The sequence below is a fragment of the Cryptomeria japonica genome, chromosome 3 (genome assembly GCF_030272615.1).
Source record: "Cryptomeria japonica chromosome 3, Sugi_1.0, whole genome shotgun sequence".
NCBI lineage: Eukaryota > Viridiplantae > Streptophyta > Pinopsida > Cupressales > Cupressaceae > Cryptomeria > Cryptomeria japonica.
The window spans coordinates 395601488-395745666 of NC_081407.1; the positions used below are offsets into that span (position 1 = coordinate 395601488).

Here is a 144179-nt window from a genome sequence, read left to right on the forward strand (position 1 = left end):
TTTGCGATCTTTCTCTGATTATACCCGAAAAAACCATCCATGAGAAAAAGCTTTGCATGTCCTACTATCAAAGCAACAAGGATGTCAATGTTGGGGAGTGGAATGTCATCCTTAAGACATTCTTTGTTAAGGTCCCTAAAGTCTAGACACACTCTGATATCCCCATTAGGTTTAGAAATAGGTACCATATTGGAGATCCACTCCAAGTAATCAATTAGTCTGATGAACTTGACTTCTAACAACTTTTCCAATTCTTCTTTGACCAATAACACAATTCAGAGATGCATCTCCCATAGTTTTTGTTTAACATGTTTGGCATTTCATTTCATAGCCAAATAATGGACTACCAATTTAGGATTGAGGTAGGCATGTCTACATAGGACCATGTGAAGTTGATAGGCCACTTGTGAAGGATTTGAGAGAAAAGTTGGAGCTCTTCATTGGATAGGGATGCAACCACATGAGTGCTATGTGGATTGTTTGTAGTACCCAAATTTATTTCTTCGTTCTCATCTATGAGAATTGGTGATCTATCAAGAACATGCGTGTTAATGAGGGGAAGAGAGGAGTACTCATCCTCTGGCGCCTTGGAGAGTTTTTCACCAGAATATATAGCATTTGTTTTTACTATTTTATGGTCTATAGGTGCCTTATAAAGGTTTTCACTAGTAGACTCTTGATTTTTTAATTCTTTTTTACTTTTATAGTTAAGGACCCCCTCTTTGCCAAAGTAGCCTTGAGGATCTAGTTTGTACACTATATTTTTCTCTAGATGATAATATAGTGCACACTGAGTTGCCCCCAAGAATTGAAGGAGTGTTGTGTCATTTTGGAACGTGTCAAGGTGTGTAACAGTTTGGCCCCAATCGATGAGTTCAGGGTGGCGATGTGGAAGGTCAATTAGGAACATAGATGTGTCAAAGAGGGTGGATGTACCAAAGTTTGAGGATTTATCTATATCGTCATTTGTTTGTTTGACAACCTCCTCAGGCATGTCTTCAATATCAATTGAAACATTTTTGTTGTTTCCAAAAGTTCATGCCAAAGTTAAGGCTTCATAGGAGGGACGTAAAAAACCAATCTCTTGATGGTGAACATTGGGGGCTCGATCAATAGGTCTTCTAATTCCATTTTCTTCTTGTCCTAGTCCTCCACCTTAATAATCCCATTTCTTGGTAGCCAATTTGTGAGCTATGAAATATTTCTCTTTGAAGTGATTAAGACAGGTATCATTATCCATAGAGACATCTCTAAAAATCCATTGGTTGATATATCCTTCTATGACCTCACGATTGAGCTCACCATGAGATTGGAGTGTGGTGGAGCCACACTTTCTGACCATAGTTTCTTTCTTTTTCTATTCCTTGCTGGGTTTCCCATGAGCATGAGGATCTAAAGGTAGAACACCCATTGTGAAGGTTCCTTGTAGGGTGTATTTACCACAACCAACGTCATTGATCTTGAGTTTGGAGAAAGCAGATGAGATAAAGTTTTCTCTTTGGCAACGATGAGTATGGAATCAGAAGCAACATATGAGGATGAGGAGGTGGCCTGAGAGGTTCCAATGATGATACCAAGGCAATGGTGCAAGTATGGTGAGAAATCCTCGAGAGATCAATAGTACTTGAATGGTTGAGTGTCACCATGAATCATGATTTTGTAGCCTTGATAGGAAAATTTGAGGCACTAATGGTAAGTGAAGGAGACCGCCTGCATGAAATGGATCCATGAGCAACTAAGGGTGTTGAATGGTAAGTTAAGATTAACGACATGGCACAATGTGCTCTGTATGAATAGGGAGGTTGATCATCCCCACTGAGCTTCTCTCAATGTTGTCATATGCTTTGATGGTGATGCATTGATTATGCATATCCACGACAGTGTACCACACTTTAGTGACAAACTTGAAAGTACAAAGATGTAGGGAAAAACCATTATTGATTAGAACTCACTTTACCTTATAGTGTTTGATGGTGGCTTCATTATTAAGTAGGCATATATGATTGGGATCAGGAACAATAGCATCGGACTGTGTGAAGATGAGATGGTATATGGACAATGAAGGAACACAATAGGACATTGAGAGGGGGGTGAATCAATGTATCTTTAAAAACTTCTGATCTAAGTGTGCAAATACTAAAGATGCAAATCAAATTCAAAATACACACACAAGACACACCACATAACAAAAGTATTTATGAGGAAAACCCAATGTGGGAAAAACCTTGGTGAGCTGCCAGAGTCTACTACTCCAATCCAACCTCACAAGTAAATCTGATTACAATGTTTAGGGAACCAACCCCTGATCTGAGTACCCACTCAGATGATTACAAAGTGTAAATAACAAGATACTATTTATGCACCTAGTTACAATTGATTTATTGTACCGCATTTATTATCTTCTGCTCAATCCTCTGCACTCTGCACTCTGATATCATTTTATGCAACTATCTCTCTGACTTGTGCTCTGCTTCTGCACTTAGACCATCACTAATCTAAAACTCTCTCTTTTCTACAACATTAATTTTTGCATCTTCAACAACTCCTTGATCCAGCATAACTCTTCTATACTATGTCACAAATGTGACCTCAATGTATACATCAACTTAGTCAGTTGACAACTTGCATCTTTATAGAACCTTAATTCATCTTCATAAGAACGATCGATCATAGATCATCACAAATGGTTGCATCGTTGTCATGCAATGTGATCCATTGAATTTCCTAGGCTACACATAGATCGTCCATTCAATTAGTTCACATCTTCTCCATTTGGAAAAACAAGTTCCCAGACACATGAAATCATGCCAACCTGTGATCTTCAAAGATTTTAATTCTAGGTCATCAATCTCCTAGATATGACCACAAAGACTTGGTCAAAATATGCCACGGTGGCGGTGTGCGGAACTGACATTCGTCATAGATTGCATAACATTGCATGTTATTTGACTTTTGTTATCTAATCAAATGTGGTTGACTTCCACATGGATTAGTGAGTCTATCGGCATGCAAACGTAGTGTCAAAATCACTCAGCCAGCTTTGGTCAACTAGCATCCGCCTTCAAAAACATATGGTCAACTATGGTCAACCTACCTCTGATTCATTTCGTACATGCCATGTCATTGGGTCAAACTTGATCAATTGTCACATGGATCATTAGGCCGCACAAAACCATTAAACTCCATACTGTGACTAAATTTTGTGTTATTTGCATCCAGATATGTCTGTTATCCCAAATCATCATCTAAGGGCCCATCTTACCCATGCGGGGTAAGCATCCTGAAGTGATTCTTTCATTCTTGTTAGCCCGCACAATCATTCACGAGGTCATATTACCCATGCGGGGTAAGTACTGCCTTACTTCTTGCGACATCACACTTAGTGTAACCATTTGATTCACGCGAGACAATGACTTTCTTGCTCTTTATGGCATGCCTTAATTCTAGTTAGCACATATTATAATTAGCATGACCTTCTAACCATGCAGGATAAGGTCTTCTTTTCTTCTTCTTGCATGACTTGGGATAAGGGGGCGCCACTATAGTCGTACCCCGCATGACCATTTTCACTCCATCACACACGATGCGGGATAGTGTGTAACACTATTTTCTTTGCTTGAGCGTTATCTCGCACGACCACCATTCTCCATACAAGCACAACGCAAGATAATGGGAATTCTTTATCTTCTTTGAAACTCTTATCTCGCATGACAATTTTTTCTCACATTTCAATGTTGCGGGGTAGCACCTTGACAAGTAGTCAATAACATGGTGTGTGGTGCACACCCTAGAGCGATTACCTGCATAAACATCGTGTTATGCAATTCTTTCACAATCTTCAACTGCGATAACCTTCAAGTTATTGATATCTTTTGTCGCAAGATCAACATGACTAACCCGTCGTGTTACTGACAACTCCAGTCACCTTTTGCAGTTTCATAGAATGCGATAACCTACGTGCTATACAATTGCAAAAATACTTTTTTTTATTCGAACCAGATTGCATAATACCTTAACCACTTCACTGACCTTTGTCATCTTCATCCAAATGTTTGTCCCAATAGAACATTCCAAGCTTTCCTTCTGTATCTTCATGTACTAACATGGCATGTTATATAACATATTTTATATGAAGCTACACAACACCATCTTTGTCATTCTGATCTCTACAACTCTCTCCACTGCATCTCGCCAATTGTTGACATAAATGACAATCTATGACAATCTAATGCCAACAAACAATAAGTGTGCTACCATAGCTTGGAATTGTGTAGGTTCTATGTTGTTAGGAACATGAGCCTCTTTTAGTGTTCGGGTGAGAATATCTTGATGAGTAGGTGAAGCTTTAAGAAAAGATAGGATGGATATTTGTGTGAGGGCTTTTCCTAGATGCTCAATAATGTTGTACTACATAGACATAAATGTTGGGGGTGCGGTAGGAGTTGGGGCTCTAAGGACTGTCATGTGAGCCCTTTTGTTGATTGTTTCACATTGAGTATCAACTCTTTTAACGCAAATCATGTTGACATGATCCTCTACATGAGTAAATCAACCTATTGTACTACCATAATCAAATGACACCTTATTGTAGTTAATATTGTTGGTAGTACGAGACTGACCAATATTTGATATGCTAGCTTCTCCCTGATGTTTGGGAAGAGCATGCTTATACATGCCTAGGTTATCATTTGGCAACTTTCCTATGGTGGGTTGGACATCAATTTTTCCCTATTCAATAAGATCCTAGACCAGATGCTTGAGCTTCATGCACTTGTTCGTGGCATGTTCCTTAATGCGATGATAGGCACGATTCTCATTTTTCCTATACCAATCAAACTTAGGCTTGGAGTCATCAAACATTTGTGTTTGTGGATATACAACCATATTATGTTGCTTGATGCATTTGTAGATCACATCTAAGGGTTCCCCCATGGGATTAAACTGGTGCTTGGGGTTATTGTGACCCATTTGGCAGGGAGGAGCTTGAGAAACAGTGATTGCATTTGTCCGATTAGCCTACACATTTTGTGTTTGCACTTGAGGATGATGATAGGCATAAGGTGGCAGATTGCATGGATCATCAATGGAGGATTAGTGTACGATTGTTGTGGGAGACTGCCATACATCCGTGGGGGTGGTGGCTTTGCGGCCACGATCATTTGAGTTGTCTTGGAATCAGTGACCCCATTGCCTATAGTTTTTTTGTTCTTGTTTTAATACCTTTGTTTATCATTGTTTGACTTATCAGAATGCTCCTTATAGAGTTTGATGATTCCTTCATCAATCATAGCCTTTTCTACAGACGGTCCTTTGGACATAATATCCCAGAATGTGCTTGTGCAGTTTAGTCGTATGCCCTATACAAGCTTTGGGTAGAGATGACTGATGAATATAGAGACCAATTGAGTATAAGAAATTGCACATGGGAGGCGATCAACAAGGGTTGTACATCTTTGGATGTAGTCTAAGAGGCTTCACCTCCTTTCTATTTTGTTTGATAGAGGTCAAGCATGTAAATGTCATTTTTCATTTTTCACATTCTAATGGTAGTGAGCCACAAACCTCCCCGATAAGTTTGCAAACGTAGTGATAGTGCCGAATGGCAACTTGGAAAACCACTCTAGAGATGGTCTACTGAAACTTTTAGGAAACAGACGTAGGAGATAATTGTTGCAATATTCTACCTCTTGACATACCATGTAAAACTCTTTGATGTGATGATGCATATCACCTTTCCCCATGTATTTATCAAACTTTGGCATTTCAAAGTGTTTGGGGAATGGAATTCTTGTTATTGACTTGTCAAACAGGTAAGGGAAAATCTCATTGAATTTGAAAACTCACCTGAAGTTGTCGTTTTGCAAAGTTTTTAGAGTTGGTTTCATTTTTTCCTATTTGGTATTAATCGAGAATGGATTGGGAGACGATATAGAAGATCGATAGTCGATTGTTTGATATACCACTTGATGTGAATGGATGTATTTTGATTGTTGTGGTAGGTTTGGATAGCTTGTCACGTTATGATAAATAGGGACATGTTTGACAAGCAATGGCTGTTGATATTGGGGTGGTTGTGAGTATGTTGCAATATTTTGTTGTGGAGCGACGTATTGTTGTTGATACAACACATTTGGAAGTTGTTGAACTTGAGGAGTACCGCCTTGAAGATAGTTGCCCATTGTATAATTAGGACGAGGTATGTTGGATTGAATATTATACGATGGGGGATTCAGATTAGTGCCACTTGGCAGCTGAGGAGTGTTCATAACAACGTAGGATGAAGGTGGTGCTTGCAAGTAACCGAATCACAGTTATGAGATTACAAGTTATGAAGTCACTTGCTTTTGATATTGTGGAGTGTTAACAACTTGTGGCATGGAATGCATAAGGTGGGGGCGTGAATAATGTCAACACTATATAACTCATTCCCCTAGGCAGATAGCCAGGCATTCCTATAGTCCAAGTTGACATTTTCACGAGAGGTAAATTCACTGGTCGTGTAAGCAGGTTGATAAAAGGGGTAACATGCAACACATTGGAGGTCATAGGCATTTGAGTCATCATGGGGATCAAAGTGATAAGCTGTGTAGATGGTGCAGTCATTGGGGCATTGAAGATAACTCCTCCTAAAGATGGAGGAGTTGGAGGCCCCAATGAGTTGGCATAGAAAGGTTGTTAATGCCTTCCCAACGTACCCATGGGTGGTAATTCAATCGATGCAAGTTGGGTACTCTATTGTGGTGTCACCATTGACGTTTGGACTTGTTGAATAAGAAATAATGATGACAAGGGTTGTTGGGGAGGTACTTGTTGTTGAGGAGGTTCTTGTGAACTAGCAGTCACATGTGTATTAGGTTACATAATAGTCATACCTTAGACAACCATATTCAAAAAGATTGGTTCTTGCGACTCTGAATGATTTCATCGAGCGTTTGGGCATCCTGATTGGAGATTAACTGATTGATAGGATTGACTTGTACATCTATCTCATCAGGTTGATTAATCATAGTTTCATTAAAGACAATGGGATTAAGTGGATCTGGTATAGTCACGATGGGAGGGTCCTCAAAGAGAACAATCCAGCCCATGCAACAAGAGTTACACAATAGAAACAACTCAGTGTGATGGAGACAATGCAAAAAAAAACTATATTATATCATGAAAATCAATTACAAATTGTCGGCAACATGCGGCTCACAAGATTCGACTCACAGATCTGAGTACAAACATGCATGTTATGCAAAATTCGAGCTCAAGAAAGAATGTGATCCAACTCCGAACCTCCTAACCTCAAGATTATTTTTCTATGTTCTAACTACTGATTATTACATTCTTCATTACATTGATTTATATGATCAAGAATTATTCGCATCGTCCGAAGATGCAACAAATGTCGAAGAACAAGATGAAATGTGTAAACAATAAGGTCGGCCTCCGCCAAAGAGTTCAATTTGAAAAATCTATAGGATGAAGTGCAGACCTAAGGGAAGGTCGGCCACATGCCAAGGAATGTTAGAAACATCGAACTGAAGCCCCACAAGCTACATAAATAATCCGCAAGATTCACCAATAGTAAAATAGGTCCAAGCAGTTATGGTGTTCTAAGCCAAAAAATTATCTCAAATTTCGGAAGCGATAACTTGCCAGCAAAAGATCCAAACATCTCGCGGACTTAGGATAAGGAAAATGAACATGTCTACAATCTAAATCTAGCTCAAAAAAATCCGGTGAGAAAATGCAAAGAAACACAGAATGAAATGTTGAAGTTGTAAAACAAGAATAAACTGAAAAGAAAATGTTATGGCTGATGCAAGATTGCCATGAACTAGGGATGCTCCTACATTAGGATCATAACTGATAGGAATATTTTCTTACATAATGGGACTGAAACCCAAATTGGGATTCAGTTGCGAGTCAGAAAATCCTACTCCAAATTAAGAAGGTTGTTGTTCCACTGATTATTGATATCGAGATCGAGTGGTGATGAGCATTAACCGTGAGATGAAAAGATGTGATGATGAAAATGCAACGCTAAAGTCAAGGATTGGATTAATTGATTGATATAGTCAAACTTATGAAATGGGTGATGAAATGAGAGCAATGACAAAATCAAAGACAAATTGATTGGGAGATTGGCACTCAAATTGTAATTGGATGATGTCTGAATAAATCAATGTGAAACTGAAGTTACTCGAGAGGATGCACTCAAGAAACAAGATGGATCAATGTAGACCAAACCTTTGGCTCTAGGTGATAAGGCCACAATGATACAACATATTAAACTTTAGACATGATATAGTCAAAGAGCCAATAATAAATGTCGCGTAAAAAGATGTAGAATGCATTGCAATTGTGGAATATGAGACCAAAAAGGATTGATAAATTGATTTGATTGATTTAATGAACTAGATGATGAACTGAATGAAAGGATTGGATGATTGACTGAAAAAGGATAACTGATTCAGTAAGATAACCAGCCAAAGAGACTAGCGATGAAAGAACAAATGACTCAATTCAAGACACAATTGATGTTGGATAATTTGATTGATGACAATTGATTTGGACAAAAGATTGATTGATCGAAATATTAACCCCTAACTTAGGAAGGATGTAGTGATGATGGAAATATGAAGATGCAAGATGATGCATGATAAAAATGGTAATAATAACGATGAAAAATTGAAATGATGACTAAGATGATGACTTCAAACTTGGGATGAAGCGAATAACAACATAATTCAAGACCTAGTAGGCGATAATGATGATGCAATAGGACCACTAACAAACTTGGGCAATAAGAAAACCCGTTGAAATTGGTAATTCACCTCAAATTTTAGAAAAATTAGGTAGAATAATGAGGAAAATATCATTCTCGCCACTTCAGGATGCAAACTCAACGTTCTATATAGAAATCCCATGATTACTAACTGTGAACTTGCGGTTTTGATAGGTCTTGGTAAATGAAAGACAAAGAACAATGTTCTCATCGTCCTAGGGTGCAAACCCACCACTTCTAAGATGAGGTAAATTAACTAGGGAAAATGCGTTCCCACTGCTTTGAAGACTTGGTAAATGAATTTGGAGATTCTGATGCAAACTTATTGTTTGGAAATGTGGTAAGCTGGACAGGGTGAGAGGTGTTCCCAACACTTTGAATTGTAAACCTATGGTTGTGTGAATAGGGCAAACTAAGTCAAGTGAATGGTGTTCATGTCATTCCAGGGTGCAATCTCGTAGTTTCAAGACAATGAACCCGTGGTTTTTGACAAACTAAAGAGATGATAGTGGGTTGCAAACTTGTTGTTTTTGAGACTTGACATTGGAAAAAGAGACTGACACAAAAACACAACAAACATACAATCAAAAAATGGCCAACTCAACTAGAAGGTGAGGACCTAGATTATCCCATAGTTATTTTACTAGTACGAATGAACACAACACAATTGTAAGCATGTACTTCTTAGGCTGAAAATGTGATACTACATGTTGAGTCCCCACTTGGATTTCTCTAGATACTTAAATAAAGCGAACAAAAAGAGATTTTGGTGGTATTGGCTCACCCACCACGACACACACTTCTAGAGCACACCAAAATCTCATACCATGAAGATTCAAAGATCTTATGAACTGAGGGACATTTTTCTTGACAATGTAAAGTAAGAATTAGTGCGACTTCGGAGGTGCGACCTCTTGCACTAACAAGCAAAGGATTTTTGGGCCACTACAACATGGGTATTTAGTTAGAATTTGGGGAATCCAACACCCTATATGTGCCAAGTCAACCGTACTTTGAGTATAAACTCGTTTCAGATTGACAAGAATGATAAAAGCTAATACCAGCAAGCTATGACTTTCATCTCACCCTCGTTTATATAGCAGACCATATTAAGTACCGCTTGAGTTGTTCCCTCTCATCAACGTATAGCACTGGGAGGTAGGATTACTAATAAAATAATACACCTTCTTGTTTGATGTGTATTATCTTTGTTAGATTAAATCCTTAAAATAGTACTCAAAGAAAATTGAAGTGTTTTATAACAACTCAAAGAAAAACACATTGCTCATTTTAACCAAGTTTGCAAGTGCACCCCTCTTTGGCGATCCTACAAAAAATGAGTTAGTGTTTAGGTTTATGGGGTCTTCTATTAGTAAATCTACATAAAAGTTAGCAAAAAACCAAAAAAAAACAAAATATTAGTGGGTATCCGCAAACCCACCATTCCACTAAGCATTCTCACTACCCTACTTGTAAAATAGTTTCAGATGAAAAACAAAGAGTAAAAAAAACAAAGATAGAGAAGCGAACCCACTACTTCTTTGTGCAATTTTGTTGTTTTACTATGCAAACCCGCTACTTTACTGTGAAAACTTGATAGAATATAATAAAAATTTGAGAGAAGAAATTTGATTTTATACCTTTTGTACGATTGTAGGAATGCGTTACCGTCGTTTCTTCTATCGATCTCACGATTTTAGGCAGCGTTCCCACCGTTTCTCGAAATTGTATTGGTGATGAAATAGACTTCTATTGAGGTGGAAATCCACCTTTATTCTTGTGTCTTTGCCTACACATGCTAAAAATATTCAAAAAATACACTAGCACAACAAAAAACATGAGATATGACCCGTGAAGTGGGTCCCACTAGGCGTGCAAGAAAGGTGTGAGTTAAAATGTGAGTACAAATATAAATCAAAAGGAGGAAAAGGACAAAAGGTGAATTAAATATTCAAAGTATGCATTTGATTTAATTAAAAGAAGAAATGATCAAATTTAATTAATTAAATGATTAATGGTTATCAAATAATTAATTAAAAGGGGACCATAGAGTAATTAATAAAATTAATTAGCTAGAAGGAGGAAACACTAGTCAATTAAATAACACAAAATTATTTAATTTAAAAGTGTTCAGGATAGCTAAATTCAATTAATAAGATTAATCAAATCTAGGTGTCTACAAAACACTTCATGTGAAAATATAGCCTTGGGCATCATTAAGGTTTTAATTTAATTTAATAATAACATCACATGACATTTTTTAAAGATATGCATAATTTTTTATTATTATTTAAGCAATGTTAACAAGGGCGTTGACCCTTAATATAGTCTAGATAATATCAACATCACTTTAACAACACCTTAACAACACAAAACAGACTTAAAGTGAGATTCTAAGAGTAGTAAAAGAGAGCAACAACCTAGGTATACTTCGTAGGTCTAGAGAAACATTAACCAATAGCATAAGCAAAAAACAAAAAAACCTAGACCTAGGGGGATAGCTTATGGAGCCCAACCATCTCAATGAGATTGTCCCAGTCCTCAATTAGGAACTTGTAAAGTTTCTTGCAGGCCTATTTATCTGCATCATCTTCAACAGTCTTGTCCTGTAGGAGTCAAAGAGTCATCATTGAGTTGTGCATGATTCTCATGTAGAATTTTTTGATGCTGACAAGTTGTTTATCTCTGATGTCCCATTTGCGCTTCATCTCCCTGAGTTCCTCCTTCAAATTTTGTATTTACTTGTCCACCCCAACACTATTCAAACGATCCCATAGCTCTTGAGCCTCACATTTGAGGGCCTGAATCTCATCATCCCTAGGGTGGTTAGTGGGCTCCGCTTTCTCATCAATATACATTTCTTGTTGGTCCTATTTCATATGAGAGCATCTCTTGTATTTTGTCTTCTTCCTCTTTTTCTTGTCACTTTTCTTACCCTTGTCCATTCCTTCCACAATAACCCCTTCGTTACCCTTGACCCCTTCATTAAATTCAGAAGCCATCCTAATGATTCGGTCCTTTTTTTGCATAATTTTGTCCAAGGCCACATCTTCAAAATTCTTAGTGGGGAGTTCATTTGTTGCATTTAGATCTTGAGGGCCTAGTGGTGGACCAAAGTCAACCATGTTACCGACAATTCAAAGCTCTTCCCCTAAGGTTCATTTAAATTACTGCCACCCTCATCCACTTCAAGATTATCTCTAGTGTCAACAAAAATCTAATTCTTATCCTTTTTCTCACTAGCACCCCTGGAGGCAAGCCTTGGGGAGCTTCTCCTTCCCTCAGTTTCTATAACAAGGTTTTCTTCATCCATGTCCTTCGAGCTTGAATTATTGATCACAATTCGTTTCCATTTTCTAGCAGATTTACTCTTGCTTTTAGGGAAAAGGGTTTCTATGCTTTAATAGTAGAGGGGGAGGGGAAGGTAAAGGGGCTAAGCTCTGTGATGGTAACTGAGGAAGAGTGAAGAGGAGAAGAAACATAAGCTTCATTAGAGAGCTGGAAGAATCTAGAAGGGACCACTCCACTTGCAAAGGCCACCCAAGGGTGAGAGGCATGCGGAGGGGGTTGAACTAGCATAATGTTATGGAAAGGGGGTAGGGTATAAGGCCAAATGGTAATGATGGAGCCTATAAATCAGACCCCGGAGGAGGGAGATAGGTTGCTTATCCTCATTCTTCAGATCTATGGCTTCCTTGATAGAGAATTCCAGAGAATGCAACAAATAGAAAGGCAAATATAAAAGATCATGGTTCCTAAAATGATTTAACAAGGGCAAATGATAATAATAACAAACCTTGTGGCAGCCCTGAAGGGTGAAATAATGTATGATCATTAAACATACCATGTCCCATGGATGTTTGAGTTCCTCTCTGGCGAAACCACCTTGCAATTTGGCAGAGGCCTCCTTCCCCTTGAAGAATTTGTTGAGGTCATCATTGTTTGCCACATGACTTGTCTACTTCCATCTCCTTCCCTCTAGAGAGAGGCCAGTCGCATGAGCAATAAATTCAAAGGAGATTACCCCAACATCAACTCTACGTTTATTCCAAGAAAAAGCAAATTGAATAAAAAGTTGTTCATTGTGCCTATGTAGGTTTTCCATGAACTCTACCACCCCACCTTCAATGCAAAAGTTCCAAACCACAAGGTCCTTCTTAAAATCGCCAGGCTTATCAGGCTCAAAGCGAACTCTATCACTTCCCATGGCAGATTCACTGAAATTAACATCTAAAGTGCTTTCCTAATCTCTTGACATAAACCGCATGAAAGATAACCAAAAAATATTGTCTTGTAAAAGTAAGATTAGCTTTAAGAAAAATGTGAAAATTATGAAAAACATACAAGCCAGGGGTGAAATAATTGCTCAGATTATCCTTTGGATAAAGAGATGTGTGTGAAGGTAACTTCAGCCTCTCAAAGTGCCATTAGAGATTAATGGCGTTGCCTTGAAATCGAGGCTTAAGGAATTATCATTAATAAGACGTCCACGTGTCCATCCAGGCTCGTTTCTTTCCACACGCACACAAATTTCTAGAGGTGTCACATGTGCAACAACCCAAGTAAACCATATAATTAAAAAAAACACAGTGAAGCAATTTACCAAGTGATGATGATGAGTTGGTCACCACACGTAAAATCTCAATTGACAGTCCACATCATATGATCATTGTTGTTGGTCGACACCAAGTCGAGATTATTCAAATTTGAAAAACTCTTTCTTCTAAAAACACCCATAGCCCAGATAAGGAGGGTGGGTAAAATCAGAGAGGTGGATATCCATGGGGGATCCGAATGTTATACTCTACTTGAAGTAGTCTGGCATTAATGGGTAAGGAATTCAAACTCCTCTAGCATCTCAGTCCCTGGCCAGGGAGGCCAAGCACCACCAAGGCATCGACAACCCTATTACCTTCCCTCAAAATATGACCTATAGTGAAGGAGTCAAAGCCTGAGATTGGCCTAAGAATATCTCTGATAATGCCATCAATTGACCAGTTGATTTTGTTCAGCCATTTAACAACATCAATGATGAGTTTGGAATTGCCATCAATATCAATAACACAAATGCCAATAGAGAGGGAAATTCAAAGATCCCAAGCTAGGGCCATACCTTTAGCCTGATTACTAGTACAACCATTCAAATTGCCAATATAAGAAGCCACAAGCCCCCCAGAGTGTGATCTTAAATATCCTCCACCCATAGCCAACCCCATGGAGTGTCTGGTAGCACCGTTAAAGTTTAGCTTGAAGCAGCTAGGGGAAGGTGGTGAACACTTGGTATTCACTATAAGCAAGTAGTTAGAGTTATTAGAGGTTGCAAAAAAGCATGGGAGGTTCCATTGAAGAGCTCCCTCAATGTCACTAATAGAGGGAGCATTGGGGGGAGGTTTAACATTTGTAATAGAGATAATCTCCAAAAGGAGCTTGACGAAGGATCTAAAAACTATCTCTGTAGGGGTTTAAACATCACGTAAGATCTTGCTATTCCTTTCCTTCCAAATGCACTTGCCCAGGTGCAATGGTATTAGCCTCCATAGTTGGTAAATCAGGGGAATAGAAGTTGAACCCCCCATTGCTGCATCAGGTGGGTCAAATCCTCATTCAAGGTCCAATAAAGATTAAACTTTTGACAAACCATCCCCCAAAGGGTTCTAGCAAAAGCACAATGCATGAGTAAATGAGAAACATTTTCTTCATCCAATTTGCACATGACACATCTGTTAGGAAACTAGAAACCTCTTTTGCAAAGGTTGTCTTGGGTGAGAATTTTGTCATGAAGGGCAGTCCACCAAAAGAAATTGATTTTAGGGATGAGGTGGGGGCTCCCAACTTGCTTCCACCAATCAAGGGAGTTATCCCTGAGAAGGTTGCGATAAGTTGTTTTAACTGAAAAATCCCCACTCGGGTTCCATCTCCAAATAAATTTATCCTTTCGAGGGAAAAGGGGTAGTCTGAACTTACTAAGTATGCTCTGTAGCTCCTGAGAAAAGGGCCAAAGGTGGGGTTAGACACGACAACAAGTTTAAATATCTTTCTAAGTGTTTGAAAAGAGATAGTTACTAATCCAATGACAAAAGAAAGCAATATTGCAACCCTGTAGTCTCCTAAGGGAAGGATAAGAAGTCAAAGATTTATCTCCCAACCAACAGTCCTCCCAAAAGTGGATGTTTCTTCCATTGCCTAAGAGTCACCTCAAACTATGGGATACAATGTCTCTACACCTTAGAATATTGTTCCAAATTTTGGAGCCCATAGGGACACCATCCAAGTCCATAACCTTGTGGAAATTGTCTTGACTGAGATACTTTGCACACACAATGTGACCTCAATCAATATTTTGGCAAGCCAACTTCCAAGCAGTTTTAGCCATAAGGGCCTTATTAAAAAGATAAATTTTCCTGATTCCCAGCCCACCATTACCTTTCAGGTGGCAAACTCTATCCCCAACTTCCAAGTAGTTTTAGCCATAAGGGCCTTATTAAAAAGAGAAATTTTCCTAATTCCAAGCCCACCATGACTTTTCAGGTGGTAGAAATCTTCCCAACCAACCAAAGCCAACCTCTTCATACCTGTCCAAAGGATAGTTGTTTGGATTATTTCCAATTTCTCATCGATTGAGGCAAAGAATTTAAAGTGATAGGAACATAGGGATCCCTTGCAAAGAGGAGACCAAGAGTTGAAGATTACTTGCACTACTGAGAAGTCTTCCCTTCCAACCTACAAGTTTCTTTTGCATTCTCTTAAGGATGGAGTTCCAAAAGGAGTTAGAAACTTCCTTAACTATTAGTGATAGTCCAAGATAGGTGCCTAGGAAGGAAGCAATTTGACATCCTAGAATACCCATGATTTTGATTTGGAGTCTATTAACGGTTTGGAAGAAATAAATGTTTCTTTTTGTCATAATCGATGTGCTGACTAAACACATCTGTATAATGATTAAGAAAGGTTTTCCAACCCCTAGCTTCAACCATCGATGCCACCCTAAAGAGGATGGTGTCATTAACAAACTACTACAAAACAATGAGGGGACCGAAGAAGTTGGCTTGATCCCCATTAAGGTTCCATTGTGGACTAAAGAACTAAAATTACTACCAGTAACCTCGACAAAAATAATAAAAAGGTAGGGGAACAAAGGATCACCTCAACGAAGTCCCCTAGATGTCCCAAAGGGAATGCCATTAACAAGAACAAAATATCTGACCATGGAGATGCGTTCCTTGATAAGGTTAAGTAGTCTATCACCAACCCTAATCTTTTTAAGGACTTTAAAAATGAAATTCCAGTTAACTCTGTCATAGGCCTTACAGATGTCAAGCTTCAAGACCATACCTAGCTGACGACTTTTGTCCATAGAGTGAATGACCTTATGAGTAGTGATGGCATCATCCAGAGGTTTGGAGTCCTTGAGGCATATAGGTTCTTGAATATTAGGAACCAAGGAAATAAAAATGTTGTTTAACTTTTTTAGCAACTTGCATGATTTGAAAAAATCTTAAGCGGCCATCACGATGTCAGCACCAACGATGTCCCAAAAGTCTTGGAAGAATGCCAGAGGGAAGCCGTCTAGGCCTAGGGCCTTGTATGCGCCCATAGAGAAGACTGCCACCCTCACCTCATAATTACTTACCGGGGTCATTATAACAATATTGTCTACCTCATTTAGGGGAGTTGAGAGGCATTGAAAGAAACTCTCATCGAAAGGAGAATCCTTGAATCTATTATAATCTTTAAACAACCTACAAAAGTAGTCTGAGGCCATAGTCCCTACTAACAACCTACAAAGTAGTCTAAGGCCATTGTCCCTAAAGCATCATCATCCTTAATTTCCTGAGCCTGATCATTCTTTAAGCAAGTAATTGTATTTCTTCTCCTGTGCCTACTAACCGATCTGTGGAAGAAAGTAGAGTTTCTACTGTTAGGATTCCCACAGATACTGAGAGGGGGTGGTGGGGGGGGTGAATCAGTATCTAACCGGTGAATTGAATTTCTTAACTTAAAACATGTAGAACATATTATAACAGTATACTGGTATGCAAGAAATAATGCAATAAATAGAATTAAAAGCATCCACATGAAAAGCACACCATGACACAAGGATTTAACGAGGAAACCTAGTGTGGGAAAAACCTCGGTGGGATTTGTGACCCACAATATTCACTTACTGGCCAATAAGAGAATATTACTTACAAGAGGGGCCTGCACATGCAGGAAGGTCAACTGCCTAGAGCTCACTGCTCAATGGGAAGTTTCACTGACTTACAATGTGGATTATACAAATCCAATATCTTGTACTACTTTACAATAGCATCTATAATGCCAAATCCAGTACCGGTTTCTGCTCTATTCTTTACATAAAAACTTTACCCTCTATTTCGCATAATAGGTCTGCCTAATATCTTTTTCTTGTTGCTTACTAAATGTCTACAATGATCTCTCTTATGTATAAGAGTCATTTTACAACTTGCCAAGTTGGCTTACAAAGTTTTTACAATAATAAATAAAATATAATATATCAAAAATCTCGTCGGCCTTTGTGCCGGTATGCTTCCTTTCTCTGTGGTGCCAGTGGTCTGAGTGCTGGTGTAGAGTGTGATCTGTTGATGCCGGTGAACTATCTTGCTGGTGTAATGCCTTGCCGGTGCCATAGGATTGTAAGGTTGTCATCAATAACAAAACCTTCAATCACTTACAATGTCTCATTGGAGTGTGCATATGCCAACAATCTCCCCCTTTGGCATTGATGGCAACACTCATGAGAAAATTCAAAAGTGTATCCAAAACTTTAATCCAAAAATGTTTCCAAAAATATGCTGCCAAAAATATAAGAACTCCCCCTGAGTAGATAAGTCTTTTGCCAGTTATTTTCTCATACTACTACTCCCCCTTTTGCATCAATGACAAAGGTTTTCAAGGTGTCAATAGAGTTGTAGCCTCAACCTTGTAACTGGGTAGTTACAATTTGAAATAGATCCGCCAAAATCAAGTTTATACTCTCCATAAACTTCTTACTGTCTCTTATTGTTGTCTCTATTCTTTTAACTGTACCGGTGAGGTGCTGCATATGCTCTGTCGGTGTTTCCTGTCCCTGTACTAGTGCCTCAGATATTGCCTTCCACAATGATGCTAGGTAGTCCAATCTTGGACTCAGTTTTAGTCTCAAATTCTTTGCCTTATCCACTATTCTCTCCTTTTCTCTTTCTAACTTAAGTAACTCTTCCTCAAAATTTGTTATCCTTTGCTCAAAAATTGATAATGTATCAAGTGAGTTAACAAAATTATCAGCAAGTTTATTGATTTCATCCTATACCTTGCTCATTTTCTTATCTATGTCTACTGTCAAAAAGTTTGTCTTGCAGGTGTCTTTGTACAGAGTTTTATATTCTTTCAATAAGTTGCATAGTTCCAGTAGAAGTGTGTCAAATTTCCTAGTACACTTCTTTATTTGATCTTCAAAGAATTTTTGCTTTTCAATTTCTACCTTATCCTTCAAAGTCTCTTCCTTTATTCGCTCAATAGTCATTGTGTTCTCAGTGATGTATTTACACAAAGTATCAAGTTGTCCTAAAGAATCTTTATTGTCTATGTTATAGTTAGGAGCAATTACCTTCAAAATTGGGATTGTGTCATCTATATCTTTATAAGCCTGTGAACTACAATCTGTTATCCTTTTGATTGAATCTAAGAGTACTTCAGTTACATTTGTTGATTTGTGGCCTGCTGAGGAAGGAACCAACATTCTGAATTCCACTGGTGGAGGAAGTAACCAAGCTTGTTGTGATCTCTGGTAGGTCTATTTGTGTTTGCATTTCCTTAAGCAATGGTTTGTGTACTTCTCCTGTTGCCGGTTGTACTGTTTCCTCATGACTCTGTTCCTGTACCTGTTCCTGTTCCGGAGCCTTTTGCTCTTCTTGTTTCTCTGTCTGTTCTCCTGTGTTATCATCTGTTGGTTTCTCTTGTGTTTGATCAGTTTGCTCAGTTACCAGTGGCTCACTAGCCATGTCTATCTTACCAGTCATATATTTATCTACTACAATGTTGATCTTTTGTCTATCAACATCTACTGTGTATAAGACTTTAGGATTAGGATTGACATCCTCTACATCCATACTTTCAACTGTCGGTTGATCTTTTGTAGTTGTTGTTACCGGTGATGTAATCAAAGGAGGTGGGGGTAAGTTGTCTTTTACTTTGATACTCGGAGGTCCACCAACCTTTCCTTTTCCTTTGTCTCTCTCCTTCTGATATACCTTTATTGGTTTGGGGTTCCTGTATTCTTCCTGTTTTTCTTTATCAACAAGAAATATGTCCCATGCATTTTCTGTTTCTTCATTTACCTCCTTAACTCTTCCAACCATTAAAGCAATATGTCAGTGTGCAATAGAGAATACTGACCGGTTGGCTTCAACAATTAAGTCATCCATCTCCTTAGGTGAGTTTACTGGATAAACAGCTAGTAACTTTTCAATTTTGATTTTCTTATCAAGCTCTATAATAGCTTGTCTTCTTGCTTCCAGTATTTTGAACAGTTCCTCTGGTACTTCATCTACAACTTCCATCAAAAATTTCTTATACATGTCCATGTACAAAACAACATTGTCTTCCACTTGTTCTTTTTCATCTATTGTCAAAGTATCATAGAACTTTCCTATGTTTTTGAGTTTCCCTTCCTCTGTAATTTCATTTAGTAATATGTCAAGAGGGGCCAAGTTTTGTTTTGTTCTCTTCTTCTTGGGTGTTAGTTTCTTCTTTGGTGTAGTCTTTTTAACCGGAGATCTTACTACTTGCTGTTTCTGTCTAGTTCTCCTAGGTGAGGGTGTGGTTGCCGGTGAAGGATCACTTTTCCTTACAACTCTTTTGAAAGCTGCAGGCATGTCACTCTTTGAAGAAGTTCCTACCGGTGATAGGTGAGTCTCAGGCTGTAGAGTTCCTAACTCATCCTCAGTGATACCGATTTTCTTTAATACATCTTCTTTAATAACCTTTGCTTGTCTAGAACCTCTTCTCACAACTGCCTCAACCTTTTTCACTCTCTTCGTAGATTGAATTTGTTTTTCTATGGTTTCAGCACTACCAAATACTTCTTCCTTTGGTTCGTTTGGTGCTTCCAGAAGTGCTTTAGCATAAGTCTAAATTATATGATCATCTGTCTCATAACCCATCTCTGTTATCCAGATTGTTCTTGGGATGACTGCTTCCATCCAGATCTCATCCTTTTTTATTACAAAACACATATCATCCTTGTACTTGTCAACAATCTTCTATGATAATCTGATTCTCTTCTTCATTTTGGCTTTAAGTGCTCGAAAGTATTCATGGATATTCTTTTCCTTGTCTTCACCCATGTTGTTGAATAGTTTTGTTAACTGTTTTCCTACCGATATATCAAATCCAAGTACTTTATAGCCTATACTGGGAACCTATTTGGTTATGTGTAGCATCAAGCATACAATCAAATTACCAAATCTAAAAGTTCCTTTCTTATCTTTCTTATCTTTCTTTATCTTGCCTAAGTTGTCAATTAACTCATCTTTTAACCATTCACATATGTCAATTTTCACATTGTCTGTAACCATATCATAAGCACTCTTAATGCATAAACTTGAAACTGAGTTAAGTCTATTTGCATGAGTAGCTTTATACCCTAAAATCATGCTAACAAATCTCACATTTATATCTGTTACATCATTTACCCCCAAGGACCTTCTGTCGGATGTTGCACCAGTTAGTTTAGTTACTAGGTCATTGGAGACCTTTTTAGTCTTGTCTGGTTTTGTACCGGTGGATGGTAACCCTGTGACAACTTTCACAACTTCCTTGGTAATTTTGTGAATTGCATCTAACCAGAAAAATTCACCATGTACCCTGCTTAAGACTATCCTAATAACATCCTTGGGAAATTCAGGAATGCAGAGGATTTTAGTAAATCCTAGGGTTTCAATGATTTTATGTTCCGGTTTCACATTTCCGGAATTATCACATATGACAGATTTATACATTGTTTTGATCTCTTCATCTCCCAATTCCTCTATGTTATAGTGAATGTAAATTCTGGGGTCTTCAGCATAAACAACTCCTTTTGGTATTTGAGAGAAAGCACCTATATTGTCATCTTTCTTTGCTACCTTGGGAACTAGTTGAAATACGGGCCTAGGGCGTTTTATAACCTCGACTACAGTAGGGTTTGCTATATATTCAAGTGCAGAGGTGGATGCCATGATGATAAATACCTTTTTCTGTCTTTGGATGGATTGATTGCTTGAAGTGTTTCGCCTCTTTGCTTGAAATTCCTTAGCTTTGCAAATTTTGCGCTCTACGAATGTTTGAAATCACGGTGAAATGAAATGGATCCAAAACCACAAATTTATAGTGTTTATTTGCCATCTACCACATTTAATGCATGTCAGTTAAGTATTCACTTAACATTGTCTGCCAGTAATGAAGTAATTTCCAACTTCTTATCTCTAACCGAGGGAATAATAGCACGTGTCATTAGATTACCAAACCCTCAAGGAAACTTTCTTCAATTTGATGAAGAACTTCCTGCCGGTGGAGCACTACTTTGTCCTGCCGATGAAGCATCACTCCGTCCTGTCGGTGAAGCATTGATTGGTTCTACCAGTGGAGGAGTATTCCCAACATTTAGATCAGCTTTTCTAATCCATTGTTTTGAGAATTCTTGCTTAACCTCTTCAACTTTTTCTTTACTTTTCAAGCTAGAACTTTTGTTATCTGCTAGTGATCCTTTACTTCTACAGAATTTTGCAATATGCCCAATCTTGTTACATCATAACAAGTCACATTATTCTTCTGAATAGCTTTCCCATAACCTATGCCGGTTTGTGTTCTGCATCGATTAGATAAATGTCCAAATCTTCCACAAACATAACATCTCACATTCATTCTGCAATTTTCAGAGTTGTGACCAACTTTGTTGCATTTTGAACATTGACCGATGAGTGTGTTGATATTCTGATAATTTCTAGATCTACATTCATTTGCTCTATGACCATACTTATTACAGTTAAAGCATTTTCCATTGAATTTATAAGCATTAGGTTGCCTTACCGGTTTGTTGTGATCCTGTGTGTTTGCCGTACCAGAGCTTTCACCAACTTCAAAGCCAATTCCAGAAGTGTCACCTTTAGGTTTTTGATTCTTTAGCAAGTTACCAAGTTCCTCTGAGCTTTTCTTGAATTTTTCTTTATGTTGATTTGCAATTTCTAGTTCTCTTTCTAGGACTTCTTTCTGCCTCATCAGTTCATTGGAGTCATTCTGAGTGTGCATTAGATTTGTCTTCAATAAATCATTTTCATAGCTAAGTCTTGTGTTCTCATTTGCTACATCACTTAGTCTTCTAGTCAATTCTTCTTCATTCTTCTTCCTATCTTCAATTTCCTTACAAAATCTCATAGTCATATCCTGCATCTCATTCTTTGTTGTCATGTTCTCCAGTTTCAGCTTGCTTATCATATCATTAAGTGATTCCTTTTCATCATTCTCATTTTGCATCTTTTCACAAAGTTCTCTTCTCTTATTTCTTGCAATAGTAAGATTCTCTTGAAGTGCTTGAATGATATCCTGAGCTGCTTTTAGATCATCTTCTAGTTTGATATTTTTCAATTTTTCTGTATCATAGTCTGAGAGAGCTCCTTCAAGTTGCTTCATCAGATTTTCCATCTCTATCGGTGTCAAGATCTTCCTCAAGTTGTTAGGCTTATGAAAATAGAGGACCAGGCTCTGATACCAATTGTTAGGATTCCTACAGATACTGAGAGTGAGGGGGGGGGGGAGGGTGAATCAGTATCTAACCGGTGAATTGAATTTCTTAACTTAAAACATGTAGAACATATTATAACAGTATACCGATATGCAAGAAATAATGCAATAAACAGAATTAAAAGCATCCACATGAAAAGCACACCATGACACAAGGATTTAACGAGAAAACCCGATGTGGGAAAAACCTCAGTGGGATTTGTAACCCACAATATTCACTTACTGGCCAATAAGAGAATATTACTTACAAGAGGGGCCTGCACATGCAGGAAGGCCAACTGCCTAGAGCTCACTGCTCAATGGGAAGTCTCACTGACTTACAATGTGGATTATACAAATCCAATATCTTGTATTGCTTTACAATAGCATCTATAATGCCAGATCCAGTACTGATTTCTGCTATGTTCTTTACATAAAACCTTTACCCTATATTTCGCATAATAGGTCTGCCTAATATCTTTTTCTTGTCGCTTACTAAATGTCTATAATGATCTCTCTTATATATATGTCATTTTACAACTTGCCAAGTCGGCTTACAAAGTTTTTACAATAATAAAAAAAATATAATATATCAAAAAATTTGTCGGCCTCTGTGTCGGTATGCTTCCTTTCTCTGTGGTGTCGGTGGTCTGAGTGCCGGTGTAGAGTGTCATCTATTGATGCCGGTGAACTATCTTGCCGGTGTAATAGGATTGTAAGGTTGCCATTAATGACAAAACCTTCAATCACTTACAATGTCTCATTGGAGTGTGCATATGCCAACATCTACCCCCCTCTCTCAACCACTAGATTCTAGATTTTTGCTTCCAAAAGATTTTCTCCTGCTTCAAATTTTTCTTCCATTCCCTTCTTAAAGCGTCCTCTTTGCAATGGGTAGCATCAAGGAGGTCTCCCTGGTCCATCCACCCTTAGATTGCAGATAATTTGCTACTAAGTTCCTTTTTATTAACAAAAATATTTCCAAAAACGTTTTTGTTCCATCCCTTCACATTTCTTCGAATTAGATCTCATTTTTTAGTCACCCTAAACATTGGTGTTCCTGTGACAAGGGTGTTCCACAATCTTTTGATGCAGTCCCTAAACTTTGGATGAGAAGTCTACATTATTTTATAATGGAAAGGGTAACCTCCCTTGGTGCATTCAATAGGACACACCAAGAGTATGGGATTGTGGTTTGACACCATTTGAGGTAAGGCAAACAAGGAGGCATTGAAACCAAGATCCCAATTGCACGAGATTAAGATTCCATCCAGTCTAACTTGGATGAGATGATCATCTTTCTTGTGATTAGACCAACTCCACATCCATTAGCCCATTCTTGTTAATAAAGTTAGCTAGGTCCGTCATGCTATCAAAATAATCTAGGAGGCCCCCAAGCTTTTAAGAAGGGAAAAGAGGGAGTTGAAATCCCCAACAACCATCTAGTGAGCATCAAAGTCACTTTGGACTAAAAGGTAGACGTCATTCAAGAGGGTAAGACGACCCATTCTAGTGATGGGGGGCATAGACATTGATAAGAAACCAGGAACCATTATGGGAAAATAACTTAGTAACAAGGAAGTTGATTGAGGAAGAGACAAAAATGACATAAAATCATAGGGGATCCCACATAGTAACCACCCCACCAGAGGCCCCAATGACATTACTGATGAGAAATTAAGAATCAAGCCATATTTTAGCAACAATGGTAATAAAGGAGGTCTCAGTCATTTTAACTTCCTAAAGTAAGAGAACATCTACCTTGTTTTCCAGAATACAATCCGCATATTGTTTTTAGGGACTATTAAGGCCCCAGATGTTCCATGAAAGGATCTTCATTTCTTAACTTTGGTTGATGCCTCCAGGGTCATCTACCTTCCATTGGCAATTTCCCTAGTTGCTTCCTTTCGTTGAGATAGTCTCTTCGATGAGCGAACCATCTTTCTCCTCTATGTAATCCAACCATCATCACCAAAGAGGAGACAACTACTTGATGAGGCCCCCAACGAAGAAAAATTCTTCAGAGGTGCAGAGGGAACTGCCACGCCAACCGAACAAGTTTGTACAATCATCTTATTCGGAGCCTTGGAATTTGGGGTCAGGACCTCCCCAGTTTTATTAGCAGGAGTTGAAGGCTGGTCTGAGATCTCCCCCTCTTCCAGAGGTGACGCTCCCAGAGTGGGGCCATAACCAACCATATTTGCAGAAATTTTATGTTGATATCTATAATCTAATTAATACATGTTGAACAAATAAAAAATCAATAATGGCGATGGTCATCCTTTGTGTCACGTCCCTGATGTTCAATCCTTTATCTTAATTATTATGGTTCTTAAAACATCACATATGATGTCATACAAATTAAGTGTGGATCATCCTATTTTACCTTATCTTCCCCATTTGTAAACATGTGGACATCAATGATAACCTTTGATGGTCCTTAATAACTAAGGTCTTGAAGTTGGTATCAAATGTGCTTCTTATTGATCTTTTCATTGAGTATGTGTATAACTTAGAATACTTGTGATTGGAGTTTTATTCAAATTTTGTCGAGTAGACAAGAAGATATGCATAGATTGATACATATTAAACTATAAGAGGTTTTGTGTAGACTTGAGCATATGCCTAGATTATTGCACCATAAGTATTTGTATTCTTTAAATGCTCATGCATGTATGCGTACTCGTATATGCCTTTGTAAGAAGGTATGTGCTTAGATTTAATTCCTTTGTGTGCTCTTATAGGCTCTTGAATGCACTTATGTTCTCTCGTATGCCTTTGCATGCTCTTAAGCATTCTCGTAGCATTCCTATACTCATGTATATCATGTGAGCTTCTATATGCATGATTGTGTGTTCGTTGTATATTATGTGTGTGTTGGACGGGTGTCGAATATGGAAGAATAGGGGAGAGTACATCTTGACACTTGATTTACCTACCGATAATCAATATAAATCTTTGGCCAAAGTGTTTAATGAATATGATGTATGTTGATTTCTTTTCTTACCTCCTACCATATCATGGAAATAATCCTTCATAGTCATAGGTGATATGCATGTTAGATATTTTCACGTTGCACTAAGATTCCATCCCCTGCTAGTTTCGAGTCATTAGACATCCTCGTGTCGTCTGTGGTATGTTTGTGGGGGGTAGATGCTAGGAGCCCTTGTATTAGCTTCCAAAGGCAATATTGTAATAGATTATATTTATATTGTGAGACTAATACTCACTATTGTTTTTCTCTGCTTGGGCCTACATAAATTTGGTGTTCATGTGTTTTTTGTGCTTTATGCTTTCATGATTTATTTATGCTATGATTAAGTAATTTTGAGGTTCAAATGAATTCCGAAATAAAACACTAAATAAAAATATGTTTGTTAGTAATACAACATCAATCATTACAATATTACCAAATTATGTTATAGTTAAATAATATTGAGATACTTAACATACTAAAGTACAAACACACAAAAATTAACACGTCCAATTTAAAAATATTTCACAAAATTCACTTCAACCACACACAAAGTAAACACTTAAGTTAAAATACATCAAAGTACAAACACACACAAAGTGAATGCTAAAGTTCACAAACACTCAAACATGCAATGTAGGTGAATGTTAAAGTACACTATTCACACAAAGTGCATTTAAAGTTCAAACATATAAACACATATCAAAGTACAACCACTTTTTATAGCTTGTTCAAAAACACAATCCGTACATATGCAAAGTAAGTGTGATGTACTAAAGCGAATGTGAAGTTAAAACACATTTCACACATAGTTTTTGAAAAAAAACACTTCACAGACAAAATAAATGCTAAAGTTTAAAAATGCATATAAGTGAATTTCAAAGTTATTAAATAACCATTTTAAAACACACTTCATGGAAAGTTAGCTCGACCACATACAAGGTCAAAATGAAAAGTTAAAACACACTTCACACATACAAAGTAATATACACCAAAGTTCAAACATGCACATAAAGTGAGTACCAAAGTTAGAATACTCATGAAAGTGATAATAAGTTCAATCACACCCACCCACCCACACAAACCTACAAATAATAAGAGGATTAAAAATAAGTGAATGGTAAAATAACTTAAACACACTTCATACATAGTTAGTTCAAACACCCTCCCCACACCCAACCCACACAAACCTATAATTTAAACACACTTAGTACAAAGTTAGTTCAAAAACTAACTACAATTTCAAACTTCAATCTTGCATCTAATAGATTTATCCAAGCATTTACTTCAAAGAGAATTAAATGAAGACATCATAAAATCATTCACACCAATCACACATGAACACCAATATTTTACCATAGTGAGCGCCATACTCAAAAAAATAATTCACTATATAAAAATGTTTTACAAAGAGAGAGCTCACTACTCCAAACTTACAGGGCAAGGCTAACTACTCTTGGGGCAAAATATAAAAATGACTTGCAAACCTAATGCTAACTACAACGGGGCAAGATACATTACAACTTATAGAAAAATAATTGTACAAACAAAGGCATCTTGACATGTTGATTACAAGTTTTGACTCATTTTAATGACCCATTTTGGATACCCATTTTTATGACTTTTTTTTATACCCATTCTTATGACCAGTTTTAAATACTCATTTTTAATGACTCAATTTATGAACAATTTTTATTACCCATTTTTTTATCCTTTTTTAGTACACATTTTTATGAGCCAACACCCTTATCCGATGCAAACTAATGCATGCATTTGATGGCCCATTTTTAAGTATCAATTTTGATGGCTCATTTTGGTGGCCCATTTTTAAAACCCCATTTTAAAAACCTATTTTTAGTACTCATTATTATGACCCATTTTGAGTATCCATTTTGATGACCCCATTTTTAGTACTCATTTTCATAACCCATTTATAATATATGACCATTTTTAATGTCTCATTTGTAGTAGCCATTTTAATGACCTATTTTTATAACTCATTTTAATGACCTATCTTTATAATCTATTTTTTGTACACATACAAAGTGAATGCCAACAAACAATATAAAGGGATGTCAACATTACTCAAGTGAAAGGGGGAAAGTTCATATACAATTCCAAGAACTAGTGGATGTCAAAATGAAACACACTAAGCATGAAAGTTTATAATAAAGTCCAAGTGCACATTTCATATAAAGAAACACACACTCAAAATGGATGCCAATAATCAATCTAAGGAGATGTCAACAAAAGGGGATGTTTAAGTTCATTAACAAATTTCACACAAAGTTGAAAAAAGACAATAAGAATATGCCAAACTCCAAACATGCACACAAAGGAACACCAAAGTTATCAAAATAAATGCCTTAAGTTCAAATACAGTTTCAACAAACAACTAATGGATGCCAAAATGAAACACATTAAACATGAAAGTTAAAGTCACTTCAAACAAACAATTAGTTCATATGTCAAAATTCAAACCCATTTTGATGACCTATTTTTATAATCTATTTTTTGTACACACACAAAGTGAATGCCAAAAAAATTCAAACCTATTTTGATGACCTATTTTTTGTACACACAAAGTGAATGCCAACAAACAATATAAAGGGATGTCAACATTACTCAAGTGAAAGGGGAAAAGTTCATATACAATTCCAACAACTTGTGGATGCCAAAATGAAACACACTAAGCATGAAAGTTTAAAATAAAGTCCAAGTGCACATTTCATACAAAGAAACACACACTCAAAGTGAATGCCAATTAGCAATCTAAGGAGATGTCAACAAAAGGGGATGTCAGATTTCATTCACATTTTTCACACAAAGTTGAAAAAAGACAATAAGAATATGCCAAACTCCAAACTCCAAACATGCACACAAAGTGAACACGAGAGTTCTCAAAATAAATGCCTAAAGTTCAAATATAGTTCCAACAAACAAACAATTAGTGCATATGTCAAAATTCAAACACGTGCATATGCCAAAGTGAAACATAATAAATAAATCAAAGTTCACACACACACTTAACACAAATGATAAATGAATTTTAAAATGAAGCACAAAACAAACATATTTATATTACAATTTTCACAAAAGGGGATGTCAAATTTCATTCACATATTTCACACAAAGTTGAAAAAAGACAATAAGAATATGCCAAACTCCAAACATGCACACAAAGTGAATCTCAAAATAAATGCACGCAAATTGAGCACCAAAGTTATTAAAATAAATGCCTAAAGTTCAAATACAGTTCCAACAAACAAACAATTAGTGCATATGTCAAAATTCAAACACGTGCATATGCCAAATGTGCACACACTTCTTATAAAATGCAAACAAAGTGTGAAAAGTCAATTAAAAAATTCAAACTTAGGCTTCCATAATAAATAAATCAACGTTCACACACACACTTAACAGAAATGATAAATGAATCTTAAAATTAAAAAAATTCAAATATACACATGCCAAATTAAAAACATTAAAAAAAAAGGACATCAAGCTTCATGCTAGAATTTGAGTATGCCTAATTTAAGAATGTTTTCATAGAAAGTTAATTTTAACCACACAGAAGGTAAACAATCAAGTTCAAACACATCGGAGTACAAACATATATCATATAGAGTTTGTTTAAAGACTAATTAAATGCAACTTGGTAATAACACAACATTCATAATTAAACCATTAAAGTTCACACACTAAATAATAATTCAAATATACACATGCCAAATTAAAAACATTAAAAAAAAGGTTAATCAAGCTTCAAACATAAAGGTTATCATGCAAGAATTTGAATATGCCTAATTTAAAAATATTTTCATAGAAAGTTACTTTAACCACAGAAATTAAACAATCAAATTCAAACACATCGAAGTGCAAAATTAGGCATATTCAAATTCTAGAAAGTTACTTTAATAACACAACATTCATAATTAAACCATTAAAGTTCACACTAAATAAAAATTCAAGTATACACATGCCAAATTAAAAACATTAAAAAAAAGGGTTAATCAAGCTTCAAACATAAAGGTTATCATGCTAGAATTTGAATCACATAGAAAGGAAACAATCAAGTTCAAACACATCAAAGTACAAACACACACAAAGTGAATGTTTGTTCACACACACTTCACACCATAGTTCAAACATGCAACATAAGTAAATGTCAAATTACACTATTCACACAAAGTGAATTGGAAAATACACAACAAAGTTGTTGTCAAAGTCAAATGACATTTCACAGGCAATTTGTTCAAACACACAATCCATATTTAAAGCAGATGCGAAGTTCAAACACATTTTACATATAATTTATTTAGACACAATTTACAAATATACAAAGTAAAATGTTTAAATTTAAACATCAAGTAAGTTCACTTCATATATGGAGTTTATTCAAACATACTATATTAAAGTACAAACACACAAAAATCACACAAGTTCAAACACATCAAACTACAAATCACACAACGTGAATGCTTTTCACACACACTTCACACTATAATTCAAATATGCAACATCAAAGTGAATGTCAAAGTTAATACACACTACAAAACATACAAAGTGAAAGGCAAAATTCACCCACACTTCATAATATAATTCAAACATGCAACATAGGTGAATGCCAAAGTTAATACACTATTCACACAAATGAATTTGAAAGTTCAAGCACATCAAAGTATAAAACACACAAAGTGAAAGCTATTTCACAATATGATTCAAACATGCAACATAGGTGAATGTAAAAGTTAACATTACGTTCAAGCATATAAACACATACCTTATCAAAGCCAAATGACATTTTCACACGTAGTTTGTTCAATACAAAATAAATACTAAATTTTAAATATGCACAAAATGAATGCCAAAATCAAATTTCAAACATGCTTCACATAAATTTAGCTCAAACACACACGAAGTAAATGTCAAAGTTAAAACACACTTCAGTTAAAGTTAGCTCAACTACACACAAGGTGAAAAAAAGTTAAATCACACTTCACACATAAAAAGTTTGAACAATTAATACATACCAACATAAACTAATAAGAGAACTAATAAGAGGATCAAATAATTTAGCCACACTTTTATTAAAAGTTAGTTCAAATAAATTTACCCACACTTAACAAAGTTAGTTCAAAATACACACAACATATTAATATATACCAAAATTCAAACACACAAATTAAATGTCAAAACCCAAGCAAACACTTCGTAATAAAGTGATGTCAAAGTTTCACACACATTTCACACAAAATTAAAAAATATGATGTCAAAATTCAAACATACTTTGCACAACTAAATGACACAGCTTAAACACACACTACATACAAACAAAATGTTAAAAGAACACACACTACATACAAATGATAAATAATTTCAAGCATACAAATTAAATGTTAAACAAACAAAATGTCAAAAGAACACACACTACATACAAATGATAAATAATTTCAAAAATAAATTACTAAACAAACATGTATAAATTACAACTTGCTAATAACACAACAATAATTATTACAATATTACCAAACTTATAATTAAAGAATATTATGATACTTAATAATTACATTGCTAGTTATTTAGGCAGTGAAATAAAATAAAAATTGAAAAAAATTAAATTTTATGCAGTGAAAAATAGTCTAAAAAATTAAAAAATATTAACATAGACACTAGACAGAAAAGAATGGGCTAATGACCAATTTTTGCAGCCTTAGGAAGGGGAATGGCTAATGACCATTCTTTGCAGCCTTAGGAAGGGGGCAAATTCAACCCCTCCCAAATAAAAATAATGGTATTAAAAAATAAAGATTGCCTCAATTTACAAATTACATTTACATTTATTTTAACAATTGATTAAAAAATGCAACATTTTTATCAATTTTAGATATCAAATACTGCATTCAGAAATCCATTCAATATTTAAAACATATTTCTAAAATTTTATAAATTGCATTCATTAGTTGACTTCAGCAGCTACCTATTGGAGCTTCCTTGGATTTTTGTACACTGGCTCAGCCTGTCAAACAGTCAACATCAACCATGGTTTAAATTTGAATCGATTTTCCAGCCAATAAAATATAACAAAGTATGCTCTTATACAAACAATTTATATATTTATTTTTGCAATAGATTTCTAGATTACCCTGTCCAATTTTATATCTATTTTCTTTCTAAAATAGCACTGCTCTGTTTGTTACAAATCATAAAGCACATCCCCCGTTTTGATGCACAAAGCAAAATATGTTTACATTTATTTTCTACAGGAATAGGGATTCCATAAGGATTGTAATGACAATGAAGTATTTGGAACTATGACAAAAAGATGCAAGTGAAACATGTTTTCCAGGGTTTGTAGAGGGAAAAAGGAAAAAGGAGTTGGGATGAAAATCATGACAAATTCAAATCATAGATAGCAAATGCCATAGAGGATGCAATAACATTCCAGAATCAAGGAAACAACAAGATTATTGGAAAAACAAAGAAAAATGCTTAAAATAATAGACAGATTATATAAAATGAAAAGTTCTCTTGTAAGTGCTAAAATTAGGACAATTATGCATGTTCCTGAACCATAATCAAGAAGAATTGTTCCTTGAATAGATCAGAGGAGAACGAATGTCAATGACAATAGATACATATATTGCTTTATGACTTTTGCTGCTTAGAATGACTTGGATTGGGTTCACTGAGCCCTTCAAGGAAGTTATAATATCAAATCAAGAAAAGTTGTCTTGGATGAAACATATGGACTACCTGCTGGGGACTGGACTATAACATTCAGGCAGTCCATGAGAAAATGAAGTTATAGATCCTTCTCTGGGATCTATAACATTCAGGCAGTCCATGAGAAAATTAAGCCTCACAGATGCAAAATCAGGCACAGAAACCCATAGTCCAGATCTTCTTGACTTCTCTGTTATAGTGGTATACAGAATATCTCTAGTGGTATACAGAATATCTCAAGCTTGGGATCCAGCAATGTGAAGGTGATCTTGGACAATCATATCAGTAGACCAGCAATTCAGATAGATGTTATTGGATTCTTTGGGGGCAAGGACTTTAAGCCAGATGTAAGGATTAAAGACTTGACAAGAGTGGCTTCAAGAGTCTAAGGAATGAACTCAGAGGCCCAAAGCAAAACCAAAATGATTGGTATAAATACACGCAGATTGGAGAAGAGGTCGTCCACAAAGCAAATCATTACGTGTTGGTTATACTCTCGGGCACCAGGCTAAACCACTGTCCCAACTAAACTTTCTTGTAGATTTGCTTTTCCGTTTTTCTTAACCTAAACACTACCATGACTAACTACCAACCATCATAGATTACGCCATTAAAAATAACTGTATCAGGTTATGTGGCATCTGTCGCCTAGCTGTTAAAGATGATAATAAACCCATTAACCCTCGAATTTATAGGTCTAACTAGTCCAAAAAACTGTTATAGAATTCTTTCAGCGTATGTTTTCAAAGATTGCTTGGGGTGGAACGGAAAGTTTCCCCAGTGCTTATCAGGCAGCAACAAAAACAACACAATCATTTCTTTAAATACAAACAATAGGCAGAATAAATTGAAATTACCAAAATGAAAATGAAAAATGCCTGATATGACCATAACAGAAGACCATAAGTGTCAATGTTAGACTCAAATTCTTATCTTGTTATTGGAACATGTTCAAGTTGCTTCTTATAATTTTGGAAGAAAAATACTACATTTTCAGGTGTGCATATGGCTGCATTACACTGGACTGTCAAAATTAAAAGCTAATTGTAAATTTTCAAAGAAATTCCGATCAAGAAAGATTATAAGCACACCATTCAGGTCATTTAAAAAACAAAGAAACCTCGGGATGATCTTGTACAAAGAGAATACAATTAAGGAAACCCACACCTATCATCCAGCAGAGATATGGACTCACGATCCCATAACAAGAGCATAATAAAATTAGGGGTCTTTGAATACACATATCACAAGATATTAGGTGTGAAGAAAACTCTCCTAAATTTAGGGTTACAAATCATAAATACAATACCAGAATCAGAGATAGAGTTGCATGCTACTCTGAATGCAGATGATGAAAGTGGTATTGTAACTATGCCAGATCCAGTTGGTTGTACCCACTCACCCAACTGTATCCATCTGGGCTCCTAAAGCCGATCAAGGGCTTTGGATTGCGAGGAATCCTCATCCTGAAGGACCTCTTGATTGAGGCCAGACTTAATCAAGGAATCATTGAGACAATCTATTCATATTCGTGATCAGGGATAGACTAAAAATGCATGCATATTCATCACTCATAATCCACATTAAACACTGCTATTGAAAAAGCATACTCACTGTTTAAAAGAACTAGCTATTGAAGCCAAATCACACTACCAGATTTATTCTTCTTATAAGAGATGCATAGTGCAGAATTGAAAATGCAAATAAGTGAAGCAAAGGCAACAGCTGAGAGTAGCATTTGGAAAAGCAATGCCTAATTTTTGATATGGGCACATCATATAGACTATAACAAGTGACAGACAAGACATGAATTGTTTGACAAAATGTTTCAATGGCTGCACAAGGGATTTAAAAGAAAAATTAACAAAATGACAGTTTACGTAGGATTGTAATGGTCTACATATTGGAGCTCATTGATTTTTTTTATTTTTTCAAAATCTGTCCCCCATTCCAATAAGGTCCTAAATTAAGAAGAGAGGACCAACCTAAATTATATTTAAAATTCATTTTTAATTTCAAATATAATAAATATGTTACAGTTCTTTTTTTACAAGTATATTGCAAAGCACCATAATCACATATATCAGTAGTCAGCTTATGACATGGTTATCACAATCCATTTATAGTGAAGATCAATGATCTATTAGAGTACAAATACAATAATAATTGCATCTCATGCATATTTCCACCACTTTCTCAATATTTAATTTTCAAAGAGTTGATTTACACCTGAATGGCATTCTAAATAGCATTATATTTGTCCCGGAATTGGAGTGACTATCCTTCGTTATGACCTCATTTCAAAAAAGTGGATGGTTTCACTTTCCTTGAACTCCAAGTTTATAGGAAAATATACATACTTATCACCCCACAGCTCAGAAAGAGGCCCTTTTCAAAAACATTAGTGACCAGAGCTTTTAATTCTCGCATAATAAGAAGCATTTGGTACAAAAGAAAAAGCTCTTGTTTGCGATCTTCAGAAATGATGGATGAAGTAGAAAACAAATAAGACGGGCTTCCACAGCACAAACACATTGGCAGAGGATTGAAGTTTCAACTGACCAACTAAATAAATCTCCTTACATTGAAAGAATTTCCAATAAGATTGGAAGAATTTTGAAGCACCCGAACTTCAAGGAAATTATCATTCTTGTTGAGCAAGATAAGGCAGATTCTCATGGATTAAGAAGAATTAATGAAGCCTAATTTGTGTATTACGTATGGGCATTCATTTCGACAATATGGAGAGTAATGCTATTTTGTTTATTTAGTCTTCATTAGAATATAGTCCCTTTTATTTGTTTTTTTAGTCTTCATTAGAATATAGTCCCTTTTATTTGTTTTTTAATCATACAATTCAAATCACACAAGATCAATACAATTCAAATCACACAAGACAACACATAAAGCATTGCAAAACAACACAACACATTTCAATTTTAAAAAAATTGAAGATAATATACGACCTCACACAAAGCATGCTAAGACCCACTCTTTGGAATGACTTCAATCAAAACATCAAGCCAAACCAAACCACTTGACTCAATCTTGTAATGGCTTGACTTTGGAATGACTTCAATCATAACATCCAGCCAATTGACACCATTCTTGGAATGACTTGGATCAAAACAATGTTTTCTAATTCCAATCCCATTTGACACATTAGATTTCATTTCTTTGTAAGTTTTTATTCGACGCACTTACAATTAAGCAATACCCATTTGACACATTAGACTTCATTTCCTTGTAAGTTTCATTTGACGCACTTACAATTAAGCAATACCAATTAGGTGTTCCTCTATAAAAATTGGTAACACTGCCATAAATACTCTCACTGTATATCAGTATTCATAGTGGATAATCCAACATGGATGATACTCTATGGCTAACCACACACGATAATCAAACATGGATTAAAGATTAGTAATCAATTTTCTACAATATGCCCTTATAATCGATTGCATCTATAGGATTCAAGAAATTAAAGATTAGTGAACCAAGAAAATATATAATAAATTACTTAAAGAGTGAAATATATAGAAAAAAATAGAAATTGAACTAAAATACGAATGGACCATGAGAGGGACAAAGTGTCATGGACAACATATGAAGCTCTCCTATAGACAAATATTCACAAAGAGATAAAGTTTAACGATACTTGAGAAATCTAAAGAATGGCGATTACATGAAAGAAAATCAAGAATGGGTAGTTTAAAGAGCCTAAACTATTGACTTGGTATTATATTCACCTAAGCTATAAAACCATAATGAGGTGAAATAAATTTGTTGAAACTAGTGATGAAATTATACATAAAATCGAGGGATGGAGCAAGGTATATATTTTAAGAATTGACCCTAAAAAACTTATAAAAATCTTGTGAAGCCTTTATATAGAGACCTAATCCACATGATGATTTTTGCCTTAAATTGATCTTAAGTGATGGAGTGGGTGACTATTTTTATATTAAAATATATATATATATATATATATATATATATTTAAAAAAAAAAAATTGCGGACAATTGGGAAACCAAATTTCATTCTTGTTAGTAATCTATTTTGTAGATTAGGACCTGATTTTTTAATAAAATATTAATTGAGGTGGCAAAAGAAAACTTTTTTTTTTATAATTTTATAATTGAGGTGGCGAAATAAGGTTAAGTTTATAATTTTTTAAAGGGAGATCACAAAGTAAGCCTATATTTCTCAAGGTGGAAAATTAAGCTTAAAGTACCTGTAGTACCCCTACCGTAATCGATCTCTAACCTTGGTTTAATCTTGATTAGTTAATCGTAATATTATGTATAGTCAGATGTTGATTTAACGCATAGCTATTGATGTGGTTCTCACACTAGTTGTATGCAGGTTATTCAGTGTACCTATTTCGTGATTTTAGTATTGGACTAACGCTTTCATTAGATTTTATAAATGTATGCATGTATGATCTTTTGTTGCAGGAGATTTCAGGTACGAAGTCGCATGAGTGCGAGGTTCGTCGTCACCTGGTTTTGCAGGTTTGAGCATACTTTTTAATCCTTAGAGTTGGATTAGGTGGTCGTAATACCCTAGTCGACCTTAGTTGTGCTCTAGTGAGCATCGCCGTTCGTCGTCGGTAATCCCTGTTTGTTTGGGTTTGCGAGTCGTCTGTTTGGTTGACCTTCTCGGTTTGCGTGCATGGTGTGATTGGTTAATTTGATTAATTAGTCCTTAATAATTTTCTTTATTAAATATATGCGTTTGTGCATTGAGGATTAATGGATTTAAATTAATCAGGTATTCGTTATGCGATTTTCGTTGTTAATGAATTGCCTGTTTTAAATTTGGAGTAAGTTTGATTAAATGACTGTTTTCGAATATTTAATGCATTTTATATATGCTGATGAAATGAAGTTTTGTACTTTATCGCAACAGAATTTTATTGAAATCTGTTGGATTATTATATTAGAAAGGTTAAATTTGTTTAATTGAGAAAATCGTCTTGAATTGATAAAGCAAGTTAAATTGTTAATAATTAGAAAAGGATTAATTTTATGAATTATTTGTAAATAAAAGATTTTTTTTCCAAAAATAGAAATTTGGAGTCAACTCTTCCATATTACCCAAATTTGGGGAAATTGGAAGGGATGGACATTTTTGGGGGAATTTTTAGATGGAAAGAAAATTGGGAATGATTTTGGAGGTTTTTGGGAAGGAATGATGCTGGACCTGGCAGGATTGGGCTCTCCCTCAGCCATACCAGGATTGCGAATTAAGGTAGGATTCTGAATTTGTTATTGAAAATCAATTTGATTGTTCATTAAGAATTTGGCTGGAAATTTTAATGGAAATGGGTATTTTCCTCATTGTTGTTGGGTGTTTGTAACCCCTGTTTTGGAATGGATGAATACCTTCAAGAATCTTGTTACCAAATCAAATTTCGTGGAAAACGGATTTCATTATAAACCGAAATTTATGAACAATTTCGTTGTTGTTTCAAAAGATGAATGGGGGAGATTTTGAACTATGTTCTATATGTTTTTTTTTCAGCGTTGTGTTTTAATTTATAGCGCTGTGTATATACCATTTTATACCCGTGTATTAATCCGTGAGCAATATTATCGTTTTTTTTGCTGTGCGTTGTCATTGTATGGGGCGGATCTGGGCGTTTATTTGATTTGATTTGGACTGTGTTTTGGGGTTGGAGGCGGGGAGCGGAGCTCCCCCGCTCCTCCTCCCCTCCTCCCCCGCATGTCCACCGGTTCCCCCGCTCGCACCCCCCACCCCTTACCTCCGCTCGCCTTCGCTGTAGCTTCGGCTGCGGCCCACGGCGGTGGCCGCAGGGGCCACGGTGGCCGCAGGGCGCCGCGGCACCTGCGGGCACCACCGTGGGCGCCGCCTGTGTAAGGTTACCCTGCGGCGAGGGTTAGGGCACGGCCCGCCCTCGCCCTAATTTTTTTGCATGCGTTTTCCTTGTTAAACATAGTTTTTAAAATGTTTTTTTTTAAATGCATTTTTTTTTACCATTCAAAAAAAAGCATATGTTATGTGAGGACTTTTGGATGTATGCTATTTTAATGTCGAATATTATAAAATGGGTTTTTGTTCCTTTAATGTATGTTTTTCCCCATTCAAAAACAAAAAAAAAAACATGTGATTATAATATTATTTTAATGATAAATTAATTAGTTCTTAAATCTGATTAAGGAGGCATAATAGTGGCAAATGCTAGTTGATATTGATTAATGTTATTATGGAGTTTATAGGCTATTGTCATTCAACTTCATTTCGTGACTTTGCCCCTTTTTAATTAAGTTTTACAACTGTTATTTCGCAATGGATTATTGTTGTTTTGTTCTCATCATTTGAGTGATTGAAAGTAGTGAAATATTTATCGTTGGGCAGTGAAAATTTAAACGATATGTTTTTGATAACGATTATCTTCATTTGGACTTCCTTTTTTTTATATTTATATTTCCATGATCCGTATGGTACATCTGGGCTTGAGAAATAATACGAAACTGTAGAGGTTGGTTTTAGCCCAGTATGTTAATGACGTTCTATTGGAGATTAAATACCTTGTTTAATTGCTTAATGGTTGTCAATTTTATTAACATGAATTGGTTAAGACTCTTTACGGCTTTATATGCCTGTTCGATGCTTGAACCTTAGGAGTTAGAAAAACCAAGAACAACTTATCCCTTGATGAGGTAGATAACTGTAAGTTGATTTAGATCTTGTAGAAAACTTGATCGCCTTGTAATGTTTAAATCAATTTGAGGAAATATTGTCTTTTCTGATTTTTGCCTTGCGAGTTTAATTACTGTATTCACTTTAATTATGGAATGGCATGTTTTGCTTTGTTTAGTAGGACCCTGTCGTATGGATGATTTGGTGTTCCTGTTTTAGTCCTCGATTTCCGAGTTGACTGTTGTATTGTGGTAGTGTCGTTTTGATCATCTCCTCCTCGTTGTGTGAGTCGAATAATGATTCGTGGTTAACCTTAGTTGTCAGGTCTCTAGTTAGAGTACTGTCAGTAAGTGATTACCCTTGAGTCGTGTTTGACCAGATGATTGGTTCTCTCTTCTTGAACTCCGTTCGTCTTACCATGTGTATTCCGTGGTTTGAGTTCGTCTGAGTTAGTCTAGTGTCGTATGGGAAAGTGGCTTTCGATTGGGGGCCGCGCCCAAAGTGGCTGCTGGATAACCCGTCGAAAGTGAGTCTAATAAGTGATAACCTAAGTAGATTAGAAAATAATCTCTAATTAAGATAATGTGCCTCACACATGGGACGAGTGCTAGCATAGACTCGACATGCTGTGAGAAGGCCTGAAATGGCAAACCATCTTCCTTGTCTTCACGAGAGGATGTGTGGGTCCACATGAGGCTTGGATGGGCCGGAAGTTCGGATTAGGTTGCCAGGGTTACCAGTGTATGGGCCGGGACCTATGAAGACTTGCCATGGTATCCATACCAGGTTGTGTGATGACACTTGTCCCTGCGTTCGCTAGTGTGTTGTCGTTTTGTCCTTTGTGAGTCGTCCTTTCGTCTCTGCCCTTGTGAGTTTCGGTTTCATGTTAGACCCTTGGGTGGTGATGGTTCGGTTTTATGGATGCTCTCATGGACTCTTATGTTATTAGCTTTGTTTATGTTCAGCTGGATCCTGTTCCTTGTAAGGATCGTTTATGTATTGATTGACCGATTTGGTCGTTTGTATATTGCTTATGTATCGCCTTGATGGCTGGATAGTACTTGGTGTAAACCACTTGTACTCTTAACCTTATTATTTATCAGAGGGGGTCTTGCAGTTGCGCAGACCCGGAGATGTAGCCCTTTAGGGGTGAACTCCAAGATCATTATGGTGTTATGTGATGCATTCTCTTCTGTCTCTTTATTCAGCTTTATCATGTATGATTAATTTATGTAAAATGGTTAAGTGGATAATTGGAATTAACTATTAATGCTTATATTCATTTCTTCCTTGAATGCCATGTTAATCGAATGCATAATTGGTTGAGATGCGATTTATCGTAATGCATGTGTGAATTCGTCCTTTTAATGCAATAAGTTGGAATATGGAATAATGTAACTTAGAGTAATGAATTATACTCAGTTGTTGTTGAGAAATTAAATATGCTTGGAAAGATCTCGTGTTATGATGAAATCCTAATGTATTAGATTGTTAGATGTATAGTTTGTAATTTTAAATTGAAAAGCTTGAATGAGGTTGATGAATGGAACTTAATGGATGAATCTTTGTTATGATTTATATTTCCGTCCTTTGAAAGAAATTATCCTGTTATGAATTATCTCATTATTAAGATATTCAGCTTTTGGATTTATTGTGTGAGTTAAGTGAATTGTGAAATTTAAGTAATCTCGTTGGGAAACCCTTTAGGAGTTAGTTGAAGTCTTCCGCTATGTAATCTGAATCTTTGATATCTTGTTGCATCTTATGTGTTGTAACCTTAAAAAAAAAAATTTGCACTCTATTCTTGTTATTTTGGCTTATCCCTTCGGGTTTCCTGGCGGGGCATTACAGTACCCATAAATTTTCAATTGAGGGAACAAATCAAGCCTAAATTTCAATTATTTTGTAATTAAGTTGGCAAATTGTAGAAAAGACACCGACAAAAGAAACAAAGACAAAGAAAACATTAATGGGAGAGGAAGAACACAAGCCCTCGCTAATCCAGAAGAATAGTCTCGTTGCCATTTATAAAAGATGAATATACAACAATCACTGCTTTTTTTAAACGGTAATATACTCAGCAGTCATTGTTTTCAAAAACGGTTATATACAACAACAGTCATTGCTTTTTGAAACGGTTATATACAACAACAGTCATTTTTTTAAACAGCTAACGGATACCCATTCCTTCCAACTTTCATGGTTGTAGTTTCAAAGTCGTTGGTGAAGCACGCTCCACACATGGATGAACCCAAAAATTGTATTATGAAATTATTCATTTATTATTTCAAATGAATAAGATTTTGATATGATGTTTAATTTAGATAAGAATCGTTATATTTAATATGTTAATTAAATAAATTGAAAAACAACTTTAAATATTTATTTTTTTCAATAAAAGTGGATTATTTCATTAAACTTTTTTATTAATATTTTTTATTTTTTACACAGGATTCAAAGAGCATACCAAAGGAAAGAACCCTGGGAAGAAAACCTCTGGTCATAGCTCATAAAATATACCTATAGTATTTAACAGATCAGTTTATACACCCCACCCAGAACCACATACAAAATGCGGTCACAACACACATAATATCAATTTTACATAAAGCCCATATGGTAATTTGCAAAAAAGACAAAACAAAAACCCATCGGATAATTTTCAAGTGTAGACTCCACAACTACTATCAATGGAAGAAGACATAATTTTCCAAAGCCCTGTGCCAAATCCCATGAGCCAAAAACCTTCCTGCCAAAAAAGAAAGTATCAAAAAACCTTTGGAAAAACACTATTGTATCAAATACCATGAGCTCGAACTCTCCTCTAGACAACGAACATGAATACTTGAAATGAAAAGGGAAAGCGGGAATAATTATCATCATGAAATTTTACATCAACATTACTCAAGAAAATCACATAACTATTGCTGCAAACCTTCCCATACCCTAGAAGGAATTTCCTCAAGACCCACCTCTCGCTGATTAGCATTGCTATCAATGGCTAAATTTGCCAAATAAACCGCAATCTTATTAACTTCTCTGTAACAATGAGATAACAAGAAAGATTCGAACAATTCTATTTTTTGTAAAATGAGATCAAGTATATATTGCATATTCCAACAATTTGATTTCTTTTTCATAACACATTGAATAATCACCATAGAATCACCTTCAATTATTAAGTCCTTAATTCTCAAAGAGATTTCCATATCCAATCCAAAAAACAAAGCATGAAATTCCGCATAATTGTTAGTTTTAAAACCAATAGCATGACACTTAGCTTGAATAAAATTTGCATTGTAATCATAAACTACCATGCCTACCCCAACTGGCCTAGGGTTACCATGAGAGACCCCATCAAAATTCAGTTTAAAGTGGAGGAGGTTTCCATCTAGTAGAGCATCTCTTACCTACTGCATCATTCTTTTTTAAAATTGAACCATGAGAGGGTAAAACTAACAGCATCTTCCAAACTCTAGTAACTCTACTATCCTAGTGCGAAAAAGAAGTAATATTTTCCAAATTCTTATAAATAAACGACAAAGCAACCTCAGAGATTGAAGACTCAATTTTTAATAGAACCTCAGACATAGGAGAACTTGTTTTTTTAAATATCTTGTTGTTTCGCTCTAGCCAAACATTCCAAATCACAATAGATGGAGATATGATCCAAAGGCATGCATAAAAAGATGAGGCAAACATAAAGGGCCAAGATCTAAAAGGGGAAATGAGATCCTTACCAATAACAAAGGATATATTTAACTTCTCAAACAACCACTGCCAACATTCATAAGCATAATCACAATGTAGGAACAAGTGTGAAGAAGATTCCAAATTTTTGTTACAAAGGACACAAGGGAAAACAACAGTAATACCAAGCCTGTCCAGTCTCATACCTGTAAGGACTCTGTCCTGAACTACCAACCAAGCAAAGGCTCCAGCTTTAGGAAGACAAGCTGAATGCCAAAACAACTTATAAGGCCAAGATGATAAATCTTTAGCAACCATAAGAGAGTTGTAACCATCTTTAACAGTGTACTTACCAGAAATATTCTTTGTCCAAATAAGCTCATCCTCGGAATCAGAAAGAAATACAATTCTATCCCCCAAAATCTTCTCAAAATCTAATTTCATACTTTGATCAACATCTAAGAAATCAATCGACTTCCATCTAGCTAGCTTAAGGGGTCCACTAGTCACAATTTCAAAATAATCTGCTACAAAAACACCCTAAAGGGAGGAAAGAATAGTGATCAGAGGAGACCAATCCCTAATATTCACCAGAGGTGTGTGTCCATTCTATACTTCATCCCAGAATCTGACCTTTCTACCATTATGAACAATCCATGAGAGATGAGGCAAAATAACTGATCTACATTTACAAAGGAAATTCCAAATAGCAGAACCCGAAGGCAAATTTGAGACTTTAAAAATATACTCTCTCGGTCCATTATTTAAATATTTGGCAAACATAATTTGTGCCCAGAAGGAGCTAGGCTTGTCATATAATTTCCAAACCAACTTAGCACCTAAGGCTAAATTTTGATTCTCTAGACTCTGAATTCCTATTCCCCAAAGTTCCTTAGGCAAACATACTTTATCCCATGCAACTAAAGGGAGTTTCTTCTTGCCATATTTATTATTGTTCCAAAGAAAATCTCTAAGAGTATCTTGTAAACTAACAATAGCTAATTTTGGAGACTTCAAAACAGACATGAGATATATGGGAACAACATTCAAAACAGACTTGATGAGAACAATTTTACCCGCCAAAGTTAACCATCTATGATTCCATGAGAGAATTCTTTTAGAAATGACCGAAATAATCTTATCCCAAAAACCAATCTTGTCTTGTTTAACAAAGAAAGAAATCCCAAGGTAAGTGCATGGAAGATTTCCAGTCTCAAATCTCCAAAAGGATTGCAACCTATGTTGAACCAGTTGTGATGTATCAAGGAAGAAAATCTTTGATTTATCACCATTCACTTTCTGACCAGAAAACGATGCATAATTTTGTATTATTCCTTTAATCACTTTTTCCTCAACTAACGAAGCATGCCCAAATAACAGAGTATCATTTGCAAAGAGACAATGAGAAATACTTTGGGGAATATTCTGAAACCTTATACCTTTCCAAAGCCCCCCACTTTAGGAGCCCTAATAGCCCAACTAAAGGTTTCAACTAGGAGAATAAACAAAAAGGGAGAAAGAGGATCTCCCTATCTCAAACCCCTGGAGGAAGTGAAAAAACCACAAGGAGAACCATTAATCAAAACCGAGAATCTTGCAGAAGAAATACATGCACGAATCCATTTGACCCAGGCCTTGGAAAAACCTAACTTCTCAAGAACAACACATAAAGCCCTCCACTCTACTCTGTCATAAGCCTTCATCATGTCTAGTTTAAGTATCATGGTTGGGGTTCTTTGGGTGGAAATAGAATGCATCACCTCATGTGCTACAATTGCACCCTCTGTCGTCTCCCTTCCAAGAACAAAACCACCTTGCTCCAATGAAATGATCCTAGGTAGAATTTTTGCCAACCTAAGGGAAATTGCCTTCGTAAATATCTTATACAAAGTGTTACATAAAGCAATGGGGCGGAAGTCAGCAAAAGTCTTAGTATCCTCTTTTTTAGGAATAATTGCAATCATTGTAGTATTAAGTTCTTTTAAAACAAACCTATTTCTCCTAGCTTCCTCGAGAGCCAATAAAACATCATTACCCACAAAATCCCAACATTTCTGAAAAAATAAAGGAGTAAAACCATCTGGTCCCAGAGCTTTATCCGGATTCATGGCAAAGACAACACTCTTAACTTCTTCTAAGGAAAAGGGAGACATCAAGATCTTATTGTCTTCCAAAGATACTAAAGGAGGAATATTAGATATAATATCATTGTTGAGATTTCCATTTTCCAAAGATAATAATGACTTAAAAAACCTAACTGCCTCTGAGCAATGTCCTCCGGCTCTATCAATAAATTCTCATTCTGACACTGAATACAAGATATCCTATTCTTACATCTTTTAATCTTAGTTGAAGAATGAAATAATTTTGTGTTCCTATCACCATCTGAAAGCCATAACTCTCTAGATTTTTGTCTCCAATAGATTTCCTCTCTAGCTAACACCTCCTCAAGCTGTAATTTTAGTGGCTTCAATTCATCAAAAACTTGTGGCACCATACCATGTTGAAGCACATGAGTATTAAGACACTCAATCATATCTTGAATCCTTTGTTTCTCCTGAAAAATGTTCTTAAAATGCGAGATATTCCATTCCCTAATATTCAATTTCAAATAACTTAACTTCTTGGCAATCTGAAACATATGGGACCTAGAACAAAAAGGAGCATAATTCCACCATTTCATAAGTAGAGGCAAAAAGGAAGAATCCCTAAACCACATGGGCTCAAATTTAAATGGAGACTTAAAAGAAGCCCTATCCTCAATAACTGAAAGGGAAATTAGAAAATGATCAGAACCCGACACCGGTAGAATAGAGGAAAAAAATTCAAAATCTAAATCAATCCAATTCTCAAATAACAAAAACCGATCTAATTTCTCAACAATCTGAGAAAAATCCCTTCTCATGTTTGTCCATGTGAAAACCCCATTCTGAAACTTACAATAAAAAAGGCTCATATCAGAAATGAAATCCCCAAAGTCATCCATAATCCTTTTATTAGGGAAAACACCTCCTCTTTTCTCATCTAAATCAGTGATAGCATTAAAATCACCCTCGAAGATAATAAAGGAACCATGTCTTAAGGGAGAAGAAATCCTCTTTAATTCACCCCATAACTTACTCTTCCCTTGAATTCCTGACAGAGCATAAATGTTAAAAAGCCAGAATTTAACCTTCGAAATCTTGCTAATAACTAAAGTCAACATCTAATTTGTAGCAGATGCCACTAATTGTACCTCAATATTATAATTATTCTAAAGCAGTGTCAAACCTCCTGAAGCACCACAAGCAGGAGAAGAAAGAAAATTCCACCTTCTCCAAGATGAAAAAACCAAATCAGCAGACTCCTTTGACAACTTTGTTTCTTGCAACATAAAAATATCACACTTAATTAAGTCCATCTGGGACTTAATTAAGCTTCTCTTAACATTCCAAGAAATAATTCTCATTGTCCTTGAGGGGAGGCTGAAGCTCCCCTCTTCCCATTAATGGAGAATTTTTGCTTTCCCCAAAAAAACCTTGCAAATTACGTTTCACAGCCCCTGATCTTGTCACAGGAGGACTAGTCACAGATCTTTTACTCCTCTTTATTTTTACACTTACAGGAGTTATGCATGTTTTCTTAGGCTTACCAAGAGAGACTGAACGCCTCCCTTTCCCACCAGGAGGAGAAAGGGACAAAGTCTTTTGAATTCCAGCACAAATTTCCATTTGAGTCTTAAGATTATTTGGAGGCCTATCATTCGAGGAAGGATGAAGGAGAAGGAGGAAAAAGTGACAAAAACACAAAAAGAAGACTTTTGGGGATGCATACCTCATTTTCGAATTAAAAATTGAAATTAATGAGATGTTTGGGATTTTCAAAAAACAAAGATAATCCATGAGACAAAGTTGCCATTTTGAAAATGGGAAGATATTTTCAATTAAAAAAATTTAAAAAGTAGATTTTATCCTCATTCAAGAAGATAATTAGGAAAATGAAATAAATAAAGATATTTATTTAATTCAAAGACATTATGGATAATTGAATAATTAAAATGATTTATTTAACTATAGGTTAGGAATGAATGAACCTTTAATTAATGAATTAAGATTATTTAATTAAAAGGGATAAATCAAAATTAATTAAATAATACAATATTATTTAATTAATTTTAAAAGGGGAAAGGGGTTTGATGACAGATTAAGGCAGAATAATTAGTGAAAAGGGGTTTAATTAATTAATGAATTGATTAAACCTAAAAGGGAAAATTAGTCAAACTGATGTCTGAGGACCTAAAAGGGGTCAAATTAAGTCAATTTGGGTTGAAATGAATGAAATTGGAAAGGATGCAAAATTTTGAATGAGAAATGAGACGAATGAAAAACTGCAAACTAGGGCAAACCGAGCAATACCGAGTAAACTAAGTCAAAGTGGGTCACCAGAGGGAAAAGAGACAAATGCAATGCCATGGGACTTGAAAAGAGGTAAAAATGAAACTTTTACATATGATTGGGTAGGAAAGAGGATCAAACAGGTTGAAAATGAGAGGCGGGAAGCGACGAAACCCTAAAAAGAATGCCTAAAAACACTAAAATTGAGATGGAGAAAACAGTCAAAATGGACGTTGCTGGAATGAGGGAAGAAAAATTGAATGCAAGGGGGCTAAATCAGGAGTCAAAAAGAAAATCTCACACTAGTAGTGGGAAGAGAGGGGAAGAATCTTGGTAGGTGTGAAAAAGGTTGAACGGGAGGGCCAAATTAGGGGCAAAAACCCTAATCAGGACACAAATAGGCAAAAATATCACTGCAATAGTGATAAGGGAAAGGTGTGACACAAGAGGGGTGAGGTTAAAGGTAAAAAGAAATCCTAAACTTGAAATGGGAAGGTAAGGGAACAATTTGGATAGGACCAGAGATTACTTTAGTGGTGAATATTTGCCAATGGCGAATTTTTCACATCGGCGACCTAGGAAATGGCGAATATTTTGTACCGACTGGGGGTGGCCATGTCGCCAGAACATTATCAATTTCTGTTGAATTCACGGCCCGGTCGCCATATGTTTTATGTAATTAAATGTTTCTATGCGAGGATTTTGCCAATACAATATACAATGGACACACGGTAAATTTAATTTTTTCACCTACACTCTCTGAGGTTGCCTTAATAGACGACAATAATTCGCCTATAGGCATGTGAAGAATTGTTAGCCAGAAGGACCCAATTCGCCCGACATTTTTCTGACATGTGTTTCCATTCACCCCAACTTTCACCAACTATATTGTATTTGTCAATTATTTGGACGACCCATAATCGCCTTGAAAATTACATGTCATGTTATAGTTACGCGAGATTATCCAAATATTTGTATACCATATAAAATTCCCGTGGAATTTTCCATATAAGGATTGGTATAAATACATGCGAAGATCTGAACTATCTCTACACAATCTGGTGGGTTCTAGGCTCTGAATTATGATCAATAGCGAATTTTCAAACTAAGGAAAATCATTGTTGTTGACTGCATTGGCGACTACTAGTGACCTAAAGGTGAGCGATCATATTTTTCAAGTGTTATAATATTATTCTGAATTTATCTATATTTGTTTGTACTATTGAGTTCATTTTTATTCAGTGGGGACCCGTCAATGCCAAGTGGTCAGTCGGGACATTCAGACCTCAGACATCTAGATTGTAGGTCATAGGGCCAATGAAACATATATTATACTTTATAGTCTATTATTGCTTCTTCAACAATTTGATATTTTTTGGCAGCCTTTATTTCGTTGGAGATGTCGAATAGGAAGAAGGGCAGGAAACCTAAATGTGGGGAAGGCCATGAGAGGCCAACAAAAAGAAGAACATTGTCTTCATACTTTGGCTTTGGAAAAGATTGTGGTGAAAATCAAGAAGGTACATCATCACAACTACAAGTACAAATTCACAACCTACATCGCATGTTGAAGATGACGGCGAACCTGATATCTCATACGAGGATGATCTTGAAGAACATTATCTGGTAGATGCCCAAGTTAGCCAGAATGATATAATCGACTTGGATGATAATGCCATTGATGATAATGCACGAAAGGGGAAAAGAAAAGCCAGATCAAAAAAGGATGAACCACAATAAAAAAGGATCGAGAGTGGGATATGTCAGTGAGGAATTTTCAAATTAATTGGGCATCAAACTATCCATTTATTGAACCAGTAGAGAATCCAATTGAAGGTGAGCCTCCAATAGAATGCAAGTGTAATATTTGCACTTGGAAACATAACAAGGAAATTAGGTTGCAGCTAAAATTTGACACCATAGAAAAGCATATGGGTAAAGTTTATGATAAACAAATGATAGACAGAGTTGGAAAACTAGTGATAAGATGGAAAAAAAAGGAGGAATGTAGGATGTGAGGAATGTCGAAGAGTATTATTTTCATGAGAAAATGCAGATGAAGTCTGCCGAAGTTAAAGGTTCTATTGAAGCTATTTTTGAAAAATCAATGCAAATAGAACAATTGGGAAAATCTGTTCAGTTAAGCGTTATTTTTTATATTTTGAGCAGAGGGCGTGCTATGACAGGTTTCCCATCAATTAGTGGATTATTACACTTTTTGAATGTTCCTAACTATCCTAATAGACACTGGTCAGTAAAAAGTGGATGAGAATGGGCAATTTGTCTTGCTGAGGTTGAAAAAAAAGATGTAAAGGAAAAAATAAGAGTGTCAAACTTTATTGCATTTTCTTTAGACAAAGTTATGATAGTAGACAATACTTCATGGGTATGCATGCATGATTATACTGTACATAATCATGCTTGCCAACCTCATCTACTATCTATTTCTAAAATGAAGGAGAGTGCGACAACCGAAAATTTATTTCAACTAGTAAAGAGAAGTTTAATTGAATATGGAGGTATGGATGACATGACGGTTTCCAAAAAAATGGTGTGTGTTGGAGAAGATGGAGCTTCAGTAATGCAAGGTCACAAGAATGGTCTTTGTACAAAGATTGAAACTTCATTTGCACCGTACATTACTGTAATTCACTGCATGGCTCACAGAATGAATCTAGCTTTTCGAATTGTGAGCAAATATGCTTCAGTAAAAAAAATTGAAATTTTAATTAGAGATCTTTACTCACACTTCTGTCGAAGTCCCAAGCGATTTAAGGAATTTCAACACTTTTCTGATGGAATAACTAATGGGAACAAGCTTCTCAAGGATAATGATACCAAATGGATCTCTTTGGATGGTCCAGCGCATCAATTTTTTTCAGAATATCCATCCTTGATTGGACTATTTCACACAACTCGCGACGAATCAGAGCAACCAAAATTTCCTTGCCTTCTTCGGAGGTTAAATAATCTAGAGTCACTCTTAACTTTAGCAACTCTTCTGCCCATGTTAGAGGAAACGAGGAATTTTATGAAGGCTTCCCAAAAAAGAGCTTTGTATATTGCAGAATATGCTACGCTTCGTAAAATGACATGCATGACCCTCGACAATATCTATCAAAATCAACCAATACTATCTGATGAAAAATTTGTTAAGTGGCAGACACTCGCAAATTTGAACAATCTTGATAACTTTTTACAAATCGGTGCAAACGGGGAGGTATGTGCCAATGTACGGGGAGTTGAGATACCAATGCACTTCTATGCTACGGTCGACCCTGAGGAACCAGGAAAGCGCCCCAGGAAGCAACTAGCAAGAGTTACAAATGAAGATTTTGACAAGATTGTTGAGACTGTAACTACTTCTGTGAATAAAATCGCCTATGATCTTTCCTCACAAGTTAGAAGCAAATTCCCTCCTGACAACCTACTTGAAGCCATGTCTATTGTGTTTCCTCAATATTGGAGCCTCAACAGTGCAGCTGATTTTCGAAGTAAGCTACTGACTTTGATAAAATAATTTTGCATATCCAGAGAATTGAATGGAGTAACTATAAATGGAATATTAGACGAAACTTGTCTTCAAGAGCAATCATCTTGTTTTGCATACAATGTGAGAGAACAATATGGCACAATGGAGAACCCCCGCGAAGAGGGATCAATAACAAGGCTTTGGAAATATATAGCTGAGAACGCAGTGTTGTGTGATTCAATGGTAGAATATTTGAAGCTTGTTGATTTATGTCTTACCATGATATTGGGTTCGGTGGAAGATGAGAGATTTTTCAGTGCTTCGGGGTTCCTAAAATCAAATCTAAGAAACAAACTAGACAAAAATTTGGAAAACTGCTTGAGGCTCTATACATCTAGGTATGATGTCCACACTTTTCCTTACGATAGGGCACTGCAAATTTGGAGGTCCAAATGTAAAAGAAGAGGTTTGGGCAACACTTCAAACCAAAGTGCCAGTGGGACTATTGACTTATGTATTGGACCTATTGGTAGCATTGAGATGCAGCTCAACGAAGGTATGCAGACTCAGGGTGAAGAAAACACAGACAAGAATCAAGAAAGCTTTGAATTTGATGAGGATGAATGGCAACTGTAAGAGATTGGTATTTAGTAATCTTGTAAATATATCTCATCATTCACATTACAAAAGCATATTATTATGGTTGATAACTTGATGATATTGTATGAGTCTATTAACTTTTCGCAATTAGAATTTAATATTGATTTGTAATTGTATTTTTCAAATTTCTATTTCCAGATTTAAAATGGCATAATAAAAGACCATAATGTGTTTATTGATACAGAGATTTTTATTTAGATATGTTTGAGAACCTAGATTTTCATTTTCTTTCAAAATACAACCATATGATACAATTCATTCAATACACCACTTTGTGTGATTCTCCATGCAAAAGTCAATGCAAAGTTTCAGAACCCTTTGCAAATGACCTTGAATTCCCTTTTATAGAAACAAGGGAGAAACAACAGCTTCAGGTCGAATTGTAACATGTGAAGACTCAACATCAAAATCACACACTCAACACAAATTTACATGGCCATCACAGGCCAGATTAGCAATTTAACAACTGCTACATGTCTGATGTCTCATGTTCAAAAAACAAAGTTCAAAATTAAATATTAATTCAAGCCATGACAAATTAAATATAGATAATAGTTGTGCCCAAAACCTAGTAATTAGAAATAGAAAAATGCAGAAATGTTAAAACTTGGGAGAATTTGAGAATACAAATTTACAGGCTGAAGTTTTGCACTGTGCATCATAGATTCATAGGCTCAATTAGCAATTTAGCAATAATGAGTGCTGGTTTTTTCTTGTTCATAAAACAGAGTTATTTCAAGTGATGCCAAATTCCAAACAGAAAAAACATAAAACCTTGAAATTAAGAATAAAAGAAGAAAACTGTGCAATACATACTATGATTCTTAAGATTTTTGTGCCAGTTTTTGTAGGGTGCTCCACTCTTTGTCTAATGGAAGGTCAATATTTTACAAACTATGGAAAGTCAACTACAACTTCATCAACAATCCATATTTAGAAGAGTGATGACATCACTGTTTCACCCAATACCACATTTAGAGTTGTAAATGGCTGGATGAATTCCAGAAAGCTTTGGGGAGTTGTGTTCTTAGGAAGCAAGTCTAAATCAGACTTCATTTTTATCTTCGTGTTTTTTTGTAAGCTTCTGTTCTAATGAATTTATTTGATGGGTCAACAGTCTTAGGTAAACCAAATTTAATCAAAGTAGTTGTCTTTTCTTGCAGCTTCAATATCTTTTTGTCACATTTATCCATAACTTCTGATGTTTCCCTTAGTTTCTGGTATTTTTGAAGGATAGATGATGTCTTAACTCTAGCATCAATGTGGCTCTTAATTCCCTTGGATGCCAAGTAGCTGTCACTGGTACTGTACATTACTTCTAGAATCTCTTTTTCCATATCCTGTTTTGAATAAACATGTATGCTCTTCTCAATATGCCCTTTGATTTTCGTATAGATTAATCTCTGACTTTCATTCAATTCAAACCATTCACACAACTTGTCACTCCTCTGCATTATTTGCCCCCAAATATTTTCTTGTATATACTTTGTTGTATTTTTCATATTATCTTTCAATCTATCCTCCAAAGTTTTACTTTTATCATTTGCATTGTGCAGGTCTTCTTTCATTTGTGCATATTTTTTTCTTTCTTCCTCTACTTCCTCTTCCAAATGTTTTGCTTTTTCCTTCTCATGATCCAATAGGTCCTATATTTTTCTTATTTTGGCAGCAACAGACTCATAACTTTTATATAATTTTTGAAAACTGGTTCTTTCCTCATCAATTTTTTTACTGCTTTTAGCCATTTTTTCTCTCAGGTCCTTCAATTTTGCATTCATCTTTTCCTGCTCTGCAATTTCTACTGCAGAGCTCGGATTTTTTATGCTTTTTCTATAAATCATTGCACTTGTTATCTGTTGCTTTCCTCTTTGATTTTTCAGTTGCCAAGTCTACCTGTAACTTTTCTATTTGTTTCTCCAGTTTTTTTTTCTCTCTCCACCTTTAGTAGTGAAGTGTAGACCAATTTGTTATTGACACACTAATTTTGTCCACATTATGTACTTTGGAAAAATTCATTTGGAGGGTGCTAACTTGAAATTCAAAGGGATCTATCTAACTCTGTGGTGGATTTTTATCTTTGGTTGGGGGCATAACAACCATGAACTCCATCATATCTTTGTGTGGGTCATATGTTGGAAATACCATGTCCCTTGCTGGTTGTTGGTCTAAAACTTTAGTAAGGGTAACCCTATGAAATTCTCTCTTTTTTTCTTTATTTGCATTTGTTGTGTGTTCAAAGTTTTCATAGTAATCACGGAATTGAAAATCTAGGCCTACTGAAGAAATTGAATGTTTGAAAGGTGAAATAGGAATAGCAGAGGCTTCAATTCCACTTATGCATGTGGTTTTAACTAATGCATTACTAGGATTACTAACAACCATTCCTGATCCTGTCCCACTGCCACTTTCATGTGTAGTTTTAATAATCTTTTGAGGTGTGTGATCTGAAGCTGCAAATGATTGATTTGTAGTGTGAGTGGCACTTGATATAGGACTTTGAATAATTTGAGTATCTACCACTATTGGCCTCTTGCAAGAGATATTTTGTTGTTGCCCTTGTCCAACACCAAGACAACTAGTATCAGTAGTAGTACCAATACCAACCCCACCAATCGCAATGGCTCTTGACCAAACACTAATAGGAATACTATCCCCAGATTCCCCACTAGTGGCAGCGGCACTTGATTCACCACCAATAGGAATACCATGATGTGGTGGTGGTTGTGGATTTGAACCTGAAACAAATGCAGGTGGACCCTGAGGGTAATGAGTAGTACCTTTTCGTGATGAATCTGAAGAATCAAGTCCAATGACTGGTTTAAAAGGAATTTTGATTTTGAATTTGATGGAAGTTGTACCTCAACCGGATACCAAATGCCTTCTCCTCTAGAAACTAGACCACCACCTTCAAAACCCATTTTTTCCACAATGTTTGCCCCTTTGCAATATTTTTTTTTATGGACTCATTGAATCCACCCAATATTTTAGGGACTCTAGTAGTTGTTAGAGTGGGCTCAACCTCATAATCATCATCATCTTTACTCATGTCATATGTTGTTGTGGGATGCTCCATATTCCACAATTTGCTAAATTTTTCATCCTCGTCGATGGACTCAAATTCTGCACTGGTCTTTGGCTCACCGGGATTCTTCCTCATAGTCCAAAAATCATTTATTTTGGTTTAAGTCCAATAAATTTCTTTACATTCTTGCAGAATTGATTTGGGAATAGATTTGTTAGATGGATTAGCAGATTTTTGGTAGAAATTGTAGGACCTCCTATTTTGGATGCCCTGGCCCTCCTTTGTTGTCCTCTGTGTGTGCAATGCCATAATTTGTGGTGATATTCTTCTGTTGAAATGTTATTGTCAACGACAATTTTCTCCATCTTTTTTTTACCTCATCCTAGGAGTCCATGTTTCTAAGCTTTCCTAGCAATGGTTTACTTTCATGTTGACATAATGTTGAAGAGTTCCCATTTTTCTTAAGCCTTGCTTGAACTACACCGACTGGATCATACTTCTAGAGACCCTCATCACCAAAGCTAAAAACTATCAATGAATCATGTATCACATTGAATGTTTTTCTCTCAAATGTGAACCCTCCACATGAGAAAGGCAAGGAAGGAAATATGCTCTTCTTTTGTTGACCATGGAAGTGCCTATTTGTGCTCTCCAACTGTCGTATATATTCCAATGCAAATACCCTCTCTGTCACATGTATTGGAAGTTTGTATAGTTTTACTGTTGATTCATAAAACCTTAACACAATGTATTCTTCCATGAAGAACCAGTCAGCCAATTGTATTTGACTTTTGAGTTGAATGCAATCTCTACAAGACACAAGCAATCTAGGCATTGGAGTTCTTGTAATTTCATTATACATTGGTGCCAAAAAGAAGTCTACAAAATGGTTGTAGTTCTTTATGTTATCATGCATCCTTATCTTTGGTGTCCATTCATATATTGGATACTTTGTTCTGTTCTGAGTCTTCTCATCAATCTTATAGTTCACAATTTGAAGATTGTTGGTCTCGAATATTGCACAATACTTGGATAGAAGGAGATATCACAAGTAGGATGAGAACCTAAATGTCTTAAAGGAACCTTTTTTGATCATTAGTAATTGTTTTTGCATGGATTGAACAACGTGCTCAACAAAATTATATCTTACTGGCTGAGCTACATAATGGATATTATAAATCATTTCAAGAAGGCTTGCACCCACTTCCCTATCATTTTCCAATCCTGGACAAAATATCAGCAAGGAAATAGTATCCCCAACCCATGGAACCAAAATGTTAGAATCATAAGGAGGCTTATGATTCTAATCCAATGGAGTACCACACATTATTAGAGCTCTGATAAATGAATCTCTGTGACTTGGATTAGGACTCTCATAATTCTCTACCATCTTTCTGAGGTCAATTTGGACGTTTGAGTTTTGTGCTTCAAACCCTAGGTTCAACAAATGAGTAAATTATCCCACGTTTATGGATAGAATTTCCTCTTTTGTATTTTTATTGACAATTGCTTTTTAATCTTCATCATAATTTTTGGTGCAGACCATGACAAAATCAGGGCAAGGGAATACTTCAGGTAACACCATGCTTCCCAATCTAGCATCCCACGATGCGATTTTATTTGTTCTTTGTTTTAACATTGTGTTGAAAACAATAAATCTTGCTCTGGTTGGATATGTCGCCTTACTAGACAATGCATATCTAATATCTATGATACGCTTTTCACCATGGATAGCAGAGTCATAAATATCATGGTATTCATCAATGAAACCTGGTGTTTTAACCAGTTCGGTTAGGTACATTTTTTTTTCACTTGGCTTCTTGTTGAACTACTGCTTCCTGTTTTCCCCATCGTTGTTATTGTTAATAATTCAAAATAATGCTAGATACAAACCTAAAAATGCTAACCCTCAAATTGAACCACAAGATTAAAAAAAGTAAAAAAAGGTAGGATGTAGGTGTTCTGGATTTTACCCAAATTTTATATTTCACTAGATTGGCATAGATAGTCTCTATTGCAACTTGCATTCCTCAATCTAGTAGTCATTTCTAAATCTCCCTCGATTTACTGGTTTGTCCATGAAATGAAATACGATTATGATTTATGAGTCACTTATTTTGAAAACACTGAAAAGTACAAAAGTAATACCTAAAGGGCAAAATATCTAGAATCATGTTGTAATTTTATTAATTATTATTAATATTTATTCGTCATCGAAGGACAAAACATTCATTACTTTAGTTTAAATTCTGAGGACATTAAATGTAAAACGTTCAATTCCGAGCGAAGTTCTCACTAATGTGTTCACTTCCCACATTCGGGCCGAAATCCACCCTCAGTTGTTGATCTGTGCTCATCCAACGGATGATGGTATTTGTTGTCAACTATCGTGGGTCCCATGACTTTTGCCATTTTTCGGGCACGTCACCGTACTCAAGTCACTTTTCTTGACTATTTTTTAAGTCTTTTTAATCCTTCAACTTCCACCCCAAATAGAGCTTTATCGACTTAATTATATTTAAATAAATATAAAACGTTCAATTCCAGGAAAAGTTCTCACAAATGTGTTCACTTCCCACATTCGGGCTGAAATCCACCCTAAGTCGTTGATTTGTGCTTATCCAACAGACAATGGTATATGTTGTTAGTTGTCGTGGGTCCCATGAATTTTGCCATTTTTCGGGTACATCACCACACTCGAGTCACTTTTCCAGACTATTTTTTAAGTCTTTTTAATCCTTCAACTTCAACCCGAAATAGAGCTTTATAGACTTAATTATATTTGATTAAATGTAAAACATTCAATTCCGGGCAAAGTTCTCACAAACGTGTTCACTTCGCACATTCAGGCCGAAATCCACCCTAAGTCGTTGATCTGTGCTCATCCAACGAACAATGGTATATGTTGTCAGTTGTCATGGGTCCCATGACTTTTGCCCTTTTTTTGGGCACGTCACCACACTCGAGTCACTTTTCGGGACTGTTTTTAAAGTCTGTTTAATCATTTTCAATTTCTGCCCGAAAAAAAAGCTTTATAGGCTTAATTATATTTAATTAAATATAAAACGTTCAATTCCAGGCGAAGTTCTCACAAATGTGTTCACTTCCAACATTCGAATCGAAATCCACCCTAAGTCGTTGATTTGTGCTCATCCAACGGACGATGGTACTTGTTGTCAGTTGTCGTGGATCCCATAATAAGAGACATTTAAAGATGTGCAATAGTTTGAGATAACTATTAAATATAATGTTAATATTATTTGTGAAAATATGAAATAAAAAAATAGTATAGAACATGAAACTTAGATTTTAGAATTAAAAAATAACTAAATAAAAATATAAATTTTGATATGCAATTTTAAAGGTAAAAGTTTAATATAAAAAAGAAAACATTCACTATTATATCTGAAATATAAATTTAAAGTTTAACAAAATTCTTTAAAAACATGTTTACGATATATAATTTAAAAAAATAGTTTAAAATATATATATAAAAGACTAAAATTCAACATAAATTTAGTGTGATATAAATTTTAATTTAATTTAATTTATTAAATGAGTAAAGATAAAATATATATAAAAGTTCAACATAAATTTAGTTTAATATAAATTTTAATTTTAACTTAGTTTAAATTAATTTAATAAACAAATAAAGACTATAAAAAATTTATATGATTGTATTTACAACAAAGTTTATAGCCTCTATGAAAAATCCACCCTAAGTCGTTGATTTAATTGAGTCTAATCTTGTTCTCTAATTGAGTCGAGACTCTAGAATCTTGAATTTTCTTCTAATGACCTTGGCCTTGAGTCTAATAATGTGGTGAATCTTATTGATAAACCTGCACCTCCTAAGGACCTATGCAATATGCATTACCTTTGATCCTAGTGATACTATTGAAACACCTGATGGCCCACTATAAGTCTATATATCACTGCAAAGATCAAAGACATACTCTCACGAGGGGTTCTCATTGATGATTGATCCAACATGTATAGTGAATGTAATAGCTTAAGAATATCTTTATACTTTACAATCGCATGAAGTAACATATTGATATGATAAATTTGATTTAGTGATTAAGATCTTTGATGGTTTCTCTTGTCCTACTATAGGCTCTATTACTCTTCCCGTTAAGGGTGGTACTAAGTGCATAGATGTCATTTTTGCTATCATTCCCACATCAGATCAATTTTGTGTGAAGTTGGAACATCCTTGGTTCTCTTCCATGAAAGCGATCCCATCTACTCTTCATAAATGTCTCAAATTTCTTCATAATGACAAAATCTTAACTATAAATCATAACATGTACCTAGTACCAACCCACACATGCACTAATTCAAAACTTCAACAACAAGTAAGTTGGACTTTTAATTCACTTGTTTTTCATGAGATAAACATCTTTTTTTTTATATTTATAAAATTATAATCAACCATAATCAATGTACAAATAATTAATGGAATGAATTGGATTTTTTTTGTATATATTAAATATAGAGGAAGAAACATTACATAAAAGAGATCACAATATTAAATTTATTTCCATTGTTTAAAAAAATATTGAAATAACGTAGCTCATAGACAAAAAGCATTCGCAAAAATTTCCTTAATAAAATGAAATAGAAAGCATTTTTATATCCATAAGAGGCAAACTGAAACAAATTGGAATTTGCAAAATTATCATTAATATTTATGTTTCGGAAATTTGTAATTTTTACATGTCTGAGACTTGAGTTTCTCAAAAAATTTAAAGGCAAAATGAGTGAGCCATTGAGCCTGTGAGGTTAGGAGGACATAGCCACAAAAAAAAACTACTAGGGGGTCGGGGCTAGGGCACAGGTAGTGGATGGTTTACCCTAAGAATCTAGCCCTCCCTCCATGTAGAATTCTTCAGATAGCATAAGCTGAGAGAATTCTTCAATCCAACTATAGTTTGGAAAGTCGTCCAGGAGCAACCATTTCTGGAGAAAGTCCTTGCTAATCCGTGCCCATTTCCTATGACGCGTCAACTGCTCCACATTCAGGTTCAGAAGAAACGGTTGCCTGGCCATTGGCACTGTTTGGTTAGGGAGGAGAAGCTTGGTTAATTCACTCATCCAGGGGATCCCCACCCCTACTTCTGCAAGGATGACAATAGTAACATCGTCTCCAAGGAAGTCTTCCTTAAACCAATGTGAAGGTTCCTTGTAGGGCGTATTAGCCACAACCAACGTCGTTGATCTTGAGTTTGGAGAAAGCAAATGAGATAAAAGTTTTCTCTTTGGCAACGATGAGTATGGAATCAGAGCAACATATGAGGATGAGGAGGTGTCCTGAGAGGTTCCAATGGTGATACCAAGGCAATGGTGCAAGTATGGTGAGAAATCCTTGAGAGAACAACAATACTTGAATGGTTGAGTGACCATGAATTGTGATATCGTAGCCTTGATAGGAAAATTTGAGGCACTGATGGTAAGTGGAGGAGACCACCTGCATGAAATGGAACCATGAGTAACTGAGGATGTTGAATGGTAAGTCAAGATTAACGACGTGGCACAATGTGCTCTGTATTATTGGGTCCACTTAAATAGGGAGGTTGATTGTCCCCACTGAGCTTCTCTCAACATTGTCATATGCTTTGATGGTGATGCATTGATTATGCATATCCATGATAGTGTACCCCACTTTAGTGACAAAAGTCAAAGTACAAAGATTTAGGGCAAAACCATTATTGATTAGAACTCACTTTAGCTTACAGTGTTTGACATTGGCTTCAATACTAAGTGGGCATATATGATTGGGATCAGGAACCATAGCATTGGACTGCATGAAGCTGAGATGATATATGAACAATGAAGGAACACAATAGGACATTGAGAGGGGGGTGAATCAGTGTATCTTTAAAAACTTCTGATCTAAGAGTGCAAATACTAAAGATGCAAATCAAATTCAAAACACACACACAAGACATACCACATAACAAAAGTATTTATGAGGAAAACCCAATGTGGGAAAAACCTTGGTGAGAATAGCTATCAGAGTCTACTGCTCCAATCCAACCTCACAAGTAAATTTGATTACAATGTTTAGGGCACCAACCCCTGATCTGAGCACCCACTCAGATGATTACAAAGTGTAAATAACAAGATACTATTTATGCACCTAGTTAAAATTGATGTATTGTACCACACTGATTATCTTCTGCTCAATCCCCTGCACTCTGATCTTTAATCTTGTTTTATGCAACTATCTCTCTGACTTCTACTCTGCTTTTGCACTTAGACCATCACTACTCTTAAACTCTCTCTTTTCTATAATATTAATTTTTGCATGTTCAACAACTCCTTGATCCAGCACAACTCTTCTATACTATCTCACAAATGTGACTTCAATGTATACATCAACTTAGTTAGTCGACAATCTACATCTTTATACAACCTACATTCACCTCCATAAGGTTGATCGATCATAGATCATCACAAACGGTTGCATTGTTATCATGCAACGTGATCCTTTGAATTTCCTAGGCTACACACAGATCGTCCATTCAATCGGTTCACATTTTCTCCATTTGGAAAAACAAGTTCCCAGACACATGAAATCATGTCAACCTGTGATCTTCAAAGATTTTAAATCTAGTTTGTCGATCTCCTAGATATGACCACAAAGACTTCATCAAAATATGCTACAGCGGCGATGTGTTGAACTGGCATTCATCATAGATTGCATAACATTGAGTGTTATGTGACTTTTGTTATTTGATCAAACTTGGTTGAATGCCACATGGATTAGTGAGTCTATCGACTTGCAAATGTAGTGTCAAAATCACTCAGTCAGCTTCGGTCAACTAGCATCCACCTTCAAAAACATATGGTCAATTGTGATTAACCTTTCTCTGATTTGTTTCATACATGCCACATCATTGGGTCAAACTTGATCAATATCCACATGGACCATTAGGTTGCACAAAACCATTGAACTCCATACTATGAGTAGGTGAAGCTTTAAGAAAATCTAGGATGGATATTTGTGCGAGGGTTTTTCCTAGATGCTCAATAATGTTGTACTGCATAGACATAGATGTTGAGGGTGTGGTAGGAGTTAGGGCCCCAAGGACTATCATGTGAGCCCTTTTGTTGGTTGTTGCACATTGAGTATCAGCTCCTTTAATGCAAATCATTTTGACATGATCCTATACATGAGTAAACAAACCTATTGTACTACCATAATCAAATGACACCTTATTGTAGTTAATATTGTTGGTAGTACGAGACTGACCAGCATTTGACATGCTAGCTTCTCCATGATGTTTAGGAAGAGAATGCTTATACATTCCTAGGGTAGCATTTGGCGACTTTCCTATGGTGAGTTTGACATCAATTTTTCCCTATTCAGTAAGATCCTAGACTAGATGCTTGAGCTTCATGCACTTGTTCATGGCATGTTCCTTAATGCGATGATAGGCACAATACTCATTTTCCCTATACCAATCAGACTTAGGCTTGGAATCATCAAACAATTGTGTTTGTGGATATACAACCATATTATGTTGCTCGATGCATTTGTAGATCACATCTAAGGGTTCCCCCATGGGATTAAACTGGTGCTTGGGGTTATTGTGACCCATTTGGTGGGGAGGAGCTTGAGAAACAGTGATTACGTTTGTTCGATTAGCCTACACATTTTGTGTTTGCGCTCGAGGATGATGATAGGCATAAGGTGGCAGATTGACATGGATCATCAATGGAGGATTAGTGTACGATTGTTGTGGGAGAATGGCATACATCTGTGGGGGTGGTGGCTTTGCGGCCACGATCATTTGAATTGTCTTGGAATCAATGACCCCATCGTCTATAGTTTTTTTGTTCTTATTTTAATACCTTTGTTTATCATTATTTGACTTATCGGAATGCTCCTTATAGAGTTTAATGATTCCTTCATCAATCAAAGCCTTTTCTATAGATGGTCCTTTGGACATAATATTGCAGAATGTGCTTGTGCACTTTAGTCGTATGTGATATACAAGCTTTGGGTGGAGATGATTAGTGAATATCGAGACCAATTGAGTATCAGACATTGCACATGGGAGGCGATCGACAAGGGCTCTCCATCTTTGGATCTGTTTTAAGAGGCTTTCACCTCCTTTCTATTTTGTTTGTTAGAGGTCAAGCATGGAAATGTCATTTTTCACATTATAATGGTAGTGAGCCACAAACCTCCCTGATAAGTCTATGAACATAGTGATAGTGCCGAATGGCAACTCGGAAAACCACTCTAGAGATGGTCCATTGGAACTTTTAGGAAACAGACGTAGGAGATAATTGTTGCAATATGCTACCTCTTGACATACCATGTAAAACTCTTTGACGTGATGATGCAGATCACCTTTCCCCTTTTATTTATCAAACTTTGGCATTTCAAAGTGTTTGGGGAATGAAATTGTTGTTATTGACTTGTCAAACGGGTAAGGGAAAATCTCATTGAATTTAAAAACTCACTTGAAGTTGTTGTCTTGCAAAGTTTTTAGAGTTGGTTTCATTTTTTCCTATTCGGTATTAATCGAGAATGGATCAGGAGATGATATAGCAGACCGATAGTCCAGTGTTTGATATACCACTTGATGTGAATGGATGTAGTTTGATTGTTGTGGTAGGTTTGGATAGCTTGTCAAGTTATGATAAACAAGGACATGTTGTTGGACAAGTGGTGGTTGTTGATATTGGGGTGGTTGTGAGTATGTTGCAATATTTTGTTATGGAGCGATGTATTGTTGTTGATACTGCACATTTGGAAGTTTTTGAACTTGAGGAGTACCACCCTGAAGATAGTTTCCCTTTGTATAATTAGGATGAGTTACATTGGATTGACCATTATACGATGGGGGATTTAGATTAGAGTCACTTGGCAACTGGTGAGTGTTCATAACAACATAGGATGAAGGTGGTGCTTGCAAGTAACTGAATCGCAGTTATGAGATTACAGGTTATGAAGTCACTTGCTTTTGATATTGTGGAGTGTTAACAACTTGTGGCATGGACTACATAGGTGGGGGTGTGAATGATGTTAGCACTATATAACTCATTCCCCTAGTCATAACCTATGTAATAGGTGGTGGCGGATAGCCACGCATTCCTGTAGTCCAAGTTGACATTTTCATGAGAGGTAAATTCATTGGTCGTGTAATCAGGTTGATAAAAGGGGTAACATGCAACACACTGGAGGTCATAGGCATTTGAGCCATCATGGGGATCCAAGTAATAAGCTGCGTAAATGGTGTAGTCGTTGGGGCATTGAAGATAACTCCTCCTAAATATGGAGGCATTGGAGGCCCCAATGAGTTGGCATAGAAAGGTTGGTAATGCCTTCCCAACGTACCCATGGGTGGTAATCCAATAGATGCAAGTTGGGTACTCTATTGTGTTGTCACCATTGACATTTGGACTTGTTGAATCAGAAATGATGATGACATGGGTTGTTGGGGAGTTACTTGTTGTTGAGGAGGTTCTTGTGAACTAGCAGTCACATGTGTATCAGGTTACATAATAGTCATACCTTGGGCAACCATATTCGCAAATATTGTTTCTTGCGACTCTGAATGATTTCATTGACCATTTGGGCATTATCCCAATTGGAGAGGAACTGATTGATAGGATTGACTTGTACATCTATCTCATCAGGTCGATTAATCATAATTTGATTAAAGACAATGGGATTAAGTCGATCCGGTGCAGTCACTGTGGGAGGGTCCTCAAAGAGAACAATCTAGACCATGCAACAAGAGTTACACAACAGAAACAACTCAGTGTGATGGAGGCAATGCAAAAATAAATTGTATTATATCATGAAAATTAGTTACAAACTATTGACAACATGCAGCTCACAAGATTCGGCTCATAGATTTGAGTACAAACAGGCATGTTATGCAACATTCGGGCTCAAGAAAGAATGTGAGCCAACTCTGAACCTCCTAACCTCAAGATTGTTCTTCTATATTCTAATTATTGATTATTACATGCTTGATTACATTGATTTATATGATCAAGAATGATCCATGTCGGCCGAAGATGTAACAAATGTTGAAGAACAAGATAAAACGTGTAAACAACAAGGTCGGCCTCCGCCAAAGAGATGCATCCAAAAATCCATAGGATGAAGTGCGGACCTAAGGGAAGGTCAGCCACATGCCAAGGAACGTTGGAAACAACAAGCTGTAAGACCCACAAGCTACATAAATAATCCGCAAGATTCACCAATAGTAAAATAGGTCCAAGCGGTTGTGGTGTTCTAAGCCAGAAAACTGTCTCAAATTTCAGAAACGATAACTTGATAGAAAAAGATCCAAACGTCTCACGGACTTAGGATAAGGCAAATGAACATGTCCACAATCTAAATCTAGCTCAGAAAAATAAGGTGAGCAAATGCAAAGAAACATAGAATGAAATGTTGAAACTATAAAAAAGAATAAACTGAAAAGAAAATGTTATGGTTGATGCAAGATTGCCTTGAACCAGGGATGCTCTTGCAGCAAGACCATAACTGATAGGAATATTTTCTTACATAATGGGATTGAAACCCAAATCAAGATTCAGTTGCGAGTTAGAAAATTCTACTCCAAATTGAGAAGGTTGTTGTTCCATTGCTCATTCAGATCGGGACCAAGTGGTGATGAGCATTAATGATGAGATGAAAAGATGTGATGATGAAAATGCAACGCTAAAGTCAAGAAGTGGATTAATTGATTGATTCAATCAAATTTATGAAATGGGTGATGAAATGAGAGCAATGACAAAATCAAAGGCAGATTGATTGGGAGATTGGCACTCAAATTGCAATTGGATGATGTCTGAATAAAGCAGTGTGACACTGAAGTTACTCGAGAGGATGCACTCAAGCAATAAGATGGATCAATGTAGACTAAACCTTTGGCTTGAGGTGATAAGGCCACAATGATATAACATATGAAACTTTAGACATGATATAGTCAAAGAGCCAATGATAAATGTCGCGTAAAAAGATGTAGAATGCATTGCAATTGTGTAATATGAGACCAAAAAGGATTGATAAATTGATTTGATTGATTTGATGAACTAGATGACGAACTGAATGAAAGGATTGGATGATTGACTGAAAAAGGATAACTGATTAAGTAAGATAACCAGCCAAAGGGACCGACGATGAAAGAACAAATGGCTCAATTCAGTTATACTGGGAGACCAATTCGAGACACAATTGATGTTGGATAATTTGATTGATGACAATTGATTTGGATAAAAGATTGATTGACTGAAAGATTAACCCCTGACTTAGGAAGGATGCAATGATGATGGAAATATGAAAATGCAAGATGATGAATGATGAAAAATGGTAATAATAACGATGCAAAATTGAAATGATGACCAAGATGATAACTTGAAACTTGGGATGAAGCAAATAGTGACACAATTCAAGAGCCTAGTAGGCGATAATGATGATGCAATAGGACCACTAACAAACTTAGGCAATAAAAAAACCCGTTGAAATTGGTAATTCACCTCAAATTTTGGAAAAATTAGGTAGAATAACGAGGAAAATGGCATTCCTGCCACTTCTAGGTGCAAACTCGACGTTCTATATAGAAATCCTATGATTACTAACTGTGAACCTGCTGTTTTGATAGGACTTGATAAATGAAAGACAAAGAAGAGTGTTCTAATCGTCCTAGGGTGCAAACCCACCAATTCTAAGATGAGGTAAACTGACTAGGGAAAATGTGTTTCCACTGCTTTGAAGACTTGGTAAATGACTTTGGAGATTTTGATGCAAACTTATTGTTTGGAAATGTGGTAAACTGGCCAGGATGAGAGGCATTCCCAACACTTTGAATTGTAAACCTACAGTTATGTGAATAGGGAAAACTAACTCAAGTGAACTGTTCCTGTCGTTCCAGGGTGCAATCTCATAGTTTCAAGACAATGAGCCCGTGGTTTTTTACAAACTAAAGAGATGATAGTGTTACAAGCTAGGGTTGTCGTTGCACCAAAAGATCGACCTGTCAATGCCCAATAAAACCACTAGACTTATAAAATCCACAGGAGGTTGTTAGACCATGTCTTTAATCCCCGCGAGGGACGTTGGCCCATTGCAAACAATCCCCCTCCTAGCGTCACTTGATGTGGCCTGTGTGATTCGAACTTGTGACCAAGCTCTGATACCACTTGTTACAAGCTAAGGTTGTCATTGCACCAAAATATCGACCTATCAATGGCCGATACAACCACTAGACTTATAGAATCCACAGGGGGCTGTTAAACCATATCATGAATCCCCACGAGGGACGCTGGCCCACTACCAACAGACAGTGGGTTGTGAACTTATTGTTTTTGAGACTTGACATTGGAAAAAGAGAGTGACACAAAAACACAACAAACATACAATTAGAAAATGGCCGACTCAACTAGAAGGTGAGGACCTAGATTAGCCCCATAGTTATTTTACTGGTACGAATGAACACAACGCAATTGTAAGCATGTACCTCTTAGAATAAAAATGTGATACTACCTGTTGAATCCCCACTTGGATTTCTCTAGATACTTAAATAAAGTGAACAAAAAGAGATTTTGGTGGCACTGGCTCACCCACCACAACACACACTTCTAGAGCACACCAAAATCTCATACCATGAAGATTCAAACATCTTATAAACTGAGGGACATTTTTCTCGATAATGTAAAGTAAGAATTGGGGTGGCTTCGAAGGTTCGACCTCCTGCACTAACAAACAAAGGGTTTTTGGGCCACTACAACATGAGTATTTAGTTAGAATTTGGGGAATCCAACAACCTATATTTGCCAAGTCAACTGTACTTGAGTATAAACTCATTTCGGATTGACAAGAATGATAAAAGCTAATACCAACAGGCTATGACTTTCATCTCACCCCCGTTTAATTGTTTATATAGTGGACTAGACTAAGTATCGCTTGAGTTGTTCCCTCTCATCAACATATAGCACTGGGAGGTAGGATCACTGATAAAATAGTACACCTTCTTGTTTGACGTGTATTATCTTTGTTAGATTATATCCTCAAAATAGTACTCAAAGAAAATTGAAGTGTTTTATAACTACTCAAAGAAAAACACATTGCTCATTTTAACCAAGCTTGCAAGTGCACCCCTCTTTGGCGATCCTACAACAAATGAGTTAGCGTTTAGGTTTTTAGGGTCTTCTATTAATGAATCTACATAAAAGTTAACAAAAAACCAAAAAACAACAAAATATGAGTGGGTTAACAATAAAATCATTAAATTAACATTCAAGAAAATGACAGTAATTAAAAACATAGAGCATTCCCGCCATCTGACAAAGAAAACACGCTACTTCTAAACAACTACCCACAAACCCACCATTCCACTAAGCATTCTCACTACCCTACTGGTAAAATAGTTTCTGATGAAAAACAAAGAGTAAAAAAAAACACAGATAGAGAAGAGAACCCACTACTTCTCTATGCAATTTCATTGTTTTACAATGCAAACCTGCTACTTTACTATGAAAACTTGATAGAATAAAATAAAAAAATTGAGAGAAGAATTTTGATTTTATACCTTTTGTACGATTGTAGGAATGCGTTACCGTCGTTTCTTCTATCAATGTCACGATTTTAGGCAACATTCCCATCGTTTCTCGAAATTGTATGGGTGATGAAATAGACTTTTGTTGAGGTGGAAATCCACCTGTATTCCTGTGTTTTTGCCTACAAGTGCTAAAAATCTTCAAAAAACACGCTAACACAACAAAAAACATGAGATATGACCCGTGAAGTGGGTCCCACTGGACGTGCAAGAAAGGTGTAAGTTAAAATGTGAGTGCAAATTTAAATCAAAAGGAGGAAAAGGAGGAAAAGGACAAAAGGTGAATTAATTAAAAGATTAGTGGTTATCAAATAATTATTTAAAAGGGGACCATAGAGTAATTAATAAAATTAATTAGCTATAAGGAGGAAACACTAGACAATTAAATAACACAAAATTATTTAATTTAAAAGCGTCCAAGATAGCTAAATTCGGCTAATAAGATTAATCAAATTTAGGTGTCTACAAAATACTTCATGTGAAAATATAGCCTTGGGCATCATTAAAGTTTTAATTTAATTTTATAATAGTATCACATGACATTTTTTAAAGATATGCATAATTTTTTTTTATTATATAAGCAACATTAACAAGGGCGCTGACCCTTAATATAGTCTAGATAATATCATCATCACTTTAACAACATCTTAACAAAACAAAACAAAACTTAAAGAGAGATTCTAATAGTAGTAAAAGAGAGCAACAACTTGGGTATACTCTGTAAGTCTAGAGAAACATTAACCAATAGCATAAGCAAAAAACAAATAGACCTAGACCTAGGGGGATAGCTTATGGAGCCCAGCCATCTCAATGACATTGTCCTAGTCCTCAATTAGGAACCTGTAAAGTTTCTTGCAGGCCTATTTATCTGCATCATCTTCAACAATCTTGTCTTGTAGGAGTCAAAGGGTCGTCGTTGAGATGTGCATGATTCTCATGTAGAATTTGTTGATGCTGACCAGTTGTTTATCTTTGATGTCCCATTTGTGCTTCATCTCCTCGAGTTCCTCCTTCAAATTTTGTATTTACTTGTCCACCCCAACACTATTCAAAGGATCCCATAACTCTTGAACCTCACATTTGACGGTCTGAATCTCATCATCCCTAGGGTGGTTAGTGGGCGGCTTCGCTTTCTCATCAATATAAATTTATTGTTGGTCCTATTTCATATGAGAGCATCTCTTGTATTTTGTCTTCTTCCCCTTTTTCTTGTCACTTTTCTTACCCTTGTCCATTCCATCCACACAAAACCCCTTCATTACCCTTGACCCCTTCATTAAATTTAGAAGCCATCCTAATTATTGGGTCCTCTTTTTGCATAATTTTCTCCAAGGCCACATCTTCAAAATTTGTAGTGGGGAGTTCCTTTGTTGCATTTAGATCTTGAGGGCCTAGTGGTGGACCAAAGTCAGCCATGTTACCAACAATGCCAAGCTCTTCCCATAAGGTTCATTTAAATTACCACTACCCTCATCCACTTCAAGATCGTCTCTAGTGTCAACAAAAATCTAATTCTCACTAGCACCCCTGGAGGCAAGCCTTCGAGACCTTCTCCTTCCCTCAATTTCTACAACAAGATTTTATTCATCCATGTCCTTCGAGCTAGAATTATCGATCACAATTTGTTTCCATTTCCAACAAGTTTACCCTTGCTTTTAGGGAAAAAGGGTTTCTATGCTTTAGCAGTAGAGGGGGAGGGGAAGGTAGAGGGGCTCAACTTTGTGATGGAAATTGAGGAAGAGGGAAGAGGGAAGAGGAGAAGAAACATAAGCTTCATTAGAGAGCTGGAAGAATCTGGAAGGGGCCACTCCACTTGCAAATGCCACCCAAGGGTGAGAGGCATGCAGAGGGGGTTGAACTAACATAGCATTATGGTAAGGGGGTAGGGTATAAGGCCAAATGGTAATGATAGAGCTTGTAAATCAAACCCTGGAGGAGGGGGATAGGTTGCTTATCCTCATTCTTCAGGTCCAAGGCTTCCTTGATAGAGAATTCCAAAGATTGCAACAAATAGAAAGGGAAATATAGAAGATCATGGTTCCTAAAATGATTTAACAAGGGCAAATGATAATAAATATAAACCGTGTGGCAGCCCTAAAGAGTGAAATATTGTATGATCATTAAACATACCATGTCCCATGGATGTTTGAGTTCCTCTCTGGCGAAACCACCTTGCAATTTGGCAAAGGCCTCCTTCCCCTTGAAGAATTTGTTGAGGTCATCATTGTTTACCACTCGACTTGTCTGCATCCATCTCCTTCCCTCTAGAGAGAGGCTAGTCGCATGAGCAATAAATTCAAAGGAGATTCCCCCAACAACAACTCTACGTTTATTCCAAGAAACAACAAATTGAATAAAGAGTTGTTCATTATGCCCATGTAGGTTTTCCATGAATTTTGTCACCCCACCTTCAATGCAGTAGTTCCAAACCACCAAGTCCTTCTTAAAATCGTTGAGCTTATCAAGTTCAAAGCGAACTCTATCACCTCCCATGCCAGATTCACTGAAATTAACAGCTAAAGCACTTTCCTAAACTCTCAACATAAAGCAGCGACCAAATAATTGCTCGGATTATCCTCTGGACAAAGAGATGTGTGTGAAGAGTAACTTCAACCTCTCAAAGTGACATTAGAGATTAATGGTGTCGCCTTGTAATCGAGGCTTAAGGAATTATCATTAATAAGAAATCCACATGTCCATCTAGGCTCTTTTCTTTCCATGAGCATACGAATTTCTAGAGGTGTCACATGTGCTCCAACCCAAGTAAACCATATCATTAAAAGAAACACAGAGAAGCAATACCAAGTGATGATCATGCGTTGGTCACCACACATAGAATCTCACTCGAGAGTCCACATCATATGATTGTTGTTGTCGGTCGATACCAAGTCGAGATTATTCAAATTTGAAAACTCTCTCTTCCAAAAACACCCATAACCCAAATGAGGAGGGCGGGTAAAATAAGAGAGGTGGATATCCATGGGGGATAAGAGTTTTATACTCTACTTGAAGCAGTCTGGCATTAATTGGTAAGGAATTCAAACTCCGCTAGCATCTCAGTCCCTGGCCAAGGAGGCCAAGCGCCACCAAGGCATCGACAACCCTATTACATTCTCTAAAAACATGACCTATAGTGAAGGAGTCAGAACCTGAGATTAGCCTAAGAATATCTCTGATAATGCCATCAATTGACCAGTTGATTTTGTTCATCCCTTTAAAAACATCAATGATGAGTTTGGAATTGCCATTAATATCAATAACACGAATGCCAATAGAGAGGGAAATTCAGAGATCCCAAGCTAGGGCCATACCTTCAGCCTGATTACTAGTACAACCATTCAAATTGCCAATATAAGAAGCCACAAGCCCCCCAAAGTGTGATCTTAAATTTCCTCCACCCATAGCCAACCCCATGGAGTGTCTGGTAGCACCATTAAAGTTTATCTTGAAGCAGTCAGGGGAAGGTGGTGACCACTTGGTATTCACTATAAGCAAGTGCTTAGAGTTGTTAAGGGTTACAAAAGAGCATGGGAGGTTCCATTGAAGAGCTACCTCAATGTCACTAATAGAGGGAGCATTCGGGGGAGGTTTAACAATTGTAACAAAGATATTCTCCAAAAGGAGCTTGAGGAAGGATCTAAAAATTGTCTCTGCAGGGGTTTCAACATCACGAAAGATCTTGTTATTCCTTTCCTTCCAAATGCACCAGCTCAAGTGCAGTGGTATTAGCCTCCATAGTTGGCAAATAAGGGGTTTAGAAGTTAAACCCCCCATTCCTGCATCAGGTGGGTCAAATCCCCATTCATGGTCCAATAAAGATTAAACTTCTGACAAACCATCCCCCAAAGGGTTCTAGCAAAAGCACAATGCAGGAGTAAATGAGAAACATTTTCTTCATCCATTTTGCACATGACACATTTGTTAGGAAACTAGAAACCTCTTTTGGACAAGTTGTCTTGGGCCAGAATTTTGTCATGAAGGGCAGTCCACCAAAAGAAATTGATTTTAGGGATGAGGTGTGGTCTCCAAACTTGCTTCCACCAATTAGGGGAGTTATCCCTAAGAAGGTTGCGATAAGTCGTTTTAACTGAAAAATCCCCACTCGGGTTCCATCTCTAAATAAATTTATCCCTTCGAGGGAAAAGGGGTAGTCTGAACTTACTAAGTATGCTTTGTAGCTCCTGGGAAAAGGGAAGAAGGTGGGGTTAGATACGACAACATGTTTAAATATCCTTCCAAGTGTTTTAAAAGAGATAGTTGCTAACCCAATGACAAAAGAAATCAATAGTGCAAACCTGTAGTCTCCTAAGGGAAGGATAAGAAGTCAAAGGTTTATCTCCCAACCAACAGTCCTGCCAGAAGTGGATGTTTCTTCCATCGCCTAAGAGTCACCTCAAACTATGGGAGACAATGTCTCTACACCTTAGAATATTGTTCCAAATTTTGGAGCCCCTAGGGACACCATCCAAGTCCATAACCTTGTGGAAATTGTCTTGACTGAGATACTTTGCACACATAATGCGACCTCAATCAACATTTTGGCAAGCCAACTTCCAAGCAGTTTTAGCCATAAGAGCCTTATTAAAAAGAGAAATTTTTTTATTGATTCCGAGCCCACCATTACCTTTCAGGTGGCAAACTTTGTCCCCAACTTCCAAGTAGTTTTAGCCGTAAGGGCCTTATTAAAAAGAGAGATTTTACTAATTTCCAGCCCGCCATTACTTTTCGAGTGGTAGAAATTGTCCCAACCAACCAAAGCCAACCTCTTCTTCTCTTCCATACCTGTCCAAAGAAAAGTTCTTTGGATTCTTTTCAATTTCTCAGCCATTGAGGCAAAGATTTTACATAGTGATAGGAAACATAGGGATCCCTTGCAAAGAGGAGACCAAGAGTTGAAGTTTACCTGCACTACTGAGAAGTCTGTCCTTCCAACCTACAAGTTTCTTTTGCATTCTCTTAAGGATGGAGTTCCAAAAGGAGTTAGAAACTTCCTTAACTATCAGTGATAGTCCAAGATAGGTTCCTAGGAAGGAAGCAATTTGACATCCTAGAATACCCATGATTTTGATTTGGAGTCTATCGACGGTTTGGAAGAAATAAATGTTTCTTTTTGTAATAATTGATGTGCTGCCCAGACACATCCGTATAATGATTAAGAAAGGTTTTCCACCCCCTAGCTTAAACCATCGATGCTACCCTAAAGAAGATGGTGTCATCAGCAAACTATTGCAAAACAATGGGGGACCGAGGAAGCTGGCTTGATCCTCATTAAGGTTCCATTGTGGACTAAAGAACTGAAGTTACTACCAATAACCTCGACCAAAATAATAAAAAGGTAGGGGAACAAAGGATCACCTCGACGAAGTCCCATATATGCCTCAAAGGGGATTCCATTAATAAGAATAAAATATCTGACCATGGAGATGCATTCCTTGATAAGGTTAACTAGTCTATCACCAACAGTAAGCTTTTAAGGATTTTAAAAAAGAAATTCCAGTTAACTCTGTCATAGGCCTTAGAGATATCAAGCTTCAAGACCATACCTAGCTGACGACTTTTGTCCATAGAGTGAACAACCTCATGAGTAGTGATGGCAGCATCCAGAGGTTTGGAGTCTTTAAGGCATATAGGTTCTTGAATATTAGGAACCAAGGAAATAAAAGTGTTGTTTAACTTTTTGAGCAACTTGCTTGATCTAAAAAAATCTTAAGCGACCATCATGATGTCAGCACCAATGATGTCCCAGAAGTATTGGAAGAAAGCCAGAGGGAGCCTATAGAGAAGACCGCCACCCTCACCTCATAATTACTAACCGGGGTCATTATAGTAACATTGTCCACCCCATTCAGGGGAGTTGGGAGGCATTGAAAGAGACTCTCATCAGAAGGAGAATCCCTGAATCTATTATCATCTTCAAAAAACCTACAGAAGTAGTCTGAGACCATAGTCCCTAAAGCATCATCATCCTTAATTTCTTGTTTCTGATCATTCTTTAACCAAGTAATTATATTTCTTCTCATGTGCCTACTAGCCGATCTGTGGAAGAAAGCGGAGTTTCTACCCCTCTCAACCTCTAGACTCTAGATTTTTGCCTCCAAAAGATTTCCTCCTGCTTCAAATTTTCCTTCCATTCCCTTCTTAAAGTTTGCTCTTTGCAACAGGTAGCATCAAGGAGGTCTCCTTGGTCCATCCACTCCTAGATTGCAGATAATTTGCTACTAAGTTCCTTTTTATTGACAAAAATATTTTCAAAAGTGTTTTTGTTCCATCCCTTCATATTTCTTCGAATTAGGTCTCGTTTTTTAGTCACCCTAAACATAGGTGTTCCTATGATAGGGGTGTTCCATAATATTTTGATGCAGTCCCTAAACTCTGGATGAGAAGTCTACATTATTTTATAATGGAAAGGGTAACCTCCCTTGGCGCATTGAGTAGGACACACCAAGAGTATGGGATTGTGGTTTGACACCATTCGAGGTAAGGCAAACAAGGAGGCATTGAAACCAAGGTCCTAGTTGCACGAGATTAAGATTCCATCCAGTCTGACTTGGATGAGATGATCATCTTTCTTGTGATTAGACCAACTCCACATCCATTAGCCCATTCTTGTTAATGAAGTCAGCTAGGTTCGTCATGCTATCAAAATAATCTAGGAGGCCCCCAAGCTTTTAAGAAGGGAAAAGAGGGGAGTTGAAATCCCCAACAACCATCTAGTGAGCATCAAATTCACTTTGAACTAAAAGGTAGATGTCATTCCAGAGGGTAAGACGACCCATTCTAGTGATGGGGGCATAGACATTGATAAGAAACCAGGAACCATTATGGGAAGATAACTTAGTAACAAGGAAGTTGATTGAGGAAGAGACAAAAATGACATAAAATCATAGGGGGATCCCACATAGTAACCACCCCACCAGAGGCCCCAATGGCATTACTAATGAGAAACTACGAACCAGGCCAGATTTTAGCGGTAATGGTAATAAAGGAGGTATCACTCATTTTAATTTCCTGAAGTAAGAGAATATCTACCTTGTTTTCCATAATACAATTCTTAAGGGCATATTGTTTCTGGGGACTATTAAGGCCCCACATGTTCCATGAAAGGATCTTCATTTCTTAAATTTGGTTGATGCCTCTAGGGTCCTCTACCTTTCGTTGGCAATTTCCTTAGTCGCTTCCTTTTGTTGAGATAGTCTCTACAATGAGCGACCCATCTTTGTCCTCTATGTAATCCAACCATCATCACCAGAGAGGAGAGAACTACTTGACGAGGCCCCCAACGAAGAAAAATTCTTCAGAGGTGCAGAGGGAACCGCCACTCCAACCGAACAAGTTTGTACACTCATCTTATTCGGAGCCTTGGAATTTGGGGTCAGGACCTCCCCAGTTTTATTAGCAGGAGTTGAAGGCTGGTCTAAGATCTCCCCCTCCTCCAGAGGTGATGCCCCCAGAGTGGGGATAGAACCAAGCATATTTGCACAAATGTTATGTTGATATCTATAATCTAATTAATACATGCTGAATAAATAAAAAATCAATAATGGTGATGGTCATCCTTTGTGTCACATCCTCGATGTCAACTATTATTGTAGTTGTTGATTTATGTTCAATCCTTTATCTTAAATATTATGGTTCTTAAAATATCACATATGATGTCGTACAAATTAAGTGTGGATCATCGTATTTTACCTTATCTTCCCCATTTGTAAACATGTGGACATTAATCAGTGATAACCTTTGATGGTCCTTAAAAACTAAGGTTTTGAAGTTGGTATCAAATGTGCTTCTTATTGATCTTTTCATTGAGGATGTGTATAATTTAGAATACTTGTGATTGTATTTTTATTCAAATTTTGTTGAATAGACAAGAGATATGCATAGATTGATACATATTAAAGCATAAGAGGTTTTGTGTAGAGTTGAGCATATGCCTAGATTATTGCACCACAAGTATGTGTATTCTTTAAATGCTCATGCATGTATGCGTACTCTTATATGCCTTTGTAAGAATGTGTGTGCTCAGATTTAATTCCTTTGTGTGCTCTTATAGGCTCTTGAATTTACTTATGTTCTCTCGTATGCCTTTGTATGCTCTTAAACATTCTCGTAGCATTTCTATACTCATGTATATCATGTGAGCTTCTATATGCATGGTTGTGTGTTTGTTGTATATCATGTGTGTGTTGGACGGGTGTTGAATATGGAAGAACAGAGGAGAGTAAATCTTGACACCTGATTTACCTACCGATAATCAATATAAATCTTTGGCCAAAGTGTTTAATCAATATGATGTATGTTGATTTCTTTTCTTACCTCCTACCATATCATGGAAATAATACTGCATAGCCATAGGTGATATGCATGTTAGATATTTTCACGTTGCACTAAGATTCCATCCCCCACACTATGGGTTTTCTCTGCTTGGGTCTACATAAATTTGATGTTCATGTGTTTTTTGTGCTTTATACGTTCGTGATTTATTTATGCTATGATTTAAAGTTTGAAGATAAGAAATTAAGTAATTGTGAGGTTCAAATGAATTCTGAAATAAAACACTAAATTAAAACATGTTTTCTAATAACACAACATCAATTATTACAATATTACCAAATTATGTTATAATTAAAGAATATTGAGATACTTAATAACTAACCCAAATACTTAATATTTAATGTTCACTGATGCCAAATTAAAAAAGGGAAAAGACAAAGTAAATGCTAAAGTTTAAACATACCTAAAGTTAGTTTACTTCACATATGGAGTTTGTGAAAATATACTAAAGTACAAACACACAAAAATGAACACATGTTCAATTAAAAAATATTTCACAAAAGTCACTTCAACCACACACAAAGTAAACACTAAGTTAAAATATATCAAAGTACAAACACACACAAAGTGAATGCTAAAGTTCACACACACTTCACACTATAGTTCAAACATGCAATGTAGGTGAATGTTAAAGTACACTATTCACACAAAGTGCATTTAAAGTTCAAACATATAAATACATATCAAAGTACAAAACAAAAAAGTGGTTGTTAAAGTCAAATGACATTTTACACATAGCTTGTTCAAAAACACAATTTGTACATATGCAAAGTAAGTGTGATGTTAAAGTTTAGTATAGTTTTTACTAAAGCGAATGTGAATTTAAAATACATTTCACACATAGTTTTTGAAAAAAAAACACTTCAAAGACAAAATAAATGCTAAAGTTTAAAAATACATATAAGTGAGTTTCAAAGTTATTAAATAACCATTTTAAAACACACTTCATGGAAAGTTAGCTCAACCACATACAAGGTCAAAATGAAAAGTTAAAATACACTTCACACATACAAAGTAATATACACCAAAGTTAGAACACTCATGAAAGTGATAATAAGTTCAATCACACCCACCCACACAAACCTACAAATAATAAGAGGATTAAATATAAGTGAATGGTAAAATAATTTAAACACATTCCGTACAAAGAAAGTTCAAACACCCTCCCCACACCCACCCACACAAACCTACAAATAATAAGAGGATTAAATATAAGTGAATGGTAAAGTAATTTAAACACACTTTGTACAAAGTTAGTTCAAACACCCTCCCCTTCTTCTTACTCCTTGAATAAAGGGATATTAGAGTTTACTCACACACTTCAAACAAAGTTAAAAGATACAATAAGGGTTGTTGAACACAAACCAAATGTTGAGAGGGGAAGTGAATCAACATTAACTAAAATTTCAAACTTCAATCTTGCATCTAATAGATTTATCCAAGCATTCACTTCAAAGAGAATTAAATGAAGACAACATAAAATCATTTACACCAATCACACATGAACACCAATATTTTATATGAAGAAACCCCAAACTGGGAAAAATCACAGTGAGCACCAACTCAAAAAAAAGATCACTATATAGAAATGTTTTACAAAGAGAGAGCTCACCGCTCCAGACTTGCAGGCCAAGGCTAACTACTCTTGGGACAAAATATAAAAAATGACTTGTAAACCTAATGCTAACTACAACGAGACAAGATACAACATTACAACTTATAGAAAAAGAATTGTACAAACAAAGGCATCTTGGTATGTTGATTACAATTTTTGTTATAGCACAAGATCTAACCTTACTAGAATATTGAGACCTCCAAGTCTTTGGATCCTTTCTTTTATATCAACTTTCACTCACATCATCATCTTTACATCAAGTCGCACACACAGTCATCATTGTATTCCATATTTCACACGTATCTCTATATATATCTTTCATCTATCTTGTGTATGTACATATATACCAATCTAGAACAAAAACATCTTCACTAAGTTAGCCAAAAGAAAGATTGTAATTTGTATGCACATCTCTAATCCAAACTATACAACCAGACCAAAATATGAAACACGCAGAACATAACCCGGACCAAAACCAAATGTGCAACACTTGACCAAAAGAATACTTCACACGTCACCATTGAACCTAAAACATATGTTATGTCTAATTCTGATAACATAGCCCGAACATATGTACCAATCATACCAATTCACAATAGTAAAATACCAAACCAAAAAAACCAACATTCGGACCAATACTCCTCACCATAAACATCCAAACAAGCTGATATCAATTGAATCAACTACCAATGCAACATGTCCAAGTTCAAACCATAGTACCAGTCTATAGTGACCTTCGGTCCAAAAGCATAAGTGTAAACACTTCATCAATTCTTCCATAAAAAATACACTCAAAAAATAAGTTTAGAAGACACTTCAAACAAACAATTAATGTATGCTAAAATCAAAACACACAAAAAAGGGGATGACCCATTTTTATGACTCATTTTTAGTACCCATTTTTAATACCCATTTTAATTACCCATTTTTAGTACCTATATTTATTACCCAATTTTAGTACCCATTTTTCTAACTCATCTTTATTATCCATTTTTAACACTCATTTTTAGTACTCATTTTAATAACTGATTGTTATGATCCATTTTTATTACCCATTTTTATGTCTCATTTTTATGACCAATTTTATTACCCAATTGTTTTTTGATCGGTAAAGGCAAAGCCAAGATTTATATTAATTTGGAATAATTACAGTAACTTCATAGTTGAGAGACATAGCAAAATACCCTATTCTCTGCAATCCCAACAAAAAGATGGTTTCCAAAACAAACATGAAACCATTATCATTATGATTTATACTCTTTTTTCCTAAATTCCCAACAAAATTATGCAGTCTAAAGATAATAGAACTAAAAAAGTTTATATGGCAGATTCCAAACTACCTAGACCACAAAGAGTTTAAACATTATAAGAAAACAAAATAAGCTATATTCTATTTTGGAGTAAGTTTCGAGGAAAAAAATTTCGCAGCATCAAAAAGAAAGCCTAGCTTGCACTGGGAGGATCAGGTTGGGGCAGATCAATTCTCGCTTTTCCTCGGCCCCTGCCTGCTAGATGACCACAACCATGACCAGAGACCCAATGGCCTCTGCTTGAACCACCCTTGCAATTTTGGTCGGCTTGGGGCTCTACGTCTGCAACTTTCAAGGGTAGGATTCCATTGAGTCTTGCAAATTGGAAGAGATCTTCCTCTTTTCCCTGAACCTCCGGGTTTTCTCTTAGAAACCGCCATTTGAGATAGCTCAAACGTAACCAACTCCAACGAAGACTTTGTGTCTGTCCAAATCTTTCCCCTTCAAATCCAACAAGAACGAGTAATATTTGATGAGCTCTCCATGAGCATTGAAGAGCATTTGGTCACTTGGCCGAGGTGCCCTAGAGTCGTGGAGGGCCTTATTCAGTATTTCTTGGAATTCTTGAAGAATTTCCTTAAGAAAGAGTTCCTTAGTGAGGTTCCATACAGCTTGCTTAGGTAGTTTTTGGTCCAACAGAGAAGCCACAAATCTAGATGAGATGTTGGTGTTATCTCGTGGGTACTCATCCCTATTTAGATGGGCGCTACCCAGAATCATCTTTACTGCTAGGAGAACTAGAGGGTCTAAGTGAATAAGGAGACACCTCAGTCTCAAATCTATAATCTTTCTGAAAGAGACTTGGCAAGTTGAGGCTGAGAGGGAAATGGGAGTGTCTACACCAAAGCATGAGGAGGGCCTTGGGTAGACACTCATAATGAATCCAAACGGTGCCTCAATTGACATGGTTGATCAAAGAAAAAAATTGACAAGAGAAAGGGAAACCAGAAGGAATGATAAGAAGATTAATGCATGATAGAAATGAAAGTAGCATGTAGAAAACGCTTCGGTAGGATAAACGTGTGCACATCTCAACACCTAATAATGAGGAACGGGTTTGCATTAATAACTCTAGCAAAGGTGGCGGAGAATAATTATCCTGGGCAAGCCAAATCTCCCAAGCGCGGATAAAAGGAGAAACCTACGGACAACACAAACCTAGGGTACACAATGACAACATTTTTTATGTCCTGGGCAAGCCAAATTACCCAATTTTAGTACCCATTTTTTATAGCCTATTTTTATGTCCCATTTTTTAGAATCCAGTTTTAGTACCTTTTATATGATCAATTTTTAGTACCCATTTTTTACTTATTTTTGTGACTCATTTTAGTAACCCGTTTTTTATGACTCATTTAGATGACCAAATTTTAATACCCATATTGGAATACCATTTGACTCATTTTTTGATCCATTTTTAGTACCCATTATTATAGCCCACTTTTTATGACCCATTTTGATGCCTATTTTAATGAAAATTTATAATGACCCATTTAAATGATTCATTTTAATAACCCATTTTTATGATCAACTTTTAGTGACCCATTTTTTTACTACTTGCAGTACCCTTTTATGACTATTTTTATTACCCAATTTTAGTATCCGTTTTTATGAACCACTTTTAGTACCTTTTTTTTATGACCAAGTTTTAGTACCCATGTTATGACCCGTTTTTTATGACAACCCATTTTCAATACTCATTTTAATACTAACTTTTACTACTTATTTTTATGACCCATATTGAATACCCTTTGACTCATTTTCTGATTCATTTTTAATACCCATTTTTATGTCTATTTTTATGAAGCATTTTAATGATCCATCTTTATGACATTATAACGACTCATTTTTGTGATCCATTTTAATCACCCATTTTTATCATCCATTTTTAATGAGTCATTTTTTTTACTACTTATAGTATCCATTTTATAACTCATTTTAATGACCATTTTTTTTACTACTTATGATACCCACTTTTATGACTCATTTTAACGACCCATTTTGGGTACCCATCTTGATTACCCATTTTTATGACTTTTTTTTATACCCATTCTTATGACTCAATTTAAGGAACCATTTTTATTACCCATTTTGTGATCCATTTTTAGTACACATTTTTATGAGTCATGGTGCACCCGTATCTGATGCAAACTAGTGCATGCATTTGATGGCCCATTTTTTAGTATCAATTTTGATGACTCATTTTGATGGCCCGTTTTTATAACCCCATTTTAAGAACCTATTTTTAGTACTCATTATTATGACCCATTTTGAGTATCCATTTTTAGTACTCATTTTCATAACCCATTTATAATACTCACATTTTTATGACTATTTTTGATGTCTCATTTGTAGTGCCCATTTTAATGACCTATTTTTATAACTCATTTTGCTGACCTATTTTTATAATCTATTTTTTGTACACACACAAAGTGAATGCCAACAAACAATATAAAGGAATGTCAACATTACTCAAGCAAAAGAGAGAAAGTTCATATACAATTCCAACTAGTGGATGCCAAAATGAAAAACGCTAAGCATGAATTTTATAATAAAGTCCAAGTGCACGTTTCATATAAAGAAACATGCACTCAAAGTAAATGGGGGTGTCAAAGTGCACATTTGTATTTATATTATTTTATGATGCAAAATGAATCATAGTGAGTTAGTAAACCATGAGCGACATGTACCTATACAAGGTAAACAAATTGCAATCTACTTAGATCAGAAAATTGGATCAATTGTAATGTTTAAATGATATGGAAGAAGATTGTCATTTCCAATTTATGTCTATGCATGTTTAATTTTTTGTATTCGCATTTGATTAAGAAATGGCAAGTCTTTGATTGTGATTGGTGGATATTGTCATATGTTTATTTTGGTATCTACTTAGGTCCTTGATCTCGAGTTTTGGACTGTTTTCATGTTATTGTTTGTATCTGGTCATGTCCTTATATGCGAGTGTTGGGTGTCGTTATGTGTTTGATTGTAGCTGGACATGTCTCTAGTTAGAGAGTCGTCAGTCAATGCACCTTGTATGAAGACTTATTTGGCCAAGTGGGTATTCCTACCGTATTGAACTCAGTATGATTGTCTTGGTGTATTCCTTGGTTTAGGAGTTCGTTTGATAATGGTCTAGTGTCATATGGGAGAGTGTCTTTCGAGTGGGAGTCGTGCCCAAAGTGGTTGCAAGGTAACCCATCGAGAGTGTGTCTAAATAAGTGATAACCTAATAACATATTAGAGAGTTTAATTAATAAAACACTAAGTAAGATAATTGTGCCTTATGCATGGGATGAGGCTAGTACATACTCGACATGCAGTTAGAAAGCTTGAAATGGCAAACCAACAACCTTGTTTTCACGAAAGGATGTGTTGGGTCCACATGAGACTTGGATGGACCGGAAGTTTAGTAAAGATTGCCACGGTAACCCAATAGATGGGGTCAAGACCTATGGACGCCTGCCAAGGTAACCATACCAAGTTGTGTGATGACACTTGTCCCTTATGTTCACTAGTGTGCAGTTTGTGTTGTCTTTGCTAGGAGCACTGTTGTGGAATCATATCTGGTTGTTTTTACCCTTGTGAGAACTTGATATTCATGTTAGACCATGAGTTGCTTATGATGAGTTGCGAGGACTTAGTTTTGCGGGTGAGCAGTTGTTCTTTTATAATTGTTTATTATCATGTTTTAGATTGATCATTTCTCTTCTTCTGGGATCATTCATGTATCTATTGGACCGATGTGGATGTATGTATTATTTATTTATGTATGCCTTATTGGTAAGTTGTAATGGATGTGGACCTTATGTATTCTTCACCCTATTATTTATTAGAGGGATCTTGCAATTGAGCAGACTTGGAGATGTAGCCCATTAGGGGTGAACTCCGATATCAATTTGGTGTTATGTGATGTTTGTGTTCATTTGTTTCCTTTTTATTTAGCATTTATGGAAGGCATTATGGTTAAAATGTATAATGTGGATTAGATGTTATTAATCTTAAAAGCATGCATGTAGTTATCGTATTAAATGCAGTAATATGGATAATGAAGAATGTAGGTTGGTATAATGGAAAGTATTCATTAGCTTTGATCACAATTAAAGTATGTAAGGAAATTAGATGCATGACATATGTTTTATTGTAAGTTTGAACGTAATGTATGGTTAAATTGTAATGGATGAACTTAATAATATTATCTATATCTTTATCCTACCGAACGAATTTATTCCTTGTTTAAAGCATTATTGGATTAATAAAAAAATATTTGCACTCTATTCTTGTGTTTTAGCTTTATCCCTTCGGGGTTTCCTAGCAGGGCATTACAGTTCATATACAATTCCAACTAGTGGATGCCAAAATGAAACACACTAAGCATGAATGTTTATTAAGTCGAAGTGCACATTTTATATAAACAAACATGCACTCAAAGTGAATGGGGATGTCAAAGTTCATTCACATATTTCACACAAAGTTGAAAAAGGATGATAAGAAGAATATGGCAAACTCCAAACATGCACACAAAGTGAATACTAGAGTTCTCAAAAAAATGCACACAAAGTGAACACCAAAATTCTAAAAAATGCACACAAAGTGAACACCAAAGTTATCAAAATAAATGCCTAAAGTTCAAATACATTTTCAACAAACAACTAATGGACGCCAAAATGAAGCATATTAAACATGAAAGTTTAAAAGTCACTTCAAACAAACAATTAGTGCATATGTCAAAATTCAAACCTATTTTGATGACCTATTTTTATAATCTTTTTTTTTTACACACACAAAGTGAATGTCAATAATCAATTTAAGGAGATGTCAACAAAAAGGGGATGCCAAAGTTTTTATTCACGTATTTCACACAAAGTTGAAAAAAGACTATAAGAATACGCCAAACTCCAAACATGCACACAAAGTGAATACCAAAGTTATCAAAATAAATGCCTAAAGTCCAAATACAGTTTCAACAAACAAGTAATGGATTGCAAAATGAAACACATGAAAGTTTAAAAGTCCCTTCAAACAAACAATTCGTTGCATATGTCAAAATTCAAACCTATTTTAATGACCTATTTTTATAATCTAGTTTTTGTACCCACACAAAGTGAATGCCAACAAACAATATAAAGGGATGCCAACATTACTCAAGCAAAAAGGGAAAAGTTCATATACAATTCCAACAACTAGTGGATGCCAAAATGAAATACACTAAGCATTAAAGTTTAAAATAAAGTCCAAGTGCACATTTCATATAAAGAAATACACACTCAAAGTGAATGTCAATAATCAATCTAAGGAGATGTCAACAAAAGGGGATGTCAAATTTCTTTCACATATTTCACACAAAGTTGAGAAAAGACAATAAGAATATGCCAAACTCCAAACATGCGCACAAAGTGAATCTCAAAATAAATGAACACAAAGTTATCAAAATAAATGCCTAAAGTTCAAATATAGTTCCAACAAACAAACAATTAGTGCATATGTCAAAACTCAGACACGTGCCAAACACGTGCATATGCCAAATGTGCTCATACACTTCTTATAAAATGCAAACAAAGTGTGAAAAGTCAATTAAAAGGTTCAAACCTAGGCTTCCATAATAAATAAATCAAAGTTCACACACACACTTAACACAAATGATAAATGATTTTTAAAATAAAGCACAAAACAAACATACTTATATTATAACTTGCTAATAACACAACATTCATAATTAAACCATTAATGTTCACACACTAAATAAAAGTTCAAATATACACATGCCAAATTAGAAACATTAAAAAAGAAGGTTAATCAAGCTTCAAACATAAAGGTTATCATGCTAGAATTTGAATATGCCTAAATTAAAAATGTTTTCATAGAAAGTTACTTTAACCACATAGAAAGCAAACAATCAAATTCAAACACATCGGAGTACAAACATTTATAATATAGAGTTTGTTTAAAGACTAATTAAATGCTAGAACTTGAATATGCCTAATTTTAATGTGTTCAATAAAAATTACTTTAATCACATATAAAGTAAACAATCAAGTACAAACACACACACAAAGTGAATGTTTGTTCACACACACTTCACACCATAGTTCAAACATGCAACATACATGAATGTCAAAGTACACTATTCACACAAAGTAAATTTGAAACTACACACCAAAGTACAACACAGAAAGTTAGTGTTATCACATAGAAAATAAACATTCAAGTTCAAACACATCAAAGTACAAACACATACAAAGTGAATGTTTGTTCACACACACTTCACACCATAGTTCAAACATGCAACATAAGTGAATGTCAAATTACATAGAAAGTAAACATTCAAGTTCAAACATATCAAAGTACAAACACATACAAAGTGAATGTCAAAGTACACTATTCACACAAAGTGAATTTGAAAATACACAACAAAGTTGTTGTCAAAGTCAAATGACATTTCACACACAATTTGTTCAAACACAATCCATATTTAAAGCAAAGTACAAACACACAAAAATCACACAAATCACACAAATTCAAAAACATCAAAGTGAATGTCGAAGTTAATACACACTACAAAACATACAAAGTGAAAGGCAAAATTCACTCACACGTCATAATATAATTCAAACATATAATTCAAATATGCAACATCAAAGTGAATGTCAAAGTTAATACACACTACAAAACATACAAAGTGAAAGGCAAAATTTACTCACACTTCATAATATAATTCAAACATAATAACATGCAACATAGGTGAATGTAAAAGTTAATACATTATGTTCAAGCATATAAACACATACCTTATCAAAGTCAAATGACATTTTCACACATAGTTTGTTCGAACACACTCCACATTTAAAGCAAATTTTAAGTACAAACACATTTCACACAATTTGTTCAATACAAAATAAATACTAAATTTTAAATATGCACAAAAGGAATGCCAAAATCAAATCTCTTCACACTAAAATAATGTCTAATTTCAAACATGCTTCACATAAATTTAGCTCAAACACACACATAGCAAATGCCAAAGTTAAAACACACACATAGCAAATGCCAAAGTTAAAACACACACATAGCAAATGCCAAAGTTAAAACACACACATAGCAAATGCCAAAGTTATCTCAACTACACACAAGGTGAAAAAAAGTTAAATCGTGCACTTCACATATACAAAGTTTGAACATTTAATACATACCAACACAAACTAATACCACACTTTTATTAAAAGTTAGTTCAAATAAATTTACCCACAGTTTATACAAAGTTAGTTCAAAATACACACAACATAATTCTAATGTTAATTAATATATACCAAATTTCAAACACACAAACTAAATGCCAAAGCTCAAGCAAACACTTCATGTAATAAGAGATGTCAAAGTTTCACACACACATTTCACACAAAATTAAAAAATATAATAAGAGGATGCCAAAATTCAAACATGAACATAAAGTGAATGTTAAAAGTTCTAATAATAAATGTACACAAAGTTCAAAGTCACTTCAAACAAATAATTAGTACACAAATATAAATGACATAGCTCAAACACACACACTTCATATTAAATTCAAGCATACAAATTAAATGTTAAACAAACAAAATGTCAAAAGAACACACTACATACAAATGATAAATAATTTCAAAAATAAATCACTAAACAAACATGTATAAATTACAATTTGCTAATAATTATTATAATATTACCAAACTTATAATTAAAGAATATTATTGTACTTAATAATTACATTGCATCATGAATGTCTAGTTATTTAGGCAATGAAATAAAATAAAAATTGAAAAAAAGTTAAATTTTATGCAGTAAAAAATAGTAACACTAGACCAAAAAGAATGGCTAATGACCATTCTTTGCAGCCTTAGGAAGGGGGCAAATTCAACCCCTCCCAAATAAAAATAATGGTATTAAATAATAAATTAGTTTACATTATTATCTAATAATAAAAATAATGGTATTAAATAATAAATTACAAATTACATTTACATTTATATTTATTTTAACAATTGATTAAAAAATGCAACATTTTTATAAATTTTAGATATTAAATACTGCATTCAGAAACCCATTCAATATTTAAAACATTTTTCTAAAATTTTGTAAATTGCATCCATTAGTTGACTTCAGCAGCTACTCTATTAGAACTTCCAGGATTTTTGTGCACTGGCTCAGCCTGTCAAACACTCAATATCAACCATGGTTTAAATTTAAATCAATTTTCCAACCAAAAAAATATAACAAAGTATGCTCTTATACAAACAATTTATATATTTATTTTTCAATGGATTTCTAGATTACCCTGTGCAATTTTAAATCTATTTTCTTTCTAAAATAACACTGCTCTGTTACAAATCATAAAGCACATCTCCGTTTACATTTATTTTCTACAGGAATAGGGATTCCATAAGGATTATAAGGACAATGAAGTATTTGGAAATATGACAAAAAGATGAAGTGAAACATGTTTTCCAAGGTTTGTAGAGGGAGAACTCGAATAGGGAACTGGGATGAAAATCATGACAAATTCAAATCATAGTCCAATATAGCAAATGCCATTGAGGATGCAATAACCTTCCAGAATCAAGGAAACAACAAGATTATTGGAAAAACAAAGAAAAATGTTTAAAATAATAGACAGATTATATAAAATGAAAAGTTCTCTTGTAAGTGCTAAAATTAGGACCATTATGTATGTTCCTGAACCATAATCCCTTGAATATGAAACATATGGACTACTTGCTGGGGACTGGACTCAACCAAGAAATGCAAGTGTTTTGCAACAGCCATTTCAAGGTGAGTTTTTACTTGAATAACAAGCTCTATAACTTCATAAAGATCTAATTCATAAATACTTTAAAATACTTCCGCTTTCTTCATGTTCGCAGATCCTTCTCTGGGATCTATAACAGTCAGGCAGTCCATGAGAAAATTAAACCTCACAGATGCAAAATCAGGCACAGAAACCCATAGTCCAGATCTTCTTGACTTATCTGTTAAACTGGTATACAGAATATCTTAAGCTTGGGATCCAGCAATGTGAAGGTGTGATCTTGGACAATCATATCAGCAGATGCACAGAGCAATTCAGATAGATGTTAATGGATTCTTTGGGGGCAAAGACTTTAAGCCAGATGTATGGATTAAAGACTTGACAAGAGTGGCTTCAAGAGTCTAAGGAATGAACTCAGAGGCCCAAAGCAAATCCAAAATGATTGGTATAAATACACGCAGATTGGAGAAGAGGCCGTCCACAAAGCAAATCATTACGTGTTGGTTATACTCTCAGGCACCAGGCTAAACCACTGTCCCAACTAAACTTTCTTGTAGATTTGCTTTTCCGTTTTTCTTAACCTAAACACTACCATGACTAACTACCAACCATCATAGATTACGCCATTAAAAATAACTGTATCAGGTTATGTGGCATCTGTCGCCTAGCTGTTAAAGATGATAATAAACCCATTAACCCTCGAATTTATAGGTCTAACTAGTCAAAAAAACTGTTATAGAATTCTTTCAGCGTATGTTTTCAAAGATTGCTTGGGGTGGAACGGAAAGTTTCCCCAGTGCTTATCAGGCAGCAACAAAAACAACACAATCATTTCTTTAAATACAAACAATAGGCAGAATAAATTGAAATTACCAAAATGAAAATGAAAAATGCCTAATATGACCATAACAGAAGACCATAAGTGTCAATGTTAGACTCAAATTCTTATCTTGTTATTGGAACATGTTCAAGTTGCTTCTTATAATGTTGGAAGAAAAATACTACATTTTCAGGTGTGCATATGGCTGCATTACACTGGACTGTCAAAATTAAAAGCTAATTGTAAATTTTCAAAGAAATTCTGATCAAGAAAGATTATAAGCACACCACATTCAGGTCATTTAAAAAACAAAGAAACCTCAGAATGATCTTGTACAAAGAGAATACAATTAGGGAAACCCACACCTATCATCTTGCAGAGATATGGACTCACAATCCCATAACAAGAGCATAATAATATTAGGAGTCTTTGAATACACATATCACAAGATATTAGGTGTGAAGAAAACTCTCCTAAATTTAGGGTTACAAATCATAAATACAATACCAGAATCAGAGATAGAGTTGCATGCTACTCTGAATGCAGATGATGAAAGTGGTATTGTAACTATGCCAGATCCAGTTGGTTGTACCCACTCACCCAACTGTATCCATCTGGGCTCCTAAAGCCGATCAAGGGCTTTGGATTGCGAGGAATCCTCATCCTGAAGGACCTCTTGATTGAGGCCAGACTTAATCAAGGAATCATTGAGACTAAAAATGCATGCATATTCATCACTCATAATCCACATTAAACACTGCTATTGAAAAAACATACTCATTGTTCAAAAGAACTAGCTATTGGAGCTAAATCACACCAGATTTATTCTTCTTATAAGAGATGCATAGTGCAGAATTGAAAATGAAAATAAGTGAAGCAAAGGCAACAGCTGAGGTATCGAGGCTCGCAAATTTGTTCTTCTTATATTTGACAGCTTAGTAATATTTTAGTAATAGTAAAAGCAGTCATGTATGTAAGCGATGATTTTTTTAACCACCTTGAGAGACACAGTAAAGGGAGCGTAGCATTTGGAAAAGCTATACCCAATTTTTTTATCATATAGACTATAACAAGTGACAGACAAGGCATATGAATTGTTTGACAAAATGTTTCAAAGGCTGCACAAGGGATTTAAAAGAAAAATTAGCAAAATGACAATTTATGTAAGATTATAATGGTCAAAATCTGTCCCCCATTCCAATTAGGTCCAAAATTAAGAAGAGACGACAAACCTAAATTATATTTAAAATAAATTTTTAATTTCAAATATAATGAATATGTTACAGTTCCTTTTTTACGAGTATATTACAAAGCACCATAATCACGTATATCAGTAGTCAACTTATGACATGGTTATCACAATCCATTTATAGTGAAGATCAATGATCTATTAGAGTACAATACAATAACAATGATCTATTAGAGTACAATTAGATATGATCTATTAGAGCACAAATACAATAATAATTACATCTCATGCACATTTCCACCACTTTCTCAATATTAATACTTATCACCGCACAGCTCAGAAAGAGGCCCTTTTAAAAAACGTTAGTGGCCAGAGCTTTTAATTCTTTGGTACAAAAGAAAAAGCTCTTGTTTGCGGTCTTCAGAAATAAGAAGAAAACAAATAAGAAGGGCTTCCACAACACAAACACATTGGCAGAGGATTGAAGTTTCAACTGACCAAGTAAATCTCCTTACATTGAAAGAATTTCCAATAAGATTGGAAGAATTTTGAAGTGCCCGAACTTCAAGAAAATTATCATTCTTGTTGAGCAAGATAAGGCAGATTATCATTCTCGTTGAGCAAGATAAGGCAGATTCTCAAGGACTTAGAAGAATAATTGAAGCCTAATTTGTGTATATTGGGTATAGGCATTTTTTTCAACAATATGGAGAGTAATGCTATTTTGTTTATTTAGTCTTGATTAGAATATAGTTTCTTTTATTTATTTTTTAATCATATAATTCAAATTACACAAGACATTATATCAATACAATTCAAATTACACAAAACAACACAACACATTTCAAAGAAATTGAAGATAATACATACAATCTCACACAAAGCATGCCAAGACCCACTCTTTGGAATGACTTCAATCAAAACATCAAAGCCAAACCAAACCCACTTGACTCAATCTTGTAATGGCTTCGATTAAAATAACATAGTTCAATTCCAGCCAATTGACACCATTTTAGGAATGACTTGGATCAAAACAACGTTTTCTAATTCCAATCCCATTTGACACATTAGACTTCATTTCCTTTTAAGTTTTCATTTGACACACTTACAATTAAGCAATACCAACTAGGTGTTCCTCTATAAAAATCAGTAACACTGCCACAAATACTCAGTGTGTATCAGTATTTATAGTGGATAATCTATCATGGATGATACTCTATGGTTAACCAGACATGGTAATCAAAGGATACTCCATGTTTATCACAAAGGATACTCCTTGTACTACCAACTTCTATTTATCACTTTGTAAAGCACCTCTACCAAAACGGATAGGCTATCAATGGAATTTCAAAACAATAAGGTCAAAAGACTACATCACACTCGAAGCTCTCCAAGAAAATACGGTGGAAGTATGAAATGTGTAGAAACATACCTATGTACTCTATACCCTACTTAGTGACGTGTATAACTATCTTTGGGGACATGACCTATTGGGTCCACTAGACATCTCAAATGAAACTAAGTGTCATTTTTAGCTTCAAGGGTTGATTATTCTGATTTTAGGCCCACACACACCCAAAAACACAAAATCGTCAATCACTCATAAACAATTAGCAATTTCCAAATTCCATCATGGTAGAAAGATAAGAATCTCAACTTCAATCCTATATAATTTTTCTGTCATAAACAAGTAGCAATTTCCAAAATCCATCATGGTTGAAGCTCTTCAAGGAAATACGGTGGAAGTATGAAATGTGTAGAAACATACCTATGTACTCTATACCCTACTTAGTGACGTGTATAACTATCTTTGGGGACATGACCTATTGGGTCCACTAGACATCTCAAATGAAACTAAGTGTCATTTTTAGCTTCAAGGGTTGATTATTCTGATTCTAGGCCCACACACACCCAAAAACACAAAATCGTCAATCACTCATAAACAATTAGCAATTTCCAAATTCCATCATGGTAGAAAGATAAGAATCTCAACTTCAATCCTATATAATTTTTCTGTCATAAACAAGTAGCAATTTCCAAAATCCATCATGGTTGAAAGATAAGAATCTCAACTTCAATCCTATATAGTTTTCTATAAGATTCTGCAAGTACTCATCATCTTATGAGATAGATGTAAAACAGTAAAAGCCAACATTACAAATTACAAATTAGAGACTTCGAACCTATGTTTGACGAAATGTCTTATGGTAGAAAGATAAGAATCTCAACTTCAATCCTATATAATTTTTCTACAAGATTTTGCAAAGTAAAGTACTCATCATTTTATAATAGATGTAAAACAGTAAAACCCAACATTACAAATTACAAATTAGAGACTTCAGACCTATATTTAACAAAATGTCTCAATGGCTGCAAAAGGGATTTATAGGGAAAATAAGCATATAGACATATACCTGAATGTAGATGCGATAGAGACAAGCGCGGAGCCTTCAACATGTATCTTCCTTCTCTCTCTTAACTGCTAAGGAAGGAAATTGGAGATGGAATCAGCTTGCCTTCCCTGTTCAGTTGTAGCTTCCTTTTACTCTGCCTCTGCTCTTTGCCTTCCCTCTTCCTCTGTCAAATAGAAAAACCAACCCAAAAAAACAAATCACAGAAGAACGGTACAAAACCCTTATCAGAAAACATGAAAAATCCTGAAAAACAAAACAAACATAAAACTCCAAGAAAAGACACTGACAAAACAAACAAAGACAAAGAAAACATTAACGGGGGAGGAAGAACACAAGCCCTCCCTAATCCACAAGAACAGTCTCGCTGCCATTTATAAGAGATGAATATACAACAATCACTGCTTTTTCTAAAACGGTAATATACTCAACAGTCATTGTTTTTTAAAACGGTAATATACAGCAGTCATTGCTTTTTGAAACAGTTATATACAGCGACAGTCATTGCTTTTTTACAGCTAACGGATACCCATTCCTTCCAACTTTCATGCCTGTAGTTTCAAAGTCGTTGGCGAAGCACGCTCCACACATGGATGAACCCAAAAATTGTATTCTGAAATTATTCATTTATTATTTCAAATGAATAAGATTTTAATATGATCTGTTTAATTTAGATAAGAATCGTTATATTTAATATGTCAATTAAATAAATTGAAAAACAACTTTAAATATTATTTAGGTTAGTTAAAAAAATTGTATACAACATACATCAATTAGTGTGATAATTTAGAAATAGGGAGATCCGACATAGAAAAGAGTTTAAAAAAATAAATTAAAGTTGGTTGTCTCGTCGCATAGGTTATTTAGTCTCGTGGACGTCATTAAAATCTTTCATTTCATTAAAATAAAAGGTGTAAATAATTAATAATTTAATGAAAATGTTATCTAATAGAATCAATTTGCTCCCATATGTCTAGAGGATTCAAGAAATTAAAGATTAGTCCATTGCATCTATAAGATTCAAGAAATTAAAGATTAAAGATAAGTGGATTGCATCTATAAGATTCGAGAAATTAAAGATTAGTGGATTGCATCTATAACATTCAAGAAATTCTGATAATGAGCTACTGATAAGTCGTGTGTCTGATGAGGAAGTCAAAGCTGCGGTTTTTGTTATGGCTGCCTTTAAGGCCCCTGGTCCTAACGGCTTCCCCCCAGCTTTTTTCCAGACTTTTTGGGAAACTGTGAAGTATGATCTCACTAATGCTACCAGGGACTTCATTCGCACTGGTAAACTCCTGAAGAAGTTGAATAACACCTTCATTGTTTTGGTGCCCAAAGTTCCTGATCCGAAACTTGTTTCTGACTATCAGCCCATCAGCCTATGTAACTCAGTTTACAAAATTTTCTCTAAAGTTATTGTCAACAGAATCAAACCCCTCCTTGATAAATGCATTAGTCCCTCTCAAAGAGGTTTTGTTCTGGGCAGGCAGATCCTTGATGTTGTCATTACTACTCATGAGGTCATTCACTCCATGGAGAAAAGTCGCAACCCACGTATGGCTCTCAAACTTGACATCTCTAAGGCTTACGACAAGGGTAATTGGAAATTCTTGTATGCGGTCCTTTCTAAGATAGGATTCCAGGAAAGATTTATCAATATTATCAGGGTGGCGGTGGAAAGTGTTCACTATTCGGTGATTGTCAATGGCACCCCGTGGAGCTTCTTCAAGGCTGGAAAGGGGCTACGTCAGGGTGACCCTCTCTCACCTTATTTGTTTATTATGGTAGATGAAGTCTTAAGTAAGAATTGTTAGGGTTTCAAGCAGATCCGAAGCAAATATGAACTAACAATTATATGCAGATTTAAATACAAAAGATAAAGAAATAAACAGGACACAGGTAACACAGAGATTTAACGTGGTTCACCCAGAATGGGTTACGTCCACCATACACAATCGTCCAATCTTTCTTATTATCTAGCAAAAACAGTACATCAACCTTACAATGCCTTAAGCATCCCAGCCGCTTATAACATGCATTTTTAGGGCAACAAACAAAGTCGGCCTTTTTAGGGTTTTATTACAATGTCGGTTTTCATCAATGAAAAACAGTTAAAAAAAAAATTTCTCAGGGGCTCCCGCCCCCGAACCCCTGCTTTTCTCAGGGGCTACCGACCCGGCCCTGGACCCTAGCGAGGATACGTGCTGAGTGTACAATACTTTGCTGATCAGACGCCACATTTCAAGAATCTCCCACTTGGAGACTAATCAGGCTCCACACCGAACAAGAATTTCTCCAATCTGATAAGGACCAATAGAATCTCAGGGGTAAAGGTTGTTTCCACTCTCCCCCCTATGGTTATGCAGCAATTTATGGACGACACCTTCCTTTTCAGCCTTTCGTCTGTGATAGAGGCTAAAGTGTGGAAGCATCTGTTGGGAGATTATGCCCATGCCTCTGGTCAACTGATTAACTATAGCAAGAGCAAGGTTTACTTCTTTAACATAGATAGAATTCTCCAGGGTAAACTTACCCAAATCCTGGGTTGTAGTGTTGTTGATCTCCCTGATTCCTACCTAGGTCTCCCCCTCACTACCAAGGAGGTCACCCCCCACTTTTGGGAATCAATCCTAGAAAGAATGCAAAAGAAACTTGCGGGCTAGACTAGAAAAACTCTGAGTAGTGTGGGCAAACTCCAGCTTCTGGTGGCCTCCCTTCAAGGTGTCCCTGTCTACTTTCTCTCTCTTTTCAAGATTTCCAATGTTATGGCTGAGAAACTTAAGAGAATCCAAAGAAGCTTTCTGTGGACGGGTTTGGAGGAGAAGACCAGAATCAGCTTAGTCAACTGGGATAAGGTATGCAAACCAAAGAGCATGGGTGGCCTTGGGATAAGAAAAATCTCTGATCTGAATAAAGCCTTGTTGACTAAAATCGGATGGATCCTTATGAAGGGCAAAACGGACTAGAGCATGATTATGAGGGTCAAGTACTTCAACCACACCCCCTTCCCCTCCCTCCTCTCTTCCAATGTGCTCCCTCCTGGGTCTAAAATTTGGAACAACTTTGTTAAGAACAGGAAACTTCTCAAGCAGGGTCTAAAGTGGCAAGTTGGAAGTGGCCAGAAAATTAGATTTTGGGAGGACAACTGGATTGGGGACAGACCCCTTGCCTCCTCTCGGTTCAGTTGTCTCATGATCCCTCTGAAGGATTCGATTGGCTCCCTTGTGAGCAACTACACTCTCCCTCCCGCTGCTGGTTAAGGCTTGCTGATAGTCTGGGAAATACCCCCCAATGGATTCATCTGGTTGAAGAGCTACAATCCCTTTTACAGGGGATTAGGATCCCCTATTTCACTCACACTGATAAATTTGTTTGGACTGTGAATCCCTCGGGGGCTTTCAGTGTTAAATCGGCCTATAATCTCTTGGTTGTCTCCTACAGTTGGAAAGAAGTTTGGAACTCTCATCTCATCCCTAAAATTAACTTCTTCTGGTGGACGACCCTTCACGAGAAGGTCCTTACTATTGATAATTTGAAGAGGAGGGGATTTATGCTTGCCAACAAATGTGTTATGTGTAGTTGTGCGGAGGAAAGCATAAATCACCTATTTATCCATTACCCTTTTGCTTATGGGGTTTGGCACAAAGTTCTTCAAAAATTCAATTTGGCTTGGACATTCTCGGAAGACTTGCAGCAGTTTATCAGCAACTGGAAGTGCCCTTCCGCTCACCCGCCAGTCACTCTTTTTTGGAGACTCATTCCTCCCCATGTCTGTTGGCATATCTAGAAGGAAAGAAATAATAGGATTTTTCGTGACACCAGCAGCTCGGTTGACACGGTGACTGACTTAGCTGAGAATTACCTCAGTGAGAACGCCATCATCAGTAAGTGGAGAACCCTGAAAGCCAACCCTATGGCCTTGGATCAGAGGTGGATTAAAAATTGGAAGTTGCTTGATAACTACCTTCGATATGACAATTCAAAAAAGATGGAGAGGCTCAATACCAGATAGTCATCACCCGCCCCTCCTTGGCTCAAGCTCAAATTTGATGGTGCTGCTCGTAGTGGTTCAACGACAAGGGGAGGAATTATTAGGGATAGCCTGGGCAACCTGGTTTTGGCCTATGCAGGAAATTTTGACTCTGTTTCAAGCAATATGGGGGAAGCCCTTGCTCTTTTTGGGGGGCTTAAGATGGTCCTTGGCACCAATACCAAAAAACTGATTATTGAGGCCACTAAAGGCGCTTCAGGGATCTGCTAGAGAATCAAAAATGTCATCAAGGATATCTGGTCCATGATTGTCTGGCTGGAAGATTTTCAAATTCAGCATATCTACAGAGAGGGGAATGGGGTGGCGGACTCTCTGGATGCAACGGGTCTGGAGATAAAAGGAATGAGGTGTTGGAGGCACCTAGATTCTCTCACTAACAAGCAGAAGGACCTTATTGGGAATGAACAAACCGCCTCTATCAAGCAATGAAGTGTCACTTTCCTTTATTCAATAGGCTACTTTGGGTCGGCTGCTATGATACGCTGCGAGCGGGATTTTCAAATTCAAATTGGGCGGGCTTCACCTTGCTAGCTTTTAGTGGTCCCAACCTACTCTGCCAGATGCTGACTTGGCTGGCCACCTATTTCTGTGTTGTCAATGGGTTGGAGTGCCAACTTTTGATCATTAATAACAGCAAGGACCCTAATTATTACAATAAATGGAACCTTAGAACTCGCCATAATGACGATCTTTGCAAGTTGGTGGAGATCTCTAGAGGTGTCCCTTCACATGCTTCCCGGAGCCAACGGACGCAGGCCTTGGGAAACAACACCAAAAATCATTATTACACCTTGCACATTATTTTGGCTAATTACCGTTTGTTTTCTCTTAACCCCAGCTCTATTTTTCCTCTCTGCATTTTTCCTTTCAGGCTTGCGTTGTATCTCAACTTCACTCTAGAGGAAGCTAGCATGGGAGGGGATTTAGTCCAGGTTGAACCAGACATAATTGACGATTGTTTTCGTAACGACCCATGTGTCTGGATGTATGCTAAGGAAGGATAGGAGGGTGGTCATGGAGGACATTTCATTTGAAATCAATGAAGAAGTTATCGCCCAGGATACGGGTCTCTCCACTGAAGGGAGGAAATGGAAGAAAACCAGTAGGGTTGCGGACAAAAACATCATGAACCGCTTCTTCAAAAAGGGCAAGGAACCGACCAGAATGCGTGGGGGCTTCAACAGGGAATGTTTACCCTACCCGTGGGATCAGGTTTGCAAAATCATAATGAAACACTTCACCCTCGAGGGAAGGTATGGTGTGTTCTACTATTATCACTTCCCGCTGCTAAACCACTTTCGCAACCATGACACCATTTCTTTTCTTCTTTTTTTACTGCATGCTCTTGAGTCTGCTGTCAAAGATGTCTGCAATTGTATGAGCCAAGAGGGTAATTTTACCATCCTCCACCAGGGGCTGATGTTTAGGCTTTACAAATTTCATAAGGCCCTTTGCCCACCTAAATCTATCTCGGTTCAACCCACCCCCTCCATTCTGGGTCCCCCTGAAGGCTCTAAAAAAGGCTCCAAGAATTCTTCGAAAAAGCCGATGACTCCTTGTCAATCCCCTGATCAAGGCCCCCCCTGCCCCCTTAAAATTGGAGAAAAAAATAAATGCAACCCTTCTGCTGCGAAACCCACCTCCAAGAAACCCAAAAAGGAGCCCAAAATCCTCCTTGTTGAGCTGATGCTGAGGAGGGTATCACCCCGCACAGATCCCACAGAGACAAATCCAGGATGAAGCAAATGGTCATGAGAAAGAATTATGTCGAAGATGATGAGGAGGATTATGAGAAAGTGGAGAGTGAGAAGGGGGAGGAGGATCTAGAGGCCACAGAGGGATCAGATTCCTCCAATTTAGGCACCAATGTCCCTAACTCGGAGACCATCAAGGAGGATACCAAGAACACCTCCCCTCGTTCCAACACTCCCCTGCCCCACACCTCAAAGGAGGATGGTAGACACTTTGACGGCAGGAAGACTGTTGTTGATGAAGCGGGGAAGAAAGAGGCGGAGCAGTGTTCGGGTTGCAGGGCTACCTCTGGAGATATTAATGGTTTTAAGAAAAAGTTGGAGCACCTGGAGTCCTATGTCAACAAGATTGGAAAATTCATTGTCAAAGTGATGCACTCGTCTACTACTGCTCTATGCTTGCTCCACCAGGATAAGGCGGATCCGGAAGGGTTGGGAAGCGACACCACTAAGGAACTGTTCTAGTTCTTGGCTAATGACTGGACAGGGCTCATGCTCTCTAAGCACATGGGTGCTGATAATTAGGTTGTATGGTTGGTTTCCTGCCTTCTTGCTTTAGTTTTTGTTGCTGGAACGTTTGTTTCCATGGTCATATTGCTAATTTTAAAAGTTGTTATAGTAATGACATTATGATGGTTTACTGATGGTTATGGCACTTGTTGGATGAGATTGGTGTCAATCTCGGGTTATCCAATAGCAGTAGGTAGTTTTTGTTTTTTTATTATTAGAGTAGAGATTGGCTGACTATCGCGTGTGCGGTGTGTGTGCTGGTATTGGTTTGTTTCTTTCTTTTGGGTCATCCCCCGGTTTTGGCTACTTTTTAATCAAAAACATTCAAGAAATTAAAGATAGGTGAACCACGGAAATAAATATTAAAATTACCCGAAGAGTGAGATGTGGAGAAAAAAATGGAAACTGGATAGAAGGTCAACTAAAATATGAATGGGCTATGAGAGTGACAAAGTGTCATACACAACAAGGGGGCTTCCCTGTAGATAAATAATCACAAAGAGATAAAGTTAAACAATATCTTATAAATCTAAAGAATGATGATGACATGAAAGAAAGTCAAGAATGGGTAGTTTGAGAAGCCTAAACTAGTGACTTGGTATTGAATTCACCAAAGATATAAAACTATAATGAGATGTATAGATGGGGAAAAAGGGGGTTAGTTTCAAAAATCAAAACATCGCATGCAATCTACCTAAGTTAATCACATAAACTCAAATTGCTAGCTACCTTTCCTAATCCTACCTACAAAGTAATTGAAACAAAACACAATATAAACAAATGCAAACCATTCGCCATGCTCCTTCAATCAGACCTCGTTGCTCTTCCTTATGGTTTTAATGTGGATATGTCACTCTCGAAAAGTCAGGTGCACGAAACAACGAAAGCAAAGGAGCTTGATATGCGAACCTCACTCAAAATGTGTGATTAAAGATGATTGCTAATTGCTAACTGTTGATGATGAAGAGGACATAAATGATAGAGTTAAGCTATTCGAAAACTAGATGTCTAGGCAAATTAACAGAATAAAAATGCTAAAGTTAGATGAATAATTCGACAAAGTAAAATTGCATGAAAGTTAGATGAAATGATTGAAGAGGAGGCCTCAATTTATAGAGAAATCAAATACTCGACGGACGGGCAATATCGAATTTTGTTTTGGTTAGATGGATGGATGAGATCGAGCACATGGCAAAATTGTCATTCGAGGAAGGATGACGGAGGAGGAGGAAAAAGCAACAAAAAAGTAGACTTTTGGGGATGCATACCTCATTTTCAAATTAAAAATTAAAATTAATGAGATATTTAGGATTTTCAAAAAACGAAGATAATCCATGAGACAAAGTTGCCATTTCGAAAATGGGAAGATATTTTCAATTAATTTTTTTTTTAAAAGTAGATATTATCCTCATTCAAGAAGATAATTAGGAAAATTAAATAAATAAAGATATTTATTTAATTTAAAGACACAATTAGATAATTCAATAATTAAAATGATTTATTCAACTATAGGTTAGGGTTGAATGAACCTTTAATTAATGAATTAAGACTATTTAATTAAAGGGGATAAATCAAAATTAATTAAATAATACAATATTATTTAATTAATTTTAAAAGGGGGAAGGGGTTTGATGACAGATTGAAGCAGAATAATTAATAAAAAGGGGCTTAAATAATTAATGAATAGATTAAACATAAAAGGGAAAATTAGTCAAACTGATGTTCGAGGACCTAAAAGGGGTCAAATTAAGTCAATTTGGGTTGAAATGGATGAAATTGGAAAGAAAGTGAAATTTTGAATGGGAAATGAGACGATTTGAATGAAAAACTGCAAATTAGGGCAAACTGAGCAATACCGAGTAAACTGAGTCAAAGTGGGTCACCAGACAGAAAAGGGACAAATGTGATGCCATGGGACTTGAAAAGGGGCCAAAATGCAACTTTTGCATATGACTAGGTAGGAAAGGGGATCAAACGGGTCGAAAACGAGAGAAAAAGCAGGCCTAAAAACCCTAAAATTGAGATGGAGAAAATAGTCAAAACGGATATTGCTGGAATGAGGGAAGAAAAATCCAACGCAAGGGGGCTAAAGCAGGGGTCAAAATGCAACTCTCACACTAGTAGTGGGAAGAGAGGGGAAGAATCTCAATAGGTGTGGAAAAGGTTGAACAAGAGGGCCAAATTAGGGGCAAAAACCCTAATCAGGACAATTAGGCAAAAATATCACTGCAATAGTGACAAGGGAAAGGTCTGACACAAGAGGGGTGAGATTAAGGGTAAAAATAAATCCTAAACTTGAAATGGGAAGGCAAGGGAACAATTTGGATAGGACGAGAGCACGCAAATAAAGAATATCATATGCACGATAAGGTTAAAAACGAAGAATGAAGGTGGTGCAGCTTTTAAGTGTCTGCATTTTGCCCCTCTTTGAGACAATGCGATTCAGAGTATTGTTTCAAAGAAAACTGAAAAAGAAAAATCATGCCCCAACAAATGAGGGATGATGATCAAGGGATGGAGGTAAGATGCCCCCTCGAGAGATTATTGATTTATGAAAGAAATGAATTATCTCTTGAAAGAAGAGAAGAATGTTAGATGAAAAAGGAAAAAAATGAGAGATCAAAAAGTTAGTAAGGAACAAAAAGACGAGATGAGGACCAAATACTAATGATGAATCCTTTCTTTCATCCGTGCACCTTTGGAGATAGAGAGATTTATTTTAATATAGCAAAAATGGATACATCACATCATGACATATATATGGTCAGAACGATAATACGATCCTTTTGCAAATGGGACAGATGCATTATAGATAACGAATGTGTCCATGATATGTTCTAAAAAATTGGGTTGTATGCCAAAGGTTGAGGTATGTGCAATAGTCATAGAGTGATTGAACCAACATAGACACCCAAGATGTACATTTGTCAGAACATCGTGAACAACATCCAACAATTAAAAGATAATAACAAAAGAGGTCATGAACCATCCTAGCTTCTCTCATCACTTGGTGATATCCTGGAGTTGCATAGGAACATGACCAAAGATAAATCAAAAAAATATAAGACTCACTAGATGAATCGATCCAACAACCATTTTGATCTTGTTTTCAAAGTTGATAGTTTGTATGATTGGATGATCACAATGTCTAGTTTTAAGAGTGAAGTATCTCGTTTAAGATAGACATTGCCTGCTTTCGAGTATATTGCAACTTGTATAAGACACATGGTGGTCGGACATAGGACAAGTTGATAGGTTGATTGATTGATAGATGTGACAAGTTGATCTGTTTGACTTGTTGATGTGAATGGGTAGGTTATTTGTTAATGCATGATTTGATAAGCACGGTGCAATGAATTTTTCGTTTGTGTCTGCTGAAGTGTTTGTCTGTTGCAAAGGACAAGTTTATTGATGAAAGAAGATTATGGACAAATGATGATGATTTATTGCTTGGATTTTTTATCGTTTTAATTTTTTTTTTGGATTTTGTGATTATTTGATGTTTTTGGAGATTTTTTCAGGATTGTTTTTCTAAATGTTTTTTAGTTGAGTTTTTCATAACATTATTTGGATTTTTTTATTTTTTTTAGGCCATTTTTCAATTTCTAGGATTTTTTTCAAGACGTTTTCTAATTTTTAGGATTTTTTCATAATATTTTATAATTTTTAGTATTTTTTAGGTCATTTAAGGTATGCACGTGCATTGTTGTCCATTTACACAGTGAGAAAGACTTTGTTTATTGATCATGATAAAGAAGATGCCCCTAGTGTCTAGAAATGGTAGGGACATTATGTATGGACGAATGGATTGGTAGAATGGAAATAAATAGAGGAAAGATAATGGGAGCTTATGATGACATTGAAGCTACTTTGATTGTAAAGGACAATCCAATGATGGGGTAACATGTTTTTGCCAAGCTAAGGGATTGGACATGACAAGATAAGATGATAGCATGGTGCATTGGATGGCATGTGGTCCATTCAAAGGGACATGTCAAGAGGTTTCTGAAACAATTGTATTTTATATTTTCCTTTTTGTCCTTAACTTTGATCAAGATCAAGGAATGGATTAGGGGGATAATAATAGGACATAGAAATGATAAGAAAGAGCAAAAATGGATAAGGGGTATGAATAGGATCAGGGCATTATAAGGGAACCAATATGGACAAAAGGGATGTGGACAAGGTGAAGCAGATAGGACATGTGTTTTTTAGGAAGATCCTTAGCCTTGTCGAGATCAAAGATGGAAAAGGGAATATGGATGTAGATAAGGATGAAGGACACGAGGGATGAAGGACAATGAATTACGATAGGATAGGATAGTTTGAATGGAACTTGCCCCCAAGTATGGAACACAAGAGGATAAAGGATTACGCCTAACGCCTATTTTCTAGGTTTTCATCATGGTACTTGTTCAATGCACCTGTTTGTCAGGTTTTCACCAGTGGATGAATTATTTCTCTTTACAAATTTTTTTAGATCCCCTTTTTAAATTTTTGTACTTTTCTTAGGATCGTTTTTTGTTTTTTTTGTTTTTTCCATTTTCATGGAAGACAATGGATGCATGATAGGACATAAAGGAAGGACTCAAGCGTCTTGTTGTTTGGATGATACCCTTGAAACATGTGTTTTAATAGACCATGGATATGAAGGTATGCTCAAAGACATTGATATGATAATGAAATGTATGATTGGATAAAATGGGGTAGGGATTTATGCAAAGGATTGGATAAGAGGAAGGATGGAAAAGAGGTTTTAAATAATGGATTGGATGTTAGAAGACTTGTACATGAGTGGAGGAAAATGCTGGTACGATCAACATTGGCGCACACCTTGAGGGGTGGTGGAGTGATGAAGGAAAAGTGAATTTTGGATTTGGGTATTTTGATGGAGGAATGGCTATGGATTTTGGGATATAAGGACCCAAATGGATTTGAAAGGTGGAAGGCATTTAGGAGGGATAGAAATTTTGGATGAAATTTTTTCTTTTGCTTTAGGATATTGTGCTTTGAGAATCCACATGGTTTTTGATTTTTCTTTATTTTGTAGTTCCTTGGAACGCATTGCTTGTACAATGGATAGGAATCCATATGACTTTTGAATTTTCTTTCTATTTTGCAATGGACCTTTGTGGCCTTCTAAATATTTCTTTTTCTTTTTCTTTTTGGATCATATTATGCTTTGTTATTTTCACATATCAATTAGATTAAACATGTTGATTCTTAAATGCATGTGGTTTGCTATACTTATGGATTTTATGCTTGGCCTCCAAATTGCTTCCAAAGGGAATGGAATTTATGGATGAATAGGGATGATATGGAGTTTTTTTGGATGGGTTGATGTAAGTAGATGGTGGGAAGGTTCTCAAACATGTGTGACTTTGTTGATCTTGATTTATGGCAGGATATGTGTATTGTGAGCTAGTGGATGGAGGGATGTATGTGTTGGATTGTTGGCATTGATAAAACCGGTCAATCTAGAGAACCGGTATATGTGCCAAGGTTTGTCATTGATGTCCAACACTTACTGGTGAAGAGTGATATAGGTAGAGTGGTGTTGCTTTTCAGTGAGCAAAAGTGATTACTTACAATACATGGAAACAACATTGGTATTGAATGATCAAAGGTTCATTCAACTCAAGGAAAAATAGACTAAGCCAATCGGTCTATCATTCAGGAAGATCGATCACTTTGATGATAGTGAAGTCACAAAAGGTGAGAAGACTTGAAGTTGTATGCAAACCGACAACTCATTGGCAAACAGGGGAAGAGACTTGGTGCTAGCACAACAAACCGGCAATCAAAGGACGAACCGGTAATATAGAAGTGCAGTGGCATACAGGTACACCAGTATGACAGAAGGAAGATAGGTGATCACCATAAATCTTAGAGCAGTGATCAGTTATTCAATTGCGGTGGCAAAGGATGAGTTGGTGAGCTTGTGTCTATGCCAAATAATTTGTTGGTAAGGTCGATTTCCAATTATCATGTAGTCAAGCGTGATTACATGCGGATTTTATGGTTCACACTTATTTGGTTGAACATGACTCGGGAGTTTCTATCTTTGGGAGATGTGGTGGCAGAATTGGTTGAACACTTGGCAAAATTGTTGTAAGGCATGCAGAGAAAGAGTGGGAGATTTTGAATTTGAAATATTCCAAAATCCTTGATTGGTTTGATTGAGAGAATGCCTGAATGTGTTGGCAGAAAATGTATAAATTGTTCTTGAAGTTCATTCAGAAAGTTTTGATCGTGAAACTTGCAACAAGGAGAATTTGTTGAAGGCGATCCAAAGTGAAGAGCAGAGAGAGAGGAAGTGCTAAAAGGTATTAGCATAGTAGAGCGTGTTTGAGGTAGATCGACTAGGTGCAGAGTCGAGAGATAGTGAACTGGTAGAGTGTAGAGCCAAAGATCAGAGGACCGATAGAGTGCAGAGCCGAAGGTCAAGGGACCGACAAAATGTAGAGTTGAAGGTGTAAGGATCAGTAGAGTGCAGGGCTGAGGGATAGGTGATCGACTGAGTGAAGAGCCGAAGGTGTAAGAAGGAAACTAGTACTGTGCAGAGAAGACACAACCAGTGTGTATTGAGTGTGATGCATATTGAGATCTGATCAAGCTATCAGTAGCTAATTCAACAGATCATCCATATGTTGCTTTCTAACAACTGCAACTTAAATCCCTTAATCGGGTGGACTTTAACAGGTCCCTATTGTAAAATCTTGAACCGGGTGACATCTTAACTGATGTTCTAAGTCCTCTAACTAGGATACCTTTAACAGGGTAAAGGCACTAACCGGCCTTGATCAAAATCCCTTAACCGAGTGGCACCTAATAGTGTCTTTGTAATCTCCTAACAGGGCGTACTTCAGAAGAGTACAAATTTTGTGAGTTCCCACTCACACCGTGGTTTTCTCCCTTTTGGCTTTCCACGAGATAAATCCTTGGTGTCACTGTCAACTTTTCATGCTTGCATATTTTACTTTAGTGATTAAGTATATTGTTGGATTTTAGATGAATATAGTTTTAAGATAAAAGTTAAATTGTGAAAATTTGATTGTGTTGATTCACCCCTCCCCTCTCAGCACCGGTTGGGACTAACATTTGGTATCAGAGCATCAGGTCCCTAGAATCATAAGAAGCTTAACCGACTGAGGGAGAGATCCAAGATGATGCATAAGGAGGGTCCTAAGTTCTTTAAGGAGAATTACACCTTATTGTGTGGAAGAATGAAACTCTATCTAAGATCCCTAGGTGAACACTATTAGAATCATGTGATCACTAAGTACAATGAACCTTCAGGGACTCTTACTCAGAACCAGATCAAGGAAAGATAAGATAATACTGTTGCTATGGATCTGATTGTTAGAACTCTTTCAAATAATGAATTTGTTGAGGTGCAAGATTTGAAATTAGGTTTTCAGATATGGAATAAGATGAAGACAATCTATGGGGGAGATCCCCATGTTCAAAAGGCCAAATTAGATAGCCTGAGAGGAAAATATGATGAGATGAGAATGCAGGAAAGTGAAAACATAGAGCAGTATAGTAAGAGGATAAAGGATGTAGTAAACTTCATTAAAAGTGCAGGAGGAAAGCTCGAGGAGGATGATGTGGTTAGCAAAATACTGAGAACTATGCTACCACAATATGGCATAAGGGTCTTTTCTATCCAAGAACTCAGATCCTTGGGAACAATCAATGTAACTCTTGACTCACTGATCGGTAAGTTGACAACTTTTGAATTGAGCAATTATGATGACAACGTACCAAAGATTGATGTTGCTTTCAAAGCATCCATGATGCATGCACCCACAAGGAGAAGGAAAGAAACCGGTAGTAGCTCTACTACCAGAACTATTGGCAAGAAGATTTCCAAGAGGTAAAGGAAAATACAAAGGTAAACTACCCTTAAAGTGCTTCTCCTATAATAATATAGGTCATATTGCTTCAAGATGCCCTAACAATGATAGAGACGGGAAGGATAATTTCAGAAGTTACAAGGACAAGAGCAAGAAGGAATATTATCTTGCAAAAGAAGGAGTCGCTGATGAAGAATCAGAGGGATCTGATGGAGATGGCATTGCATTTGTGGTAGTCAAAGAGGACATCATAGAGGAAGGAGATATGGCATTGATTTCTAGAACAAACTGGTGTGGAGAATGGGTGATTGATAGTGGCTGCACTCACCACGTGATTGGTATCAAAAAAAAAATCCTCAGCATGGAGGATTGTAATGGAGGAACAATGAGGTTTCAGAAATGATGTCCCTTGTACAATAAAAGGTAAGGGGTCTATAGCCTTGAATGATAAGACAAATTGCGATGATGTTTATTGGGTAGAAGGATTAAAATATAGCTTGCTAAGTGTTGCACAACTTAACAATAAGGGATGCCAGTTAGAATTCAATGAAGGGATATGTAAAATAAATGACAAATCTAGAAGTCTGATTGCAATCGATAAACAATCAAGAGGCAATTTGTTTCATCTAGACACCACCATAGGTAATTGTCTAGTGGCTATGGTAGAAGAAAGTTGGTTGTGGCACAAAAGATTGTGTCATGTTAATTTTGATAGCATAGCTAAAGTCAGTAAGGCAAAAGCTCTCAGAGGTATAGCTAACATAGTAAAACATGAAAATGCTATGTGCAAGGAGTGTCAACTAGGAAAATTGACCGGGTCCAGTTTCAGCAGTAAAACTTTCTCATCTAAAAGTGTGCTGGACTTAGTTCACATAGACCTGTTTGGTCCCATGAGAACCAAGAGTTTCTATGGAGACCGATATTTTATGTTATTTGTGGATGACTTCTCAAGAATGATCTGGGTTGTATTCTTGAAAGAAAAATATGAAACCTTTCACATGTTTAAGGTGTTTAAGGCTTGAGTAGAAAGAGGAATTGGTAATAATCTGAAGTGCCTGAGATCAGACAGAGGAGGAGAGTTCACCTCTTAAGAGTTCATGAACTACTGCGAGGAACATGGAATCATGAGACAAATGCCTGCATCCAGAACACCTCAATAGAATGGAGTTGCTGAAAGAAGAAATAAACCTCTTATTGATTGTGCAAGGACTCTAATGATACAGAAGGACATCCCACATATCTTCTGGAGAGAAGCAATAAGCATTGTTGTATACACTTTGAATCGGATACAGGTAAAGAAGGGGACAAACAAAACCCCCTGTGAATTATGGAGTGGATACTCACCTAATGTTTGTTATTTCAAAGCATTTGGAAGCAGGTTCTATATCAAAAGGGACGAGTACACTGGAAAATTTGATCCCAAGAGTGATGAAGGAACCTACTTAGGTTACTCAACAAAGAGCAAGGCATACTGGTGTTTAAACAAAATGACCGGTAAGATTGTAGAAAGTGCAAATGTCAGAGTAGATGAGTACTCTGAGAAAAATGAACATGACAGTAAGAGTAAACTAGAAGACTATAAAGGGTTTGAGTACAATGTATCGATGGAACCTACTGAAAAAGATCATGTTGAAGTGGGTAATGAAGAATCCTGTGAAGTAGAACCAACACTACCAGTAGAAGAAGCTCTGAGGAGTGAACCGGTATTGGCTAAATATGTCAAAAACAATCACTCTGCAGACAATATCATTGGTGACAAGGATGCAGGAGTTCTGACCAGAAGAAGAGAAAGAGAGAATGGGTGTATGCTCTCAATTTTTTAGCCCAAAACAACAAAGGAGGCTCTAAAAGATAATGACTGGGTCAAAGCCATAGAAGAAGAAATGGAGCAAATAGAGAAAAATGATACATGGACTCTAGTGCCCAGACCGGAAAATAAAAATGTGATAGGCACCAAGTGGGTGTTGAAAAATACGATGGATGAAACCGGTAAGGTGATAAGAAACAAGGCAAGATTGGTCTGTAAGGGCTATGCTCAAGAAGAAGGTTTGGACTATGGAGAAACCTTCGCACCAGTAGCCAGACTGGAAGGGGTCAAAATTTTTCTAGCCTATGCTTCTTATAAAAAGTTTAAAGTTTACCAAATGGATGTCAAATTAACATTCTTAAATGGGGTATTAGAAGAAGAAGTATACATAGAACAACTGGAAGGGTTTTCATCTGAAGATAGGAGGAATATGGTATGCAAGTTGCAGAAGGCTCTGTATGGGCTGAAACAAGCACCAAGAGCTTGGTATGAGAGCTTACACTCATATCTGCTAAGCATAGAGTTCAAAAGAACCAGTGATAATAGTAACCTGTATCTAAAGAATGGAGCTGAAGGAAAACACCTAATTGTTGAGATCTTTGTAGATGACATCATCTTTGGGGGAGATGATGAGATGAGTAGAAGCTTTGCAGAACAAATGCAACAAGAATTTGAGATATCAATGATTGGCGAGATAAAGTTCTTTATTGGCCTGCAAGTCTCTCAATTAAAGAATGGCATCTTCATCAGTCAAACTAAGTACATAAGAGAAATTCTGAAAACTTTTGGAATGGAAGACTGCAAACTTGTTGGAACTCCAATGGTTATGGTTGCAAGCTATCTAAACCTGATGAGGCTGAAAAAGTAAATGAGACACTTTAGTGGTCCATGATCAGTAAGTTACAATGTGCAGTACATAGCAGACTGGACATAACACAAGTTGTTTCCTTGGTTGCCAGATTTTCTGCAAACCCGAAAGAGACTCACATGATGGCAGTCAAAAGAATATTCAGATACCTAAAGGGGACTGATGAGTATGGTCTCTAGTATCCACACAAGGGAGACTTCAGTTTAAGTGTCTTCACTGTTTCAGATTGGGCTGGAAACATTGATGAGAGGAAGAGCACCAGTGGAGGTGCATTCTTTCTTGGAGACATGATTGTATCTTGGACAAGTAAGAAACAAAACTGCATTTCTCAATCCACAACTGAAGATGAGTATGTAGTTGTTGCAATCAACTGCACATGGATAGTTTGTATCAAGCAACTGCTGGAAGGAATACAAGAAAAAGTGGTTGGACCAGTAGTGATTCATTGTGACAACACCAATGCCATTGACATATCCAAGAACTCGGTGATGCACTCCAAAATGAAGCATATAGCCATCAATTATCATTATCTAAAGGAACCAGTTCAAGAAAAGGAAGTGATATTGGAGTACATACCAACAAAAGAGAAGGTAGTTGATATCTTCACCAAGCCAGTACAGAAGGACACCTTTGACTATCTCAGAGGTAAGTTGGGGGTTATGCCCCTCCATTCATTAAAGTAAGCAAACAGGGTTCTACATCAATCTGGTATGATTTCAAGTTAAAAAAAAACAACAAGATTGATGAGTGTGGACTACTTTGGTTAGGGGGAGAAGTCTTGTAAGTGTTCAGAAAGGACTCTTTGGCATTGTTGTCAAAGGGGGAGATATGTTTAGAGTGCTTGAGCATTGGCAGATATCAGTGAAAGGGGGAGATATGTTTAGAGTGCTTGAGCATTGGTAGATATCAGTGAAAGGGGGAGATATTAATCACTTAGGTTAGAATGAATGGACTAGTACAGAGATGGAGAAACATGCATCTAATTAGCCAGAGTTTGAAGTGTCTTTGCCATCAATGCCAAAGGGGGAGATTGTTGGATTGTTGGCATTGACAAAACCGGTCAATCTAGAGAACCGGTATATATGCTAAGGTTTGTCATTGATGTCCAACACTTACCGGTGAAGAGTGGTATAGGTAGAGTGGTGTTGCTTTTCAATAAGCAAAAGTGATAACTTACAATACATTGAAACAACATTGGTATTGAATGATCAAAGGTTCATTCAATTCAAGGAAAAATAGACTAAGCCAACCGGTCTATCATTCAAGAAGATCGGTCACTTTGATCATAGTGAAGTCAAAAAAGGTGACTCAGGTAAGAAGACTTGAAGTTGTATGTAAACTGGCAACTCATTGGCAAACAAGGGAAGAGACTTGGTGCTAGCACAACAAACCGGAAATCAAAGGATGAACTGATAATATAGAAGTGCAGTGGCATACCGGTACACCGGTATGACAGAAGGAAGACAGGTGATCACCATAAATCCTGGAGCGATGATCGGTTATTCAATTGTGGTGGAAAAGGCTAAGTTGGTGAGCTTGTGTTTATGCCAAATCATTTTTTGGTAAGGTCAACTTTCAGTTATCATGCAGTCAAGCATGATTACATGCAGATTTTCTGGTTCACACTTATTTGGCTGAACACAACTCAAGAGTTTCTATCTTTGGGAGATGCGGTGGTAGAATTGATTGAACTCTTGGCGACATTGTTGTAAGGCATGCAGAGAAAGAGTGGGAGATTTTGAATTTGAAATCTTTTGAAATCCTTGATTGGTTTGATTGAGAGAATGCCTGAAGGTGTCGGTAGAAAATGTATAAAGTGTTCTTGAAGTTCATTCAGAAATTTTTGATCATGAAACTTGCAACAAAGAAAATTTGTTGAAGGCGATCCAAAGTGAAGAGCAGAGAGAGAGGAAGTGCTAAAAGGTATTAGCACACTAGAGTGTGGTTGAGGTAGATTGACTAAGTGCAGAGTCAAGAGATAGTGAACCGGCAGAGTGCAGAGCCAAAGATCGGAGGACCAACGGAGTGCAGAGCCGAAGGTGAGGGGACCGACAAAGTACAAAGTTGAAGGTGTAAGGATCGGTAGAGTGTAGGGCTGAGGGATAGGTGACCGAATGAGTGAAGAGCCGAAGGTGCAAGAAGGAAATCGGTTTTGTGCAGAGAAGACACAACCAGTGTGTATTGAGTGTGATGTATATTGAGATTTGATCAAGCTATCAATAGCTAATTCCACAGATCATCCATTTGTTGCTTTCTAACAACTGCAACTTAAATCCCTTAACCGAGTGGACTTTAACAAGTCCCTATAGTAAAATCCCTTGACTGGGTGACATCTTAACTGATGTTCTAAGTCCTCTAATCGAGCTACCTTTAACAGGGTAAAGGCACTAATTGACCTTCATCAAAATCCCTTAATCGGGTGGCACCTAACAGTGTCTTTGTAATCTCCTAACAGGGATGGCTCTTAATAGGGTGTACTTTAGAAGAGTACAAATTTTGTGAGTTCCTACTCACACCATGGTTTTCTCCCTTTTGGGTTTCCACGAGATAACTCCTTGGTGTCACTGTCAACTTTTCATGCTTGCATATTTTACTTCAGTGATTAAGTATATTGTTGGATTTTAGATGAATGCAGTTTTAAGATAAAAGTTAAATTGTGAAAATTTGATTAAATGTTGATTCACCCCTCCCCTCTCATCACCAGTTGGGACTAACAATGTGGACCTAAGATGGATGGAAGGGATAAAGGGTTTGATTTTAGGATATGAGGACCCAAAATGGATTTGGAGGATGAGGAATGCTCATTTTTGGACTAAGATGGATAGATGTAGAATTTAACAAGGGTATCAGTGTCTTGAGAGTGAGCTATATATCCAAGGCCATGACCATCAATATTTGATTTGGTATGGAGGGGTTCTAATATGCCTTGTTCATGTAGGCCTAACCCTTTGCCTTGATAATACATGTTTTGGCAAAAAAATTACCAATGGGGTACTTTTTACATTTGAAACAAGATGTGAGTCTATTAATCCTATGAGGATCTGGTTAATACTGAGAGGGGGGGTGAATTAGTGTTAAGACCAATTGATGCTTTAAAAATAAAATCAAACTTATATCATATTTGAAACCATTTAACAAATATCTCAATTTATTTAATTAGATCTAACGGCCTCTTTATCAGATTTGCTTAACACATTAATCAAATCATTTACCACAACTATCAATACTTTCACCACCAAAGAAATCATATAAACTTGATCATTTACCAACTCATTAACCTTATCAATCATATCAAATACTTTCACAAACAACTCGTTATCAGTACCGGTAACCTTTGATAACACATCATAACTGGTGTGTCAAAAATAATGCATGAAATGAAACATAAACAAGAACATCACATGAAAAAAATTCCACACATGAACACCATAAGTTTTTGACGTGGAAACCCAAATAGTGAAAAACCACGGTGGGAGTTGGTACCCACAAATATTTGTACTCTTTTGAAGTACGCCATGTTACAAGCTTACAATACACCCAATTAGGAGTAGACCCTGTTAGGAGTCACCCAATTAAGGGATTTGCCTAGCAGCCCGATTAGGAGCCTGATGATTTGTTACGATCAACCTCGTGAGAGGATTTAACACTCTTTTAAGAGCTACCTTGTTAGGAGACTTAAATGTTTAAGGCCTATTAGGACCTACCCAGTTAAGGGATTTAACCTGTTGGAACTGTTAGGGAACAACAATAAGAAAATGATTTGTTACTTGCACTTCTCTGCTTGCTTGATCAGATCCAGTTATAAACAACACTCTGCAACTCTCATGTAGATCTCACACTTCACTTGGATGACTTAACACATTCTCTAAGACCACCGACACACTAAACATCAACCGTGTCTTCCTAAATAGCCATCTCAACTAGGTCGGCCACAAAACCCTAATTACATCTTGAATTTACAATTCAAATCATAAGAGATCATCACAAATTGTTATACAGATCATTACAAAAAATTATAATGCAATATCAACCATTGGTTGATCATAACCCATCATGAAATTCCGATCTGTACCAAAGTCAAACCCTCAAAACACTCTACTAAGAATTTTGTTGATTCCCAAGAAATTCTTCCTTGAATCACACCAAAACAATAATTAAATCTTTTCACGTGGGTTGTGTTGTGTTACCAACTTCATGTAGACTCGTTGTCGATTACTGTCATGACATAAATCATTACCGGTTTGATGATTTCTTCACTAGTCTTAAACCCTACTAAAACCTTAACAAAACTTCATCAGAAATTTGAAGCACGCCTTCCGGTAATCTTCACAAGTTCCAGTTCCAGTCAGATACACCTTTCCATGATACAAGTTCACCATCCAAACCGCAAATCACCAAACATCACTGATCGTCTGATTCAATTTAAACAACTCTAGTTTACTAGTTAAAGTCCTATTTCATAGACTTTAGTTCTCTATCAGTAAACCCTCTCTTCTGGTAAACCAAATCACTAAGATGAGAAAGCAAAAAATCAAGAACATCAGCTGACATTAGTTGCCATCAATGACAATACAAATAATTGATCATGTCATCTATTCATAAAATCTCAATCTCTTCATCACAAATAGACTTATATCCTTTACCAGTGCAGTCATCAGACTTCAACTGCATCACCTACATCTGCATCAGTTATGAAAAATGCCAACAATCTCCCCCTTTGGCATTGATGGCAGCACCAATCATATATAAAAAAAGAGTAACATCATCATCTGTAACTTGCTTGCCAATATCATATCATCGACCGGTTCTCATCCTTTTGTCATCTCCCCCTTAACCAATGCTTCTCTCAATTTGATATTTTCTCTTCTCCCATATCTGTTTCTTTTCTTTTCTTCTCCCCCTTTGAAAACAATGCCAAAGATGTAAATGCATCACTTGTCTTAAGTTTTGATGCTTCCTCTTCCATTATCTCTGCTAGTCAAATCAGAAAATTATAACATAGCATTAAATCAGAACTGTACATTAGACTTGCTCCCCCAAAGGAGTAGCCTGCACCTTCAACAATCCTTAGTGAAATCTAAACATGAAATCCAAAGTATTGATGTGTTGGTATTTTTGATGATTATGTTGTGATTGTCATTGATGGACACACACTTGCTATGAGATCACTTTTTGTATGTATGAGTTAAAGCTCAATCGGTATTTGTTTCAACCGGTATGATGTATTATAGTCTTTAGACTATCAGTGTTTTGCAGAAAGTGTTTACCGTTCTGAAGCAGTATGAAGACCCCAAGCGGTTCGAGGATCTCAAGTGGTACAAAGGAACAAAGCGGCACAACTCATATTTCCCAGTCTTCATTTTGTCAAACCAACAACCGGTATTTTGCTTAAACCGGTATTTTGTATGAACTGGTAATACTTTGTGATGAGTTACCAACCGACATTTTGTGATGAGTTACCATCCACCGATTGTTCGGCGGTGCCGACACTTTAACGGTGCTTTTTGTGTCGTGTTATAGAATATGTCTAGATGCATTGAACCTAGGAAATTGTATTGTAATCCTATTGGACTGACATGAAATCAGATTCCTTTATAAGGACATCATGTCTAGGGTTTTAGTTGGTTGCTAGGGTTTAAGGTGGTTGAAGAGTTTTTGTAAGTGCGAACATAGAAGAGAAGTTCAATTCTGTGAGAGAAAAGAGAGTGTGAATGTGTTGAAGACTGAAGTAATGTTGGAATGCATTAGGAATGAGCTATCAAGGATCTAACCAAGCAATCTGTGCTATTTGCTAGATCACTCACTTGTTGATTACTCACATCTTCGACAAGTCTGAAGCCCTTAACCGGGTAGGCCCAAAAGCCTTTTCTAAATCCTCTAACAAGGTGGTTCACATCTGTGGATCTAAAATCCTCTAGCAAGGTAGTCTTTAATCGGACTTATCTCCTAATAGAGATTGAGATTCCTAACAGGATCTGTTCTAGTAAAGAACATTGTATGACCTTAACCGGTCTGGTTCCTATTCTACAGATAGTTACTGGTGAGTTTCATCTCACCGTGGTTTTTCCCATTTGGGTTTCCATGTCAAAATCTCTTGTGTTATGGTCTTTGTGCTTCGGTGGGTAAATGCATTATTTGCTATTTGTTTTGCATGTGTGCTAACCAGTTTGTCTGCTAAACTGTTTTACCAGTTTACTGTTAGTCTAGTAAAGTGTTTAAGTACAGTGATTTTTGGCATACTAATTCACCCCCCCTCTTAGTATTCATCAAATGGTATCAGAGCCAACCTTTCTATAAGTTTAACCACTTGGAAAGAGATATGGGGGAATACACTATGAGGTAACTTACTCATCGGCTCACTCAGTCTGAGCAAGCCTATGATGATCTTATGGTAAAATATAAGGCCTCTCAGGCAAAAAGGAGAGAACATGCTAAAAAACTCATGGAGCTATCTGAAATAGTTCTTCTGATGAAGCGAACATGGAAGCCCTGATTCAAGAAGTAGAAAAGCTGAATGAATCCAATTCCATCCTGAGAAAAGAGTTGGAAGGACTGAATATTCGAATGTGCCAAGAGCTTGAGAACCGGAGGAAAGCTGAAGATCTGGTAAAAGACAAAGATCATGAAATCTCCAAGCTGAAGCAAGAAATTAGTGCCCTAACCACTCAACTCCATGCGAGCAAAGTGGAAAAGGAAGACATGCAAGGAGAACTGAACATAGCCATCACCGAGAATGCAAACTTGATGGAAACAAATGCTGCTATTTCCAAAGAACTCTCTGAGTCAAAGGAAATACTTGCTAAGTTCAACAAGAATACTATTAAGCTAGAGTAAAAGCTTGAATCGGCCAAACCTGTCAAGAATACTGATGGACTTGGTTACTCCAGTCATGAGCAAGGTGAGACCTCTGGTGCAAATGCTGAAGCATCAAAGAAGCAACCGACATTCAAAGGTAAAGGTAAGCAAAAGTTCAAACCTGCTTGCTTTAACTGTCTTAAAGAAGGACATACTACTAATGTATGTAGGAGCAAAGTCTACAATAATTTTCCTTACTTTATAAACAATGTACCTAGATCCAATAAGTTCAATGGTAATTGTTATGTATGCAACAAGTTTGGGCATAGAGCATCTGAATGCAGGTCTGTTATGAACAACATTGGAAGATATCCTCAGAGGACTCAAGGAGTTGGTCCGAAACCTTTTGTGAACTGGAATCACAACCAGTTTAATACCTTTAATCATCAGTCAGGAAGCAGTGGCTATCAAGTGGCAACCGGACGGAGAGCAAACTATTTGATCTGTCATTGTCATGGTCACACTGCTCCAACATGCAGGAGGAAGAACGGTAACATGAATAATGGACCTTGGAGAGCACCTGGAATGGTCTGCTATCATTGCAACAAACCGGGTCACATTGCCAGATTCTGCAGAACAAGAAAGAACATATCAGATGACATACCGGTCACTCCAGAAGGAAAGATTGATATTGAAACTGTTCAAGCGGATATGAACAAAACCTAGAAAAAGAAACCAGGAGTGTTGCAAGAAGAACCGGTTTCCACACCTAGTGTGGAAATAACGGAACCGGCAAACTAAGCATCAAAAAAGCTTAGGGGGAGCAGACGGTGAAATACTTCGAACCCCCGATTTACACCGATAAAAGACCTTAACTGGTATGAGATACCTGTCAGTCGGCAGAAGACCAGAAATGGTAAAAGGCAAATTAGGGTTTACGCCCTAATATTGGAGCATTTATTATGGTAGGTGGAGAACTTGTTTAAAAGGAATTTTCAAATCATTTCTCACTTATCATTTTTCGAGCAAAGAAGTTTTTCAAGTGCAGAGCGAAGAAAAGCGATTTACACTGCGAATCAAGGAATTTATCAAATCCCCAAAGAAGAATCTAAAGCTATCATTTGTTGAAGGAGTGGAGAGCGCAAAGCGGTATTTCAGTACCCGAAGGAGTGTGAAGTGAAGTTCAATTGCGAGGCCCTAATTTTCGATCAGCGAAGGTATTTTTCATAATTCTCTGTTTATCATGGCTTCCGCATCTCATGATAGCTCTAGTGCAACTGTTGATTCTATGGACTTCATTAAGCATAAGTCGAAATACAATGCCATGTCTTAAGTACCGGCTGGTGTTATAGTAGAAGAAGGGATTTCTAATTACATAGACTGCAAAATCGAAGACCTAGGCTCTCTTGTAATCCATTCCCAGCTGAGCTTTTTCTATGGAAAGGATAAGAAGATTAAACTGGAATTCAGCATTCTGGAAAAGAAGAAACTTCAAAATGCAGTTTACTTTCTTGAAGAATTTTCAGATGATCACATTCTCATTATTATAAGCAGGGTACACGGTGACAAGATGTACCTAGAGCGGATGCATGATATCACACCGGAAGCGATTCATGTCATCACCGATTTCTGCAATACAAGGGAAGTGCCAGCCCTAAGGAAGGTCAGCAAGACTGAAATGTCTAAGCTCACCAGTTCTGCGAGTGACTCACGTGGTATGACCTTCAACTCAATCAAGGATGATCTGGTCAAGTATGCCTACATGGTGATAGGTTACCGGACGTTCTCTGCTAGCAGAATTAATTCTGTCTCTGCTACAGTAGTAAATGCCGCTTACAGGATGATCAAAGAAGATCCATCGTTTGATCTGTGCACCTGTATGCAAAGATAACTTATGTTGAATCTTAAGTCAATCAAACAGGACAATGCACTGAGATTCAAGTTCGGACAACTACTAGTTGGGTTGTTCTTTTACTTTCAAGGCTACTTTCCAGGAGTAGGTGATATTCAGTGGTCTGCCGACCAACCAGTGACAAAATAAATCAAGGAGAGCCTACAAGTGGTTGGAACCAGCTATCCAGAAGTGCTGAACAAATAATTTGATGAGTTCAAACGCAATATGAGCCAAAGGATAAGAATATCCAGTGATTTAGTCAAAAAGTATGAGGAAGACATCTGCTTCACCATCAAAGTGGATGAATGCATAATGGAGGCTGTTGATCCCAGACAGGAAGAAGTAGAGCCTATGGGCTATGAGGTAATGAATGATATGTTGGACGGGTATGCTTCCACCCTAATCGCCTCACCCCTCGATCCTAAGGCAAAGAGAACCGACACCTATTTGGAAAGGGTTACACCGATTGTAGAACCCTCTGAAAAGAAAGGAAAGGTAGTGCCTTCAGCATCGGCACCGGTTACTCCAGCCAGTCCCAAAGTGACCAAGTGGTCACCAGTTAAGAAGAAATAGGAAGCGGCACCTGCAAAAGTCTTCGAGAGGAAGCGGAAGACAAAAAGCAATACACCTGACTCAGAAGAAATTGTGTCAGAAGAACCGCCTAAAAAGAAGACTAGGCAATCGAAAAAAAAGACAAAGAATGAACCGACATCATCTACACCGATAAATATAGACATTTCTTCCTACAAACCTTTGACACATTGTCAAAGAACTATAAAGAATATTAGATGAAAAGTGCTAAATGATTTAATTGATTGTTTTGATGACTTCAATGATGAAGAAAAATAAGAAGTTGAACAGGAAATCATTAAGTATTTGTGTGTTAATGACCGGTCGGCTTCAGAAATTAGATCTAAGACACCGGATTCTTTGTATAATTCTTTAGACAATAAATGGTGCATTGCCATAGAAAAGGAACAGGAAATGAGGGAGGAAATATTTGCTCAACATTTTCCTGATGTATCAAATTCAGAACTTTTTTAAGTTATGAATAAATACAAAGTCCTCTTCTTCATGAGAAGAAGAAGACTCCTATTACTGGAAGGAAAGGGTCATGAAGTGATCAAGGATACACATACTCATGCTCAAGAAGCTCTTAAGATGCATCAAGTGGTTGAAGCCAACAGGAAAGCTGAGCAAGAACCAAAAACTGTCAAACCGGATGAGGTGTATAATAGTGAAGAAGAACCGGTCACTGAACAAATGGACCCCATTGATGTTGATGCCTTAGATGGTGAAAATGTTACTCAAGATACACCATCAGAAGGAACAGGACAGGAAAAGAAGACAAAAGAAGAAAAGAAGCAACAGGAAGCTGAAAAGAAGAAACAGGCAGATGAAGAGGATAAAAGAAAAGAAGAGGAGAAAAAGAGAAAAGAAAAGGAAAAGAAGAAAGAGGAAGAGGACAAGGGAAAAGAAAAGGAAAAGAAGAAAGAGGAAGAGGACAAGAGAAAAGAGGAGAAAAAGAAGAAAGAGGAAGAGGATAAAAGAAAGGAAGAGGAGAAGAGAAAGGAAGAAGAAAATAAGAAACAAGAGGAAGAGAGGAAGAAGCAGGAAGAGGAAAAGAGGAAGAAGGAAGAGGAGAAGAAGAAGGATGAAGAAGAGAAGAAGTGAAAAGATGAAGAGAAGAGACAAGAAGAAGAGAAAAGAAAGAAAGAAGAAGAGGAGCAGAGGAAGGCTCAAGAAGAGCAAAAAGCCAAGGACAAGGAAGCAGCTGAAAAGAGCACACAAGTGGAGACTCCAATGGCAACCGGTAGTAAGGCTAAACCGGTTGCAATTACCAGTCCTATTGACCTCCAGTCGACAAATGAATCGGAGTTGTTGCAGAGCATTAAGCTTGCTCAAGAGCGATTGGATGCTCTAAGGAGGAAAAAGGAGGAAGATGTTATCCAAGCTGCGGTGGACACTCTTACCGGTTTGATACCCGATACGAACCTTCCCAGTATCGATTCCTCACTTACACAATTGAAGCTCCTATGCACAGTTGAAGGAGACCAAGTACAAAGCCTAGAAGAGGTCACAGAAGCAAATGCCAAGAAGGCACATCAAAAGGCTTTGGACATTGCCCTGGTGAGAAAATTAACAGAGCTCTGGTCTGATCTCCAGAAGGCACAAAAGGATATTAGAGATGCAATGAATGAGGGCAATCTACTACTCAACAAGATTTTCCAACCTCAGTTATTCTGTGATGATGTGCTCACTCAGAAGGACAAACTACAATCTGATATGCAGTCATTCATTAGCACCTTCAAGATGCCCTATAACTCCTTTTCCACATATGGACAAACTGTTCACCGACTTCAACTGCAGTCTGCAAGACTAGAGGCAGAGATAAGCAACCAGACACGAAATTTGCAAGAACTTCAACTGGTCCTACTGCCAAGACTGCAAATTCTCCAGAAGTGCTATCTAAATCTTGATGCCCTAACGGTCACTCAAGAGATGAGCATGATAGATGCCATGGAAGAATAGGTCTCCCAGATGTAGACAGAGAAAGAGGTGGCTACCTCCCTACTTGACTCATGGTCCTTATCCATGAAGCAATTTTTGCAGGACTTTAAATTGGTTTTTGACAAGTTTTACTCTTTACTGTCATAAACACTTATTATTTTAATGAAAACAGGGGTTAGTCTGCAATATATTTTTTTTCATTGTTGGCAAAGGGGGAGAAGTATATAAATTTTGATGTTTTGATGTATACTTTCATGTTATTTCTGTTAAGAAGTAGTATACATTGCATTTTTTGCAAAAGGGATAGTGTATATGCTTAGGGGGAGTAATTTTGATTATGGCATATATTTTTTGTAAAACACTTAGATGTCAAAATTTTCCTAAGTGTTGCCATCAATGCCAAAGGGGGAGATTGTTGACATTTTTGATGATTATGTTGTGATTGTCATTGATGGACACACACTTGCTATGAGATCACTTTTTGTATGTATGAGTTAAAGCTCAACCGGTATTTGTTTCAACTGATATGATGTATTATAGTCTTTAGAATATCAGTGTTTTGCAGAAAGTGTTTACTGATCTGAAGCGGTATGAAGACCCCAAGTGGTTCGAGGATCTCAAGCAGTACGAAGGAATGAAGTGGCACAACTCATATTTCTCAGTCTTCATTTTGTCAAACCGGCAACAGGTATTTTGCTTAAACCGGTATTTTGTATGAACCGGTAATACTCTGTGATGAGTTACCAACCGACATTTTGTGATGAGTTACCATCCACCGATTGTTTGGCGGTGCCGACACTTTAACGGTGCTTTTTGTGTCGTGTTACATAATATGTCTAGATGCATTGAACCTAGGAAATTGTATTGTAATCCTATTGGACCGACATGAAATTAGATTCCTTTATAAGGACATCATGTCTAGGGTTTTAGTTGGTTGCTAGGGTTTAAGGTGGTTGAAGAGTTTTTGTAAGTGCGAACATAGAAGAGAAGTTCAAGTCTATGAGAGAAAAGAGAGTGTGAATGTGTTGAAGACTGAAGTAATGTTGGAATGCATTAGGAATGAGCTATCAAGGATCTAACCAAGCAATCTGTGTTATTTGCTAGATCACTCACTTGTTGATTACTCACATCTTCGACAAGTCTGAAGCCCTTAACCGGGTAGGCCCAAAAGCCTTTTCTAAATCCTCTAACAAGGTGGTTCACATCTGTGGATCTAAAATCCTCTAGCAAGGTAGTCTTTAATCGGACTTATCTCCTAACAGAGATTGAGATTCCTAACAGGATCTGTTCTGGTAAAGAACATTGTATGACCTTAACCGGTCTGGTTCCTATTCTGCAGATAGTTACTTGTGAGTTTCATCTCACCGTGGTTTTTCCCATTTGGGTTTCCACGTCAAAATCTCTTTTGTTATGGTGTTTGTGCTTCTGCGGGTAAATGCATTATTTGCTATTTGGTTTGCATATGTGCTAACCGATTTGTCTGCTAAATTGTTTTACCGATTTATTGTTAGTCTAGTAAAGTGTTTAAGTAGATTGATTTTTGGCATACTAATTCACCCCCCCCCCCCCCCCCCTCTTAGTATTCATCATGATGGATCTCCATCATTCTAGTTCTTCCAGTGTGGGGGTCTAATCCCTAGTTTACCTCTAAGAAACTCAAAGGTAGCTTTCCTTTATACTTACCAGTGCCTCTTGGAAATCTCTTTGCTAAGAGTTCCTCAAGTTCCATCACTTGATGTTCATTGTCTTCATTTCCCCAGTTACTTCCATGAATTGTCTTGCACTCATGATTTTGACATATATCTTTTCCTTTTCTAGAAAATGAACTAGTAAGAGAAGCTTTAAAGGCAAATTTAGTATATTTTGTCAAACTATTGTCAAAATTGTTTACCTCAAAAGTTGTAAGCTTACCAATCAATGAATCAACAATTACCTTATTCTTTGAAATAGATCTAAGTTCTTGGATTGCCAATACTCTTATAGCATAATAAGGTTGAAGAGTTCTGAGCATTTTACTTACTATTGTATCATCTTCTATTTTACCTTTTGCAATCTTTATGCCGCCAATAACTTCTTTGATTCTCTGACCATACTGTGCAATATTCTCTCCTTCAAGCATTCTCATGTCATCGAACTTTCCTCTCGAGCTTTCCTCTTTGGCTCTTTGAACATGTTCATCTCCTCTATAGATTGTCTCTAACTTTTCCCAAACCACACCTATAGTTTCCAATCCTTGAACATCAATATATTCTAAATCAGATCAAGTACTTACAATAGCTTCTAGGGCTTGTGTGTTATCTTGGTTCTCTCTAAGTTCATCCCGTGTCAAGGGAGTAGCAATAGGAGCAACATATATTGTTTCAACTTGCTTCCAATATTATGCACCAAGACCTTTGATGTAGATCTTCATTATGTCTTTCCAGATCTTGTAGTTATCCTTTTTGAACTTAGGACCCTCTTTCTTCATCATCTTGACTTCCTTAGAATCTTTTCCTCAAGCGGTCAGGCTTTCTATATTCAGAGGACAAGAGATCTAATACCAATTGTTAATCCTATGAGGATCTGATTAATACTAAGAGGGGGGATGAATCAGTATTAAGACCAATTTATGCTTTAAACCCAAAATCAAACTTATATCAGATCTAAAACCATTTAACAAATATCTCAACTTCTTTAATCAGATCTAACAACCTCTTTATCAGATTTGCTTAACATATTAATCAGATCATTTACCACAACTATCAATACTTTCACCTTTAAAGAAATCATATAAACTTGACCGTTTACCAACTCATTAACCTTATCGATCAGATCAAATACTTTCACAAACAACTCCTTATTAGTACCGGTGACCTCTGATAAACTTCTGATAAAACATCATAATCGATGTCTCAGAAATCATGCACGAAATGAAACATATACAAGAACATCACATGAAAAACATTCGACACACGAAACCATAATTTTTTGACATGGAAACCCAAATAGGGAGAAACCATGGTGAGAGTTGTCACCCACAAATATTTGTACTCTTTTGAAGTATGCCCTGTTAGGAGCTTAGCCCTATTAGGATCTTACAATTCGTATGGTTAGTAGTAGACCATGTTAGGAGTCACCTGGTTAAGGGATTTACGTAGAAGCCCGATTAGGAGCTTGATGATCTATTAGGATAAACCTTGTGAGAGGATTTAACACTCTTTTGAGAGCTACCCTATTAGGCGACTTAAATGTTTAAGGCATGTTAGGACCTACCCAGTTAAGGGATTTAACCTGTTGCAACTATGAGGGAACAACAATAAGAAAATGATTTGTTACTTGTACTTCTTTGCTTGCTTGATCAGATCCAGTTATACACAACACTCTACAACTTTTAGGAATATCTCACACTTCACTTGGATGGCTTAACACATTCTCTAAGACCACCGACACACTAAACATCAATTGTGTCTTCCTAAATTGCCATCTCAACTAGGTCGGCCAAAAAACCCTAATTACATCTTGAATTTACAATTCAAATTATAAGAGATCATCACAGATCATTACAAAAAATCATAATAAAATATGAACCATTAGTTAATCGTAACCCATCACAAAATTTTGATATGTACCAAAGTCAAACCCTCAAAACACTCTATAAGCGTTTTGTTGATTCCCAAGAAATTCTTCCTTGAATCGCACCAAAATAACTATTAAATCTTTTCATGCAAGATGTGTCGTGTTTCCAACTTCATGTAGACTCATCATCGATTACCGTCATAATAGAAATCATAAACGGTTTGATGATTTCTTCACTGGTCTTAAACCCTACTAAAACCTTAGCAAAATATCATCAGAAATTTGAAACACGCCTTCCGGTAATCTTCACAAGTTCCAGTTTTGGTCAAATACACCTTTCCATGATACAAGTTCACCATCCAAAACACAAATCACCAAACATCACTAATCATTTGATTCAATCAAAACAACTCTACTTTACCGATTAAAGTCCTATTTCACAGACTTTAGTTCTCTGTCGGTAAACCGTGTCTTTTGGTAAACCAAATCACTAAGATGACAAAACAAAACATCAATTCACATCAGTTGCCATAAATGACAACATAAATAACTGATCATTTCATCTATTCATAAAATCTCACTCTTTTCATCACAAATAGACTTCTATCCTTTACCGGTGCAGTCATCAGACTTCAACTGCATCACTTGCATTTGCATCAGTTATGCTAAATGCCAACAATATCCCCCTTTGGCATTGATGTCAACACCAATCATATATACAATAAGAGTAACATCATCATCTATAGCTTGCTTTCCAGTTCACATCATCGGTCGGTTCTCATCATTTTTTCATCTCCCCCTTACCCCATGCTTCTTTCAATCTAATATTTTCTCTTCTCCCATATTTGATTTCTTTTATTTTCTTCTCCCCCTTTGACAATAATGCCAAAGATGTAAATGCATCACTTTTCTTCAGTTCTGTTGCTTCCTCTTCCATCATCTTCTCTACTCAAATCATAAAAATTATAACAGAGCATTAAATCATAAATGTACATCAAAATTGCTCCCCCAAAGGATGAGCCTACACCTTCATCAATCCTTAGTGAAAAATAAACATGAAATCAATAGGATTGATGGATCTCCATCATTCTAGTTCTTCTGGTGTAGGGGTCTAACCCCTAGTTTACCTCTAAGAAACTCAAAGGTAGCTTTCCTTTATACTTACCAGTGGCTCTTGGAAATCTCTTTGCTAACAATTCCTCAAGTTCCATCACTTGATCTTCATTGTCTTCATTTCCCCGGTTAATTCCATGACTTGTCTTGCACTTGTGATTTTGACATATATCTTTTCCTTTTCTAGCAAATGAATGGGTAAGAGAAGCTTTAAAGATAGATTTAGTAAATTTGTCACCCTATTGTCAAAACTATTTAACTCAAAAGTTGTAAGCTTACCAATCAATGAATCAACAGTTACCTTATTCTTTAAAATAGATCTAAGTTCTTGGATTGCCAATACTCTTATAACATACTGAGGTTGAAGAGTTATGAGTGTTTTACTTACCATTAAATCATCTTCTATTTTACCTCTTGCACTCTTTATCCCGTCAACAACTTCTTTAATTCTCTAACCATACCATGCAATATTCTCTTCTTCAAGCATTCTCATGTCATCGAGCTTTCCTCTTTGGCTCTTTGAACATGCTCATCTCCTCCATAGATTGTCTCTAACTTTTTCCAAACCTCACTTGCAGTTTCCAATCCTTGAACATCAATATATTTTAAATCAGATAAAGTAATTACAATAGCTTATAGGGCTTGCATGTTATCTTATTTCTCTCTGAGTTCATCCGGTATCAAGGGAGTAGTAGTAGGATCAACATATGTTGTTTCAACTTGCTTCCAATATTTTGCACCAAGACCTTTGATGTAGATCTTCATTCCGTCTTTCCAAATATTTTAGTTATCCTTGTTGAACTTAGGACCCTCTTTCTTCATCATCTTGACTTCCTTAGAAACTTTTTCTCAAGCAGTTAGGCTTTATGCACACAAAGGACCAGAGCTCTGATACCAATTGTTAATCCTATGAGGCTTTGGTTAATACATAGAGGGGGGGTGAATCAGTATTAAAACCAATTAATTCTTTAAATCCAAAATCAAACTTATATCATATCTGAAATCATTTAACAAATAGCTCAACTTTTTTAATCAGATCTAACAACCTCTTTATTAGATTTGCTTAACATATTAATCAAATCATTTACCACAACTATGAATATTTTTACCGCCAAAGAAATCATATAACTTGATCATTTACCAACTCATTAACCTTATCAATAAAATCAAATAATTTCACAAACAACTCCTTATTAGTACCGGTAACCTCTGATAAACGTTTGATAAAACATCGTAACTGGTGTCTCAGAAATCATGCATGAAATGAAACATAAATAAGAATATCACATGAAAAACTTTCCACGCATGAACACTGTTAGTTTTTGAATTGGAAACCCAAATAGATAAAAACCACGGTGAGAGTTGGCACCCACAAATATTTGTACTCTTTTGAAGTATGCTCTATTAGGATCTTACAATACACACAATTAGGAGTAGACCCTCTTAGGAGTCACCTGGTTAAGGGATTTACGTAGCAGACCGATTAGGAGCTTGATGATCTGTTAGGATCAACCTCATGAGAGGATTTAACACTCTTTTAAGAGCTACCTTGTTAGGAGACTTAAATGCTTAAGGCCTATTAGGACCTACTCGGTTAGGGGATTTAACTTGCTGGAACTGTTAGGGAACAACAATAAGAAAATGATTTGTTACTTGCACTTCTCTACTTGCTTGATCAGATCCAGTTATATACAACACTTTGCAACTCTCATGTAGATCTCACACTTCACTTGGATGACTTAACACATTCTCTAAGACCACCGACACACTAAACATCAACGGTGTCTTCCTAAATAGCCATTTCGACTAGGTCGGCCACAAAACCCTAATTACATATTGAATTTACAATTCAAATCATAAGAGATTATCACAAATTGTTATACAAATCATTACAACAAATTATAATGCAATATCAACCATTGGTTGATCGTAACCCATCACGAAATTCTGATCTGTACCAAAGTCAAACCCTCAAAACACTCTACTAAGAATTTCGTTGATTCCCAAGAAATTCTTCCTTAATTTATGCCAAAACAATAATTAAATCTTTTCACATGGGTTGTGTTGTGTTACCAACTTTATGTAGACTCGTTGTCGATTACTGTCATAACAAAAATCATTACCAGTTTGATGATTTCTTCACTAGTCTTAAACCCTACTAAAACCTTAGCAAAACTTCATCAGAATTTTGAAACACGCCTTCTGGTAATCTTCACAAGTTTTGATTCTGGTCAGATACACCTTTCCATGATATAATTTCACCATCCAACCCACAAATCACCAAACATCGCCGATTGTATGTTTCAATCAAAATAACTCTGCTTTACCGGTTAAATTCCTATTTCACAAACTATAGATCTCTGTCGATAAACCCTATCTTCCGGTAAAGCAAATTACTAAGATGAAAAAAGAAAACATCAAGAGCATCAGTTGAAATCAGTTGCCATCAATGACAACACAAATAACTGATCATTTCATCTATTCATTAAATCTCAATCTCTTCAACACTAATAGACTTCTATCATTTTTCGGTGTAGTCGTCAAACTTCAACCACATCACCTACATCTGCATCAGTTATGCCAAATGCCAACATAGTCCTTTTTGAGGGGGGTATGGTATGGAAGAAATGATAGGCTCATGGATTAAACCAAATCAGATGAATATGGAGGAACCCACTTTATATTTAAGGGATTCATGGACAACTTGCACAGAGGTGTTGCGATCATGAGGGGAATTAGGAGGATCGATGGGATCATCTAGTGAGCTGGAATTTTGTGAGAGACATGGAGGATTAAGATATGGAGATGAAGGGATGGAGGGATGGAGGCATCTTGATAAGGATCTAGAAGAATAATGAGATCTTGTCCATGACATAAAGGTTAAGGGATACTTTGATCTTGACTTGGATAGGGATCATCAAACTCCATTGTAATGGTATTTTGCTATTGATTTTGAATGGAATCATTAGGAAGGATGGAAGGGACATCACAATATTTATTAGGAGGTTTAGTGTTAATAAGACTTGGAAGAATAGTATGCTCTTGAGGCAAAAAGGGATCACCTTGGATAGGATGGGTAAGGATAGTGGGATCGTTGAAGGAAATGAGATCATGGTTAAATGTTGGATGCAATGGAAAAGATATAAGATCTTGATCTTGATCTTGATATATTTCAGGAATTATTTCCTTATTTTCTAGATCATTCTCTTGACATGGGGTTGTAGTTTTTAAATGTATGGGGGATCATTAAATGAGCCATTAATAGAACATTAACAGTCTAGTCTATAATATCAAAAGCAATTCAAAGTAATAAAACTGGCAGTATAAAAGTCTTTAAAGTATATGAAACTTAAATATTTTAAACACCCAAAAACAACAAATAAGTGGCTATGAAAATAGGCCATCCCAATCCTCAATGAGGAACTTAAACAAGTCTTTGTAGTTTCCTTCATCTTCAACCTCTTTTCTGAGCATCTTCTTCTCCAACAAGCGCAGGGTAGCACGACAAAGCTATGTATCATCTTTGAGATGAATATGCACCCTATTATTTTAAAGTTCAATGACTGTCACCTTCAAGGTTACAAAGTCAACAACAATGGTGTTACATTAGTGTAGGAATGAGTCTCCCCTTCCAGGTGGGTTCCTTCAATTGGGAGGGCATGATCTGATAGGTGGGCATCCTCCATCAAGTTCACCAACTCTAACTTAGTGCTATCCAAGTGTCTAGTGGTCATCTTCTTTGATTTATTCTCCTCCTTAGGATTCTTGAACTCCTCCTTTGTCTCAAAGTCTTCCTCAAGTTTTTTCAATTCCATCTTTTCTTTTCCTTTTTTTGTAGACTTTCTTGCCAACCCGTTGGACCTCCTAGGGTTAAAATTACTCATTATCTTCTACTCATTATCTTCTCTCCCTCCTTGCTAGCCTAGGTTATCTCATTATCATTATCAATTTTCTCAATTTGAATATTGCCTTAGTTTTTCTTGTCTTTCTTGGTTGAGGGCATAAAATGCTTAAGTTTCCCTCTTTTACCCAACCTCAAAGGAGTAGTACATTGTTGTAGGTCATAGAGACCAACCACAACAAGGTTATGCATGAAGATAGGAGTACAAGGAGTGGTCTTAACTCCTTGGGGAGTAGGTGATGTAGAAGGGGTGGCTTTAGACATTAAGTTACTATCCAAAGGGGAAGCTTTTCTAGCATAGGGTCTAGAATCCATAGGCACTTCTTTTTACTCTGATGACCACAAGGAGAGTTCAAAATTTAAGTCATGGGCAAAGAATCAAAATATAGAGGGGCCTCCATCACAATTATGTTGCAAGGTATGCGTACTTTGTCTCCTTGTGATGTGAAACACAACACTTAGGTCCACGACATGGCTTAACTATCTCCCATGGATTCAATAAGTCTCTCAGTTGTATCAGGCATTAATAGGTTGATCTTTTGGTGCAATGGCAATAATGTTTAAACAAATGGTATCAAATCCTGGGTCACAGGTTCAAACCCCTCTCTTGCGATGGGGGGAGATTGTTTCAAGGTGTGCACCCTTAGTCTCCTTGTGATGTGCAATACAATGCTTAGGTTTGCAACATGGAATAATCACCTCCCATCAATTCAATGTATTATGGTTGTATCGAGCATTAACAAGTTGATCTTTTGGTACAACAACAACCGTGTTTCTAATAGTAGTATAATCTAAAACATTGATGATGGATAAATATCACATAGTGCAAACCAAAAAAAAGAAAATATAAATTTTATTTTCTTCCTAGTCTACAACTCAACCATTGCTTTAATAAATTCTTTAAATCGACTAAAACCTTTAGATTTACTCTTTAGAAAATATACCCATATCCTACTAAAATAACCAATAGATGAAACATAATATGTGGATTTTTCAATGGAAGGAACATTACAAGAGTGAACACATCAAAATGATTAAAGATCAAACAACCACAAGATTTATGAGAACTCAAATAAAACTGAAAGCAATTTTGTCTTCCATAAATGAAATGCCCACATAAATCAAACTCAAGGTTATAATCATTCAAACCTTCAACAATATTTTTATTTTTCAATATCCAGAGACCATTTTCTTCAATGTGGCCACGAATTTGGTGCCATAACATAGTCTTCTTTGTAGATTAATTTTATTTAGAAGAAAGAGCACCCTTAGGTACCCAAAAGCCATGTCCATTTGTTTAATGTGAAACCCTCAAATCTTCCAACAAAATATTCACAGGTTTTCTTTTCATAGAAGTGTTATTACACTCAATAGTCTATGCTTCTAGCTTATACAATATGCCAAATTTGACATCTCTAGCAATCACCATAGCATCTCTAACCATTTTACATCCCGCATCATAATAGACTACCTACACACCTGCATCTATTAGTTTTCTCATAGATAATAAATTTCATTTTAGTCCAAGGATATGTAACACACCACTGATGAGCTGAAATAATAGCTCTTTTTGTGTCCATGTGTTATATTTTTCGTGATTTAAGTTGTGTAATCAGAAAATGTTAAGGGTATAGGACGTGTTAGAGGTTTTTTATCCTATGCATGATGAACATTAACCAAAACTTTCAAACTTTATATTGTTTTGGCTACATATATATTCTTGCAACTATGCAAATTACTCTGATAATTGTATATGTGGATGAATGAATGTTATGGATTGATAGAAGTTGTATATGTATGTGTTTGTGTGTTTTAAACCATGATGCAAGAACACTTAGGTAGCTATAGAAGCGATCAAACCATGCCAGAAAGGAGGATTGTGCCATTCGAGCCAATTAAAGCCAGAGTCAAGGCAGTTGTAAGCATTATAAGCGATGAGCAAGGTGGTAACCGGGTAGCTGAAGAATAGTGAAGCAGTTCAAGACTTATTAATGGTTGTCTCCAATAGGCGACAATCTAGCAAGAACCATTGTGCTATATTCTTGGTGATGAATGTGCCACAATCTTTGTGGTTGACTCTTTCTTCATTGTAATAAAACTTCCGCCTATTCTCTTGGGCGTGGTTAGGTAGTTAGTACTTTTTTATAGCACTCTTATAAATAAAGATATGGACCTTATCAGGGGTGTTAGACAGAGTTTTCAGAGTTAGACAATATTCTCTATGTTTTCATAGTATGTAACATCTTTTGGAACAATAAATAAAGTGATGGTGTTTTGAACATATAAGATTATTTGAATTCTGGACATGCTCATCCAAGGGGGCCCACTTGGTGAGCAATCCTATGTCTTTGTTATGTTAGTTTTAATTTGATGTAATTGCTATTTTAGCAATTGGTTGTTCCTGCAACCACTGGAACCATAACCTATAATTGTTCCTACAACCAAAGGCGAATAAAGTAGTTCCTGTTTGTCAACTTGGAACATCAGTGGTAGTCAGTTGTTTAAATTACCCTTCCACATTAAGGTTTTCTGTAGCATTTTAGTAATTACATTTTTGTGTGTTAATTTCAGTAATTTCCTTTGTTGGAGTAGGATAGAATGACTTTTATTGGAACTTAGTGCACAAACTGTGATGGCCCATTTCTTGTAATACATCCCTGGGTTGACATGTAAATGAAACCTCCACCATAGAAATGATAGCTATTCAAGATAGATGTCCAATCCCTGAGTTCAGGTTTTAAGTCGAGTTATTGTTCCAATTAGGAAGGCAAATAACCACTAATCATTTTTATTCTACTATCAAGAAACCTAATTCTAACTTAACGATGACCAACAATATCTAAATGAGAATCATCACCTAAGTACACCTTACCTCCATTCAATTATTCATATTCTAAAAAACCAATCTCTATTAGAGTTCATTTGAAAAGATGCACATGATTCAATTAACCATACAACATTACCTACATGAGTAGCCAAATCTGCAATGAATGCATCACCATCTTCTTTCTCAAACTCAGAATCATAATCAAACTTATTCATTTTCTTCATCTTTTTTTCTTTGCAATCCTTATAGAAGTATCTTGATTTATTCCAATTCCAATAAATAACTTTGGACTTTCTAGGAGATTTGGATCTCCCTCTAGAATTGGATTTATCACGCTTCTCATTTTTCTTGCCTTTTTCCTTGGTGCTTCCTCCAACAGTTAGGGCTTCCTTCGAACTGATGGATACCTTCCTTTGCATCTCTTCACCGAGGAAGGCACCCACCACATTTTTTAGACTTCAAAATAACAAAAGTACTATCGATAGCCATAACAAGAGAATCTCATGAATCGAGAAAAGAACAAAGCAAGATTTAACCTTTCTCCTCTTCATCCATCTTGACACCAACATATGCCAATTGAGACACCAACATATTGAATTCTTCCAAGTGGTCTTTAATTCATCTGCCCTCTTCCATTCTCAAGGAATATAATTTCTTCCTCAAGAAAAAATGATTTAATAAAGATTTGGCTTGATACATCTCATCAAGCTTGTTCCTTAGCTTCTTTGTAGAGGTCTCTTTATGGACATTGATTAGAAGAGAGTCTAACAATCACAATCTGATTAGACCCTTGGCTTTACATTCCATAACATCATACTGAGTAGTTGCAAGAGGATATGTAGGTCTTAATATATTTGCATCAACAACATCCCACATATCTCGATCTATTAGCATATCCTCCATCTTTAGCTTCTAGATCTCAAAATTACTTTCAGAGAATTTCTCCACCTCTATTCTCCCCAATAAACTTGTCATCTAAAAACTCTAGCAACAAGATCGAAAAGTATCTTCTGCAAAAGCTCCCACTTAAATTTGGATTAGTTCAAAAAATCCAACAACCCACAACTGAAAGCAAAGGTGATCATGCTCTTATACCACTTGTAAGGAAGTTAAGTAGAAAAAAAAATTCCTACATTAATCTTGAAAGGGGGGTAATGCCAAACTTTTGCAGATCTTTACAACAATTATGGAAATTAAACAGTAATAAACATAAATGGCATGTATAAGATAACATAATGATTTGCGTAGGGAAAAATATTTCAAGAGAAAGTTTCCACACTCCAAAAGCTGCCCAAAATATTATTCAAAAATCAATAACGGATTACAATATCTTATAAAAAAAAAATTTCACAGGAGTATCACCAACTAGAGATTCAAAGGTAACTCAATAGTTATAATACTCTTACACACAACCTCCATCTCACGCACCTCATATATTGGAGATACAATACACGAAACTGTCAAACGGTATTACAAAAGCATGGGCTACCACCCAATAAAGTGGAACCCATCTTATCTCCAATCTTAGATGCCCTATGATGTGTCATGTCATGACCTGTTTTAGACAAATAAGTTTTAGACTAAGTTATTTAGGCACTGATATTATTTGACATTATGATGCTTGGCGACATTATTTATATTTGATATTATGATGCTTCGTGGCATTATTTATATTTGATATTATGATGCTTGACGACATTATGTTAATGTGATGATTATTGATCATGCTAGTTGATATTATTATAAATTTATTGTTAATTTATATGATGATGATGTTAGTAAATTTTAATATGGTGATCTAACTTTTTTGTTGAGTGTGAGGTAGATGCAGGGTCGACCATCGAAGGTAGACATATGACGAAGGAGGGATCTCCTAGCTCATCGACAATAATCAAGGAAATGTAACCTGTGCACAAACACACACAAATAATAATAATTAAATAAATTAATTTAAATATTAAAAACCAAATTAAAGTTTGTAAATAATTAAGAATTTATAAATAAATCATAATATTAAATTAAATTTTTTATTTTTTATTTTTGTAAAATTAAAATATTAAAACTAAAAATATTGAAATTTAAAATTAAGCATGTTTAAAATTGACTCTTGAGTTTTAAATCTGAATGATGAGTTATCATTCATGTTGTAATGGTGGGAAAATGGTGAATGATAAATCAAGAAGGAAACTACCCTTTCCCTCAAAGAGAGAGAAGAGTTTTGGTATCGATTACCATTCAAGCACTTTTCACCATTACATTAGAAAGAGGAGAGGATAATTCACTAGATTCAATCTCTCCACACAAAGGTGGTAGATTGAATTCTGAATGAATGGGGAATACTAAGTTAATCCCCTCTTTCTTGTTTGATTCAGAAAGGAAATTGATTGAATTATGTAGTGCAAAAGTGACAAAGAATCGATTATAACTTGAGATCAAAATATGGGATGAAGATGTGCACTTGGATCTGGTAGTAAAATGTCGAGACGAAGTTGCCCTGCGAATTTAAAGAAAATTTGCTTAGACTGTGGCGGGAATCTACACGGTCCTCCAAAAAATCGACGAAATGAAAAGGGTTTTTCTGCCTCTACAAATGAAGCCTGAATCCAAAAGTACAGTTGCACACCTGCAACCTACATGCAAAAAAGAGAGGAAAATGGGTTGGGATTGGGAGTTTTCCTTTAGGTCAAACCCTGGTTTTGGAATTAACCAAGTAATGAAAGAAAGTACTTGCAAGTAGCTGTAAATGAAAGACTGAATTGTAAATCAACTCAAGGAAGGTTGTGATAACAATTTTGATGGAAGTGATTGTGTGGAATTGAATGTTGAAATCAATCTCCTCTTCAATGGTTGAATCCTTGACTTGAATGCAACATCTAGCCTTGAAGGGAGACTTGACAATGCTCAATGCTGGGAAAGAATGCTTGAATGTTTGATCACTTATGCAACTTGAATCTCTACAACTTTGACCTATCCAACTTATGTAAATGAGAGGACGAATGCCCTTAAATACATGTTAGTGGATTTAAATTTTGTCACAGGTTGACATTGGGGGAGTTTCCCACTCGAGGCACAACCAACAATGCAACCCTAGGAAAGGTCTTGCCCCAAAATAGGGCAGGAACAGGAGCGCCACGCCCCTGTCCAAGGGGGGGAAGTGGCACTATTCCCCTGTCCTACCCCTTTCTCCAAAGGCAGGGTGCAGACAAGGTGATGTAGAGGCCAAGGAAGAAGTTGTTTCTACAAATTGAGCAATCTCCAGTCTTCGATCGGGCTAGAGGATTCGAATTTGCATGCGTGAGGACCCTAATGCAGTCAAAAATTGCTATAGTCGCAATTTTATGACACTACACCTGTCACACTCTTGATTTCAAAAAAAAATTCTTGTTAACCGGCTAATCAATCTAATCCTCTTCTCTTCAACTTCCAATCACTCCAAAATTTCCTCCAATCTAGATCCATACTTTTGGCGAAGAACTCAACCTAAAAATAATTAAAAAATACCAAAGAGATACTGAATTATCATGATCTCTCTCTGCTATAACATCGACTTGTTGAAGAATTCATTTTCCTATCCTTTTTCTTTTCCATCTTTCAGTCAACAAATGAGTTTCTTTGGGAAAAAGAGTGACTGGGTTTAAGGCACTAAGAAGGGTTTTTTGGTGGATCGATTTCCAACAGGGTCCATGCCTGTTCTTTTCCCTCTCACCATATTTCCAGAGAGACCACACCCCTCTTCACCTCTCTCTTTCTCTCTAGTTTTTAGCAGCCTCAAGGGATGGCTTGGGAGTTCACTAGTCTGCAAGGAAACCATGCCTTTCTTCCTTCCTTCACCTCATTGGGATGGGGTTTCCATTTGGTAAAATAAATTATTGTCATTACTTCTTGTTATTATGTAGATCTTTTATCATACTCTACAATTGGTAAGAATCCTTACCAAATCAATATGTTGGGAGTATGGATTTGTTTTGTGCAGATTTACCCAACCCGATGAGTTTAGTGACTAATTTGTTGTGTAGATTTTTTCAGATCGGTATGATTGGTAGACTTACTCAAATTGATATGTTAGAAAATGATTTTGTTTTATATCTTAAAACCCCCAAATCTATATGCTTGGTTAATGATTTTGTGCATATCCACAAATTTGATATGTTGGTAATTGGCTTTGTTATGTAATTGGCATTTGAATTTATCGAATATATGATTAGCATCGATTGGCCATGTTGCTTGCTGAAGATGTTTTACTCCAATTTTAACCAGTCGCTCCTATAAGGCTCAGATCAAACCAGTGTCTGGGTAAGATAAGAGATGGTTGATGATTTATTTATTTACAACCCCTTTCCCATATGGTGAGAGGAAAACCATCGATTTGATTCCTTTGAAATTTTTATGCTGACATTATTACATAGGAAATTTACAATATTAATATGAATCTCTATCTTCGGATGTAGTGCCTTCCATTCCATGAGACTCACCTCCATCTACAATTTGGAAGATGGGCATATGACCCAGGCATTTTATCCGCCAAACCAAATGAAGCTTACGCTTCTCAGTGCTCATGATAAGCTCTCGTCCCTCATGATGAAGTATCCTAGCAACCGGCATAAACTATCGAGAATAGAACTTGTGCATACATGTAGTATCTAACAACCAAACTGTTGAACTTAGCTACATTTGTTATGGCAGGGAGAAATAACATTTAAGTTATTTGGCCAAATTTTAACCCTTTTGGGGTAGGTGAAAACACCCTTCCCTGTTTAACCCATAATCAAGCACATCTTTACAATGTACTCATCATAGACGATAAATTAAATTACCCCTCCCAGATAAATTTTATTAAAAAAATTTCTTTCTTTCTTTTAATAAAATTTATCTGGGAGGGGTAATTTAATTTATTGTCTATGATGGATGCATTGGAAAGATGTGCTTGATTATGAATTTAACAGGGAAGAGTGTTTTCACCTACCCCAAAAGGGTTAAAATTTGGCCAAATAACTTAAATGATTTCTCCCTGCCATAAAACATGTAGCTAAGTTCAACAGTTTGGTTATTAGATACTACATGCACGCACAGGTTCTATTCCTGACAATTGATGTCGGTTGCTAGGATACTCTTTCATGAGGGATGAGAGCTTATCATGAGCACCGTGAAGTGTAAGCTTCATTTGGTTGGGCGGATAAAATGCCTAGGTCATCTGCTTGTCTTCCAAATTGGAGATGGAGGTGAGTCTGATGGCAAGGAAAGCACTACATCTGGAGATAGAGATTCATATTAATAATATAAACTTCCTATGTAATAATGTATGTTGTATTAATGATTTTATTGTAAAAGACCAATGAGGTCTCCTGGTTATAGGCTAAGTAAGGCTTGTAAATGACCTATGAGGTCTAATGATGTAAATGTTGTTTGCTCCACCAATAGGAATAATAACTATAGTTAAAGTCTCAACCCGAAGTTTAGACATTCACTCTATGAAGTTACTATCTACATAACTGAAGTTCATTTGATTGTCAACCCAGGGATATATTACTTGAAATGAGTCTGCATTATATATGCACTAAGTTCCTCTAATAGCTATCCTGCATTATTGCAGCAACTAAAATCTATCTGGGAAAGTCAAGAAAGAATTAAAACAACTGAATGGCTACAGGAAAACTCTGCATTAACATAAAACTCACTTAAAGAAACGTTAACTAAGCCCAAATCTATCAAACATGAATTAATCTATTTTCTTTGGCTACAGGAACAATCAATGGATATGTTTCCAGTGGTTGCAGGAACAGTCAATGCCATGACATCTACTGTGGCAGAAAAGGAAAACTAGATTTAACAAAGGCACAAGATCACTCACCAAGTGGGCCCCCTTGGATGAGTGTACCCAAGCTTCCAAAAATACCTAAAAGTGCTCAAAATGACATAACTTTATTCATTGCTTTTCAAAAGTCGATACACCATTCAGAATGAAAGAAAACTAAAACACTTTGCAACTATATTTCTAAATCTATTCTTCATTCCTCTCTTCCCCTTCTTTTTCTAACCTTGGAGAAGAGGCGAGGAACTTATTGAAAATAAAATTACAACAACTTCCTACAATTAAGATCACGCGGATGAGAAGATGCGGATAACATCCATGATAGAGAACAATCAGAGTTAAGCCACTAAAAATGTGGATCTACACCAAACCACAATTAAGAATATAGCATGGCGATATTATAATATTGGTGATCACTAGAGTAAGACATAAATGAGTCTTCTGTGCCCTGCTACTCCTTTTCTGTTCCTCATGCCCATTATCCTCTTTGCTGATTTGAACTTTTAGTCGCCCCTTGAATATATCAAACTGCCTTCTCAACGTGATAGGATAACCTTCTCTGCAACATCTCATTTATTCCTGCAAATGAAAAGAGAGAACATATAAGCATATACATATCCATTTTAATTAAGCATAACACTTATTTATTTCACACATGATATCACCTATGACAATCTGTATGACAACATGAACAAACCACATGGCTATAGGAATAATTGGCATGGCAACAGGAATAAGTGGCAAAGACAAAACATGATTTAATGGGTTCAATTAACATCTGAAATATATATAGTCAAACTTTAATACATCATTACCATCCCATTATACAAATTAAAACATGACAAAAAATTATGAGTTCTAGAAATAAAAGGAGCTAATATCTCAGCTCATCATGACTCCCAACTTAGTGTCTTGTTGATCCTCCAACAAGAGGAAAGTTTCTTATTCAAGCACTAATTCGCAAGTCACCAATAGTTCCCTGTCTTGTCCCTCCTGTAGCCAAATTCAAATAAAATCCCTTCATCTTTTCTAGTCTAGCCCATCTGGCTTCTTTTGTGGCTGCCTCATAGGGTTTGTCTGCAACCCTACTTACCAACAATGGCCACATGAGGATAGGAGGTTGGAAGATCAAGGTTAGCCAGTCATTTTTTTCATCCAACTCAAATGGATGTATTTAGGGGCTCTCTGTATAGCTGCATGAAAATTTGACAGTGAATGAGGCTCACCCTGTTTTAAGTCCTCTGGAAGATTATTCCAATGCTGAATCAGACAGTCAACTGCGGTTTCACTTTCATTTCCAATCAAGTGTTCATATTCCTAGAATATTTCCTCCCTCATTGGTAACACTCGACTCCTTACATTAGGCATTGCTAATAATTTTTGCCAATCATAATAAAAAAGTCATGGGTTCTTGGCTTCAGCCCTGAGTGGCAATGGACAATCAAATTCTACACTTCTATATGCTTTGGCCCAAGTCCCCATGCTAATTTCATTTTTCACCCATGACATTAATCTTTTTATGTGGATGTCACCAATGTATAACAAAGGATTCCACACATTATCAGAAGTCACAACATAGTTATGTAAATAGAATTCACACAATAATTTTTTAACAGTTGTTGGAGAGTTCTAATAAGCATTATAAAATTCTTTCAGGGTGTCTAAAGAAGGACTAAGGCCTCTAATAATGTGGTTTAGCTTAAAACTTAAATACTGCTCTTTTAGATGCAAAGCATAAACCCTTGGAGGAGGCCTACATTGCATCAATTCAGGTACCATACTGGTAATTGTGTCAACTTTAGCTTCCAATTCTGCAATATGATCCTCCCTCTTTTTAATTTCCCTCTGTTGCTTATCAATAATTCCATGTAATCTAGACCTCTCTATTTCCCACTGCCTATAAAATGTTAATGCAATATACAAACTAGTGAGAGATGATGGAGGTCTATTAGCTGTTACCTTAGGGCATGGAATTTATTCAACGGGTTCTTCAAATTGTTATGCCACATATGCTAGACTTGAAAGTTTGTCGATGCCATGTTCTTCTTGGGATTTAACTTTTGTTGGACTCCCATGTTCTTCCTCTGATGTTTCAACTAAAATGACCTCCACTACATCCCCTATTGGTCGAACTTTCTTTGAACTCCACCGAGTTCTTCTTCCATACACTTTTGGAGTAGCTACAGGAACAATTTCTACTAGAGGCATTGTTGTAGGAGAATTACCCTTCAGCTTATGCCTTTTGGTTGCAGGAGAAACCTGTGTTGCTTGAGGCTGAACCATGGTTTCTCCTTCTACATCAATTGTCTCTACTTCTTTCCCTTTTGTTTTAAGAGATGTCGCTCCTCTTTTGGAAATAAGTCGAGGGCTGCTCAATGTTTGCCTCAGCCACCACATCTTCTGCAACAGTCAAAGCTTCTTTGGCAACATGAGGTTGATTTCTTCCAAAAATTCTAGGAGACGAGGGCTCTCCTATATCCTCCTCTTGGGCCACTAATTCCTTTGCAACAAGAGCATCTTCAATCCTAAATTGCAGTATATCTTTAAATACCCCCCATTCCATTTGAGAAACATCCCTAAGAGAACGTTCTACTAACAATTTTATCAAACCATGATGACTGACAGAACGATTTCCACCCTTTCATGTTTCTTTGGCATTTATGGAAATAAGGTGGTATAGAAAATTTGGAATATTTACCCTTCGGCCATGCCGTAAATGACTAAGCAATTTGAAATGGATCGAATGTAAATTTGAATACCTTCCATCGTAGGTAATGTATTTCATTATATACAATGCCACCTGGGGCCATTCTGCTGGAAGAGATACTCATCTGGTTCCCTGATTATCCACTGTCAGAGGTCCATCTGTGGGGTGTGTAAATTCTGCCTTGGCGCTCCTTGCATCCTTAGACTCAGGAAACAACTCTCCCTCCTGCGGCAACCCAGTAACCTCAGCTATATGTTGCTTTGTAGCAATAACTCTCAACCCATTGACAGAGGCTTCTCCTTCATTGAATGTATGCATAAATTCAGAAGCAATTCCCTCGTTGAAATCCATTATCTTCAGAAAATAATTAATCCACCCATGCATACAAAAATAATGCTCACACAGGCATCCTGCAGGAACATATCATGGATTACAGGTTCATGGCGGATAGGATTTCCACCCATGACTATTTCAGCTCAAAAAATAATTTCCACAGCAGAGAATGAGGGCTTGAAGTAATTTGAAGAACTGAAAAATACTTGTTTGAAAATTCCTTACTTACTTCTAGTTTAGGCAACATAATATATTGCTCACTTGTACCAAATAATGTCTCATTCAAAATGATGTTTGGTAAATCAAATCAAGTTACTGACAAGGACATATAATTACTTAACTTGGAAATCAAACCATAAAACACCCCCCCCCCCAACTTATTATGACACGTGTCCACACATGTAGAAAGGACAGAGGGAAGTGTATGCGGATTTGAAATAGGCAATTAATAATAGTAAAATAATAAATGCATAATTAATTAAAAATAAGCTATGTACATACTTACAGTCGTGCTAATAAATGATGCATGAAATGGTTAGCTAAAAGAAGGGTGAAATGAAATGATGTGACGTGAATGAAGTGATAAACTAAGAAATGAAGTGGGATGACGTGGATGAAAAAATTATTAATGGAGAATAATATTTCCATAAAAAATGGATATATCTTTATGAAATTATGCTTGAAGAATTTATTGAGTGTTAGGAACGTTCCCTACAGAAGTTGTAGGAACCGTGCCTTGACTATTTCTTTCAGGTGCTGTAGAAACTTCTTAGGTTGTCAAAGGAACTTCTTCAATCACTGTAGGAACTTCTTCAGTTGCTACAGAAACTGATTTTTGATCTTGACTGGTGAATTGTTGCAGGAACCGTTCTTTGGTTGCGGGCTTATGGTACAGGCGTAGTCGATGACCATTAACTAAAAGCTTGAATCGGACTAGATCAATAATGGTCAAACGAACTGCTCCATTTTTTAAAACTTCTTCTATCTCATATGGGCCTAACCATCTTGTCTGCAAATTTCCCATAGTATCCTTATATCTAGAATCATACAACAACGCCTAGTCACCTGGTTGAAATTTCCTCTCTTTTATGGACTTATCATGCCACTTAACTCTCTGATTTTGAATAATTTATGTTTCAAACCATTTAATTTGTTAATGTGGTCTTTTTGTGCTTCAGAAAGTGTCATATTCAACTGTAGAGTTGTTCTAAGATTTTTGTGTTCATAATCAATAGGCATCATTGTTGTTTTTCCATACACCATTTGAAAAGGTGTAAAACCAATTGGTGTTTTCCATGTTGCTATGTATGCCCAAATGGCTTCAGGAAGTCTTTGTGACCAATATTTTTTATGAACAATTAATGTTTTAGTAAGAATGGCTTCTAGATCCCTATTTGTGACTCCTACTTGACCATTTCCTTATGGATGGTATGGGGTAGAATTTTGTGCCTGATATTGTATTCATTAACCAATGCTGAAATCAATGTGGAAGTAAATTGTGGTCCTTGGTCTGAAACAATCTCTCTTGGAACTCCATACCTGGTAAATATTTCTTCATAGAGAAATTCAATCACTCTATTATCTCTTGCATGTGGCATAGTTTGTGCTTCCACCCATTTGGTGACATAATCAATACATACCAAAATATAAGATTTTCCATTGGAAAGAGGATCAATTGGTCCAACAAAATCTAATCCCCATTTATCAAATGGTGCAACTAATATCTATGGATATAATGGCATTTCATCTGATCTAGTAGGCCTACCCATGCGCTGGCATCTATCACATTTCCTGGTGTATTGTGTTGCATCGTTATATAATGTTGGCCAATAATATCATGTGTTCAATATTTTAGGTGTTGTTCTTTTAGCAAAAAAATGTCCTCCACGTGGCTCATCATGGCATGCATGAAGGATATCATATGTTTCATCCTCTCTAACACATCTTCTCATGACTTGGTTAGGTCTAGTATAAAATAAACAGTCAACAATCCATGAGAAGTTAAAGTTTTTCTCAACTAACAATATTTTTTCTTTAGGAGAGAAATAAATTGGCATTTTGTTAGCAACTAAATAGTTTCCAATATCAGCATACCAGGGAGTGTGTGCTTTTATAAGGAACAAATGTTCATCTAGAAAAGCATCATCTATGGTTGCAGGATCATCCTGCAACTGAAGCCTAGAAAGATAATCTGCAACCACATTGGATTTTACTGGTTTATCAACAACTGTAATATCAAATTCCCGAATCAATAGTAACTAGCGAGCCAATCTTCCTATAATTGAGGGTTTATTCATAAGATTTTTTATTGCAGTATGATCAGTATGCACAAATATCAGATAACCTGTTATATAATGCCTGAATTTTTTGAGTGCATATATAACTGCTAACATTTCTTTTTCAGTGACAGTATAATTAAGTTCAGGCCCCTGCATATTCTTGTTGATATAATATATTGCATTCTCCAAATTGTCAATATTTTGTCCCAAAACTGCTCCTATTGCATAATCTAATGCATTTGTATGAATATAAAATGGTAAGGACCAGTTTGGACCCCTAAGCAATGGTGCTTGGGTCAATGCTTGTTTGAGCTTCAAGAAAGATTCATTGCATGAAGTCCAATTAAATTCCATATCCTTGGTTAAAAGAGAATATAAAGGACCTGTAATTTTGCTGAAATCTTTGATAAACCGCCTATAATATCCAACATGACCAAGAAAACTTCTGACATCTTTTTTACTTTATCAGTGTAGGAATATTTTAAATGACTTCTATTTTTGCCAGGTCAACTTGTATTCCATTTATAAAGATATGATGACCAAGAACTATACCTTCCTGCATCATCATGAAACATTGTTCACTATTCAATGATAAATTGTAGTCTTCACACCGCTGCAAAACTTTCCTCACGTTCTTCAACGCCTCTTCAAATTCTGAACCATAGGTTGTAAAATCTTCCATATAGATTTCCATGTTGTCCTGGGAAATATCTGAAAATATGCTTATCACTGCTCTTTGAAAAGTAGTTGGAGCATAGCATAATCCAAAAGGAAGAACAAAATATGCACAAGTTCCCCAGGGACAAGTAAATGTAGTCTTTTCTTGATCCTCTGGGACAATTTGAATCTGGTTGTAGCCACTGAATTCATCAAGAAATGAGAAGTACCACTTCCCTACTAAGGAGTCTAATACCAAATCCACAAATAGGATAGATTGTTGGAATTGTGTTGTCATTGATGTCAACCGGTATGGGACAATCTACCGATATGAAAGATATATGTGCAACACTGTCAAGGAGGAGTACAAAGCAGGATGAGATATCCTTGATATCTCTGTGTGTTGCAGGACACCAGTAAGGTAAGATAGAGCATCCCACTCAGAGGAATGTTCACTAAGATTACCGGTACACAAGTTAGTGCCTAACTTGTGTGGATGAGATGAGCAGGTTACCGATACATTGTATCACTGGTAAGGAAAGGATGTCAATTGGTAAGTGATGAGTTGACATAGAATAGTCAAATCAACCAAGTGAGTGGTTGTCAACCGATAAGATGATGACTAGTGCACTATAGGATGCAGATTACAAAGACTCACTCTCACTGGTAAGTGGAACTTATCTTCTAGTATGCATAGTATACATCAGAGTTCCATGAAATAATGTAGATGAGGTGAAGGCGGGTGTTTGAAGGATCACACCAGATCTACCAGTGAATCAAAGGAATG

The 144179-nt window shown here is 36.3% G+C and overlaps 1 long non-coding RNA gene across 1 annotated transcript; it reads right to left on the reverse strand.

The window, feature by feature from the left end:
• Positions 1 to 31197: 31197 nt before the first annotated feature.
• Positions 31198 to 92740, reverse strand: LOC131047853 (uncharacterized). Its single transcript, XR_009372029.1, has 2 exons — positions 92166 to 92740; positions 31198 to 31527 (listed from the first exon to the last, which is right to left on the reverse strand). It is a non-coding gene; the product is annotated as an uncharacterized LOC131047853 (long non-coding RNA).
• Between the last annotated feature and the right edge of the window lie 51439 nt (positions 92741 to 144179).